We start from the raw sequence: 144,179 nt of genomic DNA, 5'->3' as shown, positions 1-144,179 counted from the left end.
CATTCCTGTTCCCCTTCCCTTGTATTTCCGCCATCTTGTTTTAGCCAGCCGTCACGAGTACCATTGGCTAGTCCCTCTGGTCAGTCGTAGATGGTTAGTAGACGAGTGAAGACGTATTGTGACCTGTATTCCGTAGTTTAGTTTTAATGATTAGTGTTTTGTATAGTTTTGTATTAAGTGCATGTCTTTAGTGTTTAGTGAAGTTGACATACAACATGTAGGTTGTGATTCCTGACTTAGGCGTGCCACAACGCTTTAGTAAGATTTGTTTATTTTAACCTAGTTTGTAATTATGTATTAGGTTAGTTCTTTACCTGAAGAAGAGATCAGATTGCAGATCTCGAAACGTAGTGTTACTGTTTTCTTGTTTCACTTAACGATGGCAAATGTCCGGAAAAATCCTGTTTCCTTCACAATCCTTCCATCGTCAAAAATAACCTTCAAACAAAGAAAAAAAATAATATGTGGAGACAAAAATATATGGTGCATACAAACTGGGAAGTTTAGTTGTAAAATATACTATATATCGAGCTAGAAATAATTGTTTCTTAATTTGGATTAATTGGTGTCAATGTAAAAATAATAAAATGTATGCTATAACTTTTTCCACTAGTTGACAATTAGTTATCTATATTTTTCAGTGTGTATAGTAGAAATTTAAACGGTGTGAATAAATGTATAATTATTAATTTAATTATGTAACATATTTTACTATTTATTTTATAATGTAGTTATATTGTTAGTACTTATAAACCAAAATTACATTAGACTAGAGAAAAGATAGACATATGTTGGAAAAATCTTTAACCTAAAAAATTTAGTTTGTAATTATATTTATTTGCACAATAAATTAAAGGTCTTGTAAAAACCCCATTTCTCCCTAAATAGATCAAAATAATGAAACATTTCCAAAAAAGAGGAATTCTTTACCATAATTGTACATACCAATTACTGCATGCTTTAAATTATTACAACAACTGAAAATTTGATATTCATGCATTAACATATATTATTTGAACTTTCGTTAATCGTATGTAAACTTGAGTAAAATTTTACCCCACCAAAGTGTGATTTTAATTTACCAACAACTCATTCATTAGCCCAAATACAATACAGGTTACCATCCACAGTTCCTGTTTTTAATACAACTCAATTTATCAATTACGACATCAAAGAGTAAATAGGATTATTTAGATTATCCTATTTAGATTAAAGTAAAAAGTGATAACAATAAGTAAATAAACAAAATCGCCTATTATTACATACCTAGCATAATGTTTTCATGAAATAAATCCTAGGATAAACATAGGAAAACAATTGACTTCTCATCAATACAATATCTCTACAATTGCTTCAATAGATAAACCTGTAGATAAAAAGAGGCTCCAATGAGCATATTACAGGTTTCATTAATAAAAAATGTAACAAAAGAAATTATTCTTCTTCAGGTATGAAATAATAATATTATTCTTCTGTTTTGGTTCCTCCCCATAAACAAACTAAACTCTTTCATTCATTAAATTTGTCCTTTACCTTCTGTGCTACAACAGTTAGATTTATTGAACGCGTAGAGTTGACCTACTGGAGATCTAGGTAGCTGCGGCGGGAACTGTGTCAGCACGTTTGATGGCCTGGCCCCCAGCCTCCTGCGTCGTTAGCTCCATGATCCTGCGCTTCATCTGGTCCAGTTGATCTTGATGCTGGATACGGAAGGTAGCACCTCCTGGGGTTGACTTAGCCAGCACCCTCCCGTCGTTGGTCCACACCACTGACAGCATCCTCTGCCTCACGAGCTCCCTGGCGCCGTTGAACAGCTGTCTGGTTTGTGTCGTCAAATGTTCATTGATAAACACCTTCGAGTCCGATGGAAAGGAGGAATGGATGTCACTGGCCAACAGTCCCTTCCTCTCGCGTGCGGCACTCATCCACATCGCCTTAGTTGACCGCGAAACGAAAGATACAACAATAGATGGCGGCCGGGTGTCACTACTCCTGCCTTGAAGTCTATGTGCAACAGATATATCCGATCGCAGGAACTCCACATTAATGACATCTGCAAGTCTGTGGAGTATGGAATATATATGTGATGTGCTCTCTTTTTGTGTGACAGGAATACCAGAAATTAAAATATTATTTTTCCTTGTATGTTGCTGAAGATCCGCCAACTCAGCCCGCAATACATTCACCTCCCCCTTCAGGGACCGATTCTCTCCCTTCAATGCCACAATATCTCCACATGCTTCATCACATCTATTTTCCACGACATGTAACTTACTATTTAAGTTACCGATTTCTGTTGTAACCTTCATGATATCGCTCTGGAGTTGAGTAAGTTTCTCCCACGACTGATCCCATTTCTCGCTCGATTCCTTCCTAAAATCTAACACCTCGGCCCGGAAGGCAGCGATGGCTTGTAACACAGTTGACTGTCCGCCCTCGCCTGCTCTGCTGCTGGTAGACGACGTCTCAGACGCGCAAACTTCACACTTCCAATTTTTGCGGGTTGCCTTCTTTCCTTGTTCGACGGTTAAACACTTCAGATGGTAAAGTTCTCCACACTCTGTACATTTAACACTTTCTCTGCTAATTACAAAGTCCAGCTTACATTTTGAACATTTATCCGACATCGCACACATATATAAAAAACGCACTTAATTTATAAATCCAATTAATGTTAATTATTATTTTTAATACAGTAAATAAATTTTTAAATGAGTTGTTTATGAATTAATACACGCTAAAACTTGGCACGACATGAGCACGAAACGGCACGCTGGAAACGGCAAAACACGTTAATCGATAACGGCTCGGAGCTCTGATAAGCAGTCCGCTCCCATCGGCTGTCTGATAAGAAACTGACTGATTTACTTGTTTCATTGGAATCTTTAAACAACCAATATATTTTTCACCTATTTTACAATTTCACAACATGAAAAACCAATATAATATATTTATTTTTAACAAACCCCAATAATAATGACAAGGCGGCGTGGCTTTTGTAACAGCTGTGGCTGGTGTTTAATTATCTACGCGTCAAAGCGAACCTTAACAGCCGATTACAGAGTAGAGCACAACAGTACACTAAAGAACAGACAAAGATCTGTTACAGTTTATCTATCAATCTAACGGCAGTTATATCTGTTTTTTACACGTTCTCCATAAACGTTAATAATCTTCATATTCAAAATGTTACATGTTTTAATCTAATAATATCAAATTAATGAATAAGAAAGAGTATGGGTGTGAATATAAATAATATGTTAGGTCTTAAAATCTTAATTAAAGAGGACATAATAGATAGCCTAATTACCTATGGAGTTGTTTACCAATCAACGTAGAGCGTTCTGTCATATTGAAGAAGTATACTGAGTGCCTGTGCTGAATAGGAAATATAATTCCATATAACATTATGAAGGTCTACGATGGGTATGTGCGAGTATTGTGCAAAATATGGACAAAAAGTAAGGCTTCCAAGAGAGCAAATAAACATACGAATGTAACAACTTTAAAAACATATACTGAACATGAAGATATTTTTATGATTAGAGATCTAATAAGGAGGTTAGGAGGAGTCAAAGCAATTTGATCTGAAAGTAAAAATTAGTAATTTACTAATAAATTATACAAATGTATTAAAATCTTAGATTTATGTCACTATTTGTAAAATCCCACCCATACACATTAGAATTAAAGCTACAGGTTTAATTAATATTTTTTTTTAATGGCTTCTGATTCAATAACATGAGAGATCAAACAGAGAGTTAATGTGATCTTAAAAAAGTCACTGCGAAAGCCCAATTTTAAAATTAGGAATGAACTATATAATATCCATACTTATAGATGTGGTTGTATTTATTTACAAGATATAAAGTTAGTGATTACTAACGCATCGAAACAGTTGCCCCTGTTTTAGCGTAGTTTTTCCTAAACAATTAAAAAAACATGATTATAAGTTTTAGAAATTGGACACCCCTTCTAGGGCATGTTAAAACAAAAGTAACGTAGAATATGACAAATATTTGTTTACTGCAGTAGTTCTTACAGATATGATTTGTACAGCGAGATAGTATTACCGAACTTCTATGATTGCTTTGAAGGCTAAGCGCTGGCGACTGGTATATTGGAGACTAATTATTTCATAACAATATTGTCTTTTCCAGTGAAAAACACACATTGAATAAAGCTCGACTAATATCTTTCTTTGTTTGCAGTTATTGAACATCACTGATTTCTGACGAGACGTATACAATAAAAATGTACAATTTCAAAATATAATGTTTAAAAGTTATATGAGAATTACTGATTTTGGATTAGTTACTGTATTAGAAATTATGAGAAAATTTACTCATAAAATTATTTTGCAAAGTATAAAAAAAGTTTTGGTATTTTAAAACGATTGTGTACCTGTAGAGTCAATTGGGTTGTGTGAATATACTATTGCCTTTTCAGCTTACTCAGTTGGGAACGGTAAACGTGTTATTGATTTAGTTATTTTAGTTTATAACGTCATATACTGTATGGCCATAACTAGACCGGTTGTGTACTTGTTAACGTTAAATGTCAGATTCGTAAAAAACAACAACAAGCGTTACAAATACTTAAAATATTTATTATGACTATAGTTTAATTAATTGTATGTATAATTTACCCTCCTTTACAAAAAATTCAATGCACAAAATGTTCTATATATAAAAGCCCGATCTTAATATACTGCTAAGAAAGAGTCTTTAAAACTTCACTAGCTGAAATTTATCTCCATGAAAGAACCTATAAAATATTGCACCTTAATTAAAGACTAAAATGTGAGTTTCCTTGATCCAGCGATTGTTACGAAGAACCTTTTAAAATGTCTGAGATATAACAGTGTTAACAGAGTCGGAACAGTAAGGGATTTCTGCCCGTGTAAACATTCTGGATGGGTTTTACTCCAGAATAATAGTTTTGAGTACAATAACACTATTTAACTGATTGATTTGGGTTTTTGTAAACTTAAACTGTTTGAAAGAAAAATTATATTCTAATACTATGTCTTTAAAATACATACTTTATTTATTTAGCTTAATGATGCTTACAGAAACACATCCGAAAATTTCTCTTAACAATATTAATACCACGTTACATAACGTTTGATGAATAGCATGTTCCATGAGTAAGTAAACATTTCACTGATGTTTACTTCCCATGAATTTGATAAATAATGATATCAGAGACCACAACTGTGACATCTGACAGCCGCAATACGATATCAGATTGTCACTCAGCAACAGTAACATGAAGTTATGGTGAAGTAGTGATTGATATGTATGTAATATCTGACAATATTGACATCAGAGACCACAAGTGTGATATCTGACGGCCCCGCCATGACCCTCTCTCTCCTATACCTCTCAGAGTCATTTTTATTAGTTTCAAAAGTCGTAAATGCACATTTATAGTTTCTTTTTCATCGTTTCGTTTCTTGTATATTTCATTAATTAGTAGTAGTCGATAATAGTTGAGTCAATAGTAATCAGTAATACTGATTCACTTAAAATATTTTTTTTTTAATATTTAACCCTATTAAACTTTAAAATACACAAGATAATTTATTAGTCAGCAGATATATCTTTAGTGCAGGAAACTAATAGTTATTAGTTCACATACATTGCTATGGACAATTTCAATTTGCTATACGTCCACAATAACATTGAAAAATAAAATTCTTCTTAAAGTGTGGTACTGACACTGACATCCGTTACGTTCTGCTAACACGAAATGTCTCTTCCGGAAGTCTGAACCTGCTGCTTTGATACAGGATGGAGTATACAGATAAGGACTTCTTTTAATAGACATCAATAATCTCAGGGGTTATTTTTGACATGATTCACTGGAATATGTAGTTAAGTCTTTCTTATTACCCTGAATAGGAAGGGTTTTCCGTAGTAGAGAAGCTGGATACACTATCTATCTGTTGTTTTAATTCTTTATACTCCCATTCTAGTGTTTGTAAATAGTAGTCCACACAGTTCCTGTAGTTGTGATAGTCACCTTGTTCCATCTACTTTCTGTCCAGACAGCCGCAGTCACCAACACAACTGGTAGCCACCGGCTTCCATCTAGCTCCGTTGAGTCTAATGACGTACAGTAAGCTCGTTTTTTATTTATTACTTTAATGGATTAATGTTAAATAATATGTAGATTTGAGTTTATAGTCAAAGGAAAGTAGAGTTATTACAAAACTTCAGTACTTTACAATACACGGAAATGAATATTAGCTAAGTTTTGGACCATTAATAATAATCTACTCCTTCCGAAGATCCTGGGATTAGCTAAGTCTAGTAAATTTCCTATCAGTAGTAATTACGCTAAGACTTCTAGTGTAGTAAGAAGTAAACTTTTAAGTTATTTTATTACAGTAACTCTCGAGTTTGTAACTTTCCACATCTATCAAACTGAATAGAGCAGGAACTAAGAGTCAGACCATAAATCACAATCCTAATCTTCGTAGTAGTTGTTAGTATTCTAGTATACTATACTAGTTATTTCTTACTATAATAGTGTATATATATATATGTGTGTGTGGTGTGTGTGTGTGTGTTTCAAAAACATTTTTTATGTAAATATTAAAAATAATATATTAGACGTGTATTTTTATTACGTGAAGTACTATCGTTTTTTTTGTTGCAATTTATATGTTTTTACCAATATATCATAAATTTGTTTTATTTATATATTAATTCAAAAGCTTGATAGTTTTTTTTTTTCAACAAATAAACAAAACTATAGTGGAGATTTAAATTAAAATAACGGTTAAAATAGTTTTATGTCGTATTTTATTAATTAAACTCATATTTTTGGCATGAAACATGCATCTTATTTTTAAGAAATTCCCCAAACCGTATCCTTCAAATACAATTGTTGTATCTCTAATTAAATAACTTTACAGCAAAAATTTGAACAATCTTTAGAAAAATATAATTGCTTACATAATATGTACTTCTTTATAATTTAAAATTCGTTTTTCGTCCTTCAAATAGTAAACCATAATATTTGTATATGATAAATTCCGATATTTTGTAACAATAAACAACAAAGAAGAATATATTCTCCTAGCAACTAATAATGAATGTTTACATAAAACTAGATCGTGTCATTTGGCGGTCAGTATAGAACAATGTTAACAGATGGTAAAAATCACGATTATTACGTGCTCGAGTTAGAATAAAAGTCAAGTAGGGTTTTTATAACAATACAGGGCTTCAAACACATTTTATCACAAGTACTAGAACAAGAGCTAAGTGTTAGTCCATATATCATAATCTCTTCTTTCCTGAAATCCTGGAAACAGCTATGTAAGTTCAGTAATCCCCTAGCTGTGAGGCTTGTAATGTAGTTAGAAGTAAAAATCAAGTGGTATTATTAAAATAATTCTGGAGCCTTGTAACAAGTTTATCACAAGAACTACAGCAAGGAGTAAATGTCACACCATAAATTATAATCTTCCTCCTCCTGTAATTATTCAAACAGTATACAAGTTCAGTAATTTTTTTATGTTGTTTGACGTAAAATACATAAATAGGACATAAATCATAATCTTACTCTTCCACTGCCAAAAAATACAAACGTTTCACAAGGAACGAGTATTTATTTTTCATAATGTTCATTCATAGTCTGCCAACTTCTACCACTAGTGTGGTCTATTCAATGAACCAAATCTCCCAAATCTAAAATTTCTGTATGTATATATATATATATATATATATATATATATATATATACATACATATATATTACAATCATGTGATTTTGTATTTGTTAAATATTAACAGTGAGGACAAAACGTTGTACATTAGAAACGAAAATTTTTAAGTGAGACTTCACCCTTCCACACCTTAAATCGTCTGCAGATTTTCAGGACGAACATGACTTATTATCGCTTTGTATTTAACTATTATAACTTTCTATTTATGCTCGTTTTCTGGACAAACGATTGATGGAAACCTTTCTTTAAACAAGAAAACTTTTTAATTTATCCTAGCGAGGTTTTTGTGCAAAGTAAAAAATAAACAGTAACTAACTGCCTCAATATAGTTTATACTAATGGTGCACACTGACAACTGTAAGTATGACAAATAGTTATGGAGATTGTATCGTCTCGCTGTAAGTGTAGTTAATTGTGACAACTAGCAGACATGTTAGGTCATGAAGTCTGATACCGCACGCCTCCACAGCTGTTATCACAGCGCATTGAGGGTTCTATCATCAGTTTTCGACTGTGTTTTTCCTATTGAATTTGAACTAAAAATTATTTATTACTGTTTACCATTGGACAATACAACAAAATTTTAAAGCTGTTTTTTATTATACACACAGCAAATGTTTCAATAATTAAACTTATACCGCTAAAGTTGTGCTCACCAGAGTTCTATAGCAAGGTACACAAAAATCATCTTTAAATATTGAAACGTTGTATATGTTAGATACACAAAGATAAATTGACTAGCCTACATATAATATAGTTTATTCTTCAAAACATGTGTTAAGTCCGAAATCAAATAAAAAAAAAAACAATACTATTGTTTCACAGAATGCAATAAGAATCTAAAATATTTCATACATGAAATAAGTAAACTCATAAATTGATGTGTTCTGAAAAACAAAACGGTATATAAAACCTTAAGGGTCTTATTACGTAAATGTGCTAGCAGAGGAAGGGCTGTTGTGTATCATCAAACAGCATTAAAATCTCACAAACGAGGCTGTTAGTGTTTTCTGAGACTCCCTGATGATTTCACTGTGTTAATTACTCCTCCAGAGAAATTAATCATCTGCTTTTTTTTGTATATGCCTACTAACTGTCTTCTAAGTCAGTTTATTTCATAATATTTATTTTTTCAACATGCGTTACCTACACAAAACTAGGAACATCAAACTAGGAAATTAACTATAGAAAGGCTAATCAAGTAATACAATTAATAAATGTATTAAATATTGAACAAATCATTTATAATAATACGTGATAAATACATGACAAAATCATGAATATAATACAAAATCTAGCAAGTTCATCAACAGAAATGTAATATGTATAAAACCAATGGTGTATATTTTTTTTTTCAATATTTTTCCCCAAATTTAATCGTGAGCATTTTATACCGGTAAGTGAGATCCGGTTTGATACTATGCGTAGCGGAAGGGTAACAATATTTTGGACAGCTTTATTCTGAAAACAATTTAAAATTGATAATTTATATTGATAAAAGATATTGGAGGTAGTCGGTAAATGTTCTTACTGTCATGATTTATTTTAATCCGTTATTGATATTTAACTAACGTTCTTACTAATACTACAATATTAGTTCAATTTGAATCCCACAACTTAATCAAAATTATAAAATTATCCACATATATCAAACAGTTTTAACATACGAGGTGAGAAATTTAAGCAACTTATAAACTCAACATTGAGAGAGTTATTATTTCGGTTTATTTATTTAGTATACTTTTTAGCATTATACCACGTACTACGGTAATTACGTAGTACATAATTATAAGTTCCTTTTGTTAAACTCATTCTTATAAATGTGAAGATGTTTTGGCCGGGTGTTCTAATAATACTGAAGAAGTCCTTATTATTCCTGAAGTGCCGGTGGAAATGGTCGATTGTATTTTAATTGTCGCAACACAATACAACCAGAACCCATCGATACAGACGCCAGTCGGACTGTATCGCGTCAGGTCTTGCCAACTTGGCACCAGCAACAGTTCGATATTGGCACTGACCTTGCCAATGTTGTAGCTGCTTGAATAAAACTATGTAAGTGTATGAAAGAAAATACAAATAAACTGTAGTGGTTCCATATATTTTTCCAATATAATGCAGGACGGAGGGATATACACAAGGTTTGCTTTATCTCTAGATATACGTGAAACATTTATTTGATATTTTTGTTATCCCACGTAGGTATAGTAAACTTCAAATTATCAAATAAGTCCTATGGGATTACAAGTTACTCTAAATAGTTACCGTCTATGGTGTAAAAAACCATGACTACGGAACTAGTTATAGAATGACTTTTGACAAGACCTTCATCGTAGTATAAGGGGTAATGTAGCAAGACTCTGCCCGAGATCTCACTCGTTGAAATCGCGAGTTTTAATTTAAATATAAACTATCATATCGTCTGAAGTATAAAGAAAGAAAATAACTGAATAATTAATCAAAATATTCTAGCCCTACGATGACATCGGGTATTATCATTGCAACGCTTAAAGATTTAAGGAGGAGGAAGATTATGATTTATGGTCTGACACTTAGCTTCTGCTCTAGACCTTGTGATAAATTTGTTGTAAAATTCCAGAGTTCTTGTAATGACCACACCTTTTAATCCTAGGACAATTGTCTACTTAACTATTTCAAACATAATATGAAATTATTTAAAATTATTTAAGAACATCATGATTAGATTGTGTTCGTATTTCATCGATACGAATTATTGTCAAATAATTACCATTTTACGCCTGACACTTTAGTCAATTTGGCTGTTCTATACAAGATGGATTCTGCCTATTTAATCACGACTCCTTATGAAAATCTGATTGAATGTTAATACATTATCAATTTGATAAACAAATCTGACATAGAGTAACTATTTAATAGGTTTAATGAAGCATAATTAATACTTAGACGCTTAAAAAATATACATTAAGCTTAAAAATGATGAATATTCCTCATCCAATCTAATAGGATATCCAATCCAATATCACATTTTCAAGGTAAATACAAGGTAGGAGTACGCCACACTACGAGTGTTGAGTGTTAGGGTTCGCTAAGATAGTATGTAACATTTATATACCTATAGCTCATATCATTTGAAATGTCCAAATAGAAATAAATCATAAAGAAATGAAATTTTTACATCCTCCTGGCTGAAAAATGAAAATTCTCTCAACCTACTGAGTTGTAGTATTCAATGACGCTCAACGGAAATTCCATGGTTGGACATGCAATATGATAGATTTTACTCTTTGCAATGCAGAAATAAAATTTTAATCACTGATATTTATCAATTAATATTTCATTTATATTTTTTCATTAAACTAGGTTCCATAACAGTATGTAAATAATAAAAATACGAGTAATTCACTGTCTTTGATTACCATTAGATAAATGTAAACAAAAATACAACGTGTAGATTTCATTAGTCACTTTCATCTCAAACAGAAGGTGCATTATTAGTTATGATGTTTGTACATGATGAGTTTTTATTGGTTAGCGATTTAATAAAATCATAGCGCTTTTAAAATTCAATGATTTTAATAAATAAGATGTAAATAGTTTTTCACCTATGAAAATATGATAAGAAGCCTCTAATTACACTTAATTCTAAAAGGACCTTTGAGCATGCTTCCAGCGTGGCCGGATTTTCAGGATGGGTGAGGTTAGGGAAGGGGCAGCCTCCCGTCGAGAACCCATGTGGTCATAGTCGTCACCTTGGATGACAGGGAGGACGCTCTATTACAGCTTCTGCAGTAAAGGCGGACAGGAAACAGCACTCCCTCATGTGCTGGCAGAATTTCAACAGTCATCCTTTGCAGTAGATTAGACTCATCGATTCAACCTTCCACCAGAATATCTGGACGTTGGTGGATGACTCCCCTGGACATCCATAGGCTTACCCGAATATAAGTGATATATACTCAGTGTTTTCTGTACCCAATGTACGTTCAACTGGAAGGTATTAACCAGCCAGAAGGAGGGATGTTTATAAATAGTTATAGGCATATAAATTTCTTGTAATAACGGTTAAATTGAATTAATTAGAAATCGTATTTATAAAGATGCAATTATTGTAGAGTTGTATTTCTGCAGTGTTGTTATAAAATTGTTAAGCGTACCAAAATCGAATATTTTTCTCAATAACTAAGATTCCAATTCTTTGGTCTCCTACTTATAAATTTAATTATGCTAAACATACAAATAATTAGTGAAATACAGTATTTATCACGATTGATTAAATGACTTTGACAAAGAAAAACGTTATATAAAATGCACAACTAAATGGTTTTTCTATCTTTAGGTTCATTTAATTATTTGAGAATCACAAGATATATGAAACCAAATGTGGGGGTCATTGCGTCTAAATCGTTGGCCATGGAAGTGGTAAATAACGATGACAAATAAACTCATCTCTGTAACATGTCACTGTCAACTGTGGGGCTTGTGCTTTAGCGGTGTGATAAATCCTAATTACGAATGTAGCGAACGTGACGTATGTAGGTCTTCTTTCCATCCATCTCTCAGTCACAGTGAAGATAACACTGTAACTAAAATTCTTTATACTTTCCAATATTATATATTGTCAGGAGACTATAAATTCTGATGTTCCTATAAGTGAAAAATTCACAAACCTAGTAATAATAAAACAATAAAGTTATTCTGGGATTTCTTAATATTCTATTTTCCAAATTTGAAAACAAACACTAATTGTAAGTGTATTTAAACACCACATATTATATGCTGTAATGGCAGCTAATACAAATAAGAATTTGGGTCTAGTTTAGTTGCAGAAATTGAAACTAAATTTTATATCAACTTGAAATTTAGGAAATGGTACGGCAAGGTATGGGTATGCTAGACCAAGGGTTACGTTAACAATACCGCTATAAATAGAATGAGACGAATCTCATTAATAAACATGCACCATAGTCTAACTTCAAATTGCTTATGTGGAAATTACATTTTATGTAAAAGTTTAATTATATAGCCTAATTCATAGTAGATATATCTTCCAGTGTGTTACGCTTCATTAATGCACAGTAAAATCTCATATATCATAATAAAATAGCATTCTATTGAATATTTAAACTTAATTTAGAATTACAATACTATATTTAATATTGATTGTGTCCTTTACTATATAAAATGTGATTAATAAATAAGTGAATACTGTTTAGATTGGAAATGTTGCATTTATATTTAACATTTAATATAGTAATAGAGAAATTAAAAAAAATAATTTTGGTTTTAATTGCATTTGTCTAAAGTCATATTACAATAGAGCATATGTTTGTATTTCCAAGAGCTTTGTGCCATTCATATTCGTCTGAAGAGATCCAAGGTAAATCGACGACGCAAAGCTCAAAAATAAACATGTAGAACGTTTTTGACATCAGAGACACCTATAAATAGGTGATTTGTTAGTCTCCTCTGGTACACAATTGAGTGCACTAAGATATGATAGAGACGATCTCTAAGCACGGTGGAGCAACCGAGTGTTTTTACACATAACGTCGCTATTGTAGGAAGGGTTGATGCAATTTAGTTTAAACTTTCGAAACTGCAGCTAACTTAAAATTCAATTAGATAAACCTTCCTACCATACCTACGTTATTTGAAGCAAATTTTGTAAATATTTCACAAATTGATGCAAAAAATTGTTAGCCATTTTCAGGAACTCTGTCACGTTTTTAATTACAAACCTCAGGGTTGTCGCTCCCAAATAGGCTTACTGCAGACAATAAGAATCTTTTTAAGTGATTGGTAGATAATTGTGTTTAGAGAAGACAATAGTTTGTGTGTTTATTCTGGTTAATAACATGAAACTCGAATTGAATTGCTTGTACTGTCAAATTCTAATATTGTATCATATCTTAGTGCACTCAATTTTGTACCAGAGGAGACTAACAAATCACCTATTTAATAGGTGTCCTCTGATGTCAAAACGTTCTACATGTTTATTTTTGAGCTTTGCGTCGTCGATTTACCTTGGATCTCTTCAGACGAATATGACTCCAGTATCCAGGAATCAAGTTTGAGACAGCGTCAGATACCAGACGCAGAACTCAAAATTCAACATTATTTATTTGTTTAATTGAACTGTTTTATACAGTCTATGAATTTTTTCACTTGTTTTACAATTCCACCAACCAATGAAACCGAATTATTTTTAACCAAGAACCGAATAACATAGACAAAGCGGCGTGGCTTGTGTAACAGCTGTAGCTGGTGTTTAATTATCTACGCGTCAAAGCGAACCTTAACAACTGATTACAGATAGGGAGCAACACTAACTTAAAGAGCAGACAAAGAGTTATTGCAGTTTATGACTTTAAATGGACTTTAGTTTTGTTCGTTGTTTTCACGTACCCATATACGTTGATTATCTTTAAATACAGAATGATAATTTTCTTTATATAATTATGTCAAAATCAATGAATATGAGAGAGTATGAGTATGGATATGAATGATATGATAAGTGTGATATCTTCATCTAAAAGGACATAATAGAAGGCATAATTACGTATAGAGATGTGTTACGGTCAACGTAGAGCAGTCGGTCATAGTGCAGAAACATACAGAGAGATTGTGGTACTTAGGATATATGATTACATCAAACAATAAAAAGGTCTCCAATGGGCATGTGCTAGAAGTGGACATCAAGTTCAGCTTGCAATTGGGAATCTTATAAGGAGGCCATTAATAGTCTAAGCAAGTTGGTCTAAAAGAAAAAAAGAGTAGGCTACTGTACTAATAAACTGTAAAAAAAATTCACCACTTTTAAAATCTCACTCATTAATTTGTTTTAATTAAAGCTAATAAGACTAATACGCAATCTTCAACATGTTATCTAATTCAGAAATAAACGAAGATGTATTTAGATGTACTGACAAAAAAAGAAGGAAAGTAATAGGGATTTAACGCTACCTTAGAAAAGTAACTGTGGATGACATTTTATAATAGACATAAACGTAATGAGTACTGTTGTATCGAATCAGTTACCCATATTTTAAATTTATCCCTAAACAATCAAAATACAACAGTATTAGTTTTGTAAATTTCATACCCTTTTAGGGGATATAATAGAGGTATTAGTTTTATTCCAGTAAGTCTTACAGACATGATTTCTACAGCAAGACAGCACTCCATGATTACAGTGAAAGCTAAGCGCTGGCGAATGCTCTATAGAGACTAATTATCTCATACCTACATTGCCTCGACCTGTGAAAAACACACATGCAACAAAGCTCGACTAATGTATTTTTTTGTTTGCAGGTACTGAACATCACTTAATGCTTTCTCTAGGAGTATCTGTACTGATTTATGAGGGGAAATATACATTGGACGTTACAAATATAAAAAGTAGTGTAATTAATTTAAATAAAGAAAATTTATATAGTTCATGACTTTATAACGGCAAGAAAGTAATGAGGAAAATCTCATTATGTATAAGCAATTATGCGTAATTAGAACTAGTTCACTACTAATTTATAACTACTAATAAGTATTATTGCATTTTTATCTAATTCTATAATTCGACTCTTAAGTATATTTATTGCCAGCCAAAATTATGTTATAACACGATTTTGTCCCCTTAGAAAGTCAATAGCATTATATGAATATTTCATTGCATTTTCAACTAACTCAGTTGGAAGCTATAGCCGTGTTATTCAATACAGGTTATTTTAGTCATATATAGTAAACAGAAAACTTACTATCCCTTACTTCAAGGTGTAGCTTTTAAATGTGCCTATCAAACCATAGATATTTTCAGTGGTTTTAAAAAGTTAACATTTAAATAGTAAATTAAAAAAACAAAATTTTTTATAGTATTCAATTGTATTATATTATAAACATCTAAAAAATGTAAAAGATACAGTTATTTAAGGGAAATCTTCTATATGTAAATACTTTAACAGAAACCTTTTTTTAACGCCTTACCTATATATATATATATATATATATATATATATATATATATATATATATATATATATATGTTTTAAGTATTTTCATATGGAAAATGTATAAGGAAATTCTAAATGGTACCGTTTCAACATTAATAAGCATTTGTTGCTACCTTTAATAAAAGTGAATTAGTAAAAAATAAAAGCAAGCTTCGGAGTGACATAAAATATTTAGTGCCCCTCTTTATTTAGTTGTTGCACATTATATTTTACCTTCCATTACGTACAACTCAGTGCACAAAATTGTCTATATATTAGACAAAAGTTTTTACACTTAATACTGTTAAATTAATAGTTCGTTAGCAAAGTTAACATCACGAAAGCAATTTTAAAATATTACTCCTTAATTAAAGTCTAAAATGTGCTTTCTCTTGAACCAAAGTTTGATACGGAAAATCTACTAAAATGTCAGGAAGATAACTTTGTGAACAGAGACATAAAAGTACTGGAATTCTGTTCGAGTATACATTTTGAGTGAGCTCTTTTAGTAAAACAATTGTGCTAAATAGATAACAAGATCGTGTGCGTTATTAATTTTGCCTTTTAAACCTAGTTCCAGTTCTTGGGGAGCATAAATTCTGTCCGGTTTATTGTTTTGTTTATAACAGCATTTGAGTTAGAGGAGCAAATATAACGGTTTTATCGTTCACAACCTCATGGTGTTCTTTAAGTGAGGCAAGACATAACTTGTAAAGAAAGATAATACCAATTAACATTTTACATTCTGCAAAACACATACTGCATTAACTTCTTTTAAAATACCTTTAAAAATCCCATTATGTATCTCTTTTATGGATTCTATTTTGTAAAATGATAAATCTGAAGAAAACGTGTACCAAATTATGCACTAACAATCAAATGTGGTTAAATGGTACTATAACATAATTTGTTATTGTAGCCATTATCAAGGTTTTGTTGCAACAGCGATGTTTCCTGACACAACAAATTCTACGTCATTGATAACCCAGTTCCATTAATCCACATATCATGATACAAATCACATGCTAATCAGATGTCCAGAAATAACTAGTAGTATGATGCTAATTATACTTAAATTTACTACTAGTGTGGTACGTGACAATTACAAATGAGACCATCTTAATAATTTCCTAGGATATGCTCAAAGGCATTGTTTTACCGACTTTGTACCTATTTTAATCTGTGAAGGACTGTTAGATTTAGGCTATTACCTACCACCAGCCCCTAATATGGAGCTCTAACTAGATTTTGTGTTGCAGAGGACCTAATTTTGTCCCGTAAATTATATTTCATTTAGTCTGCATATGATCCGCAGGTGTGTTGTGGAATTTAAACTAGATTTTCTCATTAATGCACAATCTTACCATCAAACTGACAATTGTAAATATCTTCATTCCCTTAAGGTTGAAATTTCCATATTATTTCCCCCCTAGCTGAGCTTGTGAACGGTCAAGTATTCGAATGCTTTTCCGGGATTGCAAATCGGTTCATTGATGCGGGGAAAGTTAATCTCAACCACACACATTTTTTAATCATCACTTCTGTCAATAATATCAGCGCAATTATTTGGTATATTAAAATTTCTGAGAATAATTATATCTGTTTTAGTGAGTTTAAAGTAATAACATATTGATCAAGCTAACTCGACTTAAAAATAAGATATTTTTTACAATTTACGTACAGTACATTATATACATACATAACTATATCAAACAAAACTAACTGGTGTCTTAAATACTGATACTAACAATGTTGCATACATATCAAGGCTAAAAGAGCCAGGTGAGGAAGTTGTTTACTCTAGATCAAATAAAAAAAAAACTGGTGGGAATCATGTCGAGCTGCCAATTTGTTGTGATTGCCCTTTAATCTTGGCAGCTGAGTATAACTTATAGTTAACATTTATTACAGAAGTAAGTAAATCCTAAAATACTAAGTTTTAAAGAAGCCAAAGTTTTAAAGTTTTAAAAAGAGCTAAACATTTACACATTAAAGAAAGAAAAATACTTCTTAAACTTAACAATTATTTTAACCTGTTTTGTTACAAACTAATCCAATTAGCGCTAAAAAATATTAGTGAAATTGCTGGTATTAAAACGGCGAAAGTCTCAAAACAGACAATGGAAATAAGTCTTAATAGACAAAGTATCATTATCTATCATAGCCCAATTCTTTTATTATCGCTGTATATAATTATTGATCTTTAGAATTTACCGTAAAAACATATTGTTCCAATTAAACTTAAGTTTTTATATCGGTAATTTTCCAGAAAAGCATATTTTTACAAACTGCAAAAAAAAAAACAAACTCTAATTTAATAAATTATATATGTCTGAATATTCCTTATATTGATTTAAAAAATAGTATAAATGTACATAAATATAAAGTTAATTCATTTTCTTGATAAAATTCGTTTTCCAAATTAAAAGTCAATTTACATTTACAAAGACGAAGTCACTGGAAGATGCATAATTAATTGCTGAATAAAATCTATTGTTGTATCCATGGACATTAAACATCATTGACGTCATTTATTGACTTTACTGATGCCTTTGACTTGGTTAATCACCACATATTGTTCCCCAAAATGAGTGTCTAGGGAATCAGAGGCTTTGCACTAGAGTGGTTCAAAAGTTATTTATTTATCTTATTAAACAAAGAGTAACAACTGCAATAAATAATATCCCCGCCCGTTATAAACAAGGAGCTTTTCTACAACCTAGTTGAAAAGCAAAAGTTTTAATGTTTGCAAATAATATAATTTATATGCACTCATCAACCGTCACTATTAAACAATTTTGCCTGATTATGCAGTGTGTTCAAAGTGTATGGACACTGAAGGGATCTTGACGACTGTAAGAGATAAAGCAAAGACATTTGTTGATGTTGTTATTGCGCAAAACTTTGTCCATTTAATGTTTGGTGTATCTATTATAGTTTCCACTATGTCTTCAGTGTGCATAAAATTTTGAACACATTATGTACACTTTAATTTTTATACGTATTTGTAATTTTTCGAAATATTATCTTCTGAAATAAATTATTATTTCTCAGATTAGGTATCCAGTATATATATTGAGAATAGTATATACTATATAAATATGGTTGTTAGAAAAACAGTTTTATGTAATTATTAATAATAATATATTAAATTAATAAACTATAGTTTTGTTTTTGTCATGTATCTCTTTTATTCACTTCTATAATAACACTTCTATAATTCAGATTTACTAAGCTTGGTAGTTCACTTTTAACAAATAAACAAAAACAATTGTTCTGATTTAAATTGAAACAACAGTTAAGAAATTACATGTTGTATTGTATTTAATAAACTTATATTTTCCGCATAAAAAACATGGTTAATATATTCAATGAATTATATTCCCGATCCATTACATTAAAATATAGCTGTATCTATATATGTTTTCAATCCAGCAGTACTCCACTCAAAAATTAAGCAATTTGAGTTCCAGAAAATATTGTTGCTTCCATAATATCTACTTATTAATCTGAGAAGATTTGTTTTGAGGTTCCTCAAATAGTAAACATTATAAATTGTTTATATTTTGTATTCCGATGTTTTGTGATTAGATACTAAACACATTCTCCTAGCCACCAATAATCAATGTTTATATTAAACTGAACATTAGACCATGTCATTTGGCCGTTAGTATAGTACAAGGTTAATAAATGGTAGAACTAACGATTATTACGTGCTCCAGTCAGAGTAAAAGTCAAGTAGGGTAGGGTCAACAATACAGGGCTTCACAAAACATTTATCACAAGGACTAGAACAGGAGCTAATGTCAGACCATAAGTCATTATCTTCCCTTTCCTCAAACCCTGGATAAAGCTGTGTAAATTCAGTAAATTTCTTATCAGCAGACAATACTTTAAGGTATGTAATGCAGTTAGATGTAAAAATCAATTGACATTATCATAAGAATTCTGGAGCTTTATAAAAAGTTTATTAGAACTGCAGCAATGAGTAAATGATAGGCTAAAAAATTATTGATTTTGTTACAAGTACTCTGGGTTCTTATAACACATCTGTCAAACTGAATAGAAAAAGAAACTAATAGTTAGGACATAAATCATAATCGTACTTTTCTCAGTAGTTTAGCATCACTGCGGAAAAAAATACAGAGAATGTAAAAGAACAATTTAACTTATACTATCTGCGTTCTGTTGACTAGAGTTCTTTAATAAGCCATGCAACACTTTTCGTATCATAAATCATAAAGGTCGAACAACTTAAAAATGCTAGATACGTAATGATAAATATATATGTCTCAATTATGCTTTATAAATGGATATTTTACATTTAAATGCCTGTTTTCAATATATATATATATATATATATATATATATATATATATATATATATATATATATATATATAGAACAGGTTCAAACATTTAAACCTGTATTCTGGTCTAGATACATAGATGACATTTTTATGTTATGGACAGAGAGTAATGAAAAACTTTTATATTTCTTAAACGCATTGAACTCCTTCGATAACAATTTAAAATTTACTTGGAAAATTTCAACAGAGTCAGTTACATTTCTGGATATTGACGTTTACATCAAGAAAGGTTACTTGAAACACAAAATTAATGTAAAACCTACAAACACTTTTCAATATCTACACTACAAACAGTTGTCACCCTGTATATGTAAAAAGATCAATTCCCAAAAGCTTGGTTTCACGAGCAACCAAATTATGCAGTGAGAGTGAAGATCTTAAAAATTACGTTAGTAACATATATGATGCTTTTTTTAAACGAGGATATCCTGAGAAGCTATTAAATGAAAAGCTACATCTCAATGAAAGTAACCATAATAATAATTATGCCAAAAAGAAATATTATGATGAGCCTAAATTAATAACACAATATCATCCTGGTATCTACAAAATTAACAACATTTTTAAAGTAGCTTACAAAATTCTTCAAAACTCTCCACTGACAGACTCATTTCTAAAAAGTATTCCACGTATTGTTTTTAAAAAGACCTATTTTAAAGGACATTATATCGAAACCAAAATTACCAGCTGATTCTGATGTGGAAACTAAATTTAAAGGAGCACATCCATGTAATTAATCAAGATGCAAGGTGTGCAATCAAATACAAGAGTCATCAAAATTTGAAAGTAGTTCAACTAAAAAAGTATACAAAATTATTGGAAATTTGACATGTGATACAAAAAATGTAGTATATCAAATTCAGTGTAAACAATGTCCTAAAGACTACATCGGCTCTACAACAAATAATTTAAGAATAAGAATGACAGGTCACCGTTATGATTTTAAGCATAATGATGAATCAAAACCATTTATGTATTAAAAATAATTACTATATATTCATAGTAAAATACACAAAGAATCTTTTGAAAATTTATATACAGTAAAACCAATACGATCAATACAAAATTCAAATACATCAAAATTAAACAATTTAGAACAAGCATGTCAAATTGTCACAAAATCTAAATTCCCCTATGGATTAAATCTTCGATAAATTTGAATCATCTGGACACTCATCACATCTTTACACCCACAGTCTGAACATATGTTTATCATTTCAAGAATATTATGCTTTATTAATTTATTTATCTGTTTACATGTATGTTTTTGATTATTTTATGTGTTTCGTCATGTTGTTTTGACCTGAAGAAGCGTAATGCGAAATATAGTTAATCAATATTAATATGTTGGCCTTTTTCTACATACATACATATATATATATATATATATATATATATATATATATATATATATATATAAGTAAAGTTTATTTACTTTCGTTTGTACTGATTTCTTTTATATTTTATACAATTTATGCACCTGAAGACGGTTTTCACCGAAATATAGTGCCAAAGTTATAAACACATTTTATTTGTACAGTAATTTACTAAAAATAATATATATTAATATACTGTATATATATATGTTTATTGAAATTAAATAAGGCTATTGCCATTTATACAACTTAATGTAAATAAAAGTCGTTTGACAGTTATTTGGTCTTCCGATCATATGTTAGTTTGCTTATTTAAACGCATATGTGACAGATACGGCCAAATACAAAATAATTGAATCGTAAAAAGTGAGGGCTCTGTGGTGTAATGGTAGCACATTCACCCGGCAAGTGAGATATCCGGGTTCGAGTCCCGGCGAAGCAAGTACTTTTTGCGAATCAATATTTATTGAAATTATATATATATATATATATATAGAATATAGATATCTAGAAATCAGGCGGTTAAATGTTAAATATCCATATATTTAAGATATATAAAAGACTATAAGATATATTTAAGACAATTATTAGATATAAAATATAACTGTATGGGTCAGCAGTGAATTGCCATTTGAATAAGATTTGTCAACTTCTAAACAGGAGTCTACAGCTGATGTTTACACGCAGTCTTGATGATACAAATATCAGCAACCTGCTAAGGGCGAATACATCAATCCTACAAGATTTGTTATAAATATATGGTATACGTAAGCTATTTTTGTAATGACGAGTACATGATGGAAAATCTTCAATACTTCATCTGCAGCTTTAAAGAAACACAAAGAATACTAATATTTTCCTTACATAAGAATGTATTTTGGAAAGAGACTGGTGGAATTTGTTGTGTCTACCCTTTACAATAACTTGCCCAAACCACATTTACAATGAAAATAATTCCACCAAATTAAAAAAATCCGTATATAATTTGTTAGATCACACATAATAATAGTAAAGCTAAACTTTTCCTGATAATAATATTATATTTACCTGTTATATTTTATTAACTGTTAATATTGTAAACTGTTAATACCAGAGATTCCTATAATTGTTGTAATGCATAATTGTCTATGTTGATTAGTTTAGATCATTGTTGTTGTTTTTTATTATTTTAATATTTACTAAGTACTATGTATACATAATTTTACTCATTACATAACATATCTATAAAAGTCAAGACCCATCTACAAGTTTAGTTGCCTGTTAGAGAAATATTTCACGTTCAATTATTGTTATGTGTACCGTTTAGTAAGATATCGTTATTTATTTACTAATTAAATCAAGTGTACTTCTATAGACTTTTTTATCCTCAGGAATAAATTATTATTATTGTTTTTTATGTTTAAAAACTTCTAAAATAATATATTTTTGTTTATATTATACTTTAGTGCACATATTAAGTAATTTACTAAGTTTAAGGTAATCTGAACTTTACATAAAACCGATGATTGCAATTTATTACTAGTGTTGCATTAATACTGTACAGCATAACTCATTAATAGCACATCAATTAAAGCACAAGTACTCATTCGTTCGGGCGCTTATCAATTTAATAGGAATTCATATTTTACTGGTTTTAGAAGTAATCTCCATTTATACTATATGTAGTATATCTGGTACACTATGTATACTAAATAAAAGTACAATTATTGGTTGTGTTTAATTATTTGAAATGAAATGAAATGAAATATGCCTTTATTCAAGAGGCGGAGTTAGGGCTATTTAGCCTCCTCTACCACTCAACCTCACATAATATACAGATATATATATACATATTTACATTTAATGACCTTAAAACTATAACAAATTCCATTTTAAATTTAAATTTAACCAAAATATATACTACTATGTAATAATTAAAAATCAAATTTATCAGCTGAATATGTAGAAAATTTTCAAATAAAGATAAATTAAAACTTAAATTAACAATTTACTTTTTAAATAGTTTCTTGTTATTGCTACATTCATTCTCTCAAACACACAGCCTGACCACAAGCACGCCACGAGCACCGCCATCCGCCACCCCTACAGACCGCCCAGCAACAAGTCCCTGACCCCCGCCCCAAAACGAGCCCGACCTTCTATAATACGAATATCATCAGGAAGAGAGTTCCAGAGGCGACATGCCTGAACAGTGAATGACCTACTGAAGAAGTTCGATCGATGAACAGGAATTGAGAGTAACGTGGATCCCCCTCTCGTAGGTCGCTCACTTATATCGGAAATAAATTTGAAATTTTCGGACAGGTAAAACAGGTGACTTGTTTCTGATAACTGAATGTAGAGTTGAAAGAATGTGAAGTTGGCGAAGTTGTTGAAGTTTCAGAAGCGATAGCTGTTTGAAAAATGGAGTCACATGCTCATAACGTCTGAGATTGAAAATAAATCTGATACAATAGTTTTGAGCACGTTGAAGCCTATCCGAAAGCTCAACAGTCATGTCACTGATCACAGCGTCACAGTAGTTGAAGTGTGGCAGTATGAGAGTTTTAACCAGCATAACCTTGACACTGAATGGTAGATATAAAGCAAAAACGCTTTAAACTGTGAATGCCAGCAAATACTCTATTACACGTTATCGTAACCTGGTCATTCCACTTAAGACTTGAGCTCATAGTAAGACCAAGATTTCTTAATTTGTTTTGAAAATTTAGTACGTGGTTATTGAGTTCAAGTTTTGGTGCAACGTTGAAGTCCAAAACGGTCGATCAATCTTGGGTTTCCCAATACCATTGCCTGCGTTTTGTCTTCATTTAATTTCAGCCCATGTTTATTTGCCCAACAAGCAATTGATTCAATGTCTTGATTGAGTAGAACCATAAATGTGCTCAATTCATCAGGCGAACAGTGTACGTAAATTTGTAAATCATCGGCATAAAGATGAAACTTAGAGTGCCTTATAATAGATGTGACGTCATTAATATAAATTGAGAACAATAGGGGTCCAAGAACAGAGCCCTGTGGAACACCCCGTGTTACGGCTTTCCATTCAGATATTTTTTCCCTTTCTTTGACATTATTTGAGCTTGTATTTGAAATTAACTTATGTACTCGGTTACGATTTATTGTTATACACGACTAATAGAGAAAATTTGCTAAGAACTGTCAGATTGAGAGTTGCTTGAATTTCTATTTATTCTAGGCACTAAATATAAATATTAATAAGAGATAAATATTACTATATAGTTCATTTTTCAAAACATGTGTTATGAGCAAAATCCGTATTGTTTCACAGTATTGTATAGAAAAGGAATGTAAAATAATTCGTTTTCATATTAACGCAAGTAAATTTCCTAAAAGTTTTTAAATACTAAACTGAAGAGTAATGAAAACAAAACTTTACATAAAAAAAATCTTTATTTCAGAAACAACAAAATCGTGCTTATAAGAGAAGACTTGTTGTGTATCATCAAACAGCATTAAAATCTCACAAACGAGGCTGTTAGTATTTCTGCGAATCCCTGAAGATTTCACTGTGTTAATGAATCCTCCAGAGAAATTAAGCCTCTGCTTTCTTCTTTTGTGTACGACTAACTGCTCCTCTAAGTCAGCTTATTTCGCGGTTTTTGTTTTTTCAACAGTCATAAGCTAATGTTCTAAATCAGCAAACTAGGAAATGAAATATAAAAAGGCTAATAAAATCATAAAGTTATTAAATTTAATAAATATTTAATAATCAAAATATTTGTAACTATACTACAAATTCGAGAATTTTAATCGACGGAAATCTATATAATTATAGTTATAGTTATTTCAAATGATTTTTTTCCTCAATTTAATCATAATTGTTACTAGACAGAAGAACAGGTTACTATTTAATAAGTACTCAAAAAAATTCCTGTATAAAATACAGTGGCAAAATACATTGTAGATAAAGGTATTAGCTCTTTGATGAACCTTTTTTGTAATATTCACTCTTCAAGCTTGGTATATGTGAAATCCGGTTCTAGCCTCGACGCGGTGGAGCAGAACAGCCAAAAATATTTTGAAAAAAGTTCAAAATTAAGTATACTCAACACTGATATCAGATATAGGTGTGGTCAGTAAAATTATATTGCTGTCGTAGTATTTTATAATTGATTATATTAATAATATTTACCAAGCTCTAAATACAATTTTAATTCAAATTAACTCTACAATCTAATCAAAATTATTAACCATATTCAACCATATTCAACCACAATAACATTGAAAAATAAAATTCTTCTTAAAGTGTGGTACTGACACTGACATCCGGTACGTTCTGCTAACACGAAATGTCTCTTCCGGGAGTCTTAACCTGCTGCTTTGATGCAGGATGGAGTATACAGATAAGGGCTTCTTTTAATAGACATCAATAATCTCAGGGGTTATTTTTGACATGATTCACTGGAATATGTAGTTAAGTCTTTCTTATTACCCTGCATAGGAAGGGTTTTCCGTAGTGGAGAAGCTGGATATACTATCTATCTGTTGTTTTAATTCTTTATACTCCCATTCTAGAGTTTGTAAATAGTAGTCCACACAGTTCCTGTAGTTGTGATAGTCACCTTTTTCCATCTACTTTCTGTCCAGACAGCCGCAGTCACCAACACAACTGGTAGCCACCGGCTTCCATCTAGCTCCGTTGAGTCTAATGACGTACAGAAAGCTCGTTTTTTTATTTATTACTTTAATGGATTAATGTTAACTAATATGTAGATTTGAGTTTATAGTCAAAGGTAAGTAGGGTTATTACAAAACTTCAGTACTTTACAATACACGGAAATGAATATTAGCTAAGTTTTGGACCATTAATAATAATCTACTCCTTCCGAAGATCCTGGGATTAGCTAAGTCTAGTAAATTTCCTATCAGTAGTAATTACGCTAAGACTTTTAGTGTAGTAAGAAGTAAACTTTTAAGTTATTTTATTACAGTAACTCTCGAGTTTGTAACTTTCCACATCTATCAAACTGAATAGAGCAGGAACTAAGAGTCAGACCATAAATCACAATCCTAATCTTTCGTAGTAGTTGTTAGTATTCTAGTATACTATACTAGTTATATATATATATATATATATATATATATATATATTAGACTAGTTATATATATATATATTAGGTTATATATATATATTTGAGGTCCGGTTTGCGGCAATTTTTTTCTACTAACTAAGACCTTTAATTTGATATAAAACACGACCTATGCTGCTATTTAAGAATTTTGTCTGACTCCTCGTGGGCCGTCCCCCATAAGGGATAAAAAAGTTTTAATACCTTAAAAAACTAGACATTTATGGCTATTATTGATATACCAAGTTTCATTACTTTATCTATATTGGTAAAAAATATATTAAACCTTTCCGGGACTTTTTTACCATACTGTATATATATATATATATATATATATATATATATATATATATATATATATATATATATATATATTACAATCATATGATTTTGTATTTGTTAAATATTAAAAGTGAGGTCAAAACGTTGTACATTAGAAACGAAAATTGTTAAGTGAGACTTCACCCTTCCACACCTTAAATCGTCTGCAGGTTTTCAGGACGAACATGGACTTATTATCGCTTTATATTTAACTATTATAACTTCCTATTAATACTCTTCTGGACAAACGATTGATGGAAACCTTACTTTAAACAAGAAAACTTTTTAATTTATCCTAGCTAGGTTTTTGTGCAAAGTAAAAAATAACAGTAAGTAACTGCCTCAATATAGTTTATACTAATGGTGTACACTGACAACTGTAAGTATGACAAATAGTAATGGAGATTGTATCGTCTCGGTGTAAGTGTAGTTAATTGTGACAACTAGCAGACATATTAGGTCATGAAGTCTGATACTACACACAACCACGGGCTGTTATCACAGCGCATTGAAGGTTCTATAATCAGTTTTCGACTGTGTTTTTCCTATTGAATTTGAACTAAAAATTATTTATTACTGTTTACCATTGGACAATATAACAAAATTTTAAAGCTGTTTTTTTATTTACGGAAGCATTTATCTACACACAGCAAATGTTTCAATAATTAAACCTATACCGCTAACGTTGTGCTCACCAGAGTTCTATAGCAAGGTATACAAAATCATCTTTAAATAGGGAAAACGTTGAATATGTTAGATACACAAAGATGTATTGACTATAAAATTAATAAAATTAAATTAAAAAAAACAATACTATTGTTTCACAGAATGCAATAAGAATATGAAATATTTCATACATGAAATAAGTAAACTCATGTATGTGTGTTTGATGTGTTCTGAAAAACAAAACGGTATATTAAACCTTAAGGGTCTTATTACGTAAATGTGCTAGCAGAGGAAGGGCTGTTGTGTATCATCAAACAGCATTAAAATCTCACAAACGAGGCTGTTAGTGTTTCTGAGACTCCCTGATGATTTCACTGTGTTAATTACTCCTCCAGAGAAATTAATCATTTGCTTTTTTTTTTGTATATGCCTACTAACTGCTCTTCTAAGTCAGTTTATTTCGTAATTTTTGTTTTTTTCAACATGCGTTATCTATAGTTCTCAACAGCAACCTAGGAAATTAACTATAGAAAGGCTAATCAAGTAACACAATTAATAAATGTATTAAATATTGAATAAATCATTTATAATAATACGTGATAAATACATGACAAAAATCGTGTATATAATACAAAATCTAGCAAGTTAATCAACAGAAATTTAATACGTATAAAATCAATGGTGTATACTTATTTTCAATATTTTCCCCCAAATTTAATCGTGAGCATTTTATACCGGTAAGTGAGATCCGGTTCGAGACTATGCGTAGCGGAAGGGTAACAATATTTTGAACAGCTTTATTCTGAAAACAATTTAAAATTGATAATTTATATTGATAAAAGATATTGGAGGTAGTCGGTAAATGTTCCTACAGTCATCATTTATTTTAACCTGCTATTAATACTTAACCAACGTTCTTACTAAGACTACAATTTTAGTTCAATTTGAATCCCACAACTTAATCAAAATTATAAAATTATCCACATATATCAAACAGTTTTAACATACGAGGTGAGAAATTTAAGCTACTTATAAACTAAACATTGAGAGAGTTATTATTCCGGTTTATTTATTTAATATACTTTTTAGTATTATACCACGTACTACGGTATTTACGTAGTATATAGTTATAAGTTCCTTTTGTTGAACATATTATTATAAATGTGAAGATGTTTTAGCCGGGTGTTCTAATAATACTGATGAAGTACTTATTATTCCTGAAGTGCCGGTGGAAATGGTCGATTGTATTTTATTTGCCGCAACACAATACAACCTGAGCCCATTGACACAGACGCCAGTCGGACTGTATTGTGTCAGATCTTGCCAACTTGGCACAGTTCTTGTCTCCAACTACTGTTCGATATTGGAACTAACCTTCCTTATATCTTAGCTGCTTCAGTAAAACTATGTAAGCATAGGAAAAGAAAACTATTAGTAAAAAATGGCTTTTTATAACTTATTAACATATATTATAAGACGAATAATATACACAAGATAGGTTTTAATTTTTCATTCAAGAAGCGTTTAAAACATTGTTTTGATGTTTTTGTAAACAAAAACAAGAGATGGTAAAATTAGAATCAGACTACGGAATAAGACCTATAAAAGTTCAAAATTTATTCTAAAAATAGTTTCTCTGTGTCGTGAATAGGCTGAACGCAGACTAAGTCGTTCAACTCTAAACCTTGATTGTGGAACTACCTATAGAACCACTTATATCAAGAACCTCACCATATCCTAAGGTTAAAGTTTCAATTTTCCAACCAAGAGTTCTGGGGGTCAATTCGCTAGAGATCAATGAGTTTGGTTTTGGTTTTTTTTCCTTTAAAAGAGCTTAGTACGCACCACTGACGTGTAAAAACTCCAGAATAAGGATTTACAAATACGTCTTTTTTCAGCTAGACCAATATGTTTTAGTTATTCCGTTCATACGAACTACGCAGTAACACTTTACCTGCATGTGATTCTTCTTTCTTCACACTGGCATCACTCACCATTCTGATGTCATCATGAACGTCAAATGTAAATAGGGGGCCCATTCTTTCCTCGAGCCTTCGTTACAATAAAGTCATACAAGGTGTAATGATGAGGAAGAATCAAGTCCTCCTTAACGTACATGAGTTGATCAGCAGTGACCGTCTTCAGTTCACTAAACTCTTTTCGCAGTAGCTCCAGACATCTCTGTAGGAACCGATACACTGAGTTACCTTTCTTCATTCTGACAGTTTTTCTGTCCTGAACCATCCCAATAGCTAAATGTGATGTCAATCTCTTCAATATCGACTGTTTGGCTGCCCATTCCTGTCTCAGCTCTTCTCTGAGCCGATTCTCTTCTTCCTCCCTTTCTCTATCGAGTAGAAAACTTGTATCTACATCAGGATCTTTCCTAATTTTCTTCAAAACTGGAAATTCCTCTATGTCAGAATCCCTATCCTCTTCATCATCCTCCTCTTTCTCCTCGCTTCCATCCACATCAAAGGATAGAGCTTGGATCTGTTTTTTCTGTCTATTTTTTCGGCTTGTTTGGCTTCAAGCTGTATTTGCTGTTCTCTTTCTTTCTCTAGTTGCTTCTGCGCTAATTTCCTTTCGAGTTCTTTCACTATATTTTCTTGCTTAGCTTTAATTTCATCTAGTTGATTTTCTTATCAGCTTCAGTATGAGCTCAGATCTGACTCATAATCCCATACTGTGCATTATAAAATATGGAAAATTCAATTTTTGTTTGAAAAAATTCAACAACAAATTCTCAATGCCAATGTAGTTAAATTTGTTTGTAAACTATTTTTCTTCTTTATTGGTGCCAGACGAGCTCACTATCAGAATTGCGTTAAAAACACAATCCAATGCTATAGATTTGAGTGATATTGGTCTTGACTACCGAACAGTGCAGTGTCTACTATTGGCACACATAACGCAGAGTAGTTCTCTGACCATTACTTGTTTGTGTTCTGAGTTTTCTTTGATTGCCGTCATACATTCAGTATTCATTTCTTGTTATTGTTACCTAGTTGATTACTGATAGTTCTTATACTCCATTTACATGTTTATTGTCCTATATATGTATTATTATATTTGTTATAATTAATTCCATTATATTTGTTTTCACCTTACATTATATTATTTTATCTTTAATTTTATTACTTTGGTATTGCCATTTATGATACTAAACTTATTCCTGTTTGTTATATTATTTGCCTACTTTACTTACATCAATTTAGTTCTTTCTTTTACCAAGTGTGATTCGTGTGCAAGTTTCAACTCTGTAGAAACTTACTTTTTACACAGGCGGACGAACGTACAACGACATGATTACAATCACGTCATTAATTTACGATATCAAGGAGTATTAAGGAACTCGACGTAAAGTAAGAAATAGGTATCGCTAATTTGTTAGTATTTTTGATATGCCATTATAGTTAACCACCACATGATCCATGAAAAAATTATATTTTTATATCGCTCATTTGACCCCAAACTTAATAAAGATCCGAAAAATTACGAAATATTGTAAATAAGTTTTTATTACACCTAATCAATTGAGTTTCTATTTTTATGTGTTTTTATATAATATAATCTTGTACAATGCACAAACTGTGAAAAATTTTCGGATGTCCCATAATATTTATGAGAACAAAGGCCCCGAACATTTATGAAACTTTTTAAGTTTAGTTTGCTTACGAGGAACATAAAAAATGGATGTCATCAATACTGTTTAATAGTTACCATTTATTAAAATATTCTAACTAATTTAACTTATCTTATTATTGGTATAGAAAACGTTTCATTAATGATTACTCGTGAAGATGGTGTAAAGAAGTCATCGCAATCCTATTAATAAAAATATCAAATAGTATAGAACTAGATCAAATACGATACCTCTTATTTTACCTCACTCTTCTTTTTACAACCAATAACCAAATATAAACCAGAGTATTACTTTAATACTATATCGATTGCCATATAAACAAGTTATAAGTTATGTACTCTTACCTTACAAAAGTTACAGTTAAAATAAGCTTATATTATAAAACTAATTTAAACTTCATATTTTTATCAAATAATATATACCTGATCTTTACCGTAAGGCCACGAGCTCTATAGCTCTTTACGAGCTCGATTCCTGTAGAGATTAACATAGATTTGCAAATTGATTTAGCCCGTTTTCACTTTCAATGTTTAAATTTTCTATTTCAGATATCACTGTGGTAAAAATTTCTCCTTTTAGAACACGTCTTTGTATGTTAAGTTTTTAGATACCTAATTTATTTATTCTGCAAAGGGAATCACACCAAATTAAATAAGTTAAAAAAGAGTATGAGATAAACACTAATAAAACTTACTTATATAATTAAATAACCAACAGAGTTAAATATAAATAATTAACAAAACAATGAATAAGTAAAAAATACAAGTTAGTTAACAAACAATTAGGAAAATAGTAAATCATAGGCATAGACAGTAATAAACAGTTAAATATAAAAAGTGGTTACATTATTACATTCAGGGTATAAATTAAATGAAATGTAAAGGACTTTATTTTGAGGCAAAATTAGAGCTATTTTGAGCCTCCTCTTCCACTCAACATCGAAGGATTTGTAAAAAGAAACAAACTTCAACACACATAAATAATCAGAAATATGCGTAAACATAACAATAATTCAACCAGCAACATTCTTTAAAAATTTACAATTGTGATTACATTACTAGATTTACTACTTACATACTAGAGTGACATGATTTATTTTGTGTGTATGTGTGTGTGTCTTAATTATTGACCGTCTTGATTACATTAGTATCGTATTAATTATCTTAGCAATCGACTTGCGGACAGCGAATCCTTAGAACAGGTAATTAATTAATAATAGTGACTACACGCCACCAATTTTATCAAGATATATGACATTGAAGAGTTCGTAAGTAATGTAAAAACATATAATCAATTTCAGTTCCTAGGCCCACTTAGCCGATGTCATTATTTGAGCTTCTCGGTTTAAACCACCTCGAAACATTGTTAACCAAGCTGAATTCTTCCAATATCTCAGCGTCGCTATAGAGAGCCAGCCATCGATCTTCAGTCAGCAAATGTTAAACTGGAATTGCCAATAAAGTATGTCACGTTGTACCTACATAATACAGTACAAAGGTGCAGGTGATTTGAAGGGGTTGGAGCTGTAACGTGGTTGGCTGCAGCTTAACCAACTGTAGGTTAAAGCTGAGATATTAATATTCTGAAATGTTTGTTGTATAGCATGTTTTAGAGTCATTTTCTCGCTAAAAATTAAATCTTGTAGTAATTTCAATTAGCTGCATAATAGAGCCTGTTATTTCACCACACAAATGTTATTTGTATTTTAACTTGGAGTGCTTCCTATAAGCAAATCATACATATCCATCCGTAATAGGCTAATCCTGAAAGTATAATATTATTACGTACATTTTGTATGTTCATAATGACGTGAAATGTCCTAAACCATTTAATTCTTTCAATCCTTTAATAGTCAATAATATACTTTAAACAAAGGAAATAATCTTAAAATTCATATTACCATCTGAATTAAAAACCACCTGGCATTTAAATTCTTTCTGAAAAGTTTCACGAATATCTTATTAATCACACTCTTTACGTTGTACAGGATTACCTAGAAAACCCATGGAAAAAAATCTAATTAATAAATATCAATAATGAGTAAACGATCCTACCATACAAATTAATGAGTTTTAAATTAGGTCCTGAACAGGGAAATGTTATATAATAATTTTAATTAGAAAGTAAATAGAAATATAGTAATTATTGCGATCTAATAATATAAATAAACGTATAGCATTTCATGGAACTTTGTTTTTAAATAGGAAAAAAACTCCTTCAAAGGCGTACCCCACTACTTAGAAAGAAATATTTTAAAACACATCATAACTTGAAATCTTAGTTTTAAATTTAAATTAATAAATATTCTATATAACAATTTAAATTACAAAACTTGAAATAATGCTTATGGGGACGTATAAAACTAAAATTGTGGTACTTAATATATAAAACTTTAACGTTTTTTAAACAAATGTATGTTCTAATTTACGTAAGATGATACATTGTTCAAGATAATTTACTTTTTACTTCAAAATAGTAGACGGTAGTTTTCAAAATCTTCCTAGTAAACTGATAATAAAACTCTCAGAAATTTATGTTTTACCATGGAAGAAGAGAGATTTCCAGCAATGAAATATGGGTTTCCAAACTTTCGTCAAATTTTCTATCTTCAAGACAACTGATAATTCCTTAAATTTATTGACATTGGGTGCAGAGTCTGTTAAAAACAGAATATAAGTCTCAGAGTCTGACAATACGCAGCGCGTGCTAGACGCCGGCACTTAACACCTCGTTGTGAGATTCATAAATCACTTACTGCTAAACCATGTTAACAGACTCCGCAAACTTGCTCTGCTGTAGCGCGCCTGTACTTCGCGTAAACTACTAAAGTAAAAGATCTAGACTATTTAAATAATTTGAGGTGTTTTTTCTAATTCAATATATTAATTACACATTGATTTGAGTCTTCGAAAGAACGCTGTTTTTTCAACTGTCAGATCAGAAATGATAAAAGGGAATGATTATAGTAAGATAGGAAAAGATTGATAAGCAGAATATGATGGTGCCGGTAATACTGATACCTTTTATACATTAAATCCTCACACTTAGGATCGGTGGACGAAATATGTGACTGCATGCAGCCCATGAAGCCCTGGTGATCATCTGGTTCTACCTATAAAAATTATTACAGCTGCCTTAGAGAATCCGTATAACTTCTCTAAGAAGCGAAGCTATAATAACGTACTTATCAATAGAAACTGTATGTGGTTGAACACGAACTATTCAATCTCCAAGTGATAGAACGAAAAACAATGCTTGACCTATACATTGTACTTCAATGACAAGTTTATTTTTTCAGTCATTATTATCAACGAATAGTCACTTATCTATAAATGAGCAATGTTCACTTATCTATTAGTCACTAATAATCACTTTTTTATAGTCACCAATAGTCACTTATATACTATTCACTTATCTCTACTACTCACTACTAGTCACTTACACTTTCAATACGTTCCAGCAGATGAGGTCCACTGATCATTCTCAGTTTCTCAGACTCAGACACACATTTCGATCTGTAACTTCTTATTATTTACAAGTTCTTCTGTATGTGGTTTACGACCCTCTTCTTCAGCACCGAAAATATGCTAAATCCTTCAAAACAATGGAATTGCGATCCCAAGCGATGTACTTCTTAAGCATTTATATATTAACTGTAGTTATGAATTAGATGTTGCTGACATGAGAAAAATGAGATGCATTCTGGAATCCGTTACATGAGATGAATATTCCAAGTCTGATCACGAGTGCTTCCAACCACCAGTGGGAGCATCTTACAATAATACCAAACGAAAGGATTATACCAAATTGCAGTATCTGTCATGGAAAAACATTTCAGACGGTCTCGTCACGATTGATTCTAGAGCGTTAGTCGCTTTAATAATGGAAAGATAGACACAATTAGTGAACATTTCTTATACGAAGTTGATAAAGGAAGGTAATTTTTGAAAAATATTGTATGATTCTTTTCTTTCTTGGATGTAAAATACATTTTCCTACAATTGTCAATGCACTCTAATTCACATACGTCAGCCGAAAAGAATTTAAGGTAACAAAATTATGACACACAACTTGTGAGACAGCCAAGTAGAAGAAAGAGTAATCATTTAACTTTTACGATGTTGAGTATGAGGTTTAATTTAAATGAAAAATATTTTAATTTTTTTTATCACACGAGTTTCAAGCGAATTATCATCATCCGGATGACGGTCGTCAGTAAACGTAGTTTTGTGATGATAGTTTCGAAAAGAATCTTATTGTGAGTACTAAGCCTAGTTGAGAGATACACGATCCTTGACGAGTTTTTAATTAAAAACGTGACGAGATCCCTTAAAGGGTTCATAAATCATTTGTATTGTATAAAATAACTCTTTTATAATTCCATAACATGATAACTTTATTACATAACTCGTAATCTTAACGAGAAACAAATAATATTGACAATGCGGCGTGGATTGTGTAACAGCTGTTGCTTGTGTTTAATTATCTACGCGTCAAAGTGAACCTAACAGCTGATTACAGACTAGGCTACAAACACTAAATTAAAGAGCAGACAAAGAGCTATTGCAGTTTATCACTCTAAATGGACTTTTGTCTATTTTGTTTACACACTCCATCGTTATTTTGAAACACATAATATAAACTGTTATGTAATCTAATATTTTCAAATTATTTAATTTAAATCACAGTATTAATGCTTACAATAAAAAGTATACATATATATTGTTAAGAATTTTAACTGGCCACGTTAACAAGTTGTGTGACCAGTGCTGTAAATAATATATTAAATTACAAATAAGAATCGTTCTGTAAGGAGGGATAGTTTTATCTAGTCTGCTATTGTAGACTTTTGAATCTAATAATACGTTTGTTTAATGCTCCCCTGATGTTTTTTGTTCAGTTGGCTTCACCAGTGTGATGGATTGATTAATATGCACATTTAAAAACAAAAGTTTAAAACTTAAAAAGATAAAATATGTCTTATTTCACAAAGCGATTTAGTTCTAAGAAGACTAAATATTTAACTCTATTATTCTCTACGATCACCGCCGTACCAGCTACACTGGGTAATGCACAGGGGTAAATATTGTTAAAAAAGCCATTTTATTCTATAAGAAGAGGAAAGCATATTATTCTGCATAGTAAATTAGGAAACAGAGCGGTTATCGGACAAGACATTTTCGATCACTTCTCTAATTGATTCTACTAACTATTGTAAGTAATTAACACTAGTCTTAATCTAGCATTTGCCGTTTAGAAATGACCTGAAATTGATAAATCTTAAGTGACCTGCAAGTATTCTGAATTTTTATTGTGTTCAGCTACATATGCCAAGAAAAAATAATCATAGCTGAGTGTCATTAATAATGGACATCCTGAGATGCAGCACCTTCTACTTCTACTTCTCCTCGGAACATTTGGGTTTTAACAACTGAGGTATGTAAGGCTGGACACAGTTTAAATATTACTGGCGTATAAAAATATTCCAGAGTCTATTTATGAAATTTCAGAACTAACAGAACAGTAACAAGTAAGAAACCCTGGGAAAGGCCAATATGAAGCTGTCCAAAATACCTTTTTTAATTTTCCTTAAATAAAACACATTAAGCAATCAGTAATTCTATATAGGATCTGCAACTTGAAAGAGAATAATACAAGGAATTAGGCCGTTATATATCAAAAGAACACTTTATCTCCTTGCGTGGTACCATAAACGGTCCATTATGAGTTTCTTTCGCACTCAGCCGCATTAAATTGTATTAAATTAAACTTGTTACAAACAATTACAGCCTATTTTGATGGCGGTTTCATTAGAGGTGTAAACGCATCAGTTGTAAGTGAAATTATGTTGTGAATGACCTTTCAAAAAGATTGTAAGATGCACGTATTTTCTTTGAAATATAATGTTTTATATTATTTTCTTTTTTTCAGACACACCAAATTTTCTAAAAGCGATTCCTAGCGATTATTACTAAATCTTAAAATTAAAGCGACTTATATAACAGTTGCAATAAATTTTCTGCAAAAATTACTATATAAATGGTGTTTATCACAAGACAAAAACTTAACTAAGTGAATAATTTCATTGGAAGCCAAAACGTCGCTGTTAGCTCTATTAAGACTAATTAGCTCACATCTGCATTGTCTTGTCAGTGAAAAACGCACATGCAACGAAGCATAACTAATGTCTTTGATCGTTCATACTCATACTCGTTCATATGCTCTTTACACGTACCTGTGCTGATGTGTGAAACTACTCTACCGTGCAAAGCATAATGTCCTGACTGAAGTGAGAACTGAGGATGTTTCCGTGGATATTTCCGTGACCTATTTTAAAAAGGTGATGAATGTAGACATCCTCAAACTAAGTTGGGAAGGAGACTTTAATACCACAAAAAACATTGAAGATCAAGAGAGAGGTAGACTATTATTTTAAAATTGTCTAAAATAACGGACTGATGGAGTTAAGCTCCTATCATTGGTTATGTGATGTTGAATTGCAATATTGTTACACTGAACGGAATACATATTGTAAGGTATGGAATTAAGCCTTTTCAATACAAAAAATTCAGTTGTAATTAATAAATCAAGAAAATAAACCGGAAGATGTGCACTAGTTATAATTACTTATTTATAATCATAACTTGTTTACAAGTTGTTTTATTAACGCATTTTGAATGATAAATATTTTTTAATTTTAAACTAAAACTGAAAATGGGATGTTCACAGTTTATAAATATATTTATTAATGACAGTTTCAACATAATGTATGTTCCACAATCCCAGAGTGAATAAATCATTACCTTAGGCCGGGAGGAATCTAAAACGAAAACTACAAAACGGCAGTAACAACTATAATACCGACATTAAATATTGCTCTTTAAAGTTTTTAAAGACAAAACAACTGGGAAAGTATATATTTTCCTCAGGACAAAAATAAAACAGTTAGGAATCATATCGAGCTGTCAATTTATATCTGCTCCCGACATATTCCCAGCCATCACCGTCTAGCAGGATTGACCTGTAATCCTGGCAGTGAGTTTGTATTTTACTTTATTGCTACGCTAATGCACTCATTTAAAAGGTGCCCTTCAAGAAGATTTAAATTATTACATTTAAAACCTAACTGTAATTTTAAAATATACACATCTTTAATCACTCCAAGAGGAGTTAAATGTATTGTGGACAGTTTTGTAACCAGACCTGTGGAAAACAGGTGAATATATAACTTGCGTATTTTTAATTGAATTATCACGGAAGAGAATGAAGCGATTTTAATGAATTAATGATAATAACTATACAATCACAAAACTCCTAACTCTACAATAAAATAAAGGTTCAGTCTCATTACGGACAATTCAGGGCCGATGGAACTTGAAATATAGGTTCCTCCAGGCCTAAGATAGTGCTTTATTCACTCTGGGATTAAAAGGTTCAAGACTACTAAGGCATCGTATATTTGGACTACTTTGTATACGAATAACTGCTCTTCTCAGTCATTTCATTGGGATTTTGTTATTTTCGGCGAGCAGTAGGTACAATTCCAAAACAGAAAGCTGCATGATACTTAGAAAATAAAATATAAATGCAATTAAAAAATACTTAAGTAATTTTTTAATCATACATAAATATGTATGATGGATATAAGGATAATATATCCTTATAATATATAAGGATAATATATATGTGGTTTTATTATATGCAGTGCTAGCATTCGAGTATTACAATATGAATGGAAGGACAAATTAAGGTGAAATAAAAACGTATTGTAAGTTTCCCTACCCCATAGCCCCTACGCCCATCTAACTGTGATTGAAAGTAGTCCAAAAGATGAGATTTTACAAGTACATATTGTCTATTTACTTCAAATAGATCAAATTCATACGCTTCAATGTTACTCTTTAGTTTCTATGTACTTTTTTTAATGATAGTTATTTTTTATATTACTTGTAAATGTCCAATCATTTTTAGTATCGCTCTTTTTCTAGATATGCATTTAAAGCTAACTCAAGGGTTATGACTAAAAATTGTCTTCGATATGTACTTATTTCACACCCTAATCGTAATATTATTTATCATCATATTCAATAAAACCAACCATTGCTAAGGTAAATTTCACCCAATGGTAGGCCTAGGTCTTTATTGTTTGTTGTATGTTTAAGTGTAATTTTAAATGACATAGTAGTTATGTGATTATGATAAGCTCCTAAATATTTTTTATCAATTTACTGTTTAAGACAAAGCGTGTGTGTATACTTGTAATAATAAATACAACAAATACATAATCAAATATACAAAACAGACTTTGAAAGTAATCAAGTATGTATTCAAAACGAAAAGTTATTATCAGTATATGGTTGCTATATTGATATTACAGTTTAAAGATTGAAATCTGTATAAAGTTATATAAATATTAAAATACATGTAATTATGATTATTTGACTTTACCATAGCAATGTTGCAGTAACATTAGGGAGAGCCAGTCTCCGCGCGTTCTAAGGCATCTCTGATTTTGGATCTGAGTAATCAAATATTTTTCAAGGCCAAGCTAATCACTGTGGTGAAACTTTTCAAAAAAATTGACTTGTACACGGTCACAAGGAAAAAATGATCAATAATTCGTAGGTGAAATGTTAAATAGTAAATAAGAAAAGTCTTACTGAAATTTTCAAAATTATAACGGTGTGGTAAAAAATTATTTATTAAATTTACTGAAAGAGTAAAAATTTTTTATCATAAAGAAAACTCTTCTAGAGTAAAGTTTATATTAGACTGTTAACAAATACATAATGCAGCAAATTCGATCAGGCTTATTTTAAAAGATTTATTTGTAATTATTTGTTATTGTATTAATACACATATGGACTGTATGCCTTCATCTAAGTCTTATTTTACAAAGTATTCATCTCAATCAGCTTGTATCGGATAAAAGAAGCAATAATTTGGTTTTTTAATTTTGATATTTTAAGTATCTAAATTATAAAAAAAATCACATTAACACCAATAAAAAACCAATCTGTTCCTTAAAACCTACTGACTTTAGTGGTTGCTGGATAATTTGCCATTAAATATTAGCAGTTACCCGGTTCTTCATACATAATTTCTTGTTATAATTTTAGTTTTTATAGTTAAGAGTATAAGAAAAATATTTGCTTTTAGCTCTTATTTCTGGTTTTGTGCTTTTATGAGCACTTCTGGCTCGAATGGACTATTTTTTCGTTGCCACAGTATTGTGTGTTTTTTTTTCCAGATCAAGAATATATAATTCAGTTTATGTCATGTGCTGGTCAATAAAATATATTTACAATTATTTTAATTTCCTAAAATGATATGCATGCTTACTTTGTGGACCACCCAGTTCACTTTATTTGCTTGTACACTTGTATTAGTTCTTCAAAGTTATGAATATCTGTAAACCTGATACTGTACACGGTAAGCTCTTGCTTTCTAAATCCTATTCGCTATAATATTATCCCATTGCTTGGTTCAGTGTACGAGTTGTATAAATTTTTATATACCTAATTAAGAGTAGTATCGTAAGTTATGTCCCTTTAGTGAAAAACGGACCCACTGCCCACTAGACGGCGTTTTGTCACAAAAATGTTTATTTTATTTTTGTTATATTGATTTAAGATTCTATTGTCAATGGTCCTGGCTTCATTGTTTTAGTTTATTTTCTCAAAATATAGTCACAGAGAGAAAGGTTCGTTGAATCGTATACGAGTCTAGTAGGTCTGTCTTTCTTCCAGCTACTATAAATATAGCGTTTACAATGTCAAAGGACACAATTTCAAATAGCCAAAATAAAGTTAATAATTGGAATTCGTCACTGCTCGTAACTTTAGTAAAAGTTACTTAATATTCATCTCATAACTATTTACATCACTCTACAACAGACGTGCTTTGTTCATGTAAATGTAATATTTTTGAAGCAATATTACCCAAGGGTTCTTGTAATAACCTCACTTTACTTTTATTCCAAAGTCAAGTGTCTACTTAATTACGTTAAACATCAACTATCACTATTTAGTCACTTTCGAACGATATTACGGCATTGTATAAGTGTGTTTAATTGCTTTTAACATTACCATTAGTAAATGCAATTTATATAACATAACTCATTTAAAGTTCATATTGTTACCAAATACGTACTTCAATATTCCGTAGCATAGCAGTAAGTCTACGGCTCTCTTTTGTCAGGGCTACGATTCCCGAAGAAGTCTATACAAATTTTAAGGGGAGTCGGTTGACTATATAGCGCACATGTTAAATTAAATAAGTTTAGGAACGTGTTTCTCAATAACCAATAAATATATCAAGATAAGGTTTGTTTTATTTGAATCTGCTATTTATTACCTACATTTACAGCACAGCAAATTTCCATAGCATAAATTTAAATATTAAAAATATTTTTTTTTTTATAAAAGTCAATTTTTATCAATTTTTTTAATAAATAACTTTTTTTGAAATTATTATTAGACTACATACAACAATTTGCTGTGCTATAAACATTGCTCTATATACAAGGAACAAAATTTTAAAACAATCATCAAAATATATTGAGTGGTTCTAGAGAAACGTGTTCCTAAACAAAGAAAAACAAGAATTTTCAGAAAACTCTTTTAAAGATTGCATATACATTAATCAGAAACATAACAACATTTAATGCATTCCAGGACCATAACTAGGGTTGTCACGATCCTCCTCTTGTTCATATAAGTCTTCTAAATGCCTTTTAGCTACAGTTACTTTCTGGCGACACTTTTTCTCGATATCTTCCACAGCTTTCTGCGCTTTGTTGATTCGGGTGACATCAAAGTTTTTCATTGTTTCACACAACAAAAGCATGCAGGTGTGATCCCTAGTTTGCTCAACACTTCACATTTTATTATGTTCCCTTTGTTGAAACTTGCCACAGCATCAAATACACCTAGTTCTAATGTTTCCTTCATCACGAAGGTTGATTTTGGAACTCGCGACCAAATTATGTTGTTCAGTGCCTTGGGTTTTGAGTACCACCGTGCAAACATTTTGATATCAATGATGGAGCTGATAAATCTCTAAATATTTGTTTCACCTCTTTCATGACAACAGGAACAATTTGATTGTGATTGTTGTGATCATAAGTTTCATCATTTATTTTAGCTAGTTGGTACTTACACCAGGTATCTTGGCTAGTACTTATATCAGGCTAGTACTTGGTTCTGGTTCTTGACATTCACTAGGCACAATTACTTTTTTACCACCTGGATTTCTTGTCCCTGTAAAGCACTTTGCTTTGTTTTTGAAGGTTTTATGTGCTCTAGGCATTTTCACAAACAATAAACTACACAGTATAACTAAATATTATAACTTAGACTGAATGAAAGCAAGAAACACAATGTATGTGACAATAATAAACAAACAACAATTAGGATTATGTCAAATCTCAACTGACTGTAAACAGATGGGTTGACAACCTTGTATATTCAAAGTAGCATAAAGCAGGTTGGCCAACATAAGCCTAATAATAAATATGCATTTAATAAGGATTATGTGTGACAATGATGCAGAGTACATGTATTTTACGAGCCAAAATATGGTGAAGCCATTTACATTATATTACATTTGAGTGTGATATTGTTGGCCGATTTGAATAAAAATTGCACCGAATTAAACAGGAGAGTCTAAAGATTAATAAAAGCAAATAACACTTTTTTGTTTTTTTTTTAGATTTTTTGTCAACCGACTCCCCTTAATGTTCGTTTTCCTGAAACGGTAAAAAAGTTTATTAAAATGCACTGGTGTAGAAACAACTTCTTTAAAACACATGTTTATTCAGGTGCCAGATATCATAATTAATTAGAATCCTCTTAGTCGTCTTTATACTATTCTAATGTCAGTGGATCCTTCCGTACATTTTACAATTACTAAACTCATTATAGTTGTTCTCATCTGAATGGAACCTTTATTTCTTTGCATTATGCACGTGAGCGTAGATAGACCTATGTATATAACGTTAATACAAAGCAATAAAAGGGAGAGCCCAACATGAATACTAGAGGCATCAAATGCTTAATCTAAGAAAATATAAGACCCAATCTTTTCTACAATATTTGAACTTTAATCACTGGAAGCGAGATACGATTCATATTATAAAAAATATGTTAAAACGGATTCTACACGTTTCCAAGTTAAGTAGAGTACGATAAACATAACAGAGTTTGACCCCTCGCTGTAAGATTCACAGATGCCTGTTATGCCATACAGGTAAGGATTACAAGGAAACCGTACAATTTGATAAGTACCACTTTCTTGAACCCTTGTTATATTGCAGAAGTCACAGCAATCGGTCGGAAGGGGTTTTGAGCTATTTTGAGATCGGTACCTTTGGTATTGATAATTTATATAAATATGTCAGTAAAAACGATAGATCAATAGAAAATCGTTTAAAAAAGCCTGGAGAGGAATAAAAGATGCCCCTAAATTTGCTATTATTAATATAAGAAATAGCTTGTAGTGGTCTGAGGGAGAAAGTGATAGACTGATGCACTGAATCTTACAATCTGTTCTTTTGATCCGTCCTACAGAAAAATATATAAACTATGATTTCGTTACTAGTAATGAAGCAATTAGTGAAATATAGTTCTTAAAAAGATTCAATTAAATGTTCTTAAACAGAATGTTTTGATGTTATATATTTTTTAAGAACCCGTATTTTGTCCCATTGATCGGAAATATAGTGAAAACATCGTAGCGTTACATGAAAGGCGTAACAAAAGGGTTAGATCTTTTTGAAAAGCAGAAGATGCATGAAGCCAAATATTGCGTCATTGCGTCTCCACCGCTGGCCATGGAAGTGGTAAATAACGATGACAAATAAACTCATCTCTATGATATGCCACTCTAAACTGTGGGACTTGTGTTTTAGCGGTGTGATAAATCAAGGGCTCCCAGTTACGAATGTAGTGAACGTGACGTCTGTACATCTTCCTTCCATCTTTCCCCCAGTCGCAGCTACGATAACATTGTAACGAGAATTCTTATATTTTCCTTTACAATAAATTGTCAATATTATACATTTTCAGAAAACCATGGTATTCATATATACTGTCATGAAAACAAAATAAGCAATAAAATTAAACATAAAAACGAAGCACAAAGCATCATTATAAGAACTGTTTATAAAACCAATCGCTTTTGTAACATATCTAATAGAAACATCTGAGCTGAAACATGTAACTTACGTTTATGTAATGGTAATACCTTCATCTCATTTTCCTATGTTGTAACTTGAACGTCAACAAAATTCTACGAAGATTTAAACATTGTTTTGCCGTTCCACTTTGATGATAAGACAATATTACTCTTTAATGATGAAGCAAAAATTAAGAGTAACGTTAACACATAATTTATGTAAATGTGCGTTCTCATAAGTTATTTTCAATTATTCCAAAACCAAATCAATTAGTGTACAGTAATAGAGATATAAGTAATTTTAAAATGCTATTTTCGTAGACCCGCTAAAAATAAGTAGTAGGCTAAATAAACAAATTTAATCTCCTCACTAAATAAATTAGACGAAAAATCTTAATCCTCACACGTCGGTTACCAATATTTGCGTCACATATCCCCTACGTAATATGGTTAATGGCTCTCCCAGGAAATAAGGTTTGTGTTATAAATTTAGATAAACTGGTTTCTACCTTATCATAATATTTTAGTCGATAAGAATGATCTGTTATTATATATTTTCTATTTAATGGTTTTAAAAGCCTTTTTTACTATTCACAGTTTTAATCTAGCAAATATCTTCCCAGCTTTTATTATTTGTTAGTTTTTTATATTGTGTAATTATCTGTTGAAATTATTAAAAAATAGAATTAATTTACTATAAAGTAATAATAAATCTATAAATAATCTAATAAAAATAAAATAACACTCAACGAGTTAGCACAGGTCCAGTATCTTAGTGTTACTATATCACTGGTAAGGAATGTATTCAGTTACTGCCTACGATACAGCTGGTACTACTCTATGTGTACATACTGCAGAGTATGAGCTTCAATATAGTTCCGCCTCACATACTTCAGTCGTGCTGTTAAAGTCTGTACTCTGCAGATTCCTGTCTGCTTCAGTGCAATCTTCAACAGTGGCACCCTATTCTAACATACGTGTATATACTTTACAGTTTAAATTATTTCACCTACTAATTGCTTGTGTTAAGAATTATGTACAAACTTTCTCCTTTATTTATGTGCCAATAAATTCGACAAACAGTTGATAATACATTATTTATACTCATTATTGTAAAATATTTTAATTGGTTATATTTCAATAAATACATAGAACAAAATTAATTAGTTCTCGTTAGACTACTGAAGAAACTCTATCAACAATCTTAAGCATTGTTCATTGAAAAATGATCCTCTTCGTGAACTACATAAAAATAAAGGAATACTTTAACGAAGATCAGTATTTTAATCCAGAAGTTAATGAAAGGTCACTCAAAATTGGAACACTAGGAAAATATTTGGACTTCTGTTTAGTATTAATTTAATAAATTACGTAAGCACGCTCATACCGTAGGTGCTTTTGATTTTTCAATTTTTATGTACGGTTTTGTTCTTGTTATTACTAATTTTATAATAATGGTATATTTATAAAAAACGGATTATGGCTCTTAGTTGATGCTTCGCCTACGCTATGTTTCACGTTTTTGCATAAATAATATTATGCTGTTTACTTCATCTGTTTATATTAATATATAATTGATATCACTATTTAATATATATATATATATATATATATATATATATATATATATATATATTACACGTTACATTTATGTTTGCAATGGTACTACTTTATTATTCTTCTATGAGGTTATCGGTTATTAAATGCTATAAATTAGTGAAGTTCATTCTTTTTAAATTACTCAATTCATTGTATTGTATAATGTATTGGCTTTTTACCGTTATAGAGTAATAACATTTTTTTTAATAATGACAATCGAGTCACACTAAGATTTCTTTACAAAGTCTCACTTAAAGAAATAGGATTTAGCCAGAATAAGCTCTGATCTGCTTGGAACATGGCCATTTTCGTAATTACCAACTTCGTTAAGTAATTACTAAGAGTAGTTCCTTCACATTGCAGTGCTAATTTTCCAGAAGGATTCAATAGAAATACGTAAGTAATTTAATATATTTCTACTATCGAAGTCTTACAATAATACTTTTTTTCAATTAAATAAATAACTATAAAATAATTTTTATCCCAGAAATACCCTGATTTGGAAAATATATAAGCATGTGTGCTATAATTAATATGGCCTTGGTCTGCCAAATAATTGAACAGACTACAGGCTAGAAAAACAACAGGAGGATCAAAGGTCTGTCATGTATTCCGGGCCAACTTAAGCTTCTTCGACATAGTCGTTTAAATAACAATTAATTGTTGATCTCCTTTCTATATTGATAAAATATCAGTAATTTACGTTATAGAAATATATCCTAGTAATTCCCAATAAGTGCCAATAATTCATATGATGTTATTTTTTAGCTTTCTATAAACTATAACAGGACTGTGGATATACTCAAAGGGTGTTTTCATACATCAAACATTGTGTAGTAAAATTTTAAAATTTAGGAGGAAACTTTAACGAAGGAAAAAGCTATTCTTCTAAATATACTATATTTTAACGCATTTTTCCACCAGCATGAACATAATTCCAAACTTAAGTTTATGGTAACTGTACTAAACGTATGAACATGTTCACCACAAAAGTTTACAAGAACATTGTGTGATGTGTGTGCTAACACCGGTCACTACACCGCTCGGTAGTACAAGTGTCATCATCTGTAGTATAGTTTGAGAATGTCTACACATAAATTAAGTGAACACTTCAACAATTATGCAATAACTGTCAACTGGAATGCAATATGTGTAGTAAAATTGGAAAGTAAAGTGTTCTTTGAACACTAAGATTATGGATTGTAAGATCACAGTTGTTTTAGTTCGACTGTACATTAAGGTGTTATTCATTAGAACCTCATATTTACCATTGTGAACTTGTCGATATAAAAATGGATAGCAAATTATTAATAAGTGTGTACTTTTAAAATCTGTTGTAAATTAAGAAATCAATAAAAATTCCCTGAATTCATGAAAATGCACCGCTTTGTTTATTATGCCAAACCAATTAGTGTTATTCAATTTATATCAGATTCTTATTGAACTCGTGTTGCAGTAATAGCAATTACACTACTAATCTGTCAGCTCAAAGGTTTAGTAAATTCAGGATGTAATGCAAAAAAGAACAACTCTTAGAACAAAATGAAAACTTGAAAATGCAATTCCTTGATGCAATACGTAGGATAGACTTTTATAAGACTAATAAACTTAATATTCATGGAAATACTTATAATATTGCGCCATGTTTATAACAGAATCACAGTTCAAAGTAAAGGGCAAGTTTTAATTATCCTTGATGTTTCTTAGGGATGCAAATTAATTATATCTCTCAAAGTTTGAATGGCAAAGAGTCATACCTGGTATTTACAAAGAACTTTAAAGTTTAGTTCTACATTCGGAAGGATGTCAAACAAAATTTTTACGAATAGTATACCTTCAAAAAAAGATGCATCATTATAGTAATAGTGACATTGTTGTTTTTGTATTTTTTATTTATATTTCCATAATATTTTCTTTATACATATATTTATATTTTATGAGTAAATATATTAACTTTAAGTACTATTTTAAAAGACAATATTGAGATACAATAGTAAGGGAATTGTGTATAATCATTGATCATGTAGGTACAGAAATCTTTGATCAAATGATATTATATTATTTCTACAACTCATGACTATCAGAAAATTATCACCAGGATGTACCGAGTGATCTAGCGCCCTGAAGATTGGTCAAAATTATTGTTTCGAAGTAACTAATCTTAGTTATTTTTCGATTGCCCCAAGAAGAAAAGATTAAATAATAAATAATTGATCCCATATATCAGATCGATGACGTATGTAGTTCAACCACTTTATTAAATGTTCGAAATATTCCGTATAGAAGCTTAATTATTTTTAGACGTGGATGGAATTCATTACAATCCTCCACCTTAGCTGATTCCACACAAACTGAAGAAAGCAGAATTATTTCGTTAGTTTTAAGTAAAAAAATTTGAAAATGAGGTAAAATTAATTTATAAATATAAAAAAATTTCATTATTGTCTATAAAAAATGTGGTTTCATGTAAAATGCGAAGATGAAATCTTTCTCTAGATATCTTTCCATATGATACATTCACACTTTGTTATTTAAGTTACATTTCATAGCAGTGTATAAGTCATAAATGTCTGCGTGAGCTAAGAAGCGTAAAACAATGCAAGTTATTCAGAAATCAATTATATGAGACATTTTCACCGACCTTTACCATTCACTTTCCACTCTACATTTTTTATTTTGCTTTTACTACATGAATAAAAGTGTCACATGTTAAAACCTCGTATAATTGTACTCAGTTTATATAATAATTTATTGATTCTGCCACTTTCTCGTTAGCACTATGGATACCTTAAGACGAATTTGCAAATATTCGCTAACGCTCAGCTAATTTTCATGGAGTGTTATGCATCCATCGACAGTGTTGCCTATAAAGATCGCCTATAAAGCTGTATGTCTAAAGGTCGGATCGTCTGTCATGAGAACAGAGAGATTTACAAGTATAAACAATGTAACATTGAAATACAAATCCGCTATAATTTATCTACTTCATATCTGTAAACTATAAATTCGAGAAAATACTTAATGTTTTGAATTTAAAGTGTATAAACAATTTAACATTTACATAAAAATATCTTGCTATCCCAATGACACTATGCCTTTGTCAAACTTTTGACGGGCAACGCACTCCAAAGCTTTCAAAGATGGCGTTCGCAAAGAATTTCCAAAAAATAAAGATTTATTCAATGAGAATCTTCTAAAACTGTTCGTTACTAACCTTGACCCACTGATCTAAATCCGTTCCATCTATTTAAATTCAACTTCAGCGAACTCGTACTGTTGTAATTCACTTACTCGTCATAAAAGAAACAGAATTATTTTCCTTCTTTCTTCGTTAAAAGGACACATAAAATATTTACTGTCTTAATGAAATAACTGGGTAACTATGTTTTATAGGTTTTTTATATAGAAGTTCTTTTTGTTCAATGCTTATTTTATACAAATTATCTATACATTTTAGGAATTTAAACTGTTTAATAAAGAACATATACTACTTGGACCAAAATAAATATGTAAATGTCTAATTTTTCTGATACACTTTCTACAGTTATAACGTGTTAAACCTCTATGTTTTACTTGGTTTTAGTATTTATTTCCTCAATGTTCAAGAGTAATATAAAAATCTCATTATCAAACAGCTGGAAATTCTAATGAATGAAGCTGTTAATGTTTCTGCTACTCTCCCCTGACTACTGCGTTAATGAACTCTCCATTATTACTTCAGTCTCTTCTTTCGCTTCAGTTAAATGGTTCTCACTTATTTGAGCTCAAAATTATTTTGTTTCGTATTTGCGGACGGTTTTAATGTTAGCTTTAAAGTTTTCTTGCAAATTAAACAGTGACATAAAAACAGTTTGGTTGCTATGTTTAGTAAATATCTTACCATATTTGGTTAATTATAAAAAGAAATTTAAATTTAATCAGTATTTAAAAAGCTCATTATTTAACTTTCCACATTTTACAAGCAAGTAAGAGACCGGATGTGCTGAAATTATCTTGAGTTTTACTCCAATACTTTTACGCTGTTATTTTGTATCGCTTATGTGTCATTTGAAATACTCGACTAATTAGCATAAAAAATAATGCATTTTAGTGTTCCTTCTAAAGAGTATAGAAGGTATCGAAACTAAGTTTAAAATGTTTAAGAATATTTGTATGAATATCCAATAAAAAATAACAAAATTATATAGTGTCTGGATGTAAATTAGGCATATCTTAAAAATGGCATATCTGTCATTATATCATGACCAAACATAAATGTACAAAAGTGTTTGAGATGTAACATAGTTTTATGGGCAAAAACCATAATATTCGCCTTTACTGCCTGCTCTTAAATGGCTTTTTATGAATTGTGTATTTTGTGCTCCGTAGGAAAATACTCAGTTATTGTGTATTCAAATCAAATATTTTACTACCTGAACATCTCAAACAGTTATAGCAATCTTTAAAATCGGGAGAGAAGACAATTATAAAAGGATTCCTTACTACAATCTTATTACCTATTACTTTACATAGGACGTCTTAGTTTTTAAACAATTCGGAAAAATGAACGAATTCATGTACCATTATTGTGATATTGGAGTAAAGAAGGATAAGTAGTTATCTTTTAAGCATATTTAGAAAATTCAAAAAACTTTAGATGATTTTTAGAAATTATGTTGAGTGCTGTGCTTTTATGTTGCAGCTGTGCAATATGGAATGTCAGTAATTTTAAGATGATACACAGCCATTTTTGTTAAACAAAAAGAATTCCACTCTATTACATAATTGTAAACCTAAAATAATTCCAGTTTGCTCAGTCTTGATAGGGAAATAAAAAATAAAAAAATTTCTTTGCATGCATTTATAGCATGCATTAATTTAAAAACTCTCAATTCATGAATTACTAATTACAAAAGTTCATTAAAAAAATACATTTTAGAAATTCATGTAAATCTTCTTTTAAAGGTATCAATTTTGACCTGGCGTTATTTATATATTTTTAAAGCAATATTGAATTCAAAATTGAAATGTAAATAATTTGAGGGAATTATATCAATCCCGCTATAACTAAATTTCCAGATCTCAACAACATGGATATATTTAGAAATCTTACCTCTCAAGCAGGAGTCAGGTTTTTATAAAAAAACTCTCAGAAAGTAATAAAACTAGAAAACGATGACAAATAATTGAAAAGAAACCTGGTAAATTGCTGTTGTCTAGAACATTTTTCACAGGGGATTAATTAATGGAACGTTAACATTATTTAATAAACTATAATCAAAATTAAAGATTTGGCATTTAATAAATTTTAAACATGTTTTAGCTTTAATTGTTTAATATCTCCTAGGGTATACTCATCTATATTTCATTTCCTTTCTTATAGTGAAGTATTAATATAAAACACGTCTAGTTCAAATGTTTATTATTAAATATTTTACATTGATGAAACTAATGTCGTTTTATAACAATAAAATGTTTGTTTATTATTGTTATTCATGTTTCATCTCACAAAGGTTGTGTTATTATAAAATGAATACTATAAATAAGATTAAAATAAAATTAAAACTGATTGTTAAATCTTAAGATATAGAAACAGACTACACACATTTTTAATGATACGTTTAGATACTTTACTAAACTAATTATTATAATCACAAAAAAGTGTTTTAAAAATCTGTTTAGGAAAGAGAATATTCTCTACATTTACTTACGGTATTTTTGCAATTAAGTTTTCTAATGGTTCAATCCGCGATCTGTTTGGCAATATGTGATACTAAATTTGTTATAATATTGTTATGTACTACGTAGCACTTTTACCTATATGGCTTCTTGGGAACAGCCCGATAACCATATAATTATTTATACTTATTAATTATACTTATTACGAGTATAAGTAATAAGGTATCACAAGAGCACAAGATAGCTTTGAGTCACCATAGCTTTGGTGACTAATATGATAGTCACCATAAAAAGGTTGTCCGGACACACGTTTAAATCACAAAAAAAGAAAGTTACATATTGATATGGCAGTTATAACATATTGTAATTTTCTATAATCGAAGAAGTGTATTCTTCTACCGAACCTACAAAATTCGATACTACTCTATCGCTGACCATAGAACGAGTAAACAATGATGACAAATAAAGTCATCTTTGTGACATGCTACTATAAATTGTGACAATCGAGTCTTGGCGGTTGTGATAAATTAAGAACTTCAGTGACGAATGTAACGAACATGACGTCTGTACATCTTCCTTTCATCCATCTCTCAATCAGTATGACTAAAATAATGTGGTAATGAACATATTCCTTTCGCTGAAGTTACGACCAAATGAATCAAGCAGAATTTGGGAGAATACATATCCGCATTTGATGATGATGAGTATTTATAAATGATTTACTGGGTATTTACAGACTCTAATACATTTCGGCCTCTTGGAGCTTTTTTGCCAAATACCATGACTTATTATTCTGGGCTAAGAGAGCTAACGACTATTAATATCTTCCAGGTTTCAGAGGATCTTGGTCTTTGCATACCTTCGGGACCTTCCATCCTATACAATTCTCCAGCTCCTTTTCCCCCCTGGCTCATAGGATCTCTCTCAGCACAAGATCTTACCAGCTTAGGAACTTCCAGCCTCTTTTAGTAGAGGCAAAAGCGAATTTGGCCAAGTATACCCCTGGACTCCAAAGCTGCATAGAACTACCCTTGGTTGTTATGTTAATATCTATAACGTTATATATTATATGTTCGGAACATATAACGAACTGTATATATGTTCCATGAATCAGCATTGTAATTAAATTCGTACAACCGACAAGCAATCATAGAAAGCTGTTATTGTTTTCGCGTGCATTTCCTTTGGCCCGATAAAATCGATAGGAATATTTTGAAATTTGAATAAAAATGCCAGATCTTAAAATCTTATATAATTGTACTCCGATTCCTAACAATCTCATTTATTCTGTAATTTCATGGTTACCCATAAGACAAATCTGATAACAAACATTTTACGTTCAGCCAAGTTTCATGGTGTGATGGGAACTCAGTTTTGCTCTTACAGATATAATAGTTCACGTAAAGTTGTGTTTCAATATATCAGTTTTCGAGATGTCGTGCGGACAGACAGACAGAAATGAAAACTTATGTTATATATAAAAATACGCAGCTCTCTCATAAGCCAAAAAACCTTGTTAGGAATAAGAGATTTTATTTTTTTAGTTATATATTCTTCTTCAGTAATTTACTCCAGTGAATCCAGCACATCCTGACATCATGGTTTCAGACGATTTCTTAAAGTTGTCTTCCGATATGGAATGTATATGTACCAGGAACATAGTTTTAACTAACCGAAAATTGTCCGAGACTTTCTCTCAATGAACTCCTTAATGGATTCCAATATTTATTCTTCATAGAAATATTCATTTAGAGTGTACAATTTACAAGTAATTCCAGTAGTCAACAGTCAATTGTGAAAATTGTAACGTTGTGAATTTACGAGGAGAAATGCCTAGTCGCCATATTAGACAATCACACATTATAACTATCCGTGACGTCAACGTATTTTCTTCTTCAAAATTTGTTAAGTTATTCTATAAACTTTGTTTGTTATTTTATTATTTTATTTCCTTGTATTTATATGATATTTTATGAAACATTAATTTGTTATCACCTTCAAGTAATGTATGAAGTATTTTGGTATGAATGATAGAGACTGATAGATCCGTTCCGGAGTTTTAGCTCTATGTGCTTCAAAGCACAAACGTAGCGATAGTTCCGTATAACATTCCCGAGTCCTGCTGTTAAACTCGGTATTCTGGAGATTCCTTTCTGCTTCGTGGAATTCTACGCTGGAACTCTAATCTTGCCTAACTGCCGTTACAATTGACTATTGTGTTAGAAGATAGTTTGTATACAATGTACTAACGGCAAAAGTTCAGAGTCTCATCATTAAATCATGAATAATTTTCATCAATTTTACTCATAATTAAATGAATGAATAAAAATGATCTACATTACCTACATACATTGCCACGAGATAATTTTTAGCGTAGAAGATGATAAATATTTACTACCTTAATAGCTCCAGTTGTAGCATAACGTTTGTTTGACTATTTTCAAAAGTAAATTTGTGCAACAACTACAGTACATACAGACTCTACAGGTAAACTACAGGTTAGGCACACTTGTAGATTTTGGAAACAATAGTATGTAGTATTATTAATGTAGTATTAATTATGGACACTGTAATGTTTATTAATAGCCTCTGCTAAAAAGATATAAAAGGGTTCATTTAAAACGTATAATGTAAAGTTAATATACTTTAAGAAACTATAGGAGTGTATTATTCGGGAAATGTATGCAATTTTTGTTATTTACCAACCAATTATTTTCTCATGTTCAAGAAAATTATTTGAAAAAAGTTGTTAGATTAATTCTTAAAATGGTTTTTTTTCTTGAAATTGTGGCTTAAGAATATTTTTTAGTTTGTAATATAATATTATAATATTTAAATGCTATTCTTTCATAACAATTATATTAATGCCTTTTAACATAGTAGCTTATAAATACTAAAACTGAATTAAATTTAATATTGTAGATGCTTCCAATTGGTTATGAATCGTACAGGCCGGGTTTGTAAGGTGTGCATAACTATTTACCCAAATAACTGAAAATATTTTAATATTCACAAGGGACTTATATTAATGCTTAAGTTACTATTTATAACTTAGTGCCACAGTTGTTATATATACATAAATAATAGTATTTTTATGGACACCTGGATAGCGTAGAAAATGTTATATTAAATAAACACAGTAAATTTAATTGAATCTCGTTAATTAAATAAAGTAATGCACAAAATAATAATTTTAAAATAATACTCCAATTTATATTACAAATGTAAAAGAAATCTAATTCAATTCTACTAGCTTGCACATAATTGATGTATTAAGGCTATTTGCATTTTGAAAAATTATTTATTTTGTTTAAGCGACACAACCGTTTGTATCGAAAAGCTTGCCAAAATAATTGTGTCTGTAGTTTCTGACAAACGATTAGGCAGTTAATTATACAATAACATTGCACAGAAGATTAAAGGAGTAACATACGTCCTGTGGCAACATCGATGTTACTGTTCAAATAACAACTATTCAGAACCATCTCTATTTTAGAGCACACTTGAAGCCTATGTCAAACATTATTGTAGAAAGTACGTCTTCAATTATATTCCTTAATTTCTCTTTTTTATATACTATAAGACCACTCACTGTCAGAACTAAAATATGTTTTAAAAAAATATAAGTTTCATATAATTTAAAAATATTAAAAGTAGTAAATTTAAATAGTTGATATTAAATAATTTCAATATAATTTAGTAAAATTTTTTTATTATTTAAATTGAGTTTATCTTAAAATTGTATTTTATTATATACTTATTGAAAACAAGATTTTTTGGTTGGTTGACAGTACGACAATGAAAAAGTCTTATAAAACAATTGTAATAATAATAATCTTATGAAAAAAATATATAACATAATTTCCTTCCCTTATATATTAACATTGCTTAAGAAAATCGTCAGCTTTTACAAAACGAATTTTTCAATAGCTTTGGAGGAAAAAACGAGCGTTGAGGTCCTCCTCGGCAAAATTGACAATTTTATTTATTATACATAATTTATTAATACAAATATTATCCCCATTAGTCTTGGGCTTTATACCTTTTACTGTTATGTCGAGGTCATCCAGTGACTTTACGGAGCGTACTCCAGCTAATGCTTTGAGTTTAGAGCCTCTTTACTTTTCCATTATGCGGTCTATAGATATCGCAAAAAATTTAGTGATTATACAAGGTCCACTATAGTTTTGTCAAAACAATAGTTGGTGGACTATTAGTTTCTTTAAAAATTATATAATTAATAAAGCAGTCTAAAAAAACAAATTTCTACACAAAACTCCGTAAGTAATGTGAACTTCTCTCAAATGTATTAATATAAAAATATCCGTTTCTATTTTTATTTCCCGTTAGCAACATATTTCAGTTCAAATTATATACAAACGAGAAAAGAAATTGAACGCAGAAATACAAATGTGCCTACTCATCTTCTTGTGGAAAGTAAAAACGATCTTACAAGAATCCGATGAAGTTAGATTTTGTGGTAATAATATTACTACAAGGTTATGACAAAATCACAGTTTAAAGGTAGTTAAAGTTTTAATTGCCCTTGATGTTTCGGTTCAAAATTAATTATAACTGCCAAAGCAATGGCAAAGAACTAATACTTAGTATTTAGATAGAATTTTACGTTAAAATTGCTTCATTCTAAATATATACATAAAGATTAAAGTCATGAATACTGTGAATACATACAAAGAGGATAGTCTGACTAATATGTGAGGTTTTAATGAATGTAGTCTCTTTGTTGTCCACAAGTTTACATAGTTTGTCACATTTACATATTATAGGTATTATAAGACTAATGCAGCCTTAGGTTTCAGACAATCTGTGTGGGGTGGTACACATACAGCCTAAAACTAAATGTGATCACAAGGGGGGTGTTTGCGAAATCCGGGGATAAGTGGAATTCGGTGACAGGTTGTGACTAATTAGGATAGTTATTAAGATAAAAGTAGAACGTAGTTTTTTATACTAATCCATTCAGAAATGTGATCATTAAACATTCAAATAAAACGTAAAAATGCAATAACGTCCCGATATCTTTGACATTCATAGATGTAATGTAGTTGTAAGTTACTATTTTCACAGATTCCTCCTTTTCGTCATTCATATACCCAAAAAAACGATATACAATATACAAAACACAAAAAAGACAAAATAACGAAATCACATTGCCTTTGAGAGTTCTGTAGCGTAGAACAGCGCCAGTCTAGACCATCAGTTGAAGAAAACTGACCACTCCGTCCGTGTGACAGCCAGCTTTGACGTATATAAATTCCCACGTCATTAAAGTATCGGGTTGAAACTAACTTAGTTAATGATTAATGTCTATCGTAAAAACATATTGTAGAAATAAATTTCGCAAATATCATGAACACATGTATAATACATGACGAGTGCCGTGCTTTCTCAGCGGCAGGCTTATAATATAAGACAATAAAATAAGGCGGCAGGCGAGTCTGACTCCTCAGAACGCGTCGCGTCAAAAATACCTTGTCTCTCTAGTCAGTTGTTAGTTAAAACCTAGACCTCTATACGCTATCAATTACAACAGTTTTTTTTAGATTTTTTAGCATTGCCACAGTTACCAAGGCGATTATTACACAACGAACAGTCTTGGCTAACATATATTTATTATTCAACGTCTAGGAACCAAAAATATAAAAAGTACTGTTGAAATGTTTGTCGTAGTATTTCTGTAGCAACAATATTAGCTTGAATAAATGCTATTTCATTTTTGTAGATTTTTTTGATAGAATTGGAGTTCTGAAGATAATTTGATTAAATTCATTAAAAAAGATTGCATCCGGTTAAAAAAATTAATGCCGAATACATAGTATACTGAAAATACAAGAAAAACCAATAAAAACCACTACAAAAGACTCATTAAGCATGCGTTTTATCCCAGTCATAGATCAAACCCCTTTGCGAGTTTGCATTAATTTTTAAAAGCTTTAATTTACCCATTTGAGTTGACTCTTATAGGTGTCAAACGGCACGTAAGTAATCTTTTTCAGTCGTATCACCTGTACTGAGTAATCATCGATAAAAATTACAAATAATATTAAACTCATTATCTTGTCTTAAAAAGCTCCACAGTAATTTTTTTTAAATAAATAATTCATTAAGGCTGTAATATTCCGTATAAAACAAGTTTATGACTAATTAAAACTTTTAGTTACCACTTGACCCACTGAATCTCTTTAAAGATCCGCATTCGGTTGCAACGAACCTATTGTAGCATTACAGTTATATGCTAGAAGGAATAGCTCTATTGCCTAACAATGAATGCATTATTGCATTTTCATCGTTCAGCCCTAAGAGTACTTTAATAGTTGTTTAATTTCTTAGTACAATAATTAGTTTATTAAAATTGGAGTGTTTTTAGAGGATTGCTTGCAGCACGTTTTTGTTAATTTAATTTGTGTCTCCCTCTTTTATTAACAATTGCCTGATTAAATATATCCAATCTAAACAATGTGCTGTTCCATTACAGAAAGTGGAAAATAGTTTTACGAAGTAGTTAAGCGTCTAATTATAATTAATGGGAAATATAAAAAAAACTTCGCCATATCAATAAGCTTAAAATTTGTATGAGCAGTTACACAAAATGTGGACTGGCGTACTCCTTGCCAGTGGCAAATATCAATTTTATAACTTGATATTAAAGTACCAGTTCTCTTTTACATAAGCTTAACCATTCATGTATGCTATCCGAATTACTACGGTTAGGTTTAATAATAACATAGAAACATTTCTTACAGCCATTGGTAGTAAACTAATTATCTTATTTAAAAATTAACGAATATTAAAATAAACTGGTTGCAAATTTAGCAGTGCAAAAAATTTGTACCACGTATACTTGTAATTTCAATAAAAGTCATAAAAAAATTGTTTATTCATACAAATTCAAAACTAAGACCTATTCGTAAACAAAATGAAAAAGGAAATATGTTGCATGGTTTAGTGTACGAGTACAGATTGAGGAGCCAAACACGTTTTTAAAATGTATAAACCTTATAAATAATACAGCTGGTTGTGCAAAGAATGTACGAAATATTTTAGTGTAACAAAATATAGGAATTATGAATGAAAACAATAATGTTTGACCTAGTGTTTACTTTTGTAGTTAGGTCGATGACATTAAATAGTTTTTCAAATTATGAATTGAATATTATAACAAGAAATAAAAAGTTATCGCTGAAATAAATAAAACCAATCTAGAAGTAAGCGACACTGTTGGAGGATGAAGAGATTAAGAAAAAATAAATGATGTTGGATATTAAGGGTATTTCTTTTGTTGTTTGTTTTCTCAGTTGATTGTTTGAGAAAACGTTCTGGCCTTTCTGCAGTAACAATAACAAAGCCTCCATATAGCTTTGTTTCACCAGTGTTGTTAGATACCATAGCTTGATACATCTCTTCATTCTCACTACTTTTAACACTGGAAAACCGTCACATCTCAGACGCTGATTTTTATGGATCATATTATGACCGTTTTAAAATCTGAATAAATTGAGGAGACAGTTTCAATAAAGTGGCAATTTGTTTTATACTGAATTTAACTATTTGTTAATTGTTAAACATAAAAATACTCACAGTTGGGCTTGTAAAATACATAAGGTTATTTTCAACCCAAATGGTTGAAACATGAAACGATTGTACATTTTCAAATCTCTCTCTCTCTTTTCCCTCTCTCCCCTTCGCTACTACCTTTATTTCTTTCCATTCTACCTTGTCACGTCCCCGTTATTATCTCTTTTTCATAATCGTGCCTTAGGATTAATGGAGAGACTCAAAATAAGGGGAAAATAGATAGAATATAAATAATAAATAGATAGTAGTTATAAACCGTATGTTGGAGTTCAACATGTTTTTTGTAGGAGAGGTGCTGAAAATCGATAAAAAGGATAATAGAATGAGTTGGAGGTGGTAGAAACCTATATGTTTAATATGGTACATTTTAAAAGATAGAATTAAAATTGTAAATACTGAAAGTTAACGAAAGACCTAAATGTTCAAAAAGAAATGAACAAATTGTGTCCTATCCAGTTTTGACACTGAACAATTTACATCGTTTGTTTACGCAGTGTCACTAATAAAATAAATACATATTTGATTGGTTAATTAATAATAAAAGTTATTTCATCAAGATAATGTCCTTAGTAATATAATGATTCTTTTGTTATGAACGAACAATTTTCATACAATTCGTTAAAACACAGTAGGTATGAAATTACGTTATAGTTCAGAAAAATTATTTTATAAGAAGGTGTTATATGTTTTACGCATAAATATATATTTTTATGCAAAATATTCCTTATCAATTTAAATAGAATGAAATTTTACTCATATCCCTACACTTTGTTATTTGTGTAGATACGTTTAAGCAAACGTCAAAAGCGTCAGTAATATAGAATGAAGTAACGATAAGTTGAAAAAGTGAGCTGAATTCCTTAATAAGACAGAAATAGATACAGTAATAATGGAGACATCATTAACGTAGTAGTCAGGGGAGTAGTAGTAAATTCATTCATTCGTAAGGCACAACCATAATAAGGCTTTTTTATTTAGAGCGAAATTGGAGAAGTACAACAATTGCATGAATAAATTTACATGTAAACGTAATATTATCTTGCTTGAAGGAAAATATCTAAGAGCATTTCAATTTATTTAAAGAAAGAATACTCAGTACAAATATAAAAAAAGCATAAAATTTAATTCATTCACAAAAAAATATTTGTAGTGCTGTCTCTTTTAGATGTAAAATCAGGTCATTGCAGTTGAATGCGCACCTTTGACAAGATGCAATAGATTTAGATCAATAGATCAAGATTATTAACTAGAGATGTCATAAGGAGCTTAGTGCAGGATAATATATTTTCCTGTAATCCGTTCAGCGCTATGAACGCAAGCTTCCAAGGCGATGGAGTGCATTATTGATTAAGGGTTTAGTAAAGGCATAGCTGAATTTGGTGCAATCATATCACATTAAGAAGTTATAAACAAACTTTTTAGATGTGAGAATATACACGACGAATTTTATTAAATCGAAAATATCTCTCTTCATTTTAGACATTACCATAAATACCATTGCAGAATTTATAATATGTAGGAAAGAAAAATTCTCTGATCAATCTCATACTGAACTTGTATTTCAATGATAAACTATCCTTATAGGTGTAGTTAATTTACACTGCTAAAATTTTAATATAATTTTAATCTAGTTTTAAAATAACCTCCAATTCTTAAAAATAACAGTTTATTTAAAATAAAACAGAGTGTCATATGTCAAACGTTGAGTTCAAATCTTAAAAATGTATAAATGTAAAAATGTATATATACTTGGGTTCTACATAATTTTCATGTTTTTTATTACTGTGAAATTATTAAAACTAAAGATTTTTATTATGTCTGTTCCTTTCAAAATGGAGGCGCAAATTGCGTTTGCAAGAGAATATAAATTTGTTCTAAATATTTAATAAAGAATTAGAAATATCAAAACCAGCATAGGGTTATTATGATGCGACCTTTTCATGAAGCACACGTATATACTTATTGTACGAGGAACAGTAACACTTATATAAAATTTACTTTTATGAAAATATCATAACTCGTTTAACATTTTAAATGATAAGAGATTTTTTTTCAGGATAATTATTTAAAGTTAGTACGAAATTAGACAACCTCCACATTTAAAGTAATTTAAAACTTCTAAGACAAATCTTCCGCTATAGCAATGTTTTAGAGAATCAAATAGCATGTTCATTGCAAAATTGATGAATATTAAATTAATTATATTCACATATTTTATAAATATAAATTCAAGCAACTTGGTTGAAACATTAATAGTTTCAGAAAGTATTAAACCAATACCGCAGAATATCGAAGAACCCGACAGAACGTAACGAAAAAGGAAGATAACGAATAGCTAGACGGATCCTCTGGCCTTTTGCATTCTTGCTCGTAAATTAATGAAACTCTTTCTTAGACAAAAGGAACGTATTTTTCCCAGGTTTAAAGTCTCTACAGCCTTTCTATGAAGAGTTCTATGGGAATACGCACAAACAGTAGGACTGCCCTTTAAAATTCTGACTAAACCTATAAAGTTCTTCCCTAGATCAAGAGGAACCTTTACACCAAGTTTCAACTCGCAGACGGACGGACAACAATATGATTTCATGAACTTATATTTTAGTCTAACCGGAAATACCAATAATTTGTTTTATTTGTAATAGTCACTGTATTCATGCTAAGCTCTATACCTGCATGGCTACGTTTAGGCTATTTCGTGAGGCAAAATTTCAAAACTTGGTGAGTATAATTTCTTTAATATACTAAACTTATGCTTAATAATTGGCTTACTAAGAATTTAGATCCACAGTAATTAAGGATATGTCATTAATAAAGTGAATGTAATTTATATACTACAACAAACGCATAAAAAGAGTAAAAGAATGCACGCAATTAAGGAAAAGTTATTACGTCAATATACAGGGTGGTACGGTCAGCATTGTCACCTCGGCAGCTGTCACTATTAAATATATCACCCTAATTTACTGATATTCACGCCAGTACAGTAGCTGTCACAGTGTTTCAACTGCGGCATTGTTGTACTTTATTGTCCTGCATCCAATTCAATAAATTCACTTCAGTTAACAGAATTAAGTGCATATATACACTTAACATTCTTGAGCACTTAAATGCATAGAAAAGCAATCTCTGTATTATTTTTTGATAGTATCCTGCTTTGTTATACAATATGAGTGTGCAGGTTAGTGTATTATTTTATAATACTTAACGTACCCTTTTGTACGCTTCAAACGATCTATTCTCAGAATATATCTCGTTACAACAAATAGCTAATTAGCTCACAAAGGATCCACATCCAATGTAACAGCTTGCGACTATCACGGGTAGATCGCTTAAAGCGGTATATCCTGAGAGTATTATCTATAGATCGCTATACTATAGAGAGTACATATAGATCGCTTATAGCGTACAGAGGGTTAAATGTAACTTCCAATTAAAATCTGTGATATGTTTGCATTGTACTTTCCAAAAAAGATAAAATCTTGAAGTTTGTTCTTATAAAATTCAGTCTGCATACTCAGGTGAAGTGAGAATAACCATATTTTTTAAAATACCCGGTTAACATTTGTCAATGCACAACTGTGACTGACATTTAAAAATAATAATTAATGGAAAACATATTTTTAAAACCAAAGTATATCCTTATTATTACGCATCATAAGGATGATGTAAAGGACATTTTCAATTGGATAGTTCATATTTTAAAATTCCGAATTTTTCATTTAATAAACAAGTTAACCTAACAACTAGTCGTATACAATTTTCTAAAGCCTTCTTTTTCAGTTATGTCGTGTGTTTTAACTCATGTTTAACTTTCAGATAATATTCTATAGCAATTCAAACAAGTGCTATCAATTAGTTAACTTGTGATATAAAGACGTTTTGATGTATGACAACAATGACATCACTGAGCTTCTATTGTACTTGCCACCAAAAATGTGTTGTAAAGCCTTCTCATAGTGAGTGGGCTTATCTTGAGTCTAACAATCTCTTCGTGCGAAAACTTCATATTCTTCATATAAACGTTGTTTTAATTTTGACGATGGTTGCTTATTTTTAGAAAAGAAAAGTATGGAATAAGAAATATTATTATTTTACAGTGGTGTAGGCCTAAAGCACACCATTTTAGATATTAGAATCGTCATCTGCAGCATTTGAACGTAAGTTAGTGTCACAATACCATCAGTTAGTATTGTTTATTAAATATTATTATTTAAATTTGCATTGAACAGAATAAACTGATTGATGATTCGTTTAATCATTTGATTTTGGTGTTACATTTAAATTTCTATACTACCTTAACTGTTTCAGAACTTTTTATTCAATAACTACCTATTTACTGTAAGATGGCTTAAATTGTGTTTTATAATGTTGTTTTGCAAATAGTATATCTACGTTTGTATGTGTGTAAATAGAAAAACGGGATTGTTTTGGTAAGTGATTGTGGAAAAATGTTTTAGAAAATTCGACTGATATTCTTTCCTGCACATTTGACATATCTGAAAAGATTGGTTTGGTATAAGGAAAAATATATCAACAATTAATTGATTGAGGCTCTGCATAATCGGTTATTCCTACACTTGTTTTAGAGCGTTTGATTTGTATTCATCACGGAATATTTCAAGTTTTGAGCTTCTTCGTCGGCAACATGTTTTGGATTTCTTCAGACGAACATGACTCCAGATTCCAGGAGCCAAGTCTGCGACAGCGTCACATTTCAGATGCTTCACAAAGAGGAAGGTGAACTGGAGCTAAACTTAGCCTCGACATTGAAACAACTTATTCCAACTCGGATACGTCATATGTACGTGAATTTGCTAGGCAATTACTTTACAGTACTTAAATGTTTTTTTACCACATTTATACAATTAGACATATATTTCACAGTAGTAAAACAAACAATATTTTTAGATCTAAGTATCTGTAGTTTACAACCTGGAAGAAAAGATTGGTCTACATTTCGTGTATGAGGATTTCTGGTTCGAGTTATTATTTCCAACGCCACCGATGGATTTATATTGTCAAAATAATCTAGGAAATCTGACAAAAAATTTATATTTTTACGGTCATTTCAATGTACTCCGATCTAAGTATTTTTGTGCCATAGATGATTTTGCCTTTTCCCAAATAAAAATATGTGTGTAATTATACATTTTCTTGATGTATAGACCAAGGTTGCAGGCCCACTTCTGTCAAAAGACAACTAAGATAGGTTTTGTAACAGTATTTAAATTTATAGCGAAAGTTAGATAGTAATCTTTCCATATCTGCATTTTAGTATCGACAATGCAATTTATAATTAATATTTGCTAAAATATACAGTTAAAAGTATATTTTTACTAAAAATGTAATGTTTTTACCTGTACATCATCTTACTCTGTGCTCAACGGCACTAAAGTTTTAAACATATGGTTGCATTAGCATAAACAAATTTTTACAAAGAACAGATTATTACATTTAACAGGATCTTCAAGTAATATTTCTAAATTTTGGCACTAATATAGAACTTTTTTTCCAAATTTAGAGATCAATGAAGCGTAGCCCGGATAATTTGTTAGAATAGGAATACGCCTATTTGTTAATCTGGGAATGTACATTTAAAATTCAGAACGAGCGGTCTAGTAGTTTTTACACGTGGAACAAATCTGCAAAGAAGTACTCTAAAATTAATGAATAAAATGGATGACTTGGTTTTATATTGTTTGTTATTATGCGTATTTATTATTGGTGCGGACATAAAACAAAACTTATTATGTAAAAGTTAAGCATTCGTTTGATTCTAACAGATTTCAAACATAGCTTATTTTTGACAAAAAGTACAAAAATATTATATAAACAGTACGGTTTAGTGTGAAAATTGTGAGTGGGACTATAATCTGTTCAGAAATCATGATCTATGGGAAACACCATTTAACATTGTGTCTTTCATTCATGGGTATAAACAAACCTAAAATAGATAAAACCATAGCACAGGACCACTCCACAGTCGTGCCAGTTTTCTGATATTTTGATGAATGTAAATGTTCTTATATACAACGAATTGAATTTATATAATACTAATTGAATAATTCAGTTGATGTTACCCACGTTTCTACACTCGCTTTTCATATTTTCCTTCAACACAATAATTGCTAGTAGTGAACAGGTGTCCTCATAAAATCTAAATACACATGGAAATAAAAAAAACTAACAGTTTTTTAACATATAATGTAATTTTTCTGTTGAGGAAAAACAATTTTTACTTTTTGGTTTACTGGAGGCGACCCAATCAGAGCAGTTATAAGTTTAGGAAGCCCAACAAAATTTAAAAGATATCCTCGAAAACGAACTAGAAGTGGCATTGGCTGACAGTAATGTCTACAGCCATAAAAATATCATTAGATGAAACCCTTGCGCGCTCTAGTGACTTCGACTTCAAATACACACTTGACCTTGATGACTATCATAAAGTGTATAAAACTCATTGTACAATATTTACGTAATTACACTTACTATATGTGCTCTGCAAAGGTGCCTTCCGTTTAACCGGAACATACCTGCAATATTCGCAACTCTGAATTTGATATCCTTCTCGAACATAATTAAACTTTAAAGTTATTTGTAAATACCTGGTATGAGTTTTTGCCGCTCAAACTTTGAGCGACATAATTAATTTGCATCCTTAAGAAGAAACATCAAGGATAATTAAAACTTTCTCTTCACTTTGTACTGTGATTCTGTTATAAACGTGGCGTAATATTACAAGTATTTTCATGAATACTAAGTTTATTACTCTTATAAAAGGCTCTTCTATGTTGCAAAAGCGAATTGCGTTTTCATTATGATCTAAACCCTTAATTACTCTTGTTGCCATCAAATTCTGAATTCTGAAAACCTTTATAGTAAAATATTAGTGGTATAGTTACTGGTAGTTGCGTAAAGTTTTATTTACACAGAATGACGGAGAGCATTTGTAACTATAAACATGTGGTTGGCAATTTTTTATAACTATACGCGTGTAATTAAAATATTTATTACATTTTTCTATATTCTTACATTAATACGTAATTTATAATTTTCAACAGTACCCACTTATACTTTTTTTATTATAATCATATTTCGTTTTTTTAATACAAAGCATACAGTTGCCTTTTATTTTAATATTGCATTTTATAATGATGTGTGAGATTTTACTAACCATTAGTGAAGCTTATCATTCTGGGCGATATCTCTATACAGAATAGAGCTGGTCGTGATGGTCCACTCTATTTTGGTTGAGTTGATTATTTTTGAATAAATAATTTGAAAAAGTTAATTAAAATCCTTTTTCTGAAGAAAAATAACGTTTTGAAAAGTAACAAGGGAATTTATGTACTCGTATTAAAAGTAATAATACAGGTATAATAATGCTATCTTGTAGTCAAGCTCATAGAAATTAACGATATGAAACATTTAAAATACAGAGAGTTTTTTTAAAAGTTTAATCCTTTCATTTACCATATGAAAGGATTAAATTTCTCGTATCTGTAATTATGGAACTGCTAGATATGCATTCAATGAAGTTATTTAGAGTTAGCTTGTAAAATTTTACCATTCAGATGAGGTGTCTTTCGGCTCTCTTCTATCGTCTACTTCTGCCGACATTATTATGGGGTAATTTGAGGGACAATTTTGGATTTAGCTAAGTTCAAATCAAAATGGTGGTTCAACGTGAATGATACCGCTGTTAAATTTCATTGCAGGAAATCTAAACTAAGCGACATTTCCGACGAAATTATTATATTTCTCGTTCGATCTCCCTCACAATGGAATTGGAATCCAAAACCAGCTCCCTTTTGGTTATACAGGGTGTTCATTTGTAAAATTCATACTTGTATTAAAAGTCTTATAGCCCAAGTATGAAAAATTCTGTAAACGGGAGTGTATAGTACTAAATGGGGGAACAAAAGATAATATTTTCAAAATGGGGTTGCTCACCCTCATGCCCCCCGTACCCGTGCCACATTTTGAAATGGCAACTAATACCTTGTGAAACCTCAAATTGAAGCTCGTAAAAATGCTGTATTTTCGAAAAAAAATTTTAATTTTATTTAAAAAAAATTTGGTATCAGCAGCCAATAATGTGATTTCTCACACAACAATTAATTTACAAAATACTGTACTACTGCTAATAGTAACAAAATGACTCACTAAATACTGTTGTAAATCCTTTGTAACTTCAAATCAAATGTTCAAATTGGTAGCCATAGTTGTTCAAGCAAAAATAACCTATTTTCAAATTCATCCCACTGGTGCCCAAGACTTGAAAAACAGGATCACTGCTGAGTGCAGACGCTTATTCAGAGAAACTTTCAGAAAGGTTAGGCAAGACTAAATAAAGTAAGAAAGAAACATACTAAGAACAAAGTAAATTACAATAGCCAAAAATATATGCTTTTAAAATGTATTTTTGATCTTGGCAACAAGGCGAACTCAAAATTGGTATCGTAATATAATGATATAATTTACTCGAACCAGCACGGACAACAACATACAGTACATGTGCAAACGTTTACTAAATCGAGTGCAAAGTAGCGGTTTACTGCTATTATATCAATAAAAGGAGTTACCGTTTCCTGATTGTTTATTTTGTTATAATAAGTAGTTTGAATTATATTAATCGTGTTTTTGACATGTATTATTTCATATAGATGACACATAACATGCTTGGTGAAATATCTGCATTTTGAGTGCTAAAGTGTGTTGGTGTAATATTTTCAATTCAACCTAGCATGTGGTCTGTATGTTATGTTTGTTGTCCACCTAAGGAAGAGATCGAAATTTAGATAGTTTTACATAGTTTTACTGTAACAAGAAACAGTAAAACAAACGTCTAGAAAAAATCAAGTTTTTATATGTCATTCCTATGACAACAGCCGATATAGAATACGAACATTGTAATTCTATTTATGTACTAAATAATGTCAATTTACATAAATTCATATTCATAAATATTAATTTAATGAAACATTTCCACGAAAGGAAAAAGGTCATTTGCTGTCAACTATTAGAATTGATTGTAAAGGTATATACTCGTATGTTGGATTTTGATAACAAAGTTTAAGATTCCTCTGAAGCCGAGAGGAATCTGCAGAGTTAAACAGCAAGACAGAAGAATGTGAGGCAGAACTGTAACTAAGCTCGTACCATGCAGTATAAACTCCTAGAGTAATAATACCTGTTGTATTGAAGGTAGGAACTGAATGACACATACCTTACGGGTGATACAGCAATAGATGTGATAATTCAAGTAACCTGTTGAGTTATAACTGAGTAGGTAGTTAGTTAGTACTATTAACTCGTCAAGTGTTATTTTGTATTTATGGCAGTATTATTACATCCATTATTAAATTATAGTAAAATTATAAATGTAAATAGCCGTAACACACACCCGGCAAATGAGTGATCCTGGTTCCCGACAGAAATTTTTTTTTTTTTTATTTCAATCATAATTAAAATTAAATTATGATTTTGTCGTTTATACACATTAAAGAAACGAAACTTATGACACTTTAATATTAATTTAACATACTGACAAAAATAATAACATCAAATAAAAGCAACAAATTATAAAAACATAAAGTATAAAGAAATTGCTTAGTGAATAAGATAAAGGTTTAATTTAACTTAAAAATAATGCAAACAAATGTCACTTAAATCCATAAAATGAATAAATATACATATTTATTTATTTTCTCTCCTAATCTATATTTGTCCACGAGGTACTATTAATTATACTTCAATAACAATTTTGTTAAACCACACATTTTTACGAGGTGCAAATTCATAATCAATGTAGCGGCCATAACATTTTGAGAAGTACACAACAACACAGCGTAAATACAAGTCTACAATTGTAATTAAATTTTAACAAATATGATTTCTAATCAATTCGATCTCGCCAGGTCCGGTTTATATAATCATAACATCCTCCAGAAGAACGGTCACTTCTGGCGGGTTAATACCTTCCAGTATCAACAATACTGGGTACAGCAAACACTGATATTTCACTAATCGCAAATCTCTTGATATTGGGGTGGGAGGGTGAATCGATGTGTGTAGTCCACTGCATAAGATGAATATTGGTGTTTTGATATCTTATACACGAGAGAGTACTGTCCTCTGTCCGCTTTAACTTCAGACGCTTGAACAGAGCTGCCTTCCTGTCTTCCAATATGACATGACAGATATCACCCACTATGACCTCATGAGATCTCGGTAGAAGGCTACCCCTTCCTAAAACCTCACCATCCCGAACGCACGGCTACTCTGGAAGCAAGCTCTTTTCGTCTATTTTAATGACTATTAATAGAAATTGGCGGTCTAAATTAGGCTGTAATGTCAATAACTTTATAATACTTACAATGTTCCGTCGTGGTATGAGCCAGAACACGTGAGCGACAGTAACCACTCAGGTAGCTAATAAGGCTAATAACTATGATCATAGTAATTCTGCATGGTAGTAAAATTTAAGAAACCAAACTCATTAAATACAGGTTTTATCTATAGGCTTTCAAAATATTAAAGTTTCTATACTGTTTGACGACCAGTAATTATGTTTTGAAATACGTTACTTTGTATGTTCTTGAATTCGAATTTCCTGTGTGTGAATTCGTATAATCAGGGATTCAAGTTTGGTTGTTTCCTGTAGTGTGTTTTTCAGAAAAATAAGCAACTCGGGTACGATGATGGCAAAAAATAAGATATTGAAATCTGGGTAAACTAAATTGAACCAAGTTTATAATTAAAGAATGTTGCAGATAATTTACCCTTTCCTTAATGATTTATAGACACTTAATGTAGACCTTAAATATAATTTTTCACATTTCAACGAATAGTTTAGTTTAGTACTAAACTAAAAAGTTGCATATATATTATCAATTAAGTCTAATAAATTTACCTTTTACGTCATTCTTAAAAAAAATGAATTGATATTAAAAACCTTTTGGTCTAAATAAACTTTGTAGATAGGTCCAAGATCACTTACAACAATCATATCTGGTTCATTATATCCTGCCTAAATTGTTCTAATAATTTCAAGAAAGTACTTTCAGAAGGTGTACCAATAGTTTGAAATTTCATAAAATATCACTATTACAAGAAAATCTGTTTGTCATCCAAATAAAAATTTTACTGGTTTTCATTTCTGATCATAATTCTTAAAAGGGACCCAATGGTACACGATTTTTAGTTGCACCTAAAATTGTTGATACATTAACAGATATATATTACACTATTATAACCATATCCGCAAACTAACTCGAACAATACTTTGCAGCATACTGAAACCAGCAGCTTCCCTGGTTATTTATGAGTTAAAGTTTTAACTCCTTAATACATTAAACACCAATTTATCTTTCAAGAACATTGAAATACAACTGGGTTTTCACAGTTTTGTGAATTAAACTTGTACCAAATAATTGTTAAAATTAAGGTGTATAGTGGTGAGTTAGGTAGTTTAACTATAATTACAGTGATACTACAGTTATCTGGTGAAGCTCAAGAAGCGAGCATTGGTAAAAGGCTATTTATTAAAATTCAGTAACATTAAATACGTATATTCAAAAATATTTCAATAACTGTGGTGAAGCAGGTGACTTCAAATGATGTTTCAAACATTTATGATATTAGTTTTCAAAAAATAAATGATTTAAGTATATAAATTGGTATTTCAGTAGCTCTTAAATATGGCCAGCGTGCTAAATTGCTATTAAACCCGTACGTTTATAACCTGTTATTAATAGTTGTAGCTATAAAAAAGCAATGTCTCAATAACAGTTTCAAAACGATTCATAGACTTCATGTGGATGACATAAATTGACATAAAAACTCAACAAACAACAAACATTGGGTTTGTTTTGGGTCTATGAGTCGCTGAACTATTTTGTATTTTTTATCTCAATATAATACACATTCCACATAGAATGAGATTTAGGAAAGGAATAGTTTAATTTATTTCTTAGGGTTAGGAATACAGAGACGTACTAAACTATGCGTTTTGATAAAAATTTAATCTGTGGTGTCATAGTTAAAAGTATTATGATATAGTTTATTTATTACAAAAAAATTGTTTAATTTCACCATCCAAACTGAAAATAGAAGATAACAGTGTAAAATAAAAACTAACAGGTTAGGAGCGAAACCAATACCATCATGTCCGGTGCCTGTAGTACGTTACCGGCACACCGATCCGCGCTGCTGCTTTTCACAACTCAGTACAATTAATGGCTAGGAGGTTATCTGTACGTTTTTCTGGGGTTAGCCATTTGCTCGTTAGTCCGTGTCGCTCTCTTTAGTTTATTTCTGTAAAAAATAGTCCTCTTATTAACAGCCTCTGTTACACGAGGTATCTCTTAAAACGCCTGACTTCCAACTTCTACAACAAAACATTCCAACATAGAGCATGAATTCAATTTACTTTAACGTAATAAGTGATTTATATAATTTTACCTTTAAATAGTAATATATTTTATTATTATTACTAATTTTAACATTTACCTATTTGTATAATACACTTTAAAATGTTCGCTAATTATTTATTTGTTTATTAATTTAATCTTCCAAACGGCGAATACCACTTTTACGATAACGAATGACTAAACCGTCTAAATATCAACATTATCCTCAATGTATTGTAATATACTGACAGTAATAATATTTATAAAACAAAATAATATTAGGATAATAAGAAGAGAAAACAAATATACGTGATTAAAAAAGAAGAAGTAAATGTCTTATACAAATGGAAACTAAAAATATACAACAACAAGCTAGGTAAGAATAGCAAACATTTACACTAAATATGACAAAGCAACAAAATAAAATGCATCACACAAAATGGTCACAGAAGTACTCTGTAGTATGTATGTCAATATTAGACACTGCACTGCTGGTGTTAAAGAAAGGATTGGACCAATCTCACCCAAATCATTCCACCATATATTTCATCCTTCATGTCTTGAACTAGTAGATATATTAAACATGTTTTGGATCCAAGAAAGCTGAAAAGGAAATGAAAAACAATTTCCACAACATGGTGATTTGTTGGCTAATTTTTCAGGGAAAACACATGAATCCTTTATCCGGGCTTTTAAACGTCAATGAAGGAGTGCACTGCGCCCCTTTAAAAGACAACGGATCAGAACCAAACTTTGATTAATCTTCCGCGGATTGAATCCGTGAGCTCTCGGTCATAGAATTGTAACGTTACCCTTATACTACGGAGAAAGTCTTGTCAAAGTGATTCTATAGGTAGTCCCATGATGATTTAGTGTTAAACAACTGTTGTCTAAGAAGGGGCAACGAACTTTCCTATATTCAGCCTAACCACGATAAATGGAAACTATGTTGGAGTAAATGATGAACTTTAATATGAATTATTTAATTTTGTTTAATTTTGAAGTTTTTTACCGTCGTGGGAAATATAAAATCAATGTTACACGTTCCTCAACTGTTAAAAAGAATCTTTTGTATATTCTCCATTCTGAGTTAAATTTAATAAGCTATATAGCAACTATTTTCTTATATTTTTTTCCTATACATGCATAGTTTGGTTCAAGTAGCTAAAATATAAGGAAGGTCAGTTCCAATATCGAACTGTAGCTGGAGACAAGAAGTGTGCCAAGTTGGCAAGACCTGACACGATACAGTCCGACTGGCGTCTGTGTCAATGGGCTCAACTTGTATTGTGTCGCGGCAAATAAAATACAATCGACCTTTTCCACCGGCACTTAAGGAATAATAAACACCCCCTTTCAAAACGCCTTTCAATTTATAAGAATAAGTTCAAAATAACGTACAACTACGTACTACGTCAATACCGTATGCCAACTACTAAGTACTACTAGTATGTACTACTAAGTATACCAAGTAAATAAACTAGTATAATAACTTAATAATGATTTATAACGATGAATTTATATGTTTAAATTTCTCTCCCCCTACCCTACAATTATTTCTTATCAAATATGGTGATAATTTGTAAATTTTTATTACATATTAGAAATAATCTTGAGCTAAAATTTGTACCGTTAGTTAGTTAGATTTTATATAATGTAACATTTCACAACCTAGTCAGCCAGTACAATTTAAGATTTTTTTTTATCCAATGTTCTGGAACTAAATTATCGGCGGAGTAACTACCTAATTGGCACGCGTATGAATATTTTATTCTAACCCTGTTAAGCAGCCCAACTACGTGACCGATTTGACCTCGCGCGTTGTCGGTAAGTAAAATTTATCTTTCCGTATTATTAAATTAGCCCTTTGATGCCAAACATATAAAAGTGAATGTAACGTAAAGTAAAGTTGTACATAGTAAAGTAACTTACCCTTGAAGATCTTTTATTTGCTTGATTGAAATAGACACAAGTTGTGGTGTCGTCCTTCTGACGAGCACATGGTCGTCATAAGTTTTTGTCTCATTAAATGGCTAATACCGTCGCGAATTTGTTTTAGGCGAGCTCACGTATTGTTTGAGTAGATGGCTACCAGTTTCATAACTTCTACTCCTCTTCTAGTAATTACCGACTAGAAATAACCCTTCTTAGACTACAGCTTCAATGCCTCGTGCCAAGACGCCGACGCCCGGGTTGTGAGTCTACATATTGCGAGTGGAAGTAAAATTTTAATGTTTTATAAAGTAAAACATCGTAGGCATAATTCCATAGAACATTGGATATTTCAGGCCCACTTATCAGATATACATTTTTAGTTCTTGTACTCTAATTGGCAGCAACGTGGCAAGGTATACATTTAATTAACCAACAAAAAGTGGTGCTTGTAAGTTTCGCTGATTAAATTGAACTTATAAGTAAACTTTGCAATTCAAGTATTTATTACTACGACCTCAGAATTCACCACCCCCATGTGTTATCGTCATTCGGTACACATTACAGTCTAAAGAAGGGCTTTGGTTAAATATCAGTAACACAGTACAATCAGTTAAATTAAATCACGGCAGCAAGAACATCTTACCGACCACAACCAATATTTTTTATTGATTCTTCTCAATTTTGAACTGTTTCCAAAGTAAAGGTTTTTCAAATATATTTTATTCTTCAGCTCCGCCAGAGCTCGAACTGGAGCTTCTTACCAAGCTAGAATGCTCACGTTTAAAAAAGATCACAGAACTCTTTCCATTAATTAATCTTTCAACTTATTTTTTATATATATATTAATCTAAGTACCAATTAAATAGTATGCGTAAATTACGATTAAATTTAGAAAATTAATTTGAAATAACTACAATACCATTTATTTTATAATTTATTTGATATATTTCACATTTCCGTTGGATTTACATGCTATAATTTGTTGTATAAAGTTTCGTCATATATTCATCATGTATTTTTATACGTGACTTATCCAATCTTCATTGCTTATATTGATTGTGTTATCTGATTAACTTTCCATATTTTATTTCATAGCTTGCTGTTTCAGAATAGTAGCTAACGCTTGTTGAAAAAATCTCAAAAAGTCTTTGAGTCTCACAAAAACTAACAGACTCGTTTACGAGATTGTGATCCGTCCACCACTCGTTTGACGACACACAACAGCCGTTTACGCAACAAAGACGCTTTTAGGTTTTTATATACCGTTTTGTTTTTTCAGAAAACATAAATTTATGCATTTACTTGCTTCATATATGACAAGAAATATTTTAGATTCTTATTCTATTCTAATTTGTTAAACAATACTATTAGTATTTTTCGCACATAATAAATGTTGTAAAGAATAAACTATATTATGCGTAGGCAAGTAATTTATCTTTGTGTATCTAATATATTCTAAATGTTCCCGCTCTACAGATGATGATGCGTGGCTTGTCATAGAACTCCGACCGGTATAAGTTTAGTTGCTCAAATATTAGCTATGTGTACTGATAAAATGCATTAGCAAAAACAAATTTTTAATTTTTTGTCACATTTTTCGTTGTATTCTTTGATCTTATACAATAATAAATAAAACTAATATTACTTTGCATTTTATTATATTGATCAATTAGGACTGAAGGTTTATATTTCGTTCGAATTCAATAGAAAAAACATCCAGTACAAATGATAGAACCTTTGAAAACTGCTGTGGCTGCGAGAAGTATCACACTTTATGACCTAATATGTCTGCTAGCTGTCACGATTAACTACACTTACATCGAGATGATGCAATCTCCATAACTATTTGTCATACGTACAGTTTTCAGTGTGCCTCATAAGTACAAATTATACAAATTTATGTAATTGATTGTATTATCCACTCTGTACAAAAAACTAGCAGTAATAAATTAAAAGATTTTCCAGTTTTAAGAATATTTTCTATCATTCATTCTTTATGGACAATGAGGAATAAAAGATATTTATAAGAATCAAATATAAAACGATTAATACATCATCTACATCTGTAAAACGTGCTGACGAATTATTATAATGAGGACCGAGAGATGAAATCAAATATACTTTAATAAATGTTCTAATATACTATATTACTTCCAACATATTGAACAAACATTATTCATATTATTTTACTATATGGCAGAGTGACGTCGCATTACTAGGAAAACTAGGATTATTATTTAGGGTCTGACTCTTAGTTAATGTTCTATTAAAATTATGATAGATATCTTGTAAATCTCAAGTTCTTGTAATACAATTAATTTTACTTATAACTACATTAGAAGTCTTAGCGTAATTACTACTGAGAGAAATTTACCAAACTTACATAGCTAACCCAGGATTTCAGAAACGAAAAGATTATGATTTATGCTCTGACACTTCGAACATTATGTTTGTTACATTTTATTACGTTATTATTATAATTTAGCTGAAAGAAGCAATTTTACTGTCCAAAAATATGTTTTAAAAATGAATGACTTTGTTATTACACACAGGTCAATCACAACCTCACAATAACTTCGTTACTATTGCAAAGTGACAATCTGATATCATGACGCGAATGTTACACGTCACAGTTGTAGTCTCTGATGTAAATATTGTTATATATTACCACAAAACCCGTTACTACCTCACTATAACCTCATTTTACTATTGCTGATTGACAATCTGACATCATGACGCGAATGTTACACGTCACAGTTGTGGTCTCTGATGTAAATATTGTTATATATTACCACAAACCCGTTACTACCTCACTATAACCTCATTTTACTATTGCTGATTGACAATCTGACATCATGACGCGAATGTTACACGTCACAGTTGTGGTCTCTGATGTAAATATTGTTATATATTACCACAAACCCGTTACTACCTCACTATAACCTCATTTTACTATTGCTGATTGACAATCTGACATCATGACGCGAATGTTACACGTCACAGTTGTGGTCTCTGATGTAAATATTGTTATATATTGCCACAAACCCGTTACTACCTCACTATAACCTCATGTTACTATTGCTGAGTGACAATCTGACACCATTTCGCGGCTGTCAGATGTCACTGTTATCGTATCTGACGTCAGTATTGTCAAATTTAATCCTTGCCTCTTTATCGGAGAGGTGGCAGCGTTTACTTAGTCATGAAATTTATGCTATTCAATAAATATTATGTATCCTGATATTAATTTGCGAAAATGTTTGTGTAGTATCAAGAAGTTAAATTAAATATATTACCATGCCAAACAAATTTTATACATAATTTAATTTCCCTTAAAAATCTTATCCTGTATATGAAATAAAAATATAATCATACGTAACTTTATTCTCATTGACTCTTCATGTGCACAGTTAATTGCACCACAATGAGTTGCTGTGATGGAAAGTGTTGATTAAATGGGAATCTTGAATTTAGCTAGAGTTCACCTTCCTCTTGGTGCAGCGTCTGGAGTCAAACACTGTCTCAGACTTCTGTCACAGACGAGGCACTAAGAAGACGTAGTTAACTATAGATAAACTCAACATTCACATTGAATCAGCCTGCCCACCATTGTTGTTTAATGTGAAGAAAACTCGCTTGCTCCACCGGGCTTAGAAATCGTACCTAACTTTATGTTTACCTAAAAATATATGGAATGATAAAAATATTTTTCAAACTAATAAATCGGGATTTTATATAAAATTAAAAGTGTATAATAAAATATTTTGAAGCATGACATATCAAATATGCAATTTTGTCCTTAAAAGCCGGAAACTATTGATTTTGTAACTACCGATCGTATTCTTTCAGCGGCAATTATAAACAATTTGCATGATTTGTATTCAGCTCGTATACAATACTAGCCATATCCAAATGGATAGTGTATATATTATACGATTATAATGTGTACGGCTTATGCATTTTAACCGTATTGTAATTGGTAGTAGAGCTGGAATGCTGCAATCATCTACGGATCATGTTCAGACAAATTATTTTTAACGGGGACTAAATTGGGTCCTGTGTAATTTAACACTGTGGTTAGAATGTAGCTGCTACAAATTTGGGGCGAGTGGTAGGTAAGCAGCTAAACCGAACTGGGCGGAGTGGAGTCAAATTATGAAAGGAAGTGGTAAAGTAATGCCTTCTAGCGTATCTAAGAATGTATGTAGGTGGTCTCATTGTGTGCCATAATCGTGACGTTCCACACTGAGAGTAGGAAATACTTGCAGAATTAGGAAGATACTTCTCTACTTATATCCGGTCATATGGTATTACGTGAGATATTACCTATGGATTCATGCTGCTGGGTCATCAGTCACTGCTTGGTATTTCAGGATACCCCGTTGTTGCAACAAAACGTTGGAAATGGTTACAATAATAATTTCCTTAAAATTCAATTAAGCTAATTTCTTTCTTTGTTGATAATTTTGGGATACATTTGATACAGAATTGTATAAATTCGGCTATTTTCGTCACTGACTTGCATTTTAGTAGAATTGTTGTTTTACCAAATGGCAGCAGTCAAAGGAAACAATACAGGGATTTTTAAACCATGTTCAAATATAGAACTAAGTTCTCAAAAATACAATTTTCATCGGTACTAATTGTATTTCCAATCTCTGTTTCGCCTCTCTTAAAGAACATACCGTGAGGTTGTGAACCATAATCCGTCATTTTGGCTCTGGCAATGAAAACTTTTATTGTTAACAAAACATTAAACCAAACAGAAACTATGCTCTTCAAGAACTAGAACGAGGAAGTTAAAAAAAACCAAATCAATACCTAAAGTGAAGTATTATCCACATAGTTCTATTGTTCTGGAATATAACCTACCCAGAATGTTTACTCAAGCAGAAGTCCACTACTGTTACGTCTCTGTTAACACTGTTATCTCTCTGACATACTACAAGGTTCTTCGTAACAAAAGTTGGCTCAAAGGAAAGCATATTTTAGTCTTTAATTAAGGTGCAATATTTAAAAGGTGCTTGTAAGGAGTTAAATTTACGCTAATGAATTAAAAAAAAAACTCTTAGCAGTATACTAATTGTTATATTTAGTTGTAATATATAATACATTTTACGTATTAAATTATTCGTAAATGAAAGTAAACTATATTGAAGAATAATTAAACCAATTATAGGCACATTAAATAGTTTAAGTAACTTTAAAGATTGCTGTTTTTTAGTAAGAATCCGATCTTCTACTTTAACTAGAATTAAACAGGCCTAGTTATTTTCATTCTCGATGAAGCCATTAGAGGCAAAGATAACAGCAATCAACAAGTCCACGTACTTATCAATGTTTTCTGCCCACCAGAGTGGCTGACTCATTCTTTTTTATTATATTAACAATTTATAAATATCTAAGTCAAATTTAGGATTGAACCTTGAAATAAAGTAACCACTATTTTATTTAAAATTTTCGAAATATACGTTTTAAGAACAGACTCTGACTATGTAGAAGTCATATTTTGCAAAACAATTAGTTTTACTTTTGAACTGATCGTGCTTTGTAGATATTAACGATATAATACGATTAAATACAATAGACTCATTGTTGTACAAATAGTAATATTTAAACATAAACACACAACAACTGAACATATCTAGTATATAGATTTGATAGACACATTTCAAAGCTAAACATTGAACTTCAGTAGGTTTCCTGTATAGTATGTGACGTTATAAAATAAAATAACCTGTATTCAATAATACGGTTATCGCTCCCAACTGAGTAAGCTGAAAATGCAATAAAATATTCACACAACGCCATTGCGTTATTCCCTCTCCACACGGACAACATCGTGTAATATACATCATGTTGACTGTGACAATTAATGCACTTAAGAGTCAACTACAGTTAACGGTTATTATATTGGAAATATTTTAATAATACTTACTTATTTTTTTAAATTAACTAATTAGTTGTAGTTAAGCATAATGAAGACTTGCCTCAATAATTTCGTAACAGAGAGACCGTAAAAATATGTTTAAGATATTTGCTCTCGCTCAGTTATTCAAGAAATTCAACAGTACAGAACTAGAATATAGTATAATACTAAATAGTGGCTTTTACTCTAAGTAGCTTTTGGGTTTGTTTAAACACTTTTCTTTCCTTTTTCTTTTTTTTCTGTATGTATTAATTCTTTCGAATGTATTCTTTCTTCTTTATTTTCGTATCTATTAATTAATAAATTCCACAACTGACGAAGAGGATACTATTCCAATCTTCGAAAGCTTGTGTTTTACCTTTTGTAACATATAACAATATAACACTAAGTAAATTTCCTAAATATTTGTATCCTCTCAAATCTTTCATCAAAGGTAAAAAACTTGAAACAAAGAGTAAAAGTAAAATATCTGAAAAAATTCAATCACGATTTTTATGACATAGATCTTTAAGGGCCATGATTTTCTCAAGTTAAGCAGACACTCACAGCCTAGGTACTGTTAAGTGCTTCCATCTTCAGTACTCAAGAAAGTGCATTTTCAATCTTTTGTTGTAAGTGACACGTGTAGAGGATAGTTTTTAAATAAACCATTGATTACGCACGCAGAAATTCCAAAACCACTCGTTTTGTTAGGAAAGTATGGGTTTTCTAAAAATTAAAATAATTTTGTTTTCAAGTTGATGGATATTACAAAGGCCCCTTTGATGATACAAACTAGTTATGGTTTTATAAAAAGTAAATTATATGAACTTACAGCAGTAAGCATATCTATTTCATTAATAAAAAGTAAGCGTAATTTTTAAAAACACACAAATGACAAAGAAAGTTATCCACAATCCATATTAAACTTTGGTGACATGTAACATTTACCAATTTTGAAAGCATTCCTCTAGCTACAATAATTTTGAGGTTTTCTAGTTAAAATTGTGTTAGTTTGTTTTATAATATCAATATTGTATTGAATAAGTGCCAGGAATTTGTTGTCAGCATCAATACCAATATATTTTTTGTGACGTACGGTTTCAAAATCTCCTCCCAATTACGGCGCAATTAACGTACATTAAAGTATATGGTACTTTGTCTCATTATCAAAGTGCAACTGTAACAAGTTTCTTACAAATAAAGTAGCTACAGTAACAAGGTTTGATTCAATGTGAATAATGAGTTAAGATTTAGTTAACTAAAATTGAAAGCCACTTGGTGCAGCCACGTTCGTCTGAAGAGATCCAAACAAGTTGGGGACGAAGAAGCTCTTTACATCGATTAGACCTCAGAAATATAAGATTCCACACAGCTCTAAAAGGAAGGTAAAATGAAGCTAAACTTAACATTCCCATGGGAAAAAGTATATTTTCATTTTCAGTCTCATTTGACTCTTGAGCTACAACACAGATTATGAGTTTATTTGTCATTGTTGTTTACCACTTCCATGGACACGTAATAACCCCACATTTGGTTTCATGCATCTTGTGCTTTAAAAATAGGTCCAACCCTTTTGTTGTACCTTTCATTTAACGCTTTTGTATTGTTAAAAGTTTTGTATTCAATGGTAAGAACTATTGTATTTAATAATTCGTTTTTTTACAATTTTTAAATTTACTCAACTAACTGAAACCTTAATAATATGAGAATGATATTTCAGTGACGACCTTTAGTAACCAAACATTTTCAAGAGAAGCCAAATCATAACTAAGGTAACGGCCAAAACCTGATGATAGGTATACAGTAACACAGCGGAATGCAAGTCTACAATATTATAATTATATCTTTATAAATACAATATCTAATTAATTCAATCAAAATAGGTCGGCGTTGCTATATGTTTTTATATATCTTAACTACTTTTTAAAACAAGCTACTTTTTAAGATTCACGTCTGGCTAGTCAATAACTTCCAGTTGAACCTGCACTGGGTTAAGCAAACACTGATGTGCTATTTATATCTGGCCCAGCCTATTGATGTCCAGGAGGCATCTGCAGATTAATGGGTCTAATTTAGTGCAGAGGATAATTGTTGGAGTTCTGCTAGCATATACATGAATTAGTGCTCTACCCTGCCCGCGTTGACTGGAGAACCTAGAACAGGGCGTCCTCCCGTCTTCCAATATGACTATAAGACATACGAGTATCTCGCTACGACCTCATGGGTTCTAGACAGGAGGCTGCCCCTTCCCCCAACCCATATTAAATAACCGGTCACTCTGTAAACAATTGTCCTTTTAGAAGTGTAATGAAAGGTTTCTCAACATCCTTTACTAAATGAAAAAACTATGAATATCTTATATAGTAAGATCAATAATTTTGAAAGTGCTACTGTATTAAAACGCTAACCAATAAGAACTCATCATTGTACCAGGGTTGTACAAACATCGTAACTAATAATGTATATTCCGTTCGCGATGACAGCCTCACATAAAATCTACTCGTACTGTTTGTTTATATCTACATAATGATAATCATAGACGGTAAGACAAGCACATAAACATTTAGCCTACATTAAAAGAACTAGGAAAATACTCGTACTAGTTGTCTTTCCTCACCAATAAGCAAGCAAGCGGTTTAAAACACAAATGTTTTTGCTACTTTAATTGTCTGGTGTAACCATAAGAGATATTATAATAGACGTGTCAGCTACTATAGTCCCAAACCATTGCCCATAAAAATGAGCTAAATAGATGTATTTCAATAAAACATTTTAATCATAAGTTGTTACTATCAAGTTATATATGATTTGTGCGTTATTGTTTCTCCAAGGATGAACAAATCTCATTGGAAGACTATCAATTATTGTGGGACTAGAGAAATGTATTTACGTCTGTCTGTCTGTCGCACTATATCTCTACAACGAATTAACCTATAGACGTGACATGTTGCATGAGCTTTCACCTATATAATATATAGATATTAAATAACTCTGAGTACTATAATGCTGCATGTCACTCAAGTAGTAAATATGTTTATATTGGTCTTATGGGTAACCATAACAGCAATAAAAATGTAGCGTAAGTAAATATGTAACCAAGCTGAGTACAAGCATATCCGATTTTAACATTTGATATATTATCACATTTACACTGTTCATAAAGTAAAAAGGTAAAATAATAGAGTGAAAGTAAATTGTTAAAAGTAGATAACAAGATCTGGTTTCAGAGCACTTTTGCGTTGTAGTAAACTTGTATTATTTGGTCTATGGGATAGGACCTATTGCGATGAACACAACTTTTTAAGTATCATATCTTAAAGATATCTTCTGTGGACTTAAAATTTTGCTTTAACCTTTATTTCTTCATTGACAAGTTTAATATGTATCATATTCCATGTACAAGTATGGAATTTGGCTGAGCATTATTGTTGACTACCACACAGGAGGTTGAGACAATTTTAATTTGTCAATCCGGCGGATGTAAAAATTTAATTTAGGTATGAATTATGTTTCTCTGTTTGATCGTCGGTCATCTCGAAATTATATGATCTATATGTATGAAAGTATTACATGTAACTTTAGATAAGCCTGATACGCAACACGTAGTATGCTGTCTTTCAACCTTGTATTTATCTTAAAACTATTGATATTGGATACAGGATAATTCATCCTTTATTAGGTTTCATAGACATTTACTTCAGTGTCAAAGCATTTATTATGTATCATGAAACCATTTAAATAGTTGTCTTAGGCATAATATACCTCATATAGAACATCCACATTATCCTTAAGGTGTCTGACGTTTTAATAGATAAAATTTTAATTATTTTTAAACAACTGTTATTGATACAATGACGAGACATTTTACTAATTTGCTGATTATGCTGTTTATAAATAAAATAATTCCACATGATGTTTAACGTAATAAGTACACACTTGTATTAAAGTCAAGCGAGGTTATTACAAGAACTCTGGGGCTTTACAACACATTCATCACAAGGTCTAGAGCAGGAGCTAAGTGTCAGATCATAAATCATAATCTTCCTCCTCCTAAAATCTTGAAAAGGGTTACAAGGATGATAACTGACGTCATTCTAGAACTAGTACATTTGGATTAATTATCCAGGTTTTTTTTGCTTAATATTTCAGACGATATGATTCTTAATATTTCATTTGTATTATGGACCGTTTAAATTTTTATGCTGATTCATGATGTTCCATATAACAAAAATGCTCGGTTCCGAGCTCCGTTCTATAAGATTGGCATTGGTATATGATTGTATGGTTTTGGTTACATTGTACTACACAAATTCTGTTTTGGGGTTCACCAAATAAGGTTTGGTTGTGAATTATTACGCTTAGCTATTGTGACAAGATTTATTAGTAGACTCGATCGGCATGTATTGCTCACACACACTCAAATAAACTATAAAATATTTTATTTATATCAAAATTCGGTTACTTTGGGGCCTTTTTAAATAACATCATAGATCAACAATATACTTTTTGCACATATCAATTTTACTATTACGCATGGAGTTTCTATATTATATTATATTATATTTTTTTACGTTTCTATATTACAAGTTATAATCGTTGATTCTAATGACAAATTTTATAGTTTAACATCGCGTCAAAAATTATTTCGTTTCACACTAATTTCATTCACAAATCAAACCCTCTTTAAAATGTCTAAACATTTACATAATTTTACGTAATCGAAAACAGTGAGTTACTTTTCCAAACTAAGAACATTTACATACAATGTATGAAATTAATACATATTTATTTCAATAGTAAATATTTAATTTGGTCTTTAAACATGATAATTTGATTAATCGATTTTAATTACAGGCACCTTGATCATTTAAATGGAACATATTAAGACGATTGACAAAACCCTGATATTATCTAATTATTCGTTCCTGCAAGTAAATACGAAATTTCTTACCTTAAATATTTTTTACTGGACACTTACATAAGACACTTTAACGCCTAAAGTGTTTTATTCCGCACACGAACACTCTCATGCGTACACCCGACGTTTCTTTCCTTTCCTACAGCAAAGTATACTTTAGTCTTATGAATTTTTATTAATACTATAAATATAAATCCCTTACATGTTATAAGTGATCATGTTCAGTTAGGTTAAATTCAAAATAACAATATTGCTTATAAACATGCAAACAGACATCGTCCATTGTGCATAAGGATGTCCAGGATATTTTCTTCAATATATCATTAAATAGTGAAATCTGAGACATAATATTAGTAAAGGCCTACAATAGGCGTGAAAATCCGACTATTGGATTTAAACTATTCTGACTTGATTGAGTGACATTACAAAAATCACATGTTTTTTATATTAAAAATACAAAAAGGATAATTCTCCACTTACGGGTTTTATACAAAGTTCAACTAGAATAACAATGATAGACCATAATTACAAAAATATAAACCGACTTTTTCACTTTCCATACCACCAGTGCGATAGCCACAAGACCAGATAGCGGTCTACTCCTATATACTTAACAATGAAAAACTTAATTATTAGCCAACCTTTGGCAGGTTAGCCAACTGGTGATGCGCTGATCGGTAGAGGCGAGCGATCTCCCTGTAGCCTTCGTAATCATCCGTGGGCTTGGCGTCTAAGGCGGGACATAGGGTCAGTGTTGGAGTGTTGGCACTGCTTTAAGGCCGCATCTGCACTTAATCCCGCACCACACGTGTTTCCTGGTTATCGCTAAATGAGGAAAAGCGATTCGCCGTCGTCAGCACGCCGACATAATATTGAACATTTCATAAGATATTTAAGTTTGGTAATTTTCCGTAGTCTGTCTGCACCAGCAGTTCAGAGGTGATTTATACCAAAAAATAAAAACTTGTACCAAATAATTTGTATCATTAACATATTGTTAAGGGTTTCCTTAAAATAAAATACTTGTTAACAAAGCCAACTAACTGTCACTAATTTATACTGTCACAATACCACTATCATCTATGTTGTCTATCTCTTTACACACGACTTTAACACTGAAACATGGCATGGATAGTTAATCCGTCATGTCTTAAACCCGTAGAGATACATTATGGATTTGTAACACAGTAGAGAACTACATTTGAAACTAAGAAAGCTGAAAATGAAAATAAAAACAAATTTTAACAGCATGGTGAATTTTTCCATATAAAACTTAAAATTGTTCATGTCAGGCAATTAGACTATGGCTTATTTCTCAGTTCTGAGTTTATGCCCTATTTAACGTGTTAAGGGGAGGCGGTAAGGTAAAAATTTAATTTTTAAACAATTTTTTTTTATTATTTTATGTTGAAGAGAATTTATTTCTGAACAATTTGATATATAACACATTGCTATTATAATATGTTACCTATTTGAAAAAATCTGAAATAAATATGCATACTTAGAAAAGTTTTACATTACAATATTGCGCGCTGTCACACTTGTCTTTATACAACCAGTCTTTCTTTTGTTTGCTATTTCTTGTCCATATGTTGGCCACACTGCATAAGTAATGTGTCTGAACTGACTCACAGCTGTCAAATTGAATTGAATTGAATCAAACATATCATAACCTTTTGTCAAGATTATTGGTGTGACTGTGTGTTATTGTTTACTTTTGAGAATTCAGGTTGGAATTAGATATATTTTATAAGTATAATGCCGCGAGCTTTTGGTAAAGTGGCAGTGTTGTCTAAATACTGTATTTGTGTGGACAACCAAAATCATGATGCCTACTGTTACGCAAACCATAAGGGCTCGAGCGGCAGCATGGAGGGTGCCGGTATAAGACAAATTTTTCTGAGGTCTGAAGAAAAGTATAAAGTAAGATATGTTAGTTGTCTAGGTGATGGAGACAGTAGTAGCTTTGAAAGCATTGTTGCATTAAAACCCTATGGAAATACTGAAGTTAAAAAATTAGAGTGTATAAACCACGTTAAGAATGGGTGCTAGATTGCGCAGACTGAAGCAGGATTTGAAAAAACAGAAGCTCGACGATGGAAAGTCTTTGGGAGGAAAGTATCGCCTAACAGATAAAAAATTGACCAGATACAGTCATACTACGGCAAAGCCATAAAAGAGAATAAAACTGTTCAAGATATGCGACAAGCCATATGGACTATTTATTGCCACACGGGATCTTCTGATGAAAAACCCGAGCACCGATTGTGCCCGCAAGGTGAAAAATCTTGGTGTAAGTACAACAAGGCCAAGGCTGAGGGCAAAATGTATGAGCACAAGAACAATTTACCAGAACCTATAATGCAAGCAATCAAGCCCATATTCAAAGCATTGATTCATCCAAATTTATTAAAAAAATGTACACATGGCAAGACACAAAATGTGAACGAGAGTGTCAACAGCGTTATATGGACCATAATTCCTAAGAACAATTTTGTTACATTACAAACTTTAGAATTTGGTGTCTTTGAAGCTGTGGCCAGCTACAATCATGGTAACATAACTAAGTGTCAAGTGTTAAAGTCATTGGGACTTGAACCAAGTTATAATAATATTCGTGCCATGAAGTTTTTGGACAGCGAATGCATCCGCAGAGCTGATCAAGCTATCTCAGGGTTTTTGAGACAGTCAAGAAGACTGGAGAAGTTAAGAAAGAGAAAACTTGAAGAAGATGAAGAAGCAGCCACTTCATATGATGCTGGAATGTTTTAGGTAGTCAAAATAACAAATATTTTCATTTAATTGCCGTTTTCCGCAAGTTTGTATTTTTTAGTTGTAATGTTCCTTTTTTCAGGAACCACTATAGATACAGAGTTGAAATTTTTACTCAAAATATATATTATTGTTCTATACAAGCTGAGTTTTTTTTAAGGTCTTAAGTTGAATAACTTATAAGAAAAAAAATAAAACTGATAAAATATAAAAATATTTTTTAAACAGGTAGGAAAAAAATCATATCTTGGCTAAGACTTGACTAAAGTACATGAAAAAAAACTCAGGTTATGTATGAAAGTCAAATGAATAACTGGTAAAAATTACAGAATGATAGGCCTAATGGATTTTGAGAAAAGGAACATAAAGTTAGCATTACGGAGATAGGGATTCCGCCTCCCCAGGTAATAAGGAAATTAACTGAAACTTATTTTTATATCCCAAAAAATATGTCTTTGTGAATGAATAATTTTTTTCCTGTACTTAAACATCAATGAAGCGAACTAATCCCCTTTAAAAGAAAGCGGGCCAAACTCAAAACTTTATTGATCTCCCGTGAACTGAAGAGCTCTCGGTTGATCTTTACCCTTAGACTACGGCGAAGGGTAAAGTGTAAAAAGTGACTCTATAGGTAGTCCCACAATCAAAAGTTTGTGTTAAACAACTGTTATCAAAGAAGGGGAATCAGTTGTGCTGCGTCCAGGTTATACATAGGAACCTTTGTTATAGTATACTTTTAAATTCTTGTGTATATTCTCCATCCTGCGTTATGTTTTAATAGGTTATTCAACAACAGAGGTTTACTTGTAATTTATTTTATTATATTACATATTTATTCAAGTACCGTAGGTGAAATACAGGGTGTCCCATGAAGAAACGGAGAAACTGTTAGGACTTGTTCTTACGGTGAAAATAACGAAAAAAGTTCATATACACATAGGTCCAGAAACGCTTAGTTAGCGTGCTATACAGGGTGAAAGATTTCGCCCAGATGTCAGTGCCACCGTTAAAAGGGAGCCCTATTTAATTATTTTGGGCGATACAAAGGACGTAAAATTTAATTTATATTATGAAAATTTAACTGAAAAATTGAATAAAATTGGTACCAGACCTCTAGCTGCAGTAATTTTTAAGATATCTGAAGAAATACGCAAAATTCGGTGTCCAAAACAAGTTTCATTTAGGTTTCGAGTAGATTAACTTTGTTAAATGTGTAACAAAACACGTAAAATCCTTTAACAAAACTTGTAAAGAATTAATTTCTTAAGATAATTATGTAAAATAAGCCAATAAAAATTATACGTAAACTTTAAGAAAATCAATTTTTAATGTGCCAAGTTGGCAAGACTGATTTTCCGACTGGCGTCTGTGTCAATGGGCTCAACTTGTATTGTGTCTTATATTACTTTCTCACCTCTTATGTTACAATATTGATATCAAATATGGCAAAGTTTGATAATTTTGATTATGATGTGCAACTAAAACTTTTGGTTAGGATTAATCTGCAACTAAAACTGTCTTTATAACAGCTTTAGCTAAACATCAGTAACGTATAATCAGTTATATAATAAATCACGAAAGCAAGAACATTTGACCAATTAACACCAATATCTGTTATCAATTTTGATTCCGATCTATTTCTAACTATTTCCTAAATATGGTATCCGATATAAATGAATAGCGTGTGTTTATCTCTACAAAACATTTGTCATAATGGATCCCTTATTTTTTCATTATATTTTGTATGTATAAATTTATTGGGCTCATGATTTATTAGTAACCTGTTCTCCTGTTTATGAACAATTACGATTAGATTGAGGGAAACATATTTGAATTATATGTACAATAATTAATTTAAGTTATTTTTCAATTTTTATTAAATTTAATAATTGTGTTATTTTACTATTCATTGTATATTTTTTCCATAATTTGCTGTTTCTAAACAGTAGCTCATGCATGTTGAAAAAAACCGAAATTTTAAAATAAGCTGACTGAGAAGAGCAGTTAGTCGTACATGAAAGAAGAAAGCAGAGGATTAATTTCTCTGGAGGGTTCATTAACACAGTGAAATCATCAGCGAGTCTCGGAAACACTAACAGCTTTTTTTGTGAGATTTTATTGCTGTTTGGTGACACAAACAGTTTTACTAGCACGATTCCTTCGTTTAACCCTTTCAGGGCCAGGACCAAATATGAGATGTTGCAAAATTTTTTCACATATCATATCCCCTGTGACTAGTCAAAAGTGCCAGGCTAAAATTGGCGATTTTGCAGTCTCTAAGATTAAAATTTATAACTTTTCATCACAATTAGAGAATGACCTAAAAGTTGCACCACATTACTCGTATAGATATATACTATCAACAAAAAATATATAGATGTAGTTTTTAAGTCATTTAAATTTTAAAAAAAAATACTGTTTTAATAGATTACATAACATTTTTTTTATTTTTTTATTTTTTTTTGTAAATAACTAAAAAAATGAAAAATAATTGTACTGTGGGAAGCTATTTTATTATATTGTACATTTAGAAAGGAACAACCATACAAAATTTTGTGTTTTTTCTCTCATAAATAAAATTTTTATGACACATTTTGTATAAATACGCATAATTGTACTTCGCAACAAGTGATAAAGCAACTGACTCTTACACTGCAAGAAACTTAAAATAAATATTCACATTATGGATGTACCGGTAAACAGATGATTGTAGGATCCATAAACAGTTTCAATACAGTTAAAAAACACTATTTACCAAGAAATATTTACACAATTTTATTTGAAATTTATTTACACTTTTTCTATTTACAAATATGCTACTTACAAATTTTACTCCTGTGAGATCGCAAATTGTCAGTCATTGTAACTACTACACACAATAGCTAAGCACGTAACAACTAACACTACTAATATTCACAACCACAAAATAAAATAATAAAGGAGAATCCAGCATACAATAGTACGATTACACTAAAGCATAAAGAATTAACAACAATAGATCGAGTCAGCTGATAATGTCACGTGACAATTACGAAATAAAAATGCATAGACCTCCGAAATAAAAATGATATTCATATTAATTATCTACAAATATACCAGAGAATAAAAAAAATATAAAACTTTAATCATTTGACGTCGTATTTATTTAAGAAAACAACGAAAAATCAAGGCGGCAATATATTGCCGCCTGGCGCTTTTCGCGTATGTCACCGACGGCAATATATTGCCGCCTGGCACTTTTCAGACACGATCTGTGGCGGCAATATATTGCCGCCTGGCCCGGAAAGGGTTAAAAAATGAAAAGCGTTACAGTTTTGATGTACCGTTTTATTTTCCAGAACACATTAGTTTATGAATTTACTTGCTTCGTATATGAAATATATTTATAATTCCTATTTAATTCCATTTTTTGAGACAATACTATTAGTTTTTTTTTACGATTTCAATCATATTACATGTTTTGAAGAATACAATATATTATATGTAGGCTAGTCAATATATATTTGTATATCTAACATATTCAACGTTTTTCCATCTTTCAGAAAGATGTTGCATGGCTTGTCATTGAATTTTGGTCAGCACCATTTTAGCAGTATACATATAATATTTTAACTATTTGCTATATGAATTAATAAAATATATCTGCAAAAAACAAAAACTGTTATCTTTATTAGGTTTTTGTTGTATTCTTCGATCATATACAATAATAAATAAGAATAATATAACTTCTTATTTGATGATATTACTCAATCTGGGCTAATAGTTAATGTTTTTCGTTTAAATCAAATTGGGGAAAAAAGAGTCCACAGCTAATGATAGAACATTTAATGCTCTGTGATAAAAGCTGTGGAGGCGTGCGGTATCAGACTTCATGACCTAATATGTCTGCTAGCTGGCACTAGTAACTACACTTACAGCGAGAAGATGCAATCTTCTTAACTATTTGTAATGCTTACAGTATTCACTGTGCACCATTAGTAAAAACTATACTAAAGTATTTTATTAATAGTATTATTCCCTCTGCACAAAAATCTCGCTATAATTAAAAGATTTTCACATTAGAATTTAGGTTTCTATCATTCGTTCTTTCTGGATAATAGGTATTAAAAGAATGTTTAAGAGTTTTAAAATTTAAAACAATAATAAATCATCTTTGTCCCCAAAACGTGTTGACAGATTAATGTTTGAGGGGGGGGGGGTTAAATCCCAAATATATTTTGGTAAATGTTCCGTTTCTAATAGACTAAATGTTGTCCTTAGTGGTAATATTGAGTATTGGTTCACTGACTAGACCAGGCTTATGGAAGAAGTTGTACTGACAATGACGGACCATTTTGGAATATAATTCGTCATAAGAGAGCGTTAGGAATAATCATTTCAGTGAAACGTTTGTATTTTTCGGCAGTGCTGTCGAATTACTAGGTAGATTTGTATTATGATTTATCCTAGTATCAGGGGTGACTCGAGGTCCCTGTTCTATTGAGTTTGGTATATGTTTTGTAAAAATCAAGAGTTTTCGTAATAAAATCACTGAATTTTACATCTAACTACATTAGTCTTACCGTAATCTATTGAAACCGGAACTTTTGAACTTACTAGCTATTCCCAGTATTCAGGAGGAGGGTTACGATTTATGGTCTGAAACTTAGCTCATGTTGTAGTCCTTTGCTATAAAAGTGTTGTAAAGCCCTGAATTGTTGTAATAACCCTACTTTAATTTTACTTTCAATGAAGCATTATGTTTTATCGTAATGTCTTCCATTTATTTACCCTATGCTATATAAAATTCTAAATAATACGATCTAATATTCAATTTAATGTAAACATTGATTATTGATTGACGGGATAATGTCTTATCAGTATATAATAATAAAATTAAAATTGAAGGTGGAATTCTAAATATAAAATAATGTGTGAGACCACAAAATAAAACATAACCTGTAAAAAAGAAATATCATGTAAGCAATAATATACTGCTGCAACTTAAACTACTTAACTTTTGACTGTAATACGTTTGATTTGGAGAAATTTATAGATACAACAAATATATTTGACTTGTTAGATTGTGGAATATAGTTTATTTAAATTAAGAAGTATTTTTCTACGTAAAATAGAGTTAAATAACTACAATACAACTATGCACTTCTGAAGCTGAATTGAATAATTAATAATAAAACAATAGATATTTAACACAATAAACGAAAAAAATCAATAACAATAGCAACACTGTATTTCATTATAAATATAAGATTCAACATCAATTATATTGTTATTAATAATTAAATTAAGTTTTTTACAGTTGTTTTCATATAATATACAATACTTTCAATTTATAACCATTGACTATTAAGATAGTTAAATAATTATTTATTTCTGAAATTGTTTCAAAAGAATGCAATTACATATAACAATTTTTATTTAAATATTCATGTTATTTGCAATACGATTTATTTCAAATAAATGTTATTTAAAAAAAATGTACAGATAGTAATTAAGAACAATATAGCCATTAACAGCTACACTATTAATGAAAATGTTCCATATTTATAAAACAGTTCCAAGTTCGAAAATCTTTATAACGTGCGGCGATATTATTTTATGCAATTTTAATTCTTTGTACACAATCAACTAATAACTTTTGAACCACACTAATGTAAAGTCTGTATCCCCTATACCTTCAAAGTTTGGGGAAACATATGTGGTGGTTAATCAAGTCAGAGGCATTATTAAAATTGATACACGACGTTAAATATGTTAATCTGAATTTACATAATTAAGATTTTATTCACGCAAATCAATAAAGTCTCCTCCAGTGACTTCCACTTTGAAAACCCAATCTGAACTGTTTTTATTAAATTTTTTTAAAATATTGATTTAACTTTTTATTTATTTACAATTCCAATATTTACGAGTAGGACGTACGCGTATTTAATTCATTACATCAGAGTTTTGTTTTTTGGAGTTAGTACAATAAATATGTTTTTTTCCGGAAATGTACCGATACAAAATCTTACGTTTAATGTATGTGATTAAATTGGAACAGTATATTTTGCGATAACTTCCATAGAACAATTATTATATAGGGCAATATAGAAAAAAATTCGTTTGTGGTAGATAATCTCACTTTGGCAATCCAGACTTATTTCCGTTATCTGCGATGTCGGGATCTCTTATAAGGAACCGGTTTATCGCAACAGTCATTAACTGTGGCTTGCCCACCACTTCCTCGCTCTCTAAAACTACTTTGCTAACAATTGTACTGTTTTAATATCGTCTATTTCCTACTGCTGATTAGAATCACCGTCGCTATTATTTAGTCCACTTTTTTTAATAACCGTTAAGGCTTAGTCTCTATCATACATTAGTCTGTATTAATGCAGAACTGATATATCTTTTACTGTTAACGATACAATACAATTAAATACAAAGGACTGTTTTACAAATAGTAATATTTAAACATCAACAGACAACAACTGAATATGTAGCATATAGATTTTATACACATACTCCAAAGCTGCACATTGAAGTTTGTAGGTAATCTGAATGCAGTATACAACGTTATAAACTAAAATAACCTGTATTCAATAACACAGTTATCGCTCCCAATTTGGTAAGCTGAAGATGCAATGCACACAATCCCATTGACTCTCAACAGGATTAAAATCTCGTGTAATAAAAATCTTGGTGACTAGGGCAATTAATATACTTAAGAGTCAATTATAGTCCACGTTTATTTTAAAGGAAAAAAATTGTAATAATACTTATTCATACTTTTAAATTAATATCAACATTCAGTACTTCGTGAACTAGTTGAAATTACACTTTAGGAGTTGTAGCATGATAAAGACTTTCGTCGTTCATTTCATACCTCTATCCTTTGATAAAATAAATATAAAAACTTCCTTTATTTAAAGTTCGTTTTGAAAACAGAGGGATTGTACAAGTATTTTTCCGATTTTTGCTATCTCTTAGTAATTAAATAAAGTCACCAGTTCAGAATTATAATATAGTATAATACTAAAGATTATGTATAATCAACCCAAAAGTCCTCAATTCCCTATATCTCTATCTTTCTATAGTCCTAAATCTCCTATTACCGCTTTGGATAGTAAAAATTAGTGAAGAAATATAAATATTGCATTATTTTCATTCAACGTTTTATGTCCTAAAATTCTAATTATATAAATCAGGACTTTATGTAAAATAAACTTTACAAATTGCTAATTTTCATTAAATGACATAAAATTATTTTATTTTCTAATGAAATTCAAAATTTTTATTTCTCACATTACGTTGAAAATTATATTTAGAACTTGCAATAAATACTTCTCATCATAAATCAATAAAGATACACCTAGAGAGGTTATGAAGTAATTTTCAATAACTATAAACAAAGAAAGATATTAGTCGAGGTTTTTTGTCAATGGGCAAGACAATGTAGGTATGAGATAATTAGTCCTATAGATCAGCCGCTAGCGCTCAGCTTCAATGCAATTCTGCATTTTATGTAGTATTGTCTTGCTGTAGAAATCATTCTAATACAACTACTGTACCAATACTTCTATTATATTACACGTTGCTTTTAATTTTAAATTCCCTTCGTTTTTTAGGGATAAATTTTAAAGACGGGTAACTGATTCGAAGCGTAAATACTTACTAACTTTTTGCCTTTTAAAGAACTACAATCACAGATATATGTACGGATATCATACGATTCATACGTGATTTTTATTCATCCACAGTTACTTTTCTAAGATGGCATAAATACATTTTACCACTCTTCTGCTCTTGGGAGAATATCTAAATAAATTTGCATTAATTTCAGAATAAGATGCCATTTTTTTAAATAAGTAATAATTTTAATAGCTTTAAATTTAAATAAATGGATTTTTCAATCAGTGACTTATAAATCTAAGATTTTAATATTATTAAACAGATTTTAGTAAAGTACTCTTTTTCCTTTCAGACCAAGTTTCTCAGACTATTCGTGACTTCCTTATAACATCCTTAATCACAATCAGAACTTTATGTTCAGTACATGTTTCTAAGGGTATTATTTTTCTATATTTAATTGGAAGCCTTACTTTTTTCAATAACTTGTTCACTACTGCTACATACCCATCAGAGATATTTATAATGTTATAATTAGTTATATTTTCTTATGTACCACAGTCACTCAATCTACTTCAGCAATATGACCTACAGCTCTACGTAGACTGGAAAACATATATATATATATATATATATATATATATATATATATATATATATATATATACGTAATTAGGCTCTGTATTATGCTCTCTTTGAAGAACTGTCAACGCCTATGATATTATTCATATTTAAACTTATACCCTTTCTTATTTATTGATTTTGACATTATTAGATTAAAACATTTAGCATTCAAAGATAATCATCGTTTATGGAGCACATGAACAAAACAGATAAAACTTCCGTTAAAGTGAGAAACTGTGATTAACTCTTTGTCTTGCTCTTTGTTTGTGATTAATTTAGTGTTGTAGCCTATTCTGTAATCAGCTGTTAAGGTTCTCTTTGACGCGTAGATAATTAATTAAACACCAGCCTCAGCTGTTACACTAGCCACGCCGCGCCACGCCGACTTGTCAATATTATTAGGTTCTGTAAATATAAATACGTTATCTTGAATATATTGAGATGTTTATGTTGTGGAATGGTAAAAATAATTGAAAATTAAGATTGCTTAAAAACTTTAAATTAACAAATTATCTTATATTGGTAGCATTAGGACTGGAGTTTATTGACTAAGAATGCAGCGAAGTCTATTACTCGAAAGTTATAAAAATGTTTTTTCTGTCTGTCTGTCTGTCTGTCTACTACTTGACATATAGATTTAAAGTTCTCGATGAGCCTTGATATATATTTGAGGAACACCGTGTTCAATGTTGGTGCACGTCACTCCATGGGATTTGGCTAGTCTTTAGTGAATACTTTCACATTGGTAACCATAGTGACAACGAAAATGGCATAATAAATAAATTTGTAAAGAAACTCAATACACCCAGAGGATATTCAAACTTGTGACATATTAACACATACGGCCAAACTATGCCAACACATACATTATACTTTATAATTATTTCTTGTTTATACCTTTATTACTTAAAAAAATGTATATAAACAATTTATTTAATATAAATGTCAATATATCATGCAACAAGATAGATGTGGATGTAAAAAAAATATTTCATATGTTGACTTTAAATTTGGCATAAGAAACTTCATCTCTGTAAATAATAAGTTCTAAGATGCATAATTTTTGTGTTATCTTCTTATAACTGTGACTTTGAAGTGACCATGAACGTATTGCAACCGTTTCCAGAAACATTGTATCTAATAGTGATAACCAAGTAAATCTCATTTGTTATTGTATTAATTTAACATAGCGTTTAGTAACAGTATGCTAAAGCACCAACACAATGAAATTAGGTGTATCTTCCGTTTTAAATTTAGATTTTAATTGGACGTGTTGAAACGAAAGATTATTTCATTTTTAAAACTCAAGCCTCAATTGGGAAATTATTTCAATTATGACAACTACTGACAAATTACTTTTTTGTATACAATTTAGAAAAAGAAACATTTAGGGCATTGCCTTACAATTAACCCTAATATATAGTATCGAGCACTTGGAAACGAAAATATTAATTGCTTGTTAGAAAAGACGTAGTTTGTTTTAAAGTAAATAATTATGTCCTTGTGTTTTATAATTTACGTGAAGTACGCACGCTGCAGGAGAGCAAGTTCACGGAGTCTGTTAACAGGGTTTAGCAGTAAGTGATTTATGACTCTCACAAAAAGGTGTTAAGTGCCGGCGTCTAGCACGCGCTGTGTCTTGTGACTTGTCTTTAAGGTTCGGTTCACAAAAGTGAGAGTCTAATCGCAGTAACTCGAATACAAAGGAATTATAGTTTGAAATATTAAGGAAAGATATAATAAATTACCATACTACATGCAGTTTTAATAAGTTAAAATAACTGACAAAGCTGAGTCCGCATTATAATCACAGTTTCCGAGTTATGAATTTTAATACTTTAGTTTACTTTCAAAGTGCCAAAAACCTATATTCTATTTCTTTACTATTGGCTTAAAAGCTGAAAGTTATTTTTTGTAAATTATTTCCTGAAAATGTTTAAATGCAGAAATTAACATACTAAATTTTAATAAAGCCCGATATTGTTTTTTTACTAGTAAGCTTTGTTAGTTAACTTTCAATCTGCACATTAAGATCCACCCTCATGTATCAATGCCAATAAATCGGCATAAGGTACATTACAAATAATAAACTTATGTACTAAAATGTTTAGGGAAGAACTCGCCTTATGACTAGTAGCAAAAAAATGTAGTACGTCAAAATTTTTGGATATTTGCTGTCACTATATATCTCAATAATAGAGCACCCTATTAAGGATTGTGATGTGGGTATAAAAACATTAAGGCATAAAGTTGAACAAGCACAAGGAAAAAACTAAAGAAAGTATAGCGATAAAATTACTAAAGTACAAGAAACTAAAATCAGAAAGTTAGTTGTTTGTGAAAAATACCAAATATATCCAGAACTGTCAGCGTGAGGACACACCATAAGATGAGATACTGGGGAAACAAATAATGGCACTTCCTGTAAAATTTTAACTTAAATATAGGCACTTCCTGTGGAATGTTACCTGAAATGTAGGCACATCCTATGGAGTGTTAACTGAAATATAAGCACTTCCTGTGGAACGTTAACGGAAACATAACAACATAATGGCGATGGTTGCAAGAGGATGTAAAGAGCAGACACCCTTTGTCTTCTGCTTTTGTTCTTAATGTCAAAGTGTACTCAAGAGTGTGTACTTGAATTTTGTTGGTTAATTAGTCGGGATACTTAACACTTAAGTAATGTATTAAAATACGTTTGTATTTTATTAGTGTTTTGAAGTAAAAAAATTAACATCTTAAAAATGTTTCAATGTTTAAAAAAAAAACTAACAAAAACTAATTTTTTGTTATGACTTTATAACTTTAAAACTTTTAATTATGATATTTATAGTCTCTTCAATAATGTAAACTAAAAAAAATGAAATTAAATAAAATTGCCAAACCAAGCATATTTTTAACAAAATGTAAACTCTTCTTATTTTTAAAGGCCGAGATATTAGACTAAGGTATGAAATCTCTTCAGATTGAACGTACTGCAATGTGTTTCAATCTGCCGAGAGTGTACTGCACACAATATCATTGCAATGTGAGTGCTGTATACTAGAGCTATGCATAACTTACGAGAGCAATCTTCTCACCTCCTTCTCAACGAGCTTCTACGTGGTTTTACTTGGTATTTGTTGTATTGAATTAATAATCTTTGCAGTAACGTAAAATTAGGACGATACATTCACAAACACACAAAATTGTACTTTCAAATTGTAGTTTTTATTCTATGTATATTAATGTTTTCACGTTTAAACAATCTCTTTTTCGGCAAGAAACTTAAAAAATAATTATGATTGTATACACGTGCGTTCGCGCGCGCGTGCTTGTGTGCGTGGGGGAGGGAGGGGTGAACGGACTTGATCTCTAAAACGGTTAGAAAAATCAATTACCAACTAATCACTTGAACCTTACAAAAGAACCCCTTGTTAAGTTAGTAACATGATATTTAAAGTACAAGATGTTAGATTATTTCGGATAACTCTAAAAATATTTAGTTTTCAGTAATTTAATTTTTGCTATTTATTTATTGATTTCTGTTCTACCTACCAGTTTGGTTATGAAATAAGTTTGGCCACTTCGCAGCAGAGGAGGCTGGGTAAACAGTAACTTTCTTACTCTAAATTTCAAGGTTTATAAATACATATCCACAGTCATAATTAAAACTCCGATGTTTCAAACTAAATTCTATGTCGTTTTATCGCATTTAATACATTTCAAGAATTTATATACGCAATTATATAATTATCTTAAGATCATTAACTGATCAATAGCTATTACTCATGACACGAAAACAAGTAAGGAATAGAAAAATATGTGTACAATTACTACAAATATTTCTTTTAAATCCACACACAGATTCATTCAATTGTGCTGCATCTCCTAACTAAACTCTTAAACGTAAAGGAAACTGTTTCGACTAATTTCGGATATGTGATAAGGTAATACCTTAATCATTTGAGTGGCTAGAAAAAATTGACATCTATCTCTCCATCTGTTTGCAAATCAGCACGATATCTCTGGAACAAACTCAACTATTCACTTTTGCAATAGGCTTAATTTCTATAAAGTTTTAGACTTCCATTTCAAACAACTCTTAATTAAGAAATTAAAAAAAATTAGAAATGTTTAGTCCATAGAATTTTATTTTACAAGACAATTTAGTTCTGTAATTAAAACTCATGGATACCTAGTACATTAAATTTATTGAAGCACTTAAACAAACTTACAAATAAATTGTTAAAGAATATTTTCAAAAGTTAGCATCATTAATACCAATACTAATTAAATCTTCAATTACTTTTTGTATTTCAGAATTATTAGCTTTTAGAGTTATTATAAAAGTTATTATAAAATCACAATGAACTCTAGTTCCTGCAACGTTTAGTGAAGCTAATTTCATCAAGCAAAACTGCAAGTAATAATTGTAATACCTCTGTCGAAATTCAGTCACGTTTTTAATTACATAGCTCGTTAAGGGCTGTGGGCTTCTCAAGTTAAGCACACACTCAAAGGCTGGTATTGTTAAGTGCTTCTCTCTTCAGTACTCAAGAAAGAGCATTTACAAATTCTGTCGTCAGTGTCACTTTTGAAGGATGGTTTCTACATACACCATTGATTACGAACGCAAATGTCAATGGAACCACAAATTTAAAAACAACTTGTGTTGTTAAGAAAGTTAAAAGTTTTCTAAATACAAAAACGATTTTTAAACAGTTTCCGAAAGAATACTTAAACTAGGATTTTACATGTTTTGCATTTGATTAATAGGTTACACGTTACAAAGACCCCCATTGATACAACCTTAAACTAGTTATTACTTATGAAAAGTAAACTATATAAACTTAGGGCAGTTAATCTATCTATATATTTAATCAATCGTAAAAAATAAAAAGCAAATGACAAAGGAATAAATATCCACAGTCTTCCTCTTTGGTGACATTAACATCTTACCTATTTTGAAACTATTCCTGTAACTAAAATAACTTTGGGGGTTTTCTAGTAATTATTTTAGTTTTGTTATACATAAGGTGAGGATGTACAATATTAATATTTATTTACATTTATATTGAAAAAAAAACATAAACTAATATGTTTGTATTAGTTTAAAGCTAGATGCTTATAAGCTTAATTATAACAAATGAGGTTAGATCTTAATCAACGATAGATTGTAACCGCCTTTGGAGGAAAAGGGTGAAATGTCAGAGAAAAACAGATAATTTCGATAGCCAAAAAAAAAATTTTCCCAACGAAAGTACTATGAACAGACTAGACTATATTTAAGAACGAATATAAATGTTATTAATGAGATAAATGAGATTTTAGCGAGAAACTCAACACTCCCATTGATTCAACCCCTTCCACTATAGCAACGTTATGTGCAGAAAACTTGGTAGGATTCTTTTTTATGATACACAATTGTTGAGACAATGTTGCTGTTGAAATTGTCATTGATGAGACAATGAGACTACCAGTTTACCTATTTATATGAGTCTATGATGTCGAAACGACGTAAATGTTTCGTTTCGAGCTTCTTCTTCATCGACTTTCTTTGGATCTCTTCAGAGGAACATGACTCCAGGAGTTAAGCCTGAGACAGCGTCAGTACGGTGAACTGGAGCGTAACGTAAAATTCAAATGAATCGATCCTTCCTACCACACCTGCGTTATGGGTTTGATAGGTATGTAGCACACACAAAAAATTTGTTATCCCAATACAATGACTACTACTTCATACAATAAAATAAGGTAAAATTTTTGTTGAAATACATTGTTGGATGAAAATAGTTTATTAAATATATTGCTACATAATTTAACCGTATTCAATCTTTAAATGATACTATCCTAAAAAGGTGACCACTTTTGTGATTTTTATTGCACAAACCTTCGTTTACTCATTTTGTGTAGTGGTGCAACCTTACAGTAAAGTACTTTCTGAAATTAGCCTTCATCAGCTATTTTTTTAATCAAATGATTTTTATCCTGTTCCTGATGGAAAAAATGCTCACCAGAGAAAACATAGACGCCAACATATTGTCTGAACACACTTAGCAATTCAACAACCAAATACTGTTTAAAGCTCTATTAAAGGAATTTGTATCTTGTATCAGTTTAAGGCTCTTTTTGTATCTGAATTATGTTACTCTGTATATGAGTTGATGTTATACCGCTGGTACTAAATTTCGTAACTAAGTACCGATACTGAAGTCATGTATAAATGAGAGAAAGAATGTAATTTAACGTATGTATGCTTGCAATAAATTAATTTTAGAATAATGAACTTCACGCTTTTTAGCTTTATTTATTGACATTTTCAAATGCAATGTAAAATTTTTTGAAAGCCTGAAATAATATACTATTATTGATTGCTTATCGTTAGTATTTCATAGAATTTTTTAAATATATGAAACCGGTTGCAATGAAATACTTGAAATTCGATTCACAAAGGAAGCAGGAATTTAGTTACACCTTGAAATTGTTGGATCAGTGTACCTCTTTTTTATTTAATCAAACTATTGACACATCACTCATACATGATTTTAGACGTAAGTGTTCTGACTAAGTAACCTGTTACGTCCTGGTAATATTAAATGTTGAACATAAAAATATCAAAAAATTATACTATTTCTTCATTTTAAAGAACCGGTTTCACTCAGTAGCGCAACTGTGGTAACATGTTTAGTTAAGGAAGTTTAAATATTTAGTAACCATAAGTACCTAATTCTAGCAGTCGGTAATGACAGATTCTTTCTGTAAGTATATTTGAATGGTTGCTACATGTGGCAAGAACATAAAAATATAACTAAAGAGTGTCCACATGAGTCCATAAGAATTATTTACATGTTACAAAAAAAACCAACACAATCAACCATGCCATGAAATTTAGCATGCTTATCGTTCTAAATTATAATAAATCCAAACAAACCTCAGGATCATAAGATATCAAATAAACACATTATATTGTGTGGATAGGCATGGAACGAGAACCAATTGGCTTTGTAGCCACATCCTAGTTTTACTTGTTATAGAAATCAATCGGTAGCCAGTTACGTTACTTCCCGTGGGGGGTAAAATTGGAGGTTATCAAAAGGGTTAAAATAGATTTCTAAAATTAGATTTTCTTAACTGTATAGACCTACACCTAAAACAACCCTTAGACACATAGTGAAAGTTCAACGTCAGACTACGAATCAAAGAGACTAAAAGTCACCACCTTCGGGCAAAATAGTTGTCTTTATAGGGTCTATATATACTGATCTGATTTACAAGTAATTTTCATTGCAGATTTGTATTGGTGAATCAGTGGAAATTGGCTCTTGTGTCTTTGATTCTAATTTGTCGAAGAATTTAGTTTCATAAAAGTTATAAATTCCTATTCATCAGGCCTTCTGAATCCTACCAAACCTTATATACTGTTCCCTTTATATTTATCTCTTGGCCAGGTGAGTTATAGAGTGTGTCGGCTCAATGGCTGAAATTGAGTTGTTCGTATGCCTCCAGCGCGTCAACGGCGATCCACCTGCTATCCTCTTCAATATATCGCTACACAGGCTTGATTTTTAGAACCCTCTCTAAACAATACGACCATCCTAAATTTAGACAGTTACGAAGGCAATGTTTTATTTCGAAAATTAAATCATGAGGAATAATTATAGTAGAATTATTTTGGTTTGTTTATTTACATTATTTTGTTATTGTGGTGTTTTGATGGTGTTTTACGTAAAAGGTTATAATCATATATGTGATTATTAAAACTTGAATAACACATGTTTCCTTGCTTATTGAATCAATGCAACATGTATATAAATTTTCTATTTAAAGGTTAATATTCTACATAAAAAATAAATCATTTAACAAAGTTTCGTAAACTGCATGTAGACTTTGATAAGTTAATTGTTTCATTTTACTTATAAGTCAATGTTAGTGAGTTATTGTTAACTCATAACTAATATAAACAGAGTTTTAAATTTCCATTTGTCTTTTATTGCGCAAGTTAAAACTCTTTACCATAAAAGGTAACTAATAATAAATGGATCCTAAATTGTATTGCTATAGAGTGGTGTTGAATTATTGCACATCATGTATCATAAGTAAGAAACGTATGGAAATTTAAGACATGAGTTCTTAATCGAAATATTCTAGTTTAAAGATGATTACTAAACACAATAAGCTATGCTAAAGACTTCAACTAACATATTATGCTCCACATTGAACATTTAATTCATAAAGCTGCCTCACCGAACAAAAGCAACATCTTAGAGTCACCATTGAGCAATAATCTGAGATAATTTAAGTTAGTTATACGTTGTGTGGTATAATTATTTCGTTATGGTGTTTACAATGTATTTAAGCTAGCCACTTACAATACAATTAGAAATAACAAAAGTCTGGATTTGATTTAGGACTAAAGTAGGTGACTAACAGGGTGGAAATAACTGCCGGACCTAATCATGCACATGTTTATGTGGGCTGTGTGTGTGTGTGTGTGTGTGTGTGTGTGTGTGTGTGTGTGTGTGTGTGTGTGTGTGTGTGTGTGTATGTGTGTGTGTGTGTGTGTGTGTGTGTGTGTGTGTGTGTGTGTGTGTGTGTGTGTGTGTGTGTGTGTGTGTGTGTGTGAACTTACCTGGGACCAGTCGCAATCCCTATTTGCTATTACTATGAACATAGGAACTCTCGTGATGATATAGGACCTTGTCTTGATATCTTCGAGTCGAGAAAGTATTCAATAAAGTGGTCAGGATTGGCTATATTGGGCTTCTGTAAGATCCCTTGTACTTATAATTTAAATATATCAAAAACGAAGTGACCTGCAGACTTTAAATATGGCATAAAGCAAAATTACTAAGCATGAAAAACTGAGTTCGATGACTCAATTTAGTTGAGCGTTATTTAATATTCTGTAATTGGTCTTATGCGTAACTATGATGACAACGATATGACATCAGGAATAACAAACTGAGTATAAGCATCAAGTATATGCGATATTAGATCACCAATTCCTTAATTTTTAAAACCTAGCTTGCATTGTGTCACTGTTCAACATCAGTTGCATGAAAGATTGCATGGACATATAAAGTGCTAATTTATAGAACGATGTATTCCTGTTGGGTTGAAATAGTGAATAGCGTAATGACGCGATCTGTGGTAATCTTGTTATAGAATTAATAGCAAACTCCGAAAATGTCAGTGACTATAAAGGATTCCTTCCCTTGTAGTGCATATACTTGAATATATATTTATATACAGGACATTATTTCGGAAGGAGCTGACACACGAACTGGTTTTGGAGGTATAAAATAACCTCTAATAACAGAAGCTCTGAAATCTTTCTAAAGGAAATTTCTTAAGATTTCATCCTCCGTGAAGGTGATCTAGCTTAAGAACTAACAAATGTAATTTTGTTGCATGTTCCATTCTCAAAATTTCAGCGGGTGGGGGCTTGAGCCTCCTGAGCTCTCCCTTTATATAATCCCATTTTATCAGTCCATGTAGGATGCTTAATCGGTTCGTTTGTACTTTAACTGAGTCAAAATAGTTCATTGAACTGGGAAGTACTCTAGTTCAATTTCTCTTTTACAAACTACATAGGTTTTTTATTGATATTAAAATAGGTTATTCAAAATTAAATGTTTAATGAATACTAGTAGTTTGTAGATACTTCGTCTTTTGATTACCTAATAGTTTGGTTATTTATAAAAATGTGTGAGGGAAGTATTTGAATACAAAATAATTTATGGAAAAAATATTGGCTCCATGAGCTTTCTTGCCCAGCTAATGGAAAATCCAGGCTTACGGCACGGCGTCTAAGATTTTAGAATTATTTGATAATAGTAACTCTTTAGTTTTAATTATTTTATTTAAGATTATTGATTAAAACGGACAAAGTTTTACAGTCCAGAGGAACGGACCATTATGGTCCTTCACTTTTAATTAGATTTACGATCAACTTTCAGAAATAGGTTTGTTCAGTAATAATGTAATAAAATGTTTACTAGCACTTTACTACGAGTCTGTTGATGGCACTGCAATAACTATATTTCTTTCCCAAATACCACAAATAAGTTACACAGTTATTTCATCTTTAGTTGCTCGTTTTCATTTATATGTTTTATACGAGTAATTTGTAATAATTAAAATTAATTTACTGGAAAAAAATGATAACTGTATCTAAAATACAACCTGAGGAGATAATAGTTTGCATCATTGTTGCCTACATGGACATTATTAATTTTAGCGTTTATATTATAAATAAGGAAAGCCAAATTTCAGGAATGAAGAAAATGAGAGCTAGTATGTAAATAAAAAAGTATCTGTATAGACACGAAAACCGCAGTTAACAGTCGTCTGTACTGGAAGCCGAATTAAATGTGTATCCTTATAACAACAATGATAAAGCTGTTGAGCTATTTACAGGGTTTTGTTAATTCTGTTACATGTAATTGGTATGTATCTGAACGCTTTTAGTTTTTCGAAATTTTTATTGGTTATTTAAACAGTTCTTATGGAGAAACACTTACGGTCGTTTTACTATAACCGGCCTTTATGCAGAAAAACAAATATAGCTACGTGTGTTTGTGTGTGTGTGTGTGTATGTGTTTTAGTGTGTGTATTAACGCTCCTATATTTGATCATATTCTTATGGGAGATTGCTCCTTTAAAGAAACATTTAAAACTTATTTAAACACTTTTTAATTTTAGTAAAATTTAAACTTTTTGTAAAGTGTTTACTTTTAAAAACTAAAACAATAAAGTACACAGAGGTTAATTTTTTTGTATTAGCAAATAAAATATTGAAAAACTAAAATAAAAATATATATTTATTTTATGCTACTATATACTTGCTATATCTGCCGATGACAATAATTTTAGTATATAAATGTTTAGAGAAAGTGAAGATAAATTCAATATTTCATTGTTGATATGAAATAGCTTGCAATTGTAGAAGAATACAAAAAAAAATCATTTCATATGTATAGATTCTCACGCTCAACATAGGGTTTAATAGGACGGTCTTTACAAAAGTAAGCAGTGGAGCGCAACACGACAGATATCGTTCAGCTCAGTTTGGCCATTCTGTCAAGGCAATTGCTTTTTCCGCAATGTTCTCCCGGTATTTATACCAACAACACAGCTCATTGCATGTGGAGATTACCCGGGCCATGGCTACCTTTAAAGATTTAAAATGTTCACTCTGTTTTGTTCATGCCTTGAAAACACTGTCTGAACATTGAGAGTCTCCATAGACATTGTTACAATCTTATTATTGTTTAAAATAGTTGTCTTAAAATATAAACGATAACTGCCTGCCTTGATTATGGAAATTAATAATTAAAGTTCCAATCTTTAATATGGATGTTTTATTCCAAATGTAAGCATTGTAAATGCCATGACATGATGAATCAGCGTAGTAAAATAAATCTGTCTTTATTGAGAACAAAGAATTATATCTTGTTTACCAATGACTCTGACCCAAAATAAATATAAAATAAATCTAGTTTTTAAGATTACATTGTAGTTAGCATATCAACATCAGGATTTCTGAAGATAAAGCTCCGTGCGATGAACTCTACTTCAAAAATATTCGGTAGGATTTTGACAGTTTAACCAAAGGGTAAATTTAGGTACAAAATATCAAACATTGGCAAAGGCTCGCCTCATAATTATCGTCCTCGTCTCATATATTGGTCGCAGTGTCCTGACATCAGTTCCACATATGAGGTATTTTCTTATATTGACCCTTCAAAAATCTGGAAATGTTAGGTTTTATTAAAGTTCTAAATGTAAGGAAAGCATTGAATTTGAATTCCACTCAAAATAATCCTTTATAATGGATATATACACAAGTCACTTAATATATATATATATATATATATGTATGTCACTTATTGTATATATATATATATATAAACATATAATACTACGTGAGACGTTTTAGTATTTTATATGTGAAAATGATTTAAGAAAAAATCCACAAGTATTTCTGGCCATATTCCTTACCTTGAGTAATAGAGCTAAACTTCAAAGGAACTATATGATATTGGAAGTATATTGTTTAATAATAACCTTTTTAAGTAATATTTCTATTGTGGATTTATTGAATAAATACTCGCAATATACTGATATAAAATTGCACGAATTTATCAGAATGTTTAAAAACATTTTAAACAACGCAAAATTTATACATTGAAATTGATAGTTTTTAATCAAAACAATTAAAATTTAGTTAAATGGCATGGTACAGTAAATGGTTTCGCACACAAAGATGGTTGGATTGTGGGTGTTTTCTTACAATATTTTTCTTCTTTGTTCGAAACACAGTGTTACATTACTTTTTAGTCAGTACATTGTTCTAATGATCAAGATGGTTAATATGGCATTTAGAGTGTTTTGGTTTACAGAATTTCGGTAAGTAAGTCATACATGTTTATTGTGAATTGAGGTTATCACTTTGTTTCGTATACCTTTTACTCTGCATTGCAATTGCTAATTACCTGTTGTAAGAATATAAACACACTAAATTTTATAACATTTAAATTCGTTCAAAAATTTTAGGGAATTTACTTTCATAATCTAATAAAAGTTTTATAACATTGAAATGGGTACTATATTGAATTTTCCCGATAGATAGATCTAATAGTGTATTTTTTAAGGTTAGTACAAAAGTATATAAACTTCAAGGAGTAGTATCAACTATAAAGTATTCCAAATATTCTGGATGTCTAAAAACAAGCAATTCCTAATAGAACCTTAAATTAGTAAAATAATTTACAACAAAAATCTATTTGAATGATTCTAAATCATTCTACATAAATAAAAATATATTTAAAATAAAAAGTATTTAACAATAAAGAAAGCCCTATTAAAAATGTAACCATTCTCTGTTCTTAATTTATAAAAAATACAATATTATAGAGCTCCTGTAAATATTCCACATTAGGTAAACAATTTAAAAATTTTTTGTATTTACACTATATGACATTATTATATTATTTATTAATAAAAATATGCAAAAAGTTATTTCTAACTAATGATGAAATATTTGGTTCTAATGGCCTCGTCCAAAAAATAAGAATAACTTACATCAAACTAATGGCGTCGCAAACAGCTAAAATACTGGATTTAATTTACATGTTCGTTATTAAAGGGGGCTTTATTTTTAATCTCCATTTATCATTCCGCTTAAATTGATTCAATTCTATAAATGTTCTTACAGAAGTTGACAACCCTATCCCCTCATTATAAATGAAAAAATTTAATATTTAAACTACAAACGTAACAATGTTTTAATAAGGACAGTACGTATGTAAAGCCATTATTTGATATTGAAATTTAAAGAGAGGCTGTAAGTTTTTTACAAGAATAAAGCATGATTTACAGTGCTCTTCAACTGTAATGAATGATTTTGAAAAGATAACTATACTGATTTTATCATATTTACTAAATCACAATTTTATTTACTTGTATCATTGACGTTGATTTTATAATTTTTATTAATTTTACTCTATGAATAATCCACGTGTGATAATATACAAAAATTATTTATTTTGCTATTTTATTGTTGCCACCATGGTTAACCGTAAATCCAGTGTAAAAATATTTGCTAACGCTCAGCCAAATCTCATGGAGTGAAGTGTACCATCTGGAACTAAGTATTGCTAATATATAAATAAAGCTTCATGCAAAAGTTAAGTATATAAGCCAGTTTGTTTTTAAGATATCTTGTGGACAGACACATTGGCATACAGATGGACAGACAATCGGACGGACAGACAGACATAAAAATAAAACTTTTCCAGCCCCACAAGCAATAGGCTTTGCTAAATCTCAGAACATTAATATAAATATTGAGTGTGCTCGTATAATTAATAGAAGTTTTATTAACCTAATATTATTCTAAACCTAAATTATTCCAATAAACTCCTAAACAAAGTAAAATCTAATAACAATTACAGCTAAAACTTTATGTTTCTGCTGATACCATAAACATTTGTTTTAAATTAGAAGGTGATTATTTATATTTCATTTTTAAAATTACTTCGCCTATATTATATATTACGATTTATAGCAATAAATCTGCAAGTGTAACAAATATTTGTATAAATTCTCTGGTCTCGTTGTAAGTGCAGTTAACTGTTACATCTAGATGACTTACTAGGTCATGAAGTTTGATAATACTCGCGGCCACAGCAGTCATTACACCACATTAAAGTTGCTTTTGTCGTTAACGATTACTTTTTATTATTTATTCGTATATTGTAACCTACTGAATATTTGTAGTTTTGATCATAAATTGTGCAAGTACTCAATCTATGTACTCAACGAATTATAATGCACGATAGGAAAATATGATGAGGATTTCTTAATTATACCAGGTGTTAAATTATAGGTTAGTAATTATAAATTGAATCTATAAGAAATATGTGAGTGCTGGATTTTACAATAATCATACTTAGCAAGAATGTGTCTGGATTTCTCCAAAACAATGATAAATTCTCTTATACTTGTCTTTTCCAATATTTTGAATTTTCCACTTGAATATTTCAGATGGTAACTTTAATCGAAATTAATTCATTCTCAGATAACGAAACCTTAGTTCTATGTGACTAGAAAGTAGGCCAATGTCAAAAGTTTGGCTATAACTAAACAATTTCACACGCCACTAGTCAATAATTTCCCATTAAGAACCCAATTAAGGAAAATTTTAAATCAATTACACTGATTATATTACATCATCTATGAGTACATTTCCATCGTAACGAAATAAAATAACTTAGCCACTACGTATGTACAGTATGGAACTATAGAACATACAGAAACTTTGGAATAAATAACACAAAAAACTTCTTGTTTAGCAAATTGGTAAGATGGGTCACTATAGTAATAACATCAGATAGAAAGTCCATAAATATCTTTGTTGGTTACCTCATAACAAATCGGTGCAAGTACAGTACAATTTTTAAGCAAATAAAAATAAAATTCAACAGAAAGTGCTAAATATAATAATTTCCTGTTTTGTGGAACTCAATTATCCCTATATGTATCGGACGTATACTCTCTGTAGTACCCATACCAATTTGCTGTAGGTCTTTATTAAAAACTATATCTTCTTTCGGAAAATATAAATAATAGGTAATATGGATTGAATTTATTGGAAAAACACGAAAATCTTTAAATATTTGCAGTTTTGTCCATAATTATTATTAATTGAAATTTGATTAGTCAATAACGTAATTTTGAAACACTAAATGCATAACATTTTAAAATGTTAATAAATTAAAAACTGCTTTCATCTAACGGGTTTTAATCGCATTAGCTGAACACATTTAATGTATGGTTAACATATTTGATTATGAATGCATAAAATAAAATTATGTTTCAAAGGGAAGTGGCCACAGTGGTGTTCTTTGTACCAATTTACCTTTTTTTGAATAAGTGGTAGAACATGGCAGTTGGCTGTTGCGTAGTTTTGTGGATAAGGTGGTCATCGAAAGATAACCAAATCAAGCAACGTTACGTATTCAATCTGCTGACCATTATTTGGAAATCACTCTTAAACAATTGGTCCCGGATTATTTGTTATATTTGGTTTCTACTTCTGTATTGTAGTCATTTATATCTGACTTATAATGAATTAGTGAACGCCTGTTGGTTATGTAGTCTGCAGGCGGATGTGTGCAAGACCTTCTGAAAGTTCTATTTAGAAGATTTTAGAACTAAACTGTGGGTTGGAAAATAGATTTTCATGAAATATTCCTCAAGTTATACTTACCGTTCATTAGCCTGAAAATTACCATAGAATCCTAGACATTCCCAATACAGAATCCAATCCCGTTTTTATTAGTTTTAGAGTTCAGCTACCCACGATGGCTGATTGAAATATTACAAAGTATGAGGATGCGTACCAGACTTTACGGAAGTTGCATGCAAAACTTTAGGTCCACAACTCTTTTTCATTCTCGAGATAAATAGCGGACACACAGAAAATAAGACATCAAAGAAAATCTTTACAGCCACAGAAGACAGTAGAGAAATGTTGGCTTACTGAGTAATAGGCTTCAAAGATGCTCAGCCAAATCCCATGGATAAACTAATACATGCATAATAAAAATCATTAGTAAAACATATAGAAATGAAGTTTCATCCATAATTTAAAGTTTATATGTCAGTATGTTCTCGTGATATTGTGCGTAGACAAAAACTTAAAACTAAAGTTTCGTAATGTTTATCCAATAAAGAGGTAACATTTTTTACAAGTAACAATGAGCACTATTTCTGTATTTTATCTAGATTGATTTTTCAATTTGTAATAAGTGAGCCATAGTGTATTGTGCCATGGTCGTTGCTAACTTTTGTCGTTGCAAGGATGAAACATTACAGACATGGCATTTATGGCTCTTTAAAATATATTTTATATCTGAATTATCTTACTATCATGCAAAAAGAGGCTATTTAATCTTTATCCGCTTAGTAATAATGCAAAATAAAATCCATTATAAAAAATGTTGCGCTTTTGACGGTAGCAATGAAAGGATTTCGAAAGAAAATAATTTAGTGTATTATAAACGTCCTACTGCTAAACAAAGAAATCATCCAAATCTCTTTAAAGGATAGGGTTGTTGCGTATCAAACAGCTTTAAAATCTCTCAAAACTCAATGAGGCTGTTAGTATTTCTGAGACTCCCTGATGCTTCTACTGTGTTAATGAACCCTCCAGGGAAATTAATGTTCTGCTTTCTTCTTTTCTCAGAGACTAACTACTCGTTTAATATACGTCATTGAAATATTCTTTTATATTACCTTCAAGAGACATCGTCATATTATTTTAATGCAAGGTAAGTAAGTGGCAATGACACAGAATTTGTATTAAACAATATTATATAGTTTTTGCGATGGTGATTAGAAAATGGAATTTGTTTAGTAAGATGTTTAGGTAAATGGATATATAGGGTACAAGGTCAATGCCTCAATCTGTTTCTAGCATAAAAAAAACTAAAATTCATAAACCTTATAATTTAAAGTACAACTAACATTGAATCTATGCCAAAGCTGTCCATAAATATTTTAATGTTATTTTCTATATTTCTTAGAGTAGGAGAGACATATCTGTAAAATAAATAATTTCCTTTAAAGTTAAGTATGTTGGCCCTTATAACTGAGGTTGGTGTAATTTTTAAAGTGTCTGAAGAAATAAATGTGACATTTCCGTGAGAACATTAAACTTATAGGTATACAAAGTATACCTGCAGAATTTCTTAAGTTAATTTCACAATAATAATCTTTCACATGAGGTGCCTAGAATAAAAACCCGCCAAGTCCATCTCAACAAATTTTTGGAAAAGTGGAGAAAACTGCCACAAACAGACTAATCATAAGAACTAACTAATTTTTTTGCCAAAAATTACATAATTTTTACTTGCATGTAGTAACAATGTATGATCAAATCCCTACAATAGTTTCATAAAAATTTAGAAAAATATTTTGGATCCGGCGGATTTTGATTCTAAGATTGGGACTTGGTGGGATTTGATACCAAAATAAACTGAAGCTGCAAAGAGGATAAGCTGTAAAATCTTACTTTACTAACGATAAAGTTTACTTTGCGTACTCTTTAGTTAGGTAACAAGCTTAATAAAACAAATTAAAGTAAAAATATTGGTTTTAATTATTGCAAAAAATTGCAAATTCTCGTAAAAATGTAATGTTTTGTTTTTCAAACGTAAGCACAGTCTTTATCGTTTTATTATCACACTATTTCTGTATCAATTTCCTCATCAACAATGATGTTTTCATCTTCTTCATTGTTGTGACCTTCAGCTTCTTGGTTTTCCAAATCGTGATAAACTTTTAGCATCTCGTGGCTTCTCCAGTCTTCTCCAAAGCGCTTTGCAAGCAGTCTGGCAACACCCTTTACCTTTGCAGATTTAAGGCCAATCCCCTTGTTGATGGTTTTTTGGGTTTATGTGAGACATATCTAAATTTGGTTTTGAGACAGATTTTGATGCCCAACCTTCATTTCTATGAAAGACTTCACCCTGGACCAGAATGTTATTTTTCTTCTTGTTCCGTTTTAACATGATCCTTTTTGAGGGGTTGAACTTGAAATGCCATAAGTTCGGTTTTTTTGCACTCTTTCAGATTCAGACTTCCAGTCATTAACCAGGACAGTGACTCCAACCTGATGAACGGTTCCATGTTTCCCCAGAACTTTTTCATACTCTTTTGGCTGAAGAATAGTGTCCTTTTCAAATCCTTCTCAATTAATTCAAACACCCTATCGGGTGGAAGAAATGAGTGTCCAACTACGGGAAATGTGATTTCAATACAAGTGAAATGATCAAGAGCATCAGATATCAGCCATTTTCCAAGCATAGCAATGAGATGTTATTTTTGTTTTGCCCCCCGCACCCATCTGCAAAACACTTCACTTTTGTTTTTCCCTGGAAATCTGCATTCACCAGATGATTGTAAACACAAGAAGAAATTATATTGGCGTTTAATTATTCCCATTTCCATACCTTTTTGTCAGGGGTTTTCTTCCTAGGTACTTTAACAGGGCAGATTGCTAAGTTAGTGCCCACAGCATCCTCCATTTCGAAAGTATGAGAGTGATAATATGGTGTGGTAGTATTTATTAACTATCACAAAATATTATTTAATACACTAATTATTATAAAAATAAAACTGTAATCACAAAAATCCACGTGTTCTCACAAGAGACAGGGTACTCACAATGAGAAAAATAAATCAAGAAAAGTAAACAACTCGCAGAGGATCATGGGTAGTCGCGGAGTAATCACATGACAAAACCAGGCGCTCCTATTGGCCGTTGTGGACTTGGTGGATTTTGAAACTAAAAATGGTGAAACTGAATTTGGGACTTCAACTCAGCCTCAACTTTGACTTCAAAATACAGTAGGATGTGCCGGGATTTGATAAAAAAATAACGGTTGAAATGAATCCAGGAAGGAAAAATCTATAAGAAACAATATCAAACTCAATTTCGAAAAAAATATGGACTTGGCGGGTTTTGATTCTAGGCACCTCACATAATCAATAACCTAACTAAAATTTAATTCATAATTTCTTTGATCAGAATGGAAGACAATACACCTCGTGTTTCTCATATTATCTCAAACAGGACCAGGGGAAACATTTTCCTTTATGCATTCTAATTTACTATAGTTATTAATTTCTTTTATTGATATCCTAAGAGTTCTTGCTTGAACTGCTTATAAATAATAGGAACACAAAAGATAATAAACATTTAAGAAATGAGTTTTATCACTATTCACAAATACCAAAAGTATATTCAAATAAAAATTTTCGTGTTCACACAGTTATTAGGGAGAAACCAGAATGAATTATTAGATAAAAATTTCATCAATCAATTTCAAATCTCAAACACGCATTGCTATGGCTTACATTTTATTATATGTGATTACGTATTTGCAAACCGCAACGTTTAAACTTTATAGGGATCTAAATATGCAAAGATTTCCCAAACAGAGATATCAACAACTTTCCTCTTATATGGGGTAGTAAACTATGCAAAACCATAAGCAACCATATATATATATATATATAATTAATTAAAAAGTTTACTTAAAAGTTAGCAATTGGATCACTTTAAAAAGCTAACCCGGTGTATATATATATATATATATATATATATATATTATATATATATATATATATATATATATGAGCTTTTTAAAGTGATCCAATAGCTAACTTTTTAATTACACGACTTAGCACCACACTTTAAATTTGTAACTTTTAAGTTTGACTCAGGAATACACTTTCAATTTTTTTTTAAAGATTTTCCAATATGGTGGCCAACTTTAAAATATTTTATAGAACATGTATTTTTTTCTAGTTTACTCTAAAAAATAAGACATTTTTGCTATTGGGAGTTTTTCAATATCTCTAATGGTTCAGGAGCTACATGGACTGGAAGTTTTCATCATCAGTGGCATGAACCCTTAAAGCACGTTTAATCAATGTTAGTTTTATGTGTTGTTAGTGTTTTTTATGTGTGTAGTTTGTATGTGTTTTGATATTACACATATTTAACGCTGAGCATTAATCATTTTGCTTTGATATTCATTGAACTTTTCGACTAAATGTTTAGTAAAAAATTATTTGAGATAAAAAAAGATTTCAGAAGCAGCGACTTAGATAGTTAAACATGTTCATGTTAAACAAACACATTTAAAGAATACATATTTTATTGCACACATTTTTAAAAAATTATATTAAACTATTATTATTTAAATAGCAATACCAAACAAAGGACCAGTTTCTAATAGCTTAGTAACTTTACAAGTTCAAATCAAATGTTCGAAGTGCCACCCTTCTGTCTCAATTCATTTTCTGAGTCGTTGCCCATGCACTCTTTCTACCCTGATTTAAAACGTCTTCGCCAATTGAGCTGCACTCGTTGCGTATCCTTTCACGCATGTCTTCAGGAGTTGTAGGGTACGTGCGGTACACCTTATCCTTATCCTGTGGGGAACCATAAAGGTTAATCTTTTTTACAGAATGTTTTCCTGGTCGAAGAGTCACTTCTATTTCAAAAGTAATCGTATATATCGTTATAGACAACATAGTAAAATCTGTGGAACACAAACATGGAACTTCTAACGGTTTAATAAGAAATTTCGATCGATAGTACAGATCATGTAGTTACATAACAGTCTTTTAAATTAAACAATTGCACAACTATAGTCACGTAAATTAATGCAGCATTCTTATCTGAGTTTGAAGTAAATAATTTTTCATAAACATTACAGCAATTTCAAATATGGTTTGTTTATGCTCATCTACCGATGGTGTGATGTATTTTCAATAAAACATACAGAAGGTATCCGAATTTTGGAATGAAAACCATTTCAGTTAACTGGAATTCACCTGAGAATATATTGTTTAATAAGAATTGGCGTTCTGCATATAGTATTATTTAGATTAATATTTTAATGTGTTACAATATGTTGTCTAATACAAGATCAATGTACAAATAATTACAATAAGTGTTACTACTATAATTAGCAAAATAATATGAACCCAAACATTAAACATAGACAGAGGAATTTGGCAGAGATTCCTTATCACGTCCGTTATCAGATTGACACCACACACAGATATGTAGACATCAAGTGAATCCGACTTTATATCTCAATACAGCCGTACCGTCAAATTTTCACAGACATGAAATTCTGTTTGATAATATATACACAGTTTTGTTAAAAATACTGCAGTGAATGAACATTACTAATATTTGAATTTACTTCACTTTATTATGTCTTAAATCATTAAAAGATTTAAGAGATAGCATTTGTATACTTACAAGGTACTTCCTAAAAATAAACTTTTTTTAAATCTCTAGAGACCATAATATATAGCCACTTATCTACATAATACGGTATTGAAATTTATTAGCGTAAATACTATAAATAGTTTGAAGGAAATATTTAAAGAGAAGAAAAACAAAATTAAGGAGTGGTGTATTTTAAGGATCAAAATGTCTACCTACAAAACAACCTAACACATTACTAGCAGATTTCTTTACGAACTGTTATGAAATAAAGAAGGAAAAATAGGCAACTGTTAGGAAAAGTCCATCTAAAGGCATCAGTGCTGTTGAAGGGGCATCAAGAGGGAGGAGGTAGGTCAAACGTCAGTTCCTTCTGTAGTCAGCCGTGATAATTGCCTCGGCCTCCTCCGCGCGCTAATAAGATACAGCCATTCGAGCGTTTCTTACATGTAAGTATTGAAGGTGAGGTGAATATTTGGTTGTCTGGAAAGTATTTACAGATATTTCTATACACAAGATGGGATATATAAAGAGAATTTGTAGATGAGAAGGATTTACTGATTTGCATTGATGCGACTCCAATATTCCGTGAATATCGTGTGTTATGAGAATGTGAAGTTGTAGAGGAAATTGTATAAAAATGTTTATAAATGTGAACAAGAAGTGTTTTAATGAAGATTTCTCGAATTGATAAAATGGCAGTTTTTGATATAAAGTGTCAGTTGGGTATCTTCTAGATTTTTTTAAACCGGCTTTTAAAATTGCCTTCTGAACCACTTGCAGTGGCTGTAAAAGAGTTTTATATGCTCCATCCCAGGCTATTATTCCAAACGAGAACAACGATTGGGCATAGGCAAAGTAACCAAGTTTGATTTCTTTTTCATTTAAAATTTCACTTAAATGTTTCCTTGCTCTATTTTTTACATATTCAACATGTGCAGACCATTTTAAACGCTTGTCAAAGGAGACACCCAAATATTTATAAGACGATACATTTTCAATAGTTTCACACGAATAAAGATCATTGTTGTAACTGCTACAATTATGAACCACGAGGTCGCAGAGGGAATAGTCTGTGGTATCTCGGAGAGAGATGGGCATAAACTTAGTCTTTGATGTATTTAATGAAAGAGTGTTTTGGTCAAACCATTTTTTAAGACCATGAGGTCATGTAGAGCGTTAGAACATGCATCACCCCAATCGCTACCTCTTATTAAAATTAACTTATCATCAGAAAATAAAACAGGATTGCCATATAAGTTCAATTTAGAGATATTAATATAAATAAAAAACAGAATTGGACCGAGCGTACTGCCCTGAACCACCCCTTAGTCCACCGGAAGCGCGTCGCTCTCGGTCCCACAGAACACGGTCTGTAGCCTACTTGTAAGGTACGTTGAGAATCATGAAAGCGCATTACCCCGAACTCCAGTGGTCTCCAATTTAAGGAGCAGCCTATTTCTATCAATGATGTCAAAGGCCTTCCTCAAATCAAGAAATATTAAAATAATCCGCAAGTTGTTAGATATAGCATCATTGATTTGTCTGTTGACATCAAAAAGAGCATCATAAATGTTCCTGTCCTCTCTGAACCCATACTGACACTCGCACAAGATTTGATTGTTAGAAAATAGGCAACTAATTGTTCTTTAACTATACGCTCAAGGATCTTGGAGAATACACTCAAAAAAGCTGATGGGACGGAAATTATTTTTATCTAAGAAGCTATCTCCTTTATGCAAGGGAATGACCTATTATCTGGGAAAACATATCAGCCGAGACACCGTCTCGTCCAGGGGCGGATCCCCCACTCAGTCCAGTCGCGTCAGTGTTCAGTAACAGTGTTCAATGTGAACACGTTGGTCTGTCTGTAATCCGCATCACTCAAAACCGGGTCCCCACTTGAATTGATGGCACTAGCCAGATGTGTCCAACCGCGGAGAAAAAGGAGTTAAAATCATTAGCTACTTCATTACACAAACCATGAGATATATACGGAGTATCCCGTAAAACTTTATGGATCGGAAAAGAATCTCTCTTCTTAATTTTACCTGCAAGCTCATTTACGATAGACCAGAACATTTTGCGGTTGTTTTGATAATTTTCAAGTTTAGTTCTGTAATATAGTTTTTTTTGATTGTTTAAGAGATTTACTTCAATCGTGTCTGAATGTACGAAAAAATTGATAAAGATCATTATTAGAGGGTTGTTTTTTTTAATTTTTTACTTATTTTGTCTCTAATGCGAATCGAGTGTGTGGAATAGTTACTTAAAGGTTTTGAGGAAGTTTTAATAAGATCAGATATTGCATTTTCAAATTGTTTAGCGCATATTGTGATATCCTGGCAACTCAAAACAGGTTCCCAGTTCAAGTGAGCGAGATTACGGCCGAGCAGATGCTTATCAGTGTAATATTGTGTAGTTGAGTCGTCAGTAAGGTTGTCATTGTGAGGCGATTTGGTTATTGCCTTCTCCTTGGTTGTTTGTTAATAGTTAGTAGTTCTAAGATTGATCCAAACATTTTAACATTTCCATAAGGCATACATAACGATTCTTGCTCCTCTCAAAACTCTTGAAGCTTAAGTGATTACATGATAGAAAACACTTTAAACTGTACAAAAATAATAATATGACATAATTATTAAATTTATAAGATATAATAATATTAGAATAACGATTATAAAAAAAGAAAAATGCAAATACTTGTCGGACTATTGTGTTGACATACATTTGAAAGACAATGCGATTTAAAACAAATTATGAGAAATTAAAACAATTCAATTCTGCAATTTTATATCATACGTACATTCTTTAATGCACTATACAGTTATTATATCTGTCCAAAAGTAGTGTTCAAGGGTTTACATGCTCAAGTGAGAAGAACGACCGAACAAAACAATATATGAGGCTCTGTTATTATGTCATTTTAAGGGTTGAGACGCTTTCCTCAGACAATCAACTGCGAGACAAACAAACACAAGAAACAACCTTAATATCTGACGTCACTCTACACTAGAATGTCGTCTCCCACTCTAAGTGACTGAACACTGAACATAAGAGCTGTTATTTTTCCTCGGTTTGTTCTAAGAACAATAAGTCTTCTTATTCTTCTTCCTAAAATTATGTCTTCAGTTATTGTCTTGTAAACAGCTGCGGCTCTTCTAAGTATAAAATCAGCCAAAATAAGTCCTCATAGAAACCTTGAGAGATACACAAACTAATAATACAATTAAATATGTAGGCTAGTAGATAAAGAAAATTTAATCTATTCATAGTCAGGATTTAGAAATTTTTATCTATCTCTTACCACATCTTTCAATTCCAAAGAGAGAGGGAGGGTAACCCGTCATCTCGTAATGTCAGGAATGACGTCACTGGGTTTAAGTTTTTGAAATATCAACATCAGTAAGTGTTGCAGATATCCGCTTAAAATATTCATAAAGTTATACAAGCTAGTTAAGTATGATGTTTGTTTTAATTCTTAGCAGTAGTGGACAGCTCGCTTCAAGTGGCTGTATTAAGGTATTTCTTGCCTCTCCTACATTAACATAGGAGAGCCTATGTTAATTTAGGCTACTTTTATGTGTTTATTTTAGGCTACCTTGATATACTGCCTCTCAAAAACTACATTTTTTATTATGCTTATATTTGGGAAGTAAACCTTATTTTTACCGAATGAGTTTTTGTCCCTTTGAAAGTTTCCTTTTATAAAAAAACATTTGAAAGTATGTTTATATATAAGAACATTTTCAAAACATCAATAATATCTTCTTATTTTTATAATATTAAAATACAAAATAATTACTAAACAACTAGTAGAAACTTAGAAGTTCCATAGCTTGAAAACTGCATACAAAAATATGCATTATGTATTAAATAGTTAACTTTCGGAGACTGAGAAAATGTTAAAGCAATTACCTTTATACACAAATTCAAAGTATAAAAAATACATGTTTTTTACTTACTGAATTTGTACTGATATATAATAGTTTTAATCCGAAATGAAAATATATTTATAAAAATAAGTAGATTGTTCATGATTTTTAAGGTACGCAAATATTTCGCTATTCGGTTACTTCGTTGAGTAGGTAAAATAGAAAGTACTATATTTTTCATTTTCTGTGTAAAGATTTTTTGTTGCAGAAAGCTAGCGTTTTAATAGTTATTGTACATGTTTTAAGTTTTATACTCACTTTTATTAGCTATCTGAAGTTCTTTATTTCCAAAACTTTCATATTTGACCGACATACAAAATAGCATAGTATAATATTAGTAATACTAAGTATGTGTATCGTCGAGTAAGGAGTGTAAACATTTTATACTATTCACCGTAAAATATGGACATGACTTATATAAATAATTAAATTTGTTTATTCTTGCAACAGGTATGAGTGTAATCTAAACTGGAATGATTATAAAATCAATTTGAAATTGCAAGATGTAATTGTTTTTATATTCAATTGAGTACGTACATATATTTTGCAGTTGGTTTTTATCATATCATTGTTTTGATGATATTTACATCACTGCAGATATATCCGAAGAAGATCCTACCTAAACATACAAAAAATCTACTTTAGTCCCCTGCATAAATGTTGCTAAAAGGACAGTTTTAAAAGTCAATCTATTATATATTCACAACCTGAGTGACAACTAACTGATGGCTCTTCCATGTTTTGAATCTGCTGCTAACTGATGGACCATTAAATATCGAATGAAGCTTTTAGATAAAAAAAATTATATTGATATTGTAGCTTGTTGTTTTGTATTGTAACGCAGTTTAGTGCATTTTAGGTTTATTTTTATTACATTTGGAATTTTTATAAGATAATTACTAATTTAAATAATCACTTGATATTACTGAAAAAACATCTATTGTGCGTTGATAGATAGGGTAGTTTAATCAAGACACCATTTGGATAATTTAAATATGAAAAACATCAATAAAATTGAGGGAGAATTATAAGTACATTTTTTATTTAAAAATTATGTATTTAGGTTTATTTAATGAACACCATTTTCAATATTACGTTTAACTCCAATTTTTGTAGTAGAATATCTTGAGTCAATAATTTTGTTTCATACATTCCTTCTACATTACAAAGGTTCAGTTATTAAGGTACTATCGTGAATAACATGCCAGTTATGTTTTGGACGAACACACGTTTGATACATTACCTTGAATAGGTTTGATTATTTCTATATTTGCATTATCATAAGTGAGTAAAGACAATTAGTATAGCATATATCGCATGAATTATTATTAAGATTGTCTAATGCATATAGTTAAAAAAATGTTTAGATATATTTAAGTAGATAATCATGTCCATTAATATAAGCCAGTATTCAGACTATTCAAAACAATAGAAGACCTTCATTGAATTTTAATAAATAAATTACCGTAATACGTAACAATAATTAAATTAAGGGGCAAATCTAATTATAAAATAAGTCTCATAAGCTGTAATATAAATTATAATAAAACGAACATTAATTCTTTTAGTTTACTCCAGGTTGCACTACTGGTGGTTCATTTGTAAGCTGGTTTTCCATGAGCTTAATAAAGGCATTTAACTAAAAAACGAAATTTCGCTGGTTTTTATGGAGATCGAAATGAAAGGGCATCGAGAGTTAAAAATAACTTTTTTGTCTCAATTGCTCAAAAAAGTCTATTTTTCGTTGCTTTTAAAGCTTTAAAATCGAACGACAGAAAATTAATAATAGTTATATTGCTATTAACTAGACATTTTTAGAGTTTGTGTACGGCCAGTTGACGCAGGTTTAATCATTTAATTGCCCTCCTAATGTTTAGTGATGAGACGAAAAATGTGATTTGAGACAAAAATTATCATTTCATATTTTGTCATTGTATTATGACAGCGTGACCATATGTTTCATTAATTAAACCAGCTTTCTCGATTTGTTAACATTTATAGAGTGAAAACATAAGAAAAGGTACAAAACTTCTTATTTCAGCTTCGTAGCCACAAGGGAAACCTAATTAATAATATAAACTTTTTATATAAAACCTTTATATATATATATATATATAAACTATATAATACAAACTTTATATATATATTTATATATATATATATAATTAACTAGTTGAATTCAATTTTTTAAAATACCATAGGACCCTATCGTATTACATCAAGTCACTAAACAACCAATTACTAACTCTGATTTTTTGATTTTGTCTAAAATGGCTTAATATACTTTGAGTGTTATTGAAATCGTATGTGCTATTCCATCAAAAACACGGAATAATGCACAGAAATCGCGGGTGAAAATGCGGGTATGTGCTAGTATTTATATATTAAATCAAAATGCTAGTCTATGTTCATGAACATGACCACCTACTTAATTTATTATAACCGAATAACTTTCTTAAATAATAACAATGTGCATTATTCAACCTTGAAAATGATGTATGTGATATATGCCATAACATTGTCTTTACGTACGCGTATTTATGATAATGTTTCATAAGGAATAATTAAAGATATAGAAAAAATGGAATCAATTCCAGGTAATGTATTACAGAATTTTTTTGCTAAAAAGAAAAGTACCGTAATGGTGAAACTTAATAATTTAGAAGGACTGTCTGAAACAAAACTACTTTTGTACTCCAAGGCATGTCAGGATGTTATCAGAGCAAGATAAGGTTAAATGGGGAAACATAATGTTACTGATGTAATGCAGCTGCCAAAGAAATAGAGAAGTTTCCTTTGATTGTTCTAGAATACTTTTCTCGCTTAACAAATATAAAAATGATTTGTCACTATCATAATTACAAGTCTCGTTTATCATTGTGTTATGGTGTTTATTCCATATAAATAAATTATAAAGTATTCCTGCAAAACTCATGTTTGGGTTTTTTCAGCACGGTGAATTACATTAATAGGCTCTTTAAATTAATAATACTTGTTTGCTATAATACAACTTTATATTCTTAGACGGTATTTTTCGCAACTTTAGAAACCAGTAAGCCGAGCTTTTCTTTATAGGAATAAGCTTCTTGAATAGGCCTGGATATTAACCAAGGACCCTAATAATGTCCATGTAAAATGTTAGTAATATCCAGTAGGTTTTACGTGATTGAGTAGCATACGCATGAACACAAAGACATGCAGATTTACATTGTATATAATAGTATAGATTAAGCTCTAAAGGCGGTGTTGCGTGGTGGAAATTATGTGAGGAATTCTACTAATCTCTAACTACATATTTTTCATATTACAATTATTCCGTTTTCATCGTCTTCTAGTCACCCTCTTCAGATAACTATTCTCTTGATCCATTCTCCACAGTGATTTAATTACTTCCGAGTTTAATGATCAAAATTGATGGCAGATACTCTAGTTCTCACGGCATGTAATATAAGCTCCATTCCCATGATCCTTACACAACATTAAAAAATCATAGAACAATTTAACTGTTACTCACCATATTTTTATGTACCGTTTGAATCGTTAGAAGATATTCTATGGATCAACACGGAAAAGATATCAGAGACTGTGTTTTATCTTACTTATGCTTCAGATCAATTCGCCGTTCAATTAAAGGTCGCGTGTGAAGTTGGAGGTCACACTGTTATTTTTGGACGCTATGTGGGACATGTCATTAAACAAAGAGATCAATTCAAGCACGTAGATTGAGATTAGTAAATTATACATTCTCTGATATAAACCATTTATACAGTTTAAGTTAACGTTTACTCTTCGTGTTACATTTCCAAATCGTGATGATTTCTTTGGAAGTCACATGGATCCTGACTGGAAGTCACATGGAAATTGTTCGGAAGATGGACCTAGAAGTTTGCTTTGATGGATTTTATCCTATCACTATCTCCATCATGCACATAAAGTACACTTACATAGATTTTTGCTTTGGGAAAACACCTCTTTTGAAGTTCATGTAAAAGTTCTTCCTTCAGTAGTGAAATATGATGAAGTGCAGGTGTGGGAGTTTCTTCAAATTACCATGAAGTCTGTTTCAAATGTTAATAATAATCCAACAATAAAAATAAGTATGTTTCCGTTTAATATAGTTTTCACACGTAAAGCAAAAATATATGTATCTCGATACAGTGTATACTAAACTTCTCATATAATAGTCACGAGGAAATATTCTATGATTTTATTCTATCTATTAATCTATTAAAAAACCAAAGGTTCGTGTAAGGTACATCTCGATGTGCTCTGTAATAAAAGCAGTTACTTCGGCATTGACACATGTCTTATTCTAACAAACATTTCATCAGATTAATGACGGTAAATTTGTGCTTAAAAAACTTCGATAGTTTATTTAAAGTACGTAAAAATAAGTAGATATTTAACTTGTCTGTTTTTTTTTTGTAGATGCAGGTGAACAATAACGTACAATATATATATATATATATATATATATATATATATATATATACATGTGTGTGTATGTATGTATAAAATATAAAGAATATTTCCCTATAGTTCTTAAAATATGTATAATAATTGTTAAAAGTTGAAAATTACTAGGAATATTTAAGGTCAAATTACGAGAAAAATATAACAATGGTTTAGAACATATGTAATAGAATGAGGTTAATATTATTAAAAAGTTTATAAAAATCATTAATTGAAAATTGGGGAAAAGATGTAGTATTTGGTTATAGGAGTGACAAAATAAGCCTTTGGGAAAAAGTCACTTACCAAACACACCAACTCCGAGCAAGGCCATTTAACAGGCACTCGCGGTTTGAAGCCATAACTCCGTGGCTCAGTAATGGCGGGTAAATTGTTTTACAGCTCCAGAAACTTTGTGCCTTTCGTGGAAAACTGTTGTATTGTTTGCAGCTACAACCCCGCTACCGCTGGACGTAGCTCAGTATTGTCGGGTAATTGTTTTACAGCTCCAGAAACTTTGTGCCTTTCGTGGAAACTGTTGTATTGTTTGCAGCTACAACCCCGCTACCGCTGGACGTAGCTCAGTATTGTCGGGTAATTGTTTTACAGCTCCAGAAACTTTGTGCTTTTCGTAGAAACTGTTGTATTGTTTGCAGCTACAACCCCGCTACCGCTGGACGTAGCTCAGTATTGTCGGGTAATTGTTTTACAGCTTCAGAAACTTTGTGCCTTTCGTGGAAACTGTTGTATTATTTGGAGCTATAACTCCGCCACCGCTGGACGTAGCTCAGTATTGGCGGGTAATTGATTTACAGCTTCCTACAGCTTATTGTTTTACAGTTCTACTAATTATATGCCTTACGTTGTATGTACTTTATTTCATTATTTGGAAAACAGGCTGTTTGAATAAATAATCATGTTTGAAATTTGAAATACGTCAAAAGTCATATTGGTGAAAGCATTTGATTGACTAAATGAAAAAAAATTAATATATATTGAACATATTGGTAATACTTATAAAATAAGTTTGTAATTTTAACTGTTAAATATTATAATCACGTAATTAATAATCAGCAGTTAACAAAACATTGATAGTTGATAAGTGTACTTAATGGGTTGGCGCTAATCAATACTTTAAGTCTAGTCGTTATTATTTATCCTATCGGAATGCATTCCATATCAAAATGTTTATCTGAAAAGTATCCCTATTCTTATTATTTTTTATGATTCTTAAAATCTCCTGTTTAAAAAATTATTACGACCTTTATTTTAAATTACGAGATTATACTTTTAACTAAAATTTTTTAAACATTCTTAATTAGCCTAACAGTTTTGTAAAGTGTGAATGTTACGTGTTTTTATATATACAATTGTCTTTATATATATACATATATAATCTGAAACACACACACACACACACACACACACACACACACACACACATACATACAAATATATATATATATATATATATATATATATATATGTTAGAGAGATCCGGGTTCGAGTCCCGGCGGAGCAGGTACTTTTTGTGATTCAATGTTGATTGAAATTAAATTATATATAAGTATATTATATAAGTAAATTTAGTAATATTATTCTCGATTGTTGGGCATAACATTTATATTTCAACATACCGGGGGAGTGAGGTTATATATTCTCATATATCAACCAAAGTAAATTGCAAACATTGTACCACGTGTTTCCCTGTTTTCACAAGCCATGCGTGGAATCGTGTGTCCATTCTAATATAGAAGATATTGCATAGTAAAGTTAAGAATTGCTTGTGAAACAATCTTTTCAATTTTTAACCAAAGCGAATTGCAAACAATGTCTCTCGTGTTTTTCTATTATCACGAGGCATGTGTGAATTCATATGTTTATTCTAATAGAAGATATTGCACAGCAAAGTTATGCATTGCTTATGAACAATCTTCTCAGTTACCAACCAAAGTGAATTACAAACAGAGTCTCACGTGTGTTTCTGTTTTCACGAGATGTGTAAGATCGGTATTCATACAATATTACATAACTCGCGAGAGAAATATTTTTCTGGGAAACTCTCCTCTGACTGTATCTGCAACTATAAGTATGCGTTATTTCTTTATTCCTATGTGCCTCAGATATATTGTCGAACGTTTCACAATACGTAGTAATTTAATAACAAGATGTTATAGTACACCATGCCACGTGTGCCGAACCAGGCTGTGCTGAGGTCTCATGCAAAGTATCACGATTATGCTTATTTCATTCTCGAGACAGTTTCATGTTCTGGAGACAGATAGACAGACAAAAAATCATATTTAAAATCACCCAGACAGGCAAAAGAGAAATTGGGTCAAACCTGTCATAGTCCTATGCTTCAAGTAGTTAAGTTCAACCAAATTCATGATTGTATATCCACCATCGTAAAACTTTTGTCTATATAGAAATGAAGTTTCATGCTAAAGTCTAAAGTGAAATCTTTCTCGCCAGATGATAAATTTATATTTCTGTTCATTCTGGCATATAAAAGTTCCTCTGAGCTTCTGAGACGCAAGAGTGTACTGAAACTTATTATAATTTTCACATTAACTTTCTACTCAAATTGTTTATCATTTTTCTCTATGTATACAAATTGCACATTATTTTCTATATGTGTAAAAATAATGTGATTGTATCCATTTTATTTACAGGTCTATTTATTCTGCATTTTCTCGGAGCCGTTGTAGTTACCTACGTAAAAAAACGTAAAAAAAATAAACGTAAAAATATTTGTTAATGAGGTGTTATGCACCATTGTCGAACTTAGTATTGCTAATATATAAATGAAGCTTGAAATCCCAACATGTCAAATCTATAAATAAGTTCGTTTTTAACATATCCTGTAGAAGGACGGACAGATAGGAATGAAAATTTTCCATCTCCGCAATTTATAAGCTTTCAGTGAAACTTTTTTCATCCTTGGAAAACTAATAATTCAATAGATCACATATAACTTGCATAGTAACAATAAATATTAATGTTTGCTCTATCTATATAAATTTATTGTACATTTGTACGTGCAAAGGTTGGAGACTATTAATAGCTGACGGTGTGTCTGATATGAAATCTTTTATAGTAGACTATTGAAGTAGCACAAAGATTTGTGTTTTACACAACTTGTTTACTGAGTGTTGCCATAGCAACACTCCTATCCCATAAGGTAGGAAAGACTAGCACGAATATTTTCTAAGATTAGGCTAAATCTGTATGCGCTTATCTTCACACCTATGATAACCTGGCAGGTCCATTTGATAAAAGTCACCAAAAAAGGAAAAATTTTGAGATTTCATGTGATGCTGTCATCCCGAACGGAAGATGCTTGTACTATTATTAGTGTATTAGTTATGATGTTTGTACAACACAGGCGGCATGATGAGTCCCTATTGGTTAGCGTATAATTAGGATTCGAAGCACTTTCAAAAATAAATTATGTTACTATACAAGATTCAATACTTTTTTTAGGGCAAGATGTTAAGAAAACTCTCATTGCACTTACCTGTAAAAGGACCGTTAGACTTGCTTCCAGAGTGACCGTGTAGTCAGGATGCGTGAGGTAGTGGGAAGAAGCCGTATCCTGTCGAGAACCCATGAGGTATGTCATAGTGAGGTATGTCTTAGTGATGTCGCCTTGACCCCCAATATCTATCAATACCTCGACATCCACGGGCTTACCCGGATATAAGTGATACCCGTATGCTGTATCCATTTTAATAAAAAACGCTTAACTCAGTTGATTACATGACTTTCGACAAAACAAGTGTTATATGAAAGTCACAACAATATGATTGTGCTATTTGAAAATCACAAGAGGAAGAAACCGAAATGTGGGGTCTTTACGTCTCCACCGCTGGCCATGGAATTGGTAAATAACGATGACAAATAAACTCAATTCTGTAGCATGCCACTGTAAACTGTGGGGCTTGTGTTTTAGCGGTGTGAAAATCAAGGGCTCCCAGTTACGAATGTAGCGAACGAGACGTCTGTACATCTTCCAACATCCTTCCCTCAGTCGCAGCCACGATCACATTATGTCAAAACTCATATAATTTACTCTCCTATATAATCTGTTATACATGGCTATATATACTGATGTTACACAAGAACAAAAGCTTACAAAGCTAGTAATAATCAGCTTATAAAAAATTCCGGGATTTTGTGGTATTACATTCCAAGTTCGATTTGAAAAGAAACAACTAATCGTATATGTATCCAAACATCAAATTGAATCTGTAACGGTAACCAATTCAATATGTTAGCTGAAACAAAAAAAAAACTGTTTGGTCTTGAATCGGGTTTTGGGCATATAAAAATAAACTTGATGCAATTTTGATAACGAGAGAAATTACCATAACAACGAGCGTACTCATACAGTAAGTTCACCTTATTTGGGAGGGGATTTTAAACCGTCTGATCTGACATAAAAAAGTATCTTTGTTCATTTGTTTACTTTAATTGACCAACGGGTAAAGCTATAGTGGGTGGATCCGTGGATAAAACAAAATCCTATTATTTATTTATTTATTTTTATTTATTTCTAAATATTATTTTTTTATTTATTTAGTTAGTAATACAAGCAAAATAAGTAATTTGGTGGATTACTGGATTGTTAAACTAAGAATATAGTAAATTAAATAAATATCCTTATCAATTAATCTACACGATTTTAACGTTTGCACTCCAAGTAAGCATACATGGTTTTGAACTCTACTTATTTTCAGATTTTTAAACAAAACTTTTGTGACTATCTAGTATACAAGAGGTATTTTAAAATACCTTTCATGGTTATAAGTGACTTTTTTGTACTTTTTAAGTTGTAATCAATCTGAATCTTCTTAACTTGAAAAATTCTTCATGCCTTGTTTTATTTATTACTTTTATTGTTTTGTTATTATTTTTAGAAGTATTTACAACTTTATAATATATTTATTAATGCTGTCAAATATAAAATTACAATCTAAGATTTAGCAGTATTAACTTTGTACTAGCTCAGTTACTAACTCAACAAGTTAATATTAAAGTGTTGTCATATGACTGTAAGGAATGTGTGATTTCGTTCCTACCTACGATACAACTGGTATTACTCTAGGTTTATACACTGCAGAGTACGAGCTTAGATATAGTTCCACCTGACATTCTTAACGTGCTGTTAAACTATGTACTCTGTAGATTCCTCTCTGCTTCAGTGGAATTTTAAACAATCTAGGATCCAATAAATAAGCATTCACAATTTAAAATATTTGACTTACTAATTGCTAGTTATAAGAATTATGGAAAAAATAGTTTCGTTTTCATTATGAATAAGTGTAATAGAACACAGTAAATAATAATTTTTGCGCTAATTGAAGTCTTTTATTGAACAAGTATTTATTATTACAAATTATGTGAATTGTTATTATTATATGTTTTTTTTGTTTCAGCTAACATATTAAATTGGTTATTGTTACAGATACAATTTGATGTTTGTCATCCACCTAAGTAAGGGATTGAAATTTATATATTGATAAACAGTTTTACTGTTTCTTGTTGCACGTTAAGAAAAATCTAATTTTAATATGTAATTAGACAACGGCATATACAGTATTCGAACATTCAGAGTGAAATATATAAATTAGATTTTTTCTTAACGTGCAACAAGAAACGGTATACTGTTTATCAATATATCAATTTCAATCTCTTACTTAGGTAGATGACAAACATATTGTACAGACCACACGCTGGGTTAAACTGGAAAAATAACACAAGCCGTTGTGACACTCAAAGTGCAGATATTTCACCAAACATGTTGCGTATCCTATATATGAAACAGTATATGTCAAACACACACTTTATATAATTAACTTTATAATTATATAATTACAAATAAGTTTATATATTTATTATAAACTGAACTAAGGACTGCAGGTCACAACATGTCTGCTCGCTCCAGTTCCTCATTGACAAGGGAACAGCGGCCAAGAGTAAATAAAGGCCATAAAGGCAGAAGCAACATAGCTAATCATTAAATGGAAATTCCTATTTATTAGTACGTGACCTTATTACTGGAAGTACATATGATATAATATGTTGAAGCTGTTTTGTTACGTATGAGTTTTTAAACTAAGGCATTAGGCATACATTTGTTACTTGTACTTTTAGTGATCAAGGTTGAGTGATTAATATACCTTATCTATTGTAACCTTTTATTTTATTAAATTAAAGAATTAAAAGGTTTACTGTAAACCGTTTAATCCTTATTTTCTGTGGACTTGAATACAACATACACTCAAATATTACTTGAAATACAAATCGTTGCTTATTAATTTGGAAAACTTAATCTTTATTCATAAAGGTTATTTTAAATAACTTTAACAAAATCCTTATTCATTTATAAATCAACCGAACAAAACCAACTTAAACTAGTATACGTGAGGCCAGTCACATGCTTGCTGGAACATTTTAAATATTACATTTTAAAACTAGAAAATTCCCTGGTTACAAATCGACAAAATACTAAGTGTAACATTACATGACTGAAAAGCTAATTAACGAAAAATACTAAAGGGAAGATTAAAGATATCTCCTGTGTTCCTTAATAACTTACGCACATATCAACAAGTAATACGAGAAGTTCATCTACTTGGAATTTAAAATTGAAGTATTTGATCCGTTTATTTCCATTGACAAAGTATTTCCATGGTTACTATACACTTAAAGTTTGACAGCCATTATTTTAATATGGGGGGAAATGTTCCTATTGTTTATTTTTTATATATTATTTTAGAATTATAGTTGGATTTAAGAGTCGTTACAAGTCAATAAATATGTAATGGAATTTAAAATTGTAAAGGATAATTGTTACGCTAAATGAGGCTTTGGCTCTAGCATTATTTTAGGAACTAAAATTAAATTTTATATCAACTTTAATGAAACTGCATAAGGTAGGAATATGCTAGACGAAGTATCCCGTAAAAAGCCTCGTTACAAATGAAATGAGACGCATCTCATTAATGGACTTTCATCACCGTCTAACTCGAAATTGCTAAAGTAGAAGTGTAATTTCATTCAAAGTGTAATTGTATATCTCAAATCGTTTTAGAGATATCCCCCATAGTGATAGGCTTCGCTAACGCTCAGTAAAACTTCATACGACATAGCAAAATTTAAATCTAATGTATTTTTATATTAAATGTTTTTATTTAAAATATTTGCTTTAACACTTTGTGTATACGCTATAGTTTACAATGCGATTAGCAAATAGTTAATAAGCAAGTACTGTTTATATGTTGATATGCTCCATTTCTATAAAACACTTTAATACATGAATAGAGGAATAAAAAAAATAATTTCAATTTTGTAATTACACTCGTCTAGTAATAAGCCATACTTTTACTTAAAAGCACATTTCGAAGTGCTTTGTGGCGTTCTGTGTAGATGAAATCTATTACAAACATTAATTAGTAATTGCATCATTTCTCTGTTACTATAAAGTTTATTAAATTCAGGATATGATGGCAACATAAACAAAAAAATGTTTATAACAAAAATAAAACGCAATTCCTGATGCAATCAACAGCCTTTCATAAAAGTAATAAACTTAGTATTCATTAAAATACTTGTAATAATGCGCTGCATTTATAACAGAATCGCAGTTCAAATTGAAGAGAAATTTTTAATTATCCTTGATGTTTCTTCTTAAGGATGTAAATTAATTAAAGCGCACAAAGTTTGAGCGGCAAAGATCCATACCTGGTATTGGATTTTTTTTAATTTTAGTTGCTATAATGAACAAGGATATCAAAATTCAGTGTTGCAAATATTTCAGGTACGGTTGGATTACAGGGAGGCTACCCATTAATAGCTGCAGCTGTTATGGTTATGTGAATTTATTGTAAATATTCTAGAATATATTTTTTATTCACTTTATGAATTTGCTGCAGCTTATTCATAAAGTCGAGGATGTTATCTGCCAGATGCTCGTTCCTAGTAGGTCAAAGTCATCGATCTGTGCGTCTTTTAATCTAGCGGTAGTGTTACTTTTATGGCTTTAGATATTACTGTCGTCTTGTACCACTGCTAGATCTTTTTACTAGGATTCTAAAATTGCTTTGCTTTTCTAAACTTGTAACAGTCGCGGCGTGCTCTGAATGGAGGGCCTGCGTTTAATCAAAAAGTGCCATATTGTGTCTTTAAAACAAGATAAGTTATACGTCAACTGTTAGTTGTTTATTTCCAGGTGTATTTAGATTTTCTGAGTACATAAGTAATTATTGTATTTAAGGAAAATATTTTGAGGTGAGTGTAGAAACGCAGGTAAAACAACTGAATTATTCAATTAATACTATATCATTTCAGTTAATTGTATATAAGAGAATATATAATCATCAAATACCACAGAACTGTCATAAAGATGGTCGAGGCTATGGAGTGGCCTTGTTCTACTAATTTTACTACTGTATGTTTGTTTATAGGACTTAATAGTCTTAACCTTACCAATTGAATATGTTTTTCATTGTGTTAAATAAAGACATTTTTCATTTCATTTATGTTTGTTTATTCCCACGAAGGATAGACTATGTCCATATGAATATTTTAGTCCATTGTCAAATTTCAAAATTAGCCCGTATGGAGCATCAAATATTTTAGGACTGTTTGCCAGAAATAGGCCATGTTTGGAAATCGTAACAACTAAATTAATTATTCAACTTCATGTTTTATGTAAATACCAACAATAAATACCAATAGCATAACATTAGTTTTAGTTAATGAGCCTTATTGCATTGTCAAGATTAATTTTTTAAGAGGTTAAATGTAAAAAAGGACCATTTGGTCCTAACTTCGCCTCAATAAAAAAGTGTTTTTTTAGCAATTATCTCAGAATAACAATATCAAATCATTATTTAATATATCATATTTAAGTAATAGTGCATGAATAGCTGATGAATAGAATAGTGTTTACATGTTACGTATTAGTACTTTCAATCACAGTACTTCATAATGTTTTTGTGCGTAAAAGTACTGGACCGATCATTCTGCAGTTTTACATGAACATTCTTAGGGCCCCTGGTTAAACACAGGCGTATTCCCACAATATATTAAGGCAATAATCATTGATTTACTTTTATTACAATACCTTTTAAAATTTTTAAACGTAAAAACATATCATTTTTAGCCAAAGCACAAAACACGCAAGTCAGACACAGTCTAGATAAGTTCATAAGAAATTCAAGTTTTTGGTATCTTCAATAGGCATTATCTCTTATCTAGATCAAAATCTTAGAATACGCAAGATTTTAGATCAAGTACTGCCGAGCGATCTAATTTAAGGATTAATAGCTTGCGATTAATAGTGTGTTTATCTAGGACTTTAATTAGTTTATTTGTACATTAATACACGCAAGTTTTATTAGATACATGTTTACTTAATTCAACTAAATTCCGTATTTTCAGATCTGACATAGTGAATTCATAATAACCAAAAGTTTAATCACCAAATAGACCGTAACAGTACAATAATTGCCCAAGTACGATCCCCATGGAACACTGTACTTCAATTATTCTGAGGATGATAAAATTGAAATAAAAAAGGACTACTTAAGTATAGGTCTATACCTAATCATAACAGTGGCGTTCCATGTACTCTACAGTAACACAATATTTTAATAACTATTCCGTGAACAACACAAACCAAACTAGTCGAAGAATCATAGGAAAATTTATTGTCCAATGTGAGGCCTGCGAAAAAAGGATATCAGTCCGATGTTTTACACTTTTTCCACATTCACTTACTAAAACAATTACATTTATTTGCACATAAAACAAAACGTGGATATATTATTTACAATACAATACGATACATTAAGGACGTCTTAAAGTGTATATATAGTTTTTGAAAGAAAAGTTTTTAAAACCAGTTATAGTAATTTTACAATTTTAATTTGACACCAAAACAAAATAATTTTTTGCGAATATCATTCAATTATTCTATGCAAATTAAATGCAAATTTAATGAACAATACTCACTAATGTAATTTGAGTATAGAATTCATTCAAATTTAGCAGATAGAGTTAGAATGCGTATACCACTGTGCGTTTTGCACTGTAGATGAATATTTCTTTTTCTGGTCTTCTCCTTTGCCAAAATAAGTAACCTCCAGCAATAACTAAACAACGTATGAAGAATATTATGATGTTGTTAGATGAAGAGGTTATGTTAGACTCAAGAGAGTGTGAAACCACTCAGTATAAAACAAGGCTTTACAGCACGTGTTAGTGCTGTAATACAGTTTTGTCATATATCAAAACGCCTTTTATATTACAGGTTAACTAACTGTTAGCACTTCCTTGAATTGCTATAACATTTTATCTTAATTTTAAACATAGCTAAACAAAGTAAAAGATTGTAGAAACTGGGAACTTTATAACATATTAGACAAAATTAAACAAGGTATTAGTTCATTTATTAACTTAACACCCATTAGGTACGAAAAATCTGAATACTATAAATTTAAGTATTTTGAAATGGGAACAATTTATAATTATAAATAATTAATAGCAGCAATGATCTGATACTTGATAACTGATACTGGTACTTAAATGGAACGTTTTCTTTATATTATCAGTAATTAGGATATACTTTGTTTGGTCTAACCTAATGTTTTCCAATAACCATAATTTTGTTAATTTGCGGTTTTGGATTGGAAAATTTACTTATATACAGATTTTTACTTCACATGAATATGCAGACATAGTTGTAATGACAATACACTTCAAGTGATTGTACCTTTTTGGACTGGACAAGACAAACAGAAAACAAATTTCAATTTCGAGGTTAAATTTACTCTCAATACTCTCAGAATACACTCCTGTAAGCGATCTATGTATAATCTCAGAATACACCGCTATTAACGATCTACTAGTATTACCCTACATATAGCGTACAAAGAGTTACGTGATTGGGTTCTAACCCTTTACGAGCTAAGTAACTATTATTAGAATACATCTATTCTGAGAATATATAGATTGCTTGTTGCGTACAAAAAGTTAAATTAAGTTTTAGACAAGCATACAGTCATCTTAGCACACTCATCTTGTATATCAAAACAGGATATGATTAATTGAAATGCATTCATTGAGCCGATATAGAACTACAGCGTAAAACAATGCCGCAGTTGAAACATTGTGACGGCCACTGGACTGGCGTGAATATCAGTAAATTCGAGTGATATATTTAATAGTGACAGCTGCCGAGGTGACAATGCTGACCGTACCACTCTGTATATTGCGGTAATATCTTTTACTCAGATACATGCATTCTTTTACTCTTTTTCATGTGTTTATTGTAGTATATCAATTACCTTAGTTTGACTAATTAATTATTGTCAATCACCGAAAATCTAAATTCTTTGAAAGGAAATGAAGAGATAAAACATATGATTATATACTAAAAGGTTATATTCATTAATTTTTAAAATATAACTTTAGGCAATTGCCGTAACTTAGGTACAAAATGCATAGTCCTTAACATGAATAAAATTGCCGATCAAAGCTATTAAGCTGGGATTTATTGTTGCGTACATTCAGCAACAGTATTTATGCCGTTATTATTATTATGACAACTGGATGTTATTACCAGTAGGACTAAAAGTTATTGAAATCGTATCATTGTTCGTCTATACGATAACTCTTGTCAGAAGGGTCCTAGTCACTTGACACTTGGTATGTGGGTTGGTCTTGACCGAAGGTAAAAAACAATTGATTGTGGGGCCATAAGGTTAAAGGGCAGTCTTTCTACTGTCGGTCTGCCCTTTGATGACATGGCTCTTCATAGAAAGTTCCTAGAGACTTCAAACTTGGTATAGGAAAACCCCAATTGTTTGTGGTGTCAGAAGGTTAAAGGGCCGTCCTTCTGTGTACGTCTCCCCGTATATACTACAATTCTTCAGAAAGTTCCTAGAGACTTCAAACTTGGTACAAGGATTCATCTTGATCAAAGGAAACACTATTTTGTGTAGGGTCAGAAGGTAAAGGGCCGTTCTTCTCTGTACGTCTGCCTGTCGATACTATATAACTCTTCACGGAAAGGTCCAAGAGACTTGCAACTTGGTACATGACTTTCTCATGTCCAAGGAAGATTCTTTATTGATTTTATCGTAAAAAAATAAAAGGCCAATGCCCCCAGCTGTGTTCTCTGTCTTTTTCGTTACATACTTTCGGATCATTCGATACTCCGATGTATTCGATTATTATTTTTTGGAACTATCCATATTTTTAGACAACTTAAGTTCAGTATGTGAATTGACACTTCTAAACTTTGTGAATGAAACGTATTTACCTGATACGTGTTTTCCAATCAATACGCTATTAGGTACCGAAAATAAATACTGTTTCAGCGTTAGCTTTGTAATTCTTGGAAATTAATGAAGTACTTTAAAAGTGGAAGTTATTTACTTCTGTACGCTTTTAAATTTGTGTCCTTTTTTAAATTTTTGGGATACTGTTACGAAAAATAAAATAATCACGCGTGGTCTGGATTAAAAGGTCGTATCATGATAATCCCATGGTGGTTTTGATGGCTCTATTAGTTTATTAAGTATTAACGACAAATTTTATCCTCTTTTAACAAAATTTACGGCACTATTTCGGAAGGAACAGGGATAATAAAAATGGTTGTAATATTTTCACAGTAATAAAAACCATAAAACTATGAACAACATTACCTTCGTTTACATTAAATTTTAAATTTTCAAGATTTGAAGTCAGTTTTTGACATCAGACACTTTATTCTTTTAACCTCTAATTTTAAAGAGTGGGAAATTATTCAAAAAAATACTTTGGAGAGGATTTAGTGGACAAAATTTATAGAACAAGCCTTAACAGGAAATCATTAATGTCACTTGTGATCTTAATTAAACTCTTATAGTTTAGATACTTACTTACTCTTACTAATTAGATACTAAGCGGACTATCAATGAAATACAAATCCAGTATGGAAGAGCGTATTTATGGTCTGAAAATTAGAATTATGCAACAGTATTTGTGCTAATACTCGTATTTAAAATCAAGCTTAAATTTTAGAACTAAGAAATAATGTCTATTTACTTATAATGAAAACACGTTTGAGTTAGCTTCAGATCCTTCCTCTTCCGTGCAGCATGAGAAATCTGATGCTTTTGCAGACTTGACTCCTGAAATCTGAAGTCATGTTCGTCAGAAATCATCTAAAAACAGTTGGTGACGAACGAAGAAGCTCAAAACGAAACCCCCCGCATCGTTTCGACATCAGAGACAGCTAGATTACAAAAAGTAGTGCAATCTAGTTGAAAAGGTATTTTCATTGTGTCACTAGGTGCACGATATATAGTTAAGAATCTTAATCAATTTATCCTTCATATACTGCACTTTTTCAAATGTGTGTATTGAAACGGAATGCTTATACTTTAACTTAATTAATTAACATATACTTTTCTATGTGAAAAAATTATAATGTATCTTTTTTATACTTTAATTAGGTATTCTTTGTTGAAAATATTTAATATCATTCATCAAGTATGCTAATATAATATTTACTTAGAATAATAAATTTATCCATACAATTCTTGTACTACTCCAATTTCTCGCTAGTTAAAAAACTGTATTATTGTTGCTAGTTGCGAACTATTAATATCTAAGGGGAAACACTATTTTCTTCTCTTTTAACTTAAGGTCACTTCAATCTCTTTCTTTACTTGTAAAAGAACTGGATTTTATGTTTTGAATGTTTTCTTTTTTTAGTATATGTGTTGTAAATAATTAAGATGGAATTAAATATTGTCTCCAAGAAAGTTAATACATTTACCTGGAATTAAACATTAATTTACACCTTCCTCATGTTGTGCGGCTCCAGTTTCTCAAATATTCTTATTATTTTCTTCCTTACGCACTTTTAATATTTCATTTTTTCAATGAAATGAAAGTTTGAGTGGCATATAAAAATCATACTACTAAGCAAATTAAATTATAATGAATGAAGGTGTTAGTGTTTGTACTACTCCTCCGAATACTAAGGTCTTGCACTTGCAATTATCACTTCAGTCTCTTCTTTCTTGTTAAGGTGAAATTAAGTGAAATATTTCTTTATTTGAGGCGAAATTAGGGCCTAATGACCCTTTCTTACATTTAACCTCATGTAGAAACTAGAACAAAATATTCTCATTTTAAAATAATAATAAAACTAAATATTTTATTGTAAAAATTTTCAATATGAACAACAAAAAGTACAACTTTATTTAAGAATATAAAATAAAAAAAATATCTGGCCAGACTGTGAGGTCTCTAAATTCAACGTTACGTTATTTACTATATTTACTGACTCTTATAATGTTTACTTCAATACTTCAACACAAATGAATGGCTGTAAAAGTATAAATTCTATTAAACCGTATAAGAACAAATTTTTCGAAGAAAGGTATATATATATATATATATATATATATATATGCATACAACGTATTGTACTTTGTATCAATTAATTTTTGGACCTAAATTAATCCCATATTTACTGACATTTTTTTACGAAATGTCTACAATTTTTTTATAACATCAGAACTGATAAATTAAATTGAATTACTGTAAAAATACTTTTGATGTCGCAACTTGTGATATTATTAATCAATTTAATATATATTTATTTTATTAGTGACAAACAACGTATATTTAAATTTAACGACAATAGGATTGGACAGTAACTTGTTTGTCTATTTACGTTTTTATTAAACTTTCAATAAATTTGAATGTTATTGTTTAAAACGTAGTGTATTTAATATTTTAGTTTTTACCACCACTAGACCTTTGATCTCTGTTTTGAAATTTTCTGTACCCCTTCTAAAAATACAATTTTTTATACATATGATTTAACACTTTTATCCCTTTCTATCATCTTAGTTTTTAATCTCCCCATTAATACCTGGGCACTATTGTAAAAAGAAGGAAAGAGAACATGAGTAAGGTAGAATGGAAAGACAAAAATGGAGAAAGGAAGAAAGAAGAAAAAGAGAGAGAGATAGATAGATTTAAAAATTTACAATTATTTCAAGTTTTATTGGTATGGGTTTAAAATTACTTTAAGGTACTTTATTCAAAAAAACTGTGATTTATTTATGTTTAATAATTTTACAAATAATTAAATTTTATATCAAATGTACTACCTTTAAAAAAATCTACCTTCTCTATCCATTTAGCTTTTAAATACAACATAATGACATAATACATGAATCACTGAGTATGAAATAATATATCGAGATGTTGTATCTAACAACAATGGTAGCACAAAGCTGTAGGGGAGCTTTGTTATTGTTTCACCAGAAAGGCCAGAACGTTTTCTCAAACAATCAACTGAGAAAACAAACAACAAAAGAAATAACCTTAATATCCAACATCATTTATTATTTCTTAATCTTTTCATCTTCAGTGTCACTTACTTATAGATTTGTTTTATTTATTTGAATGAAGATAATTATTTTTATTTCTTTTCCCATCATTATTTTATGTTTCAGTATAGTTAAATATATTTATATACCCCTCCAAATATCATTTATATTAGATTTATATTTATAAACTCTTTTTTTAGTGCAGAATTTATCAATTTCATTGCCCTCATCTATATGTTAGAGCGACAATTATTGTTTTTATTCATAATACATTTTTTATTTCCACTAAAATCTTACGTGCCCTTGTCTTTTGTTTTACAACTAACTACACTATTAATAAGTATTTATAAATTTCGAAGAAAAATTTCTGACTCCTGAATTTATACATCCATACTAAATTATGAAGCAGATTTCTTTCTTTACTATGGTTAGTGATGAATATATAGCTCTTAAAGTTTTACGTTTATTAATGATAAACCTATTTTTGAATACTTTTGTATATCACCCACTTTTTCTCTACTTAAATTTGCTACCAGTTCTTGTTTTAAAATAGTACTGGTACCAGCTTTTAAAGGAAACTGGTACTTATTACTTTGTTTCTAGTTAAAAATCGGATTTTTACTAGTGACAACGTAGGAGCTCCACACATTATGTTGTGGAACAAGCTTCACTGAGGTTGCATCCAGACAAAATAGAAATTCTTCCGCCTAATGAAGCAAAAGGTTGCATTAATGCTTAGGCAAATCCGTTGGATAGACTTGCGCAATCATAGAACTCATTCTGGTCTTTTTATGGATTTCATTTCATTCAAAAATTATCAGTTCGTTCTCGATTGATCGTATGGAAAGAGGAGGAGGAAATACATAATCAGTGTTAAATTACGTACAGCTTAACTAGAACTTTTTAGTTTATAAATCTAAGTCAAGAATTATTTAGATAGGATATAAAACGTAAAAAGGCAATTGTTAAGAAAGGAAGGAGAGACAAATGAATCTAAACAAAAACGCTACAAAATCTTCAAACAATAATACGAATGTAATGAACTAGTTTTTTTACTATGAAATGAAAAACTCTGATTGAATTACTACTACTAGACAAAGAAAAGGCAATAGTTCTATTCCTTCTGGCAAGTAATTGTACAATCAGTTCATTGCAGTTGAACGCAGAACTTTAACGAGATCTTGTAGGTCAAGTGAGTGACTGACAAAATAATTCTAACAGTGAGATATTTGGTAACACTGAAGATTACAACTTTAATGAATCATTAGGTTCTCACAATTAATGGGGAATATATTTTTGACGGCAGACCATGAATCCAAAAAAAACACAGCAAGAATGACATTACTCAAATTGCAGATACTGAATTCACTGACAGTCTCAAGAAGAGGTACATTTTAATATTAATTTTTTTTTCGTCGTTGATTACTCAGAATATTAATGATCAGTTGATCAGTTTCGTGTTGGTTGACACCGAAACCAACTGTTCAATCCAGTAATTCATACTTGTTAAGACTCCTAAAAAAGTATCCATGATCGGGTAAAAACACAAACTTTATAAGTCTTTTGTAATGATCTATTACAATTATTTTTCTAGTATTTTCAGTATAATATATAATGACACTAGTTTTATACAACTCAAAATTTTTTATCGAGCTACAATTAAAGTAAAATTAAAGTTGTTATCCATTAGTAAAGTGGTGAATATTTCCTTTGTGGTATTGGATTACAAAACATAAATTATTTATATTATTTACGCAATAACGAAATATACAAAAATTCAATTTATGATTAATTACTTTTATTCTGTTCTATATTTTAAGTTTTCTTAAATTGCGCTCTTGTGTATGATTTTGTCTTTTACACTAAAAAGATGAATATATTCTGACGCGACATGTTCTGACAAGTTTGACTCGTCTGTGAAAATTTTTTCACACTACTTTCTGTTAAAATTAGTTGTTTCTTACATGTGATGAAATTTTTATTAATTCTAAAAGTATTAAAGAAAGTAAGAATCAATCAAGTATGTATTGGCAGAAAGTCTATCGGATCTTGTATAAGCTTTTTGTGATATCAGAATGAGAGAATGTAAGGTATTTTAACATGAAAACGTAAGATTGATTGAATGCCTGAAAATCAAAACGTAATCTGGATTAAGAATTTTTAAGTCATTAGATGAACTTGAAATTACAATAAGATGCCAAAAAATGAAAACGTAAGTTGGAGTATGAAATTTGAAGTCATTACAGTAATATGCCTGAAAATCAATACGTAAAATGGAGTATGAAGTTTTAAGTCATTAAATGAAATCGAAATTACAGTAAAATGTCTGAAAATCTAAATGTAAGCTGGAGTATGAAGTTTTAAGTCATTAGATGAACTCAAAATTACAATAAGACGCATGAAAATCAAAACTTTAGGTACAGTATCAAGTTTTCAGTTATTAAACGAACTCGACACACAGTAAGACGTCTTAGAATAGAAAATATAACTATATTATGTTCCATAAGGTCATCAGATCAAATTGACTTTACAGTAAATGTTGTAGGACACATGAAAAAAATATTTACGTTAAGTCATTTATTACTTGACAGCATTGCCTACTTTGCGGACCAGTCCCAGCTCACTGTACTCGTTGTTTTCTCTTACAGCATTGTTAATTTTGTTTCATAAAAGCAACCGAAATATTTTTATTTTGATGCCTTAGCATTATGTAATGAAGGAGAACCGAACGGTTCAAGATATTATGTAAATAAAACGTCTAGTTTCAAAAAATATATTTCAAAATGTAATTTTAACATTTTCTACATTGACTACAGAAGAAAAAAGGTACTTCTAACCCAGATAAGGTTTATTGTAAGTAGTTTTATTTAATGAATATATAAATAATAAAAGTATGTATTATTATTTTTACAATTTAAAAATGTTACATATATTTAAGAGATATACAAAATTCTTTTTATTTATTTAACATTTTACAATAGGTACTTTTAAATGTTCGTGACTAATTAACTCCAACTGTGAACATTTATGCCAGGGTTTTTTAGCATACATTATAAGGAACAAACTATAATTACTAATACCCTTGAGATGCACTACAGGCTTCAAGATTGCTATACAATAGACATTGGTGAGTAGGTTACTTTTGTTATTTTAACCGTAATGTTGATTGTACAAATGTTTCCACAAGACGTAAATTAGCCCTTTAATCTTCCCCGCAATGTTATTGTATAATTAGATGTTCAGTTGTGTGTCGGAAACTGTTAAGACACAATTCATCACATATGCTTTCCGGTTTTATCGATTTTGTTGTTTAAACTAAACGTTATTAACATTTCAAAATGTAAACAGACTTATAATACACTAACAATGTGCAAGCTGGTAGACAATATTTATTTTCAAAGATTATAAACTTCTAAGATAAATATATGTATTAACTTGAAAATAGTAATTATTGTTTTATTATATTTTTATTGTTATTATTATATTCATTATTCATTTAGTTCTTAGTGAAAATAAACTGAGGACAAGAAAACTAAAAGGCAGTATATTTACACAATATGCAATTAAATTGTTTCCTGTTATTAATTTATAAAGTCTTAATAGCGTTACCATAACAATTTTAAGCCACTTATAAAGTATTTTCGTACAAAAGTCTACTTTGAATATCGAATAAAATGTGTAACTAGTAAACT

At 30.6% G+C, this 144,179-nt stretch overlaps 1 pseudogene; it reads right to left on the bottom strand.

Moving 5' to 3' along the window:
* Window positions 1-29,443: 29,443 nt before the first annotated feature.
* On the bottom strand, window positions 29,444-128,810 carry LOC124371170 (annotated as a pseudogene).
* Window positions 128,811-144,179: the final 15,369 nt, after the last annotated feature.

Source organism: Homalodisca vitripennis, unplaced genomic scaffold, assembly GCF_021130785.1.
Source record: "Homalodisca vitripennis isolate AUS2020 unplaced genomic scaffold, UT_GWSS_2.1 ScUCBcl_993;HRSCAF=4032, whole genome shotgun sequence".
Taxonomy (NCBI): domain Eukaryota; kingdom Metazoa; phylum Arthropoda; class Insecta; order Hemiptera; family Cicadellidae; genus Homalodisca; species Homalodisca vitripennis.
This window is presented reverse-complemented; position numbering and strand designations above follow the sequence as displayed.